Source organism: Pelmatolapia mariae, linkage group LG3_W (assembly GCF_036321145.2).
Source record: "Pelmatolapia mariae isolate MD_Pm_ZW linkage group LG3_W, Pm_UMD_F_2, whole genome shotgun sequence".
NCBI classification, from domain to species: domain Eukaryota; kingdom Metazoa; phylum Chordata; class Actinopteri; order Cichliformes; family Cichlidae; genus Pelmatolapia; species Pelmatolapia mariae.
The window spans coordinates 71,811,232-71,955,410 of NC_086229.1; the positions used below are offsets into that span (position 1 = coordinate 71,811,232).

Sequence of the window (144,179 nt, forward strand, 5' to 3'; positions counted from 1 at the left end):
TTGCTCCTCTGAGATTTTTAGGGCGGTTCCCCTCACAAACTTTATAGTGTAAGACGTCACTGTGTTCACTCTGGTTATTAACCAGTTTGTGCCCTAAAACTGAAAATAAACATCATTCAAATTTATTTTATTTAAATTGGGAAATAGGTTTGTAGATGCATGCTAATGTTCAAAATAAAAAAAATAAAAATAATGAGAAAAAACATTGATTATTATTACAGAATTACAAAGTTTTAAAAGTTTTAAAAACAAAATCAATATCATGGTCCGCACTGACATCTTTCAGTCCATTCAAATTAAATACTTGGACTTAACTGAACTCACTGCTCTCAACTCTTAATTTAAATCTGTAATCAAACGAGACACAGTCTGTGAACATGGATTCAAAAACTCATGTTAAACTACATTTTGTCAAGTTTTAGAATTTTACAGTAATTCCATACTCAAATACATCATCTCCAACAAAATGTTGACTGTGACAGACAAACAGAAATATCAGACAGCTACAGCCTCAGCATCCACACAGTCAGACCATCGTGTCATGAATCGTGTCCTTAGCTCATAAATCCACTATGTCCATGGTAAATGGACCAGTTTCATAAAGTGCTTTTCTACTCGAGCACAAAGCGCTGATATTACGTAGATATTTATTCAAGGCTGCATAGAAAGGTTTTTATTAACATCAGGTGTAGCCTATGCACTAGGTCGGAGCCTAATTACTGCCTTTAACTCTGATAAAACCAAACCTGATGTTCCAACAGTGTTCAGGCTGAGAATTATTACCTGGATTGCTCCAGTTTGACCACATGGTGGCAGTGCTGTCTCACTGTTATAATGGCTACACTCACACTACAGGAAAGAACAAGAAGGCTCTACTAAAACTAATGTTTTATCATGGCTGTATCCCAATTCAGGGGTCGTGTCCAAATTCATGGGCTGCATCCTCCTGAGGCCGCATTTGTAGACCGATTACGTCACAGCGACGCGCTGAAGGCTGTCCAAATTCGTATTCTGCTCCGAATGCAGCTGACAAATGCGTCCTCCTTTTCCCCGAATTTGAGGATGGGTCGGGTGTATCCTTCTTGGCCCACCATATCCCAGAATTCATAGCGCGGCCCAGCCAAACTCTAGTTTCCGGCAATGGCGGCCGGTACTACGTTTTAAAATTACTCTTATTAATTTTTCTGGGTCACAAAATAAACTTTTAACATATTTTCAGGCGAGAAAGTAGCTGTGTAAACATCAAATATCTGCTCGGTTTATCAAGATATCGCATATTTGCAAAAGTGCTTCGACGTTTTCGGAGACGCCTGCTACCCACCAGCTCGATAGCGAGCCGGGAGCTCGAGGGTCACTGAAGCCACTGAGAACGGCACAACTCCCAGCACATCATTTTCAGATCACCGCGGACTTTCGCTATTCGGGTTAAACGTAGTATATAAGTACCTGAGACAACCTAAAAATGTTATTGTTGGGCTTTTTCAGTGTTTTGTTTGTTCGTGAGTAAATTGGTTTGGCTGAGATTAAAGTTAGAAGATTAGATTAGATAAAATAAAACTTTATTAATCCCCCGAGTGTGTTCCTCCTTGGTTTTTATACAGCTGACTAAACGTCAAACAGAAAACTGATTAATAAGAAGTGTGAGATGGTCGAGAATTCACGCCAGTGTCCTGTTATATTTTAGATAGCAAGGAGCAGACGGCCGAGTTTATTAAACTCCACCGAGACAGCGGTGACGTTAATCAGAAGGCTAGACCGTCCAATTTCACTGCCGTTTACTTCCGGCCTACCCGACCGTCTGAGGACCCGGCCCATGTAGACCGCAAAGGCCGAGTCCTCAGGAGGATGCAGCCCATGAATTTGGACACGACCAGGATCTGCAGCCTTAAAGGCCCCATTTTAAGGCCGATTACGTCACAGCGGCGCGCCGAAGACTGTCCCAATTCAAAGGCTCCTTGAAATGCGGCCCTCAAATGCGTCCTTCATTTCCCTGAATTTTAAGTCTGTGGCGCTGTAGACTTCGTGGCCCAACATATCCCACAATTCATAGCGCCATAGTCGGTGTGGATAATTTTGCCGCAGACGGCAGAAGCGGAGCGGCCGAAGAGTAAACTGTTAAACGTAAGTACTGAATATGATGTCACTAATTTATGTGCAAATGTTTAATAATGAAGAACATTAAAACATTACTGTTGGCCACATGTCGGCAACGTTATTTGCCATTAGCGATGTTTGTACTTGGTTTTAAACCCTTTAAAATATAATAATACAATAGTCGACCTTAATCTTACAGAGAATGTGATGATTTTATGGATAATTAAAGTCAGTCATATATCCACAAACACAACAAGCTGAAAGTCAGTGATGCTGCTCGGTTTGCAGTCCTGAATATGACGGCACAAGCAGGATTCACTGCACTGTTAATGTCAGCTATGTTATATTGCTGCCTCTGTTCGGTGGTGTCGAGCCAAACGGACTTTAACGTGTGTTTGAACGAGCTGACGGTTCACTCGTTAAGCTGAAAGAAAGATGCTTTAATCACAGGAGTCACACATGTGTCCACTGTACCATCTTGGAACTCTTCTTGTTTAGCACTCATAATAACACAAACACTAAATCCTCCTTCTCTTCTGCTGTTTTGTAGCAGTGTATACACCTGAGACTGTCACCTGTCTGTCTGTCCTGCACTCTCTCTCTGTTTCTTTCTCTGTGATTGTGGAATAAAAGTATGAACATGTATTTATAAGTTACACTTGTGTTTGAATCCTGCAGCTTATCACACATTTGATTTCCATGTGTGACGACTGCAAGTGTCCAGAGTGAGGACAGACTGAGGGACCCACTGCTGCACATCATCTGTGAGGCTTTGCACCCCTGATGATCCACCAGGACAAACTCAGCAGTGTGTGAGGAAGAGGAGGAGGAAGAGCCAGCAGCAGCTGACAGATGGAGAGAATAGACAGACTGTTCCCTGTTTGTGAAGGACTGCTAGGAAAGTTTAACATAACTAATTGTCTGTCCTGAATCAGTCTTATTAGGTAATGTTCAAATAATGTTATCATCCCAGTGTTTTCAGTGTGGGAGAAAGTACTCAGGGCCTTCAAGTGACACACTATGAAAGGCAGCAACAAGTTTAATATTCAGAAACCTAAAGTATGTATCAGCAGCAGAATGGAGCTAAAAATAAATGTTTGTTTCAGTTCTATGAAGCTTTGAGTATTTTGGATTAGTAGCACTGCTGTGTTTGTTGCATCATGTTGCTGTAATTGTTTATATGCTTTATATATTCTGAGCTAAGTTGATCTATAGTGTTACATCATATTCTATTAGGATGTTATGTGTTTGTAGACTTTCTGCCCAGTTTGACCCATTTAGCAGAAGTCAGCCTGTTTAAGGCTCTGATATCTATTCTGTATGACTTAAAGCAGTTATGACATGGTCTGATTTTCTCACCCAATAAAGGAATATTTAATATATCAGTCTACTCTTCATTCTATCAGAAACAGTTTTCACAGCTCGTACATTTTCTTTTTGCACATATATGTAAGCATTGAGCCAAATTTAGTAATGCCAACAAATTAAATGAACAATATTTGTCTCTTATATATAATACATCTATATATACACTGTCAAAGATATTTGTCTTTGAGTGAAGATTTAAGGTGATAGGACATTTAAATAACTGCAATTTGAATCTTTACTGAAGCTCAGTATTAGACACAGAGTTCACTCACATGAATTTCACTCACATGTGCTGTACCAGTGTACCTGCACATGTGATGTGACAATAGAAGTGATTTGATTTGAGAGTTCAAACTCACTGCTGTAATAACTTATGATGATTAATATAATAACTATAATATTGGCCATATCATATTTACACTGACTTTAGCTAATGTTGTTCATGAGACTAATTGTTATTTACTAGCTAATCTTAAATGACTGTTCAGTACAGAAATGAAGGCCAACAGTCATGTTTTACAGTCCTGTGGTCTCAGCCTCAGATACTTATTAAATCACACAAAGCTCGTGTAGAAACAAACAAATAAACAAAATATGTTCTCCTTCATTTCTGTCAAACAAAGCTGTATGAAACGTTTCCAGCGATTGGTGTTATGGTTGCTAGGCAACCTGGGGAGTGCGAAGGAGGCTAGACGGTCCCATTTCACAAGCCTCGCACTTCCGGCCTTGGCGGTCTTTGAGTACGTGGCCCTTGAGGACCGTTGAGGCTGCGTACTTTAAGGCTGCAGACCCTGAATTGGGATACAGCCGTGGTTTCACTTTACCAAGCTTCAGGTCCTGGAAGGGTGATACATTTTAAAGATGGAGGATGGCGACAGTACTGCTTCAGTGCAGTGTGAGTCAAGGCCCTTTCACATTGGATGCACCATGATGCGCTCATTGCTAACTAGAGTGAAGGATCCAAAAGTTGTGTTGTGCTGGCTGCTGTGCTCTGCTTGTATGTCATTTTTTTGCTGCCACACTACGTGTACTAGATGTGCCTTCTGCTCCTTGTTGTTTCAAAGCATCTATCTCTCTGACTTTATGTCCTCTACGAGAGTTTGTGTTGTATTGTATTGATGTCTTTGATCATCATCATCATCATCATCATCACACAGACACAGATACCTGCTAATCAGTAAAATCCAAATACAATCACACCAAAACTGGACCTCAGACCTCCTGGCAGAAGGAGAGAGGAGGCTGCAGGAGGAGCTGGAATCATGCAAAGGTGGATCCTTTAGGAGTCCTTTGACCTTCAGGTAGAAAAGGGGCGTGGCCACAGCTGGAATATCCAGACCATGGAGGGAGGACTCTTGTGAGCTCTGATATCTCTCACACTGATTTATGCTGTGAATTGATTTAAGTGTCCGTAAATATGAAACATGTAATTATCTCTGTTACACCTGACATCATCAGATGCTGCTGTTTGTGGACTTTAACAAAACTGTTCATGATGTAGATCAGTCAACTTTAAAACAAGGTTTAAAACAAGAGGATGTTTTATCTATTTTTAATCAAAAGTTATCAGGTCAAAGACAGGAAGCTGAGGAGACAGGGGGACTGTGGCAGGGGTGCGGTCTCTGGCTCCGCTGCAGTGCCAGGGTGGCTGGCGGGGCAGAATCAAGGATGCAAGATGGGAAATGAGAAAGAGGAAAAGAAGAAACATCACTGATGATCTGCTTGTTTCCATGTTAGTGTTTAAAGTCCAACATCTCCCTCTAGTGGCCATATATAAACCATGTGTGAGGATGGTGTTAATGTAAAATGTGAGTCATAGTGTTCCAGTCAGTCATCAGTGTGTTTCTGCACAGTTTTAATTAAAATGTGTTCAGAGGGCCTCAGTGTCTGAATGGTTCCAGTTCAGCTCCATATCAGCAGCGTCCCTGGTTTGATTCCTGTGTTTCAGCTCATATCTGCCTCTCTCACTCAGGGGACGTAACTACATGTGAAGCAGCAACCTTTGGTCCTTCTTTGCTGCTTCTGCAGGACGTAAAGTTTCTGACTCGTGTCTTTCTTGGATGGCTTGTATAGTTTTATGTCTGAAAAACGAGGCAAATGTAAAGGAGAAAACATTTATTTGCTACATACAAACCAAAAGTACAAAACAAAAGCCTCCAGCACTGTGTTTATATTTCTGTTCTGTTCTAACTAAACAACAACAAATAGCAATGGTTAGAAAAACTGTTGCTCCACGTCCTGCTTACTTGCTCAACCTTTCATCACCCCTCGTGCCTCACACACTGCTTCCCGACACCTACCAACACTTTACAACAAGCCAATAGATTAACAAAGCAGGACAAATGTGTGGAGCGTATTATTTTACATTACAACATAAAACAATCAAGATTATAACTAGAGATGGACCGATCCGATATTACGTATCGGTATCGGTCCGATACTGACGTAAATTACTGGATCGGATATCGGCGAGAAATAAAAAATGTAATCCGATCCATTAAATATCAAAAAAGCACCTCACAAAACTTGCGACATGGCGTAACTCGGCTCATAACCGTAGCAGGTCGGAGCAGTGTGGTCACGTGATAGAGCGGCTGTGTGTATTTGTAGCCTTGCTAGCAAACCAGCATTTCATCTCCGAGGAAGTTATCCCAGAGAGAAGTAAAGCAAGTGTGTAAGTTCATCTCTGAATGTTTGTAAAGCGTACCTAAGTTAAGCTTAACAACCGATATATGGAGCGACTGCCTCTTCTCTCTCTCTCCCTCTCCTGCAGCTACTTCAATCGTGAAACTGTTTAATGATCAGCTGATCGGCTTTTCTGTCGCGAGTCCGTCTCTCTTCTTTGTTTTTGGCCCACTTTGCACCACAAGGAGGAAAACAGCGGCTGAACAACAGCAGCACGTTTAAGCTTGATAAGCTGTTGTTAGAATTTATTTAATATTACTTTCTACACCAGGATCCTTTTCTACGTAGCTGACGGCTGGTAACTGTGCAGGGGCGGATCTAGCAAAGTTTAGCCAGGGGGGCCGATAGGGCATTAGCAGGGAAAAGGGGGCACAAAGACTTTTCTTTCTTATTCTCATTTAAAATGTCTAGCTTTTAATAAATAAATAAATATCTGAATCTTACACCCAAAGTTTTAATCTTGTGTAAAATATATAGAAGCACATTACTGTATATAGTAACTGTTAAGTCTAATTTACCCTAGTAAGCTATACTACTTTTTCCTTTGGGAAGATACCATCTGTGCAGTCTGCAATTCTGTAGAATAAAGATGTTGAATCTATTTAATTATTCTTGAAAAATAATTTATTTATGTGCATTTTTTTCACCCTGCATCAAATTACTAAAAGTGCTAAAGTGCTAAGTACTCTTTAAAATACCAGAATAGGAAGGATGGAGTAGGTTTAAGCTTATTAGATTGATCAGTGTTGCTGAACTATGAAATATTTTGGGTGCAGTGTATTTTTTACATACAGGTATAACAGAATAGCTTTAGTGTTGTTGTTTATTTAAACTTGAGTATGAACTTATACAAAATGCAGCAAGATATTTAAAAAAAAAGTTTTATTGAGTGAAAAACACTATCGGATTCATATCGGTATCGGAAGATATGCAAATTTATGATATCGGTATCGGTATCGGACTTAAAAAAGTGGTATCGTGCCATCTCTAATTATAACTAGAAACTCAAATTAAAGATCATCACAATATACTTAAATATGGCCTAAACTGTCTAAGCTCCAACAGCATGGAGATGGATTTGTTCATCAACCAAACTACAGGTCACTGAGAACAGAGGAGACTTTCTTTTTAAAGTTTGTGAATAAACTGAGAAGTTGGATGTGATTTATTTATACTTTTTACTGGTAGCGTAGTTGTACCGACTGTCTCTGTACTAACAAAGGAAGAGGACATCTTCATAGGAAGAGGGCGGGTTTTACTTGAGTTTACACTCTTTTGGAGTGATTTTAATTGTGTGTTAAAGAAGAAAGAGATTAGAGGTAAAGTAGAGGATGCAGAGTCCATCACTGAGGCCGTCTCTCCTGCATGAAGTCCAGGTGCTGGTTTTCCAGTGTGTGCGTCTGATGGCCCAAAGCTGACTCAGAGCTGTAACACCATCAATGGCTGCAGTATGGAACAGATGTGGGTGTGTCCTCATCTCCCAGAGGAGTCCACATCGTCATCAAACAGCCCTACAGACACAAAAACGTGAAAATATAAACAACCAGATTATCAGCAGTGATTTAACTACTTTAAGACCTCTGTGAAAATCATTTACAGTATATATCACAGAATTTAAGGCCTTTATAATCACAGAGCATACAGAGAAAAGTACTAAACTGAATCAATTTCAGCTTTCGTTTCTCATGATGTATATTGTATTAATAATTAAATTTCATTATCTGTATCTTTACCACACATTTGCCACACAGGTGTAGATACTATAGGTTCAGTGAATGCTTACATTGCACTGATTAGAATATACTGGACATTCAAAGCTAAGATTCAGCGCACTGTGTTAGAGGCTGGGATTTGATGAATTCATCATATATACAACCTTTGATCATCATTTATGTCCAGTTGAGAATGAATCTGTGCACTCACATATAAATGAACTGAAATCAGTAGTGTGATCTCCAGTCTTGATATATAAGGAATGAGAGAACTGACAGCTGTTATTTTAATCAGCCTGTCTCAGTTGTTTTAACTATAAGTATCATAAAGTAATGTGGTAACATCTGGACTGACGAGTTTACTGTCAGCATTGTAATCGCTAGTTTAAAGGCTGTAGGTTGCAGCCATTGCTCTAACACCGTATAAATGTAACAGGCCTCAGTGCTGCTTCCAGCTTTATTTGTGAAGAGCACAGCAGCTTACAAAACACGTAGCGAGCTCGTACAGCTGCATTAGCTAAGATGATCTTAAAATAACGGGGCTACGTGCGGTGATGCTAGCGTTAGCCACGTTAGCACCTTACCTTCAACAGGTGGTCAGACTGAGTAAACGGGCACTCAGTCAGAGGTTGGGCTCTCCGTTTCGCTGCAGGGTCCTTTCATTCTTCACATATCCGTGTCGAGCCGAGTGTAAATCCCGAGGCTGAACGGCCTTTGTACAAGCACACACGCTTCTTAGCAGGGCAAAGATATGAGCTAGAAAAATCCAGGCAGGTAGACAGCCTGTGTCTGACCAACCATGTTGCCCTATCATATATGTATGTGCTCTTAATCTGAAAGGTATAAATACGGAAGTGTGTGTTCAATAAATGATGGCGCAAAGGAAGGCGTGTGCCTCTGATGTAAAACTCTAACAACGTGTATGTGCTTTATTCCTCCATGAGATGTGCGAGTTACCACGGTATTTCTGCCCTAAAAAATGGAACATGCAACAGGTTATGGGCCCAGAAGGGATGTGGGAAGCCGGTGGAACCGTCTGTGCTTCGACGGAGATGAGAGAAACTACGAATTGTGGGAAACAAAGTTCCTGGGATACCTGCGGCTACTTGGGCTAAAGGCTGCCATTTTGGACGAGCCCGGCGAGTCGGAGGAAGAAGACAAGGACTTGGATGAAAAGAATGAAGTAGCTTATGCAGAGCTAATCCAAGTATTGGATGATAGAAGTCTTTCACTCGTGATGAGAGATGCCAGGGATGACGGACGGAAAGCGTTGAAAATTCTGAGAGAGCACTACGCCAGTAAGGGGAAACCACGTGTGATTAGCCTGTACATGGAGCTAACGTCGCTACAGAAAACACCCAGTGAGAGCGTCACAGACTATATGATAAGGGCTGAGACTGCCATTACAGCTCTGAGGAATGCAGAAGAGACATTAAGTGATGGACTACTTATTGCAATGGTGTTAAAAGGGTTGCCTGAATCTTTCAAGCCATTTTCCATACACGTAACCCACAGTGACAAAGCAATGACATTTAGTGAATTTAAAGCTAAATTAAGAAGCTACGAGAGCACCGAAAAGGCCACATTTTCTGAAGATAATGTGATGAAGGCAAATAACTGGAAGAAAGAGAGAGACAATGCAGAAATCATATGTTACAACTGTGAAAAAAACGGTCATATAGCATGTGAGTGTTACACAAAGGCCGAAAGGAAAGAACAAAAAGAGAAGCAGTGGTGCGGTTACTGCAAAAGCTCAACGCATAAGGACAGCGATTGTCGCCGACGAAAGAAGATTACTGCTAAACACGTAACTGATGCAGAAGATCATAGTTTCGTGTTCAAAGCTAAAGACTGTGGAAATCAAGGGCTGAAACAGAGAGGCCTAATGGTTGATACAGGGGCTACTTCTCACATTATTACGGACATTCAGAGATTCAAAAGTTTTGATGAGACATTCACACCTGGAAGACACTTCATGGAGTTAGCTGACGGGACGAGGATGAGTGGGGTCGTCCAAGTAAACAAAATCAGATCAGACAATGGAACTGAATTTACATCTAAAGAGTTTCAGACATTGTTAAATAAAAACATGATAAAGTATGAGACATCAGCGCCGTATTCACCTCATCAGAATGGGACTGCCGAGAGACAATGGCGAACACTTTTTGAAATGGCACGGTGTATGTTGATTGAAAGTAACCTGTCAAAGAGATTATGGACTTATGCTGTTATGACTGCCGTAGTAATTCGTAATAGGTGTTACAACAGACGCACAAAGCAAACCCCTTATTACATGCTGACAGGAAAGAAGCCAGACATGTCAAGGATGGGGATTTTTGGATCAGTTTGCTACGGTTATGGACACAACAAAAAGAAGTTAGATGCGAGATGTGACGAAGGAGTTTTTGTGGGTTACGATAAAAACAGTCCGTCGTATCTAATCTACTACCCTAAAACAGGACGAGTTCTTAAACATAGGTTGGTCAAGTTCCTCACTAAACGTGTAGTTGAGCACCAAACCCAGACTATTCAGGATGATGACGATGGAGATAATGATTTGACTCCAGGGGACATTTTGAAGTACCCTGCTAGAATGGACAAAACAGGGAATGACCAGAGATCAAATGAAAGTATGATCCTTGAACCTGAAAGTGACATTCAGGACAATGGCATAAATGACACACAAAACTCAGACAAACAGAGTGACAGAACAGAGTCTGAACAATATCCTAAACGAAACAGGAGAAGGCCAGATTACCTGAAAGACTATGTCCAAACTGCAGAAGACGACCAAACATCGCTGACTGTAGATTACTGTTACAGCGTGATGTATAACCAAAGACATTTGAAGAAGCTATGCAGTCATCGAACTCTAAGTGTTGGTCAGATGCTATGGAAGATGAAATGAGATCCTTGAAAGACAATAATACGTTCACTCTAACCACGCTGCCAGAAGGTAAAAATGCAGTGGGAGGGAGATGGGTGTATGTGATAAAAGAAAACCCGAATCGGACTAAAACATTTAAAGCAAGATATGTTGCTAAAAGCTATAGCAAAGTTCAAGGCATTGATTACAAAGAAACCTTTTCGCCGACTGCAGATATGACATCAGTGCGTACTCTGATGCAATTAGCAGTACAGTACAACTTTAAACTCCATCAAATGGACGTGAAGACTGCTTATTTGCACGCCCCAATTGATTGTGAGGTGTATATGCAGCAACCAGAAGGTTTTGAAGTAAAATTAGACACAGGTGAAAAACTGGTCTGGAAACTAAACAAATCACTATATGGTTTGAAACAATCTGGCAGGAACTGGAATAAGATGTTACATGACCATTTATGTGAAAAAGGTTACAAACAAAATCCTGTAGACCATTGTGTATATTCCAGACAGACAGCGAGTGAGACAGAGATTCTTATCATCTGGGTTGATGATGTAATCATAGCTGCCAACAGTGAAGACGCTATCGGAAACGTGAAACAAATGTTGAATGAGAAATTTAAAATGAAGGATCTTGGTGAGCTCAAACATTTCTTGGGTATTGACTGTATACAAGAGAACCATGAGATAAGACTAAACCAGACACGGTACGTCACAAAAATCCTGGAAAAGTTCAAAATGTCTGACTGTAAGCCACGTTCTATTCCTTGTGAACTCAAAAATGACTTGGATGCACATGGTGAATCAGTTGATTCGGGAAAATATAGAGAATTAGTGGGCAGTTTGATTTACTTAATGACATGTACAAGACCAGATTTGAGTTGGATAGTGAGCAAACTGTCACAATCTCTGTCTGAGCCAAAAGAGCATCATTGGACAGCAGCAAAACATGTATTACGTTACCTTAAGGGGACACTAAACAAAGAGCTGTGCTATAAAAGGACAGAAGGAAACCTAAATCTTATAGCATACAGCGATGCAGATTGGGCCACAGATTTGAGTGACAGGAGAGGTACAACGGGTTATTGTTTTGTACTATCCAAAAATGGGCCAGTCATCGGCTGGAAAACCAGGAAGCAAGCTACAGTAGCTTTGTCAACGTGTGAGGCAGAGTACATGGCGATGGCCGCCACAGTACAAGAAAGTTTATACCTCTCACAGCTACTTAATGGCATGGACATGAAAAGGCAATATTCACCAGTTACCGTTCTTGCAGACAATCAAGGTGCAATTGCATTGTCCAAAAATCCTATAAACCGTCAAAGATGTAAACACATCGATGTCAAGTATCATTTTATTAGGTCTGCTATAACTGAGAAGGAAGTACAAGTTAAATATTGTGCAACAGAAGACATGGTAGCAGACATCATGACTAAGTCTGTAAGTAAAGTGAAAATAGATAAATTTACGCATATTTTGTTTGGAACATAAATGTTAATATGTGAATGTCATGTAAATATGTATATCATGTAAATGTGTAATGTACAGTGTTAAGAGCAAGTGGGGTGTTGCCCTATCATATATGTATGTGCTCTTAATCTGAAAGGTATAAATACGGAAGTGTGTGTTCAATAAATGATGGCGCAAAGGAAGGCGCCCACAAACCCAGAGAAACTTCGTGATGAAGCCGGAAGTCTTTCCAAATACAGGAAACAGATCAGGGAGCAGAGACCCACGTGATTCACGCTGATCTCAGCTAGGATCCAGGAGACAAGGGTGTGCAGATCGATGCAGATATCGATCCAAACGTTGGTAGTGGTTATTTCTTAAGTGCTTATTTCGAAATTAGTGCCTATCTCCTTTTCCTAAACTCTTTTCCTTGGCCTCGATGAAATCGTCATCGTGGGAAGGAGATTTGCTACGGACTCAGGGAAAGAGAGGAGCGGTGCTGAGAATTGGAACAGCCTTAGGCTGTATCCCAATTCAGGGTCTGCAGCCTTAAAGTACTCAGCCTTAACGGTCCTCAAGGGCCGCGTACTCAAAGACCGCAAAGGCCGGAAGTGCGAGGCTTCTGAAATGGGCCGGTCTGGCCACTGCTCGCGCTGCTTTTACATTATTTGAATATAATTGAGTGCTTGTGTATAAATACACAAACAATATACATATGCTTTCAATTGTGTAATTTAAGTGATCTAGGTAGCTCTGTTTTGGAAGTTCTGTTAACAGTAGAAATGTGTTTTGGAATTTGGTAAATGGCCTGTATTTATATAGCGCCTTACTAGTCCCTAAGGACCCCAAAGCGCTTTACATATCCAGTCATCCACCCATTCACACACACATTCACACACTGGTGATGGCAAGCTACGTTGTAGCCACAGCCACCCTGGGGCGCACTGATTGTACGTGGTTTGTCTCTAGGGGCCACCGCATATATTCATACTGTATATAAACATATATAAATAAAACAACCTATTTTACGTTAGTATTTTCTTTTGTGCATAATTTTATATTATTGTTAGTAATAAATTAATTAAAGCAACAAAACAACCTGAAGAGCCGGTTTGGAGCCAAAATAGCCAGAAATCCCATCACTATAAAGCTCAGAGCATGACCGCATGTCACTCTCCTCTTAGAACAACCAGGAAGAGGAAGTAAACAGGAAATGAAGCAATACAGGTAACCCACCAGGAAGTGAGGTTATATATAAAATCTTCTTATTTAACATTTTTAACTCTTTTTACTGTTCTTTTTAACTTAAATACATACAAATGAATTATTTTAAAGCAAACATTAAAGATAAATGACATGAATGCCTTTGAGGAATCACAAGTTGTATTTTATTAAATTATATAAACAAAGAGGATTTAAACGTGGGGCAAGGACAGGTGACCAGTGTTCTTTAAAAGACAAGTGCAATCGTGGCTCAAGAGTTTGGAGTCCGGCTTGTAATCGGAAGGTTGCCGGTTCGAGCCCCGGCTCGGACAGTCTCGGTCGTTGTGTCCTTGGGCAAGACACTTCACCTACTGGTGTTGGCCAGAAGGGCCGATGGCGCGATATGGCAGCCTCGCTTCTGTCAGTCTGCCCCAGGGCAGACTGACAGTTGTAGCCACAGCTACAACTGTGGCTACAACAGCAGCTACAGTTGTAGCTGCCTCCACCAGTGTGTGAATGGGTGGATGACTGGGTATGTAAAGCCAGGCCATTTACCATTTGCAAGTTCATTGACTTGTTCCATGTATGCCCTGCTTTCTAGCAGACAGGGACATCTGTGCTCAATGGGGCCAAAGAGGTTTGTGGTAAAAACCAGATTTATGAGATTTTTAGGGTTTTGTGGCCAAATAGAAAACCTGGTGAAGTAGACGAGGTCAGTTTAACTGACATCAGTCCTATCACAGCCATAAGGGGGAAAATGTCTTCTCTTCCTGGGTGGACTCTACAAACACAGTCTACTGAACACAGTGGCTAAAAATATAAAATGCAGAAGCTGTTGCAAAAGTTATCAGCAGCTTTCTTTTTTTAGGGCTCTGAATGTTGTAATTTTTTCAGTGAGAACACAACACACGTAAAACCTGCTCACAACTAAGTCTGGATTTTGGTCTTATACATAAGTCCAGGACACTCAGACGCAGGTCAGATTTCTGTGTATCTGAAATGAGGTAATCAATGTGTTTAGAGAGTCAGTCAGCTCTGATACTTCAGGGTTACTGCAGGAAGGTAGAAATCTGTGTGGAGAGACAGGGATAGGAAGTAAAGTGACGAATTAGAGAAGAGATTATATCACAATAAAACAGGAAGTGAAACAAAAAGAAAACCAAAGGATCACCACAGAGAGGAGAAAATAATAGAATCAAAGTGAAACTAGAAATGTTCAGAATAACAATGAGTTCAAAGTGTGCGGAGGTCTGATGTTCCAACAGTGTTCAGGCTGAGAATTATTACCTGCAATGCTCCAGTTTGACCTCATGGTGGCAGTGCTGTCTCACTGTTATAAATACATATAGAAACAAGACAGTATGAACAGTCTTCTCACAGGTACTGATAAAGAAACAAATATAGAGTTTCTCTTAATTCTGCTTCAGATTGTTTTCTGTAATCTTGAACTTCACATGTTAAGTTTGCAGATGGTGAGCTTAAGTTGCTAGAATGTAATTTTCCTACAAAAATACAGGCTAAGTGTGTACCTGTGTTAGTGTTTTAACTGAGGAAGCTCAACAAAGCCAGTCCTTCTTTGTATTAATTGACTTGACAAAACCAACAAACCCAGGTCAGAGATAAAGGGGATCCCAACAGTGGTTATCTGTTTTCAGTTATTTTGATCTAATACAGGAGACATTAAAGTCACTTTAGCAAAATGTATTTTAATAGTTGAAGGTTATTGGCAATAACCTACAAATATGACTGATCGGTGTTCTAGTTTGAGCCCTGCTAGCTCAATCAACAAAATGCAGTGAATGAACAAAAGAGAAGTCTAAATCAAATCACTACTTGGTGTGAACACACTTTGCCTTCAAAACAGCATCAAGTCTTCTCGGTGCACTTGCACACAGTTTTTGAAGGAACTCGGCTGGTAGGTTGTTCTAAACATTTTGGAGAACTGAGCACAGATCTTCTGTGGATGTAGGCTTCCTCACATCCTTCTCTCTCTTCATGTAATCCTGGACAAACTTGATGATGTGCTCTGTGGGGGGCTGTACAATCACTACCAATACTTCTTGTTCTTCTTTACACTGAAGATAGTTCTTAACGACTATTCTTACCTGCAGAAAAAAAATGTTGGTGCAAGAAGAACAGAGAACAAAATATGAGCTCAAGATTATAATCTATATTGACTAATCAAAGTGAGCTTCTGTATAATTAGTGGTTATTAGTGATGTCCTTTGGTGTATTGCAGCCCTTAGGATTAAATTTTACTTCACTGCAGTTCAGTGGTTGATGGGAGGGATTTTATTGTAGTCACAGAGATCCTTAACAGGAGGAGAAAAAGAGTTACACTGGATCACAACAGTAAATTCTAAGAGAACAATATGTATTTAATTTTATCCAATCCAATCCAAACCATCTTTATTCATACAGCACTTTAAAATACCCAGCACAGGACCAATAGAATAAAACAAAATGGGAAAAAAACAAACATCAAAATTAAAACAGCCCTATATTTAAAACAAGATAAAACAGCATAGAATCAAATAATAACAAACAAACAGAAGAGGCCTGTCTTATCTCAAAAGGCAGATTGTTACACAGCACAATCTCCTCTAAGTTTATGCTCAGTCCTAATTACATTAAGGGACAGTCATCAGCTGGCATCTAAATACACATTTAGGGCGACCAAAAACCATCACCTCAGTCTTTTTGTCATTGAACAGATTTATCCAGAGGAGAGATGCATCGGTACAAACGATTTCATCCTTTAAACCTGAACTCTGTGAACGGCTGACTGTTCGATGTGCTAAAGAATAGAAAACATTATTTCCCATCAGACCATGAGAAACATTCAGGCATCTAACACAGTAACACTAGTTAGCTGTGTGCACTACTAAAAAAAGGCTGTTCCAATTCTCAGCACAGATCCTCTCTTTTCCTGAGTCCTTAGCAATTCTCCTTCTCACGATGACGTTTTTCTCGAGGTCAAGGAAAAGGTTTAGGGAAAGGAGATAGGCGCTAATTTTAAAATAACAACCCACGTGGATACCTTGTGACGCTGAGTCACGTGACCGCACAGCCACAAATCACAGCAGAGCCGGGAAGGTGGGGCGGAGAAAGTGTGTGTGTAGAAGAGAGAAGTCGAGCAAAGAGAGCTGCTTTTTCACGATACGGGACTAAAGTAGTGAACTTACAGGAACATATACCACTACCAACGTTTGGATCGATATCTGCATCGATCTGCACACCCTTGTCTCCCGGATTGTAGCTGAGATCAGCGTGAACCACGTGGGTCTCTGCTCCCTGATCTGTTTCCGGTTTGGAAAGACTTCCAGCTTCATCACGGAGTTTCACTCGGCTTGTGGGCTCATCTAAAGGTAAGCACCGAGCTAACTTTAATGTGGGTTCAGTTTATGTTGAGTTTAGCTCTGTTGAGAATAATAGATTGCTTGGTATACACTGGAGTTAGTCAGACTGTAGAGTTTGTGATTGCTTGCAACATTATGAAATGGCGGTTGCTAGGGGATAAGAATACATACAGAAAAATAGTCTTTGAATATGAACAAAGGGTACAAGGCAGGAGAACAGCCAACCCCCACCCCCACGACAGGAAGCCACAGGTACAAGCCTGGGGGAGGGCAACCTCAGGGTGAATAATAGAGAGAGAGTAGTGGAAGCCTACTGAGCAGGGGTGCCAAAGGGCTACCCCCGCCGCCCGTCCCCCCTTACGCTATAAAGGTGTGTGTGAGGAATGCTCCTCAGATCAGCCTTTAGAATATGACTTCATAGGATGATCTCCAGATGCATCTGTATTTTATTTACTCCCAGCCAGGGGCGGTTCTAGGATCAGAGCTTTGGGGGTGCTGAGCACCCAGAGAACTGCCCAGCCAGGCAAGGTAAACCTGTCTCTGTCAGTCCCTTCATCCTTAAATGTTGTTGCTGCAAAAGAAGAATGGATTGGAATTAAAAAAAAATACATATCCTGACCTTAATTACTGGGGGAGAATAATGAATGATACTCATAGTGAGTAAAAAGTAAACTGAGTGCATTTTTTGGACAGAGATTAACTTTTAATGTGTATAATGTATAATACAGAAGCATTAAAAAAACACTCCCAAAACAGAATTTTACTACAGAGTAGGATGAATTGTAGAGTAGCAAACATCGTCAGAAAAGACGTTTACAACACTACAGGTTACCTGGGTGTGATGTTTTTCTGCTAAAAAGAAACATGGTCTGAGTCCTACCTAACTATATAAAGAGTAACTGAAGATTAAATGCAGCTAACATGTCCTGTTTTAAGCTAGACACTCACACCTTCAGCCACCATCGCTCTGGCTGAAGCACCCCAAAAATGGGTCAATATCGCGCCTGCTCCCAGCGCAAAGGAAGATGTCTGATTTTGGAAGTATTGCTACCATCAAAAAGAATCGTACTTCAACAGCTCCTGGATGAGGTCTTCTGCTGCTCTCCTCGGTATCTGTTCACAGTTTATTGTGAAGACGTTGAGAGAAGAATGAGGCTCCGTCCACACTAGCCCGATAGATTGGAAAACGGCGTTCTCTTCTGAAAACATTCCGTATCCACACTAGCATTTTCAGTCGTTTTCACAGTGTTGCGCGTCCACATTGAAACGGCCGAAAACGCTTACGTGCCAGTAAAACGCAAAAATATTCGACCTGCCTCATTTCTGTCTGCTGCTTATTTACTTTCTGGTGTTCTGACAAACCATCGTACTTTGGCAAAACGTCCTACCGACAGTAGTTTATGCAGATTTCTGCTGTCACAGAGTAATTCCAGCACAAATTTAAGTAGGTATGACACTTTGCCACTTAACTTTGCCCATCAGAGTATGCTTGTAGCTCATATTCGAAAAGCCAGGACAGTTTGCCACTTAATTTTACCCATTAAAGTATGCTTGTAGGTAACATTCACAAAGGTATCATGGTTTGGCACTTAATTTTCTAGTGCCAAACCAGTATGTTTCTAGCTGTTATTGACAAAGATAGGATGGTTTGCCACTGAATTTTAGCTGTTAAAGTATGCTTGTAGCTCAGATTAACAACGGGTAGGATGGTATGTCAGGTAGGATGGATTCCAGAACACCGGCTCTTTGAAACCTGGCAGCAAAATGTTGAGGAAAAGGAGTTTTTTAAATGGACCAGCAATGAGGTGGACTTGTTGCTGTGAGTAACACAAAAGTAAAAAGTTGCAAAAGTGATTAAGAGTTAAATAATTTCAAGAAATCTTTCAATTCCTTGGAATTGTTTGCCATTTTTGCAAACGATTCCCTTATCGATTCCAGTCGCCCCGAATGACGTCACCACGTTGCGGAGCGTCATTTACCTGGCAAGAAAAATGGTGGCTCAAATGCTCAAAAGTTTGGTTATACTTTACGAGAACGGATGACAACAGGGAAACTCGCAATACTTGCAAAGTAGATATTTCATTTAAAGGAGGAAACACTACGAATAAGCGAAGCATTTGCGCACAAAACACGCGATAACCTTAAATGAATGTCGTGTTTTTAATTCCGCTCCGGACTCGTGAATCTCCACCCAGCAGCAGCGGTAACGTTTGTACGTCCTCTCCTGTTAATGCGGCAGGTAAATAATCAACTAACAGTGCATATTATGTTAGCGCGATCTGCCTTATTACAAAACCTGCCATGACTGTGCATTTAGGTGACCGTGATGAGAGAGACAGACAGAGTCTGGCTGGCATTCGCTGGCAGTTGTCGCTGCAGTCTGCCAGTAGCGTCTCCTTTCAGGCCGGGATAGACGAATGTCACCGAGCAGTGACTAAGTTTGTGGTAAAAGCCTTGCACCCATTTGCCACAGCAGTTGAAAATCCTCCCGAATCAAAAAAATAAATACGTAACGGCGGTACATGTATTCCGTTACTCCCCAACACTGGTAATAGCTATGTTTCTTAAAATGTAAACCACAATTATTAACAAAATATAAAGCTGAGTTTGGCTGGACCATAAGTCTGTTGTTGCTGTGAAATGTTGTACTGCTTATATATCTGTCTCCACCCTTGCCTGACACTGCGTATATAGAGCAGGTTGTGCAACACTTGAAAAATAGTTGCAGGACGGCACTGTAGCGTTTGTCTAGGGTGTTGATCATTTTCCTAAATCCCTCGTTTTGCACAGTGTTGATGGGAGCCATATCTTTAGCCAGGTGATATGTGATAGCCTCCGTAATTTCTTTGTGCCTGGGGGAGTTTGACGGGTATGGGGAAGCGCTGTATAAGGTTCCCGTTGTTGATTTTTGGCTGGTTGACCGGGATGGATTTTCTCCTGTCACTTTCTTGGCCTTTACAGCTTCGTCATATTGCACTTTATGGTGACGTTTAAGGTGGTTATACAAATTCGTAGTATTAGCTTGCAGTGCTGCTACTATGTTTAGTCATGTTTATTTGCTCTGCTTCTTTTTGTCAGGGATAAAATACATATACATATATATACTTTTTGTGTCCCAGCTGATTAACAGGAGGAGGAGAGTCTGGTGGTGCAGCAGAGCAACAATTTCAGCCATTTGGACTCAGCTCAGCCACTACAGAGGAAACAATGACTTCAACACAAAAGGTGAGAAAAACATCACAGTTACACTGTTATTGAAACTGTGTGTACAGCTGGTTGGTTTTTAAAAACCCATTAACAGCAGCATTATCTCTATCCAATCTGGGCTCCTCCATATATACAGAATCTACATTCACAACCAAAAAACACAGACGTTACAAGACAATACAAAGATCATATTTTCTCTACACACATTGAAACAACAATATCATGAGTTGAACTCTGATTTTTTTCTGAAGTAAAAGAGTTTCTCTACTGAGATCAATATTTCTTCAATAATGTCATTTTCATTACAACTCTCATTATAGCACATCATTGTAATGTGATACTATCACCAGAAGGTGGTGGTAACACACCAACAATGTGTTTTTTGACACGTTCCACCAATGGAGGGAGTTTCAGTTTGTTCCACGACTGCATTTCACTCACTGCCTCTGTTTGTATCTCTGTCACTGCAGGACCAACATGGAGCGAGAAGTCAGCGCTCTCAGGAGGCCGACAAACCTCACAGAAGAAAGGGAGAGAAAACCTACAGCTGTGATGAGTGTGGGAAGGATTTTACCCGAGCTCAAAGCCTAAAAAAACACCAAGTCATCCACAGTGGAGTTAAACCTTACAGCTGTGACTTATGTGGAAAGTCTTTTAAAAGGGCTGGAAACTTAAAAACACACCAAGTCATCCACAGTGGAGTTAAAGCGTACAGTTGTGAGTTGTGTGGAAAGTCTTTTACCCTGGCTCAAAACCTAAAAACACACCAACGCATCCACAGTGGAGTTAAACCTTACAGCTGTGACTTGTGTGGAAAGTCTTTTAACCGGGCTGAACACTTAAAAACACACCAAGTCATCCACAGTGGAGTTAAAGCGTACAGTTGTGAGTTGTGTGGAAAGTCTTTTACCCTGGCTAAAAGCCTAAAAACACACCAAGTTATCCACAGTGGAGTTAAACCTTATAGTTGTGACTTGTGTGGAAAGTCTTTTACCCAGGCTGGAGACTTAAAAACACACCAAATCATCCACAGTGGAGTTAAAGCGTACAGTTGTGACTTGTGTGGAAAGTCTTTTGCCCAGGCTCGAAGCCTAAAAACACACCAACGCATGCACAGTGGATTTAAACCTTACAGTTGTGACTTGTGTGGAAAGTCTTTTGCCCAGGCTCAAATCCTTAAAACACACCAACTCATCCACAGTGGAGTTAAAGAGTACAGATGTAACTTGTGTGGAAAGTCTTTTACCCAGGCTCAAAGCCTAAAAACTCACCAACTCATCCACAGTGGAGTTAAAGCTTACAGCTGTGGGTTGTGTGGACAGTCTTTTACCCAGGCTGGAAACTTAAATACTCACCAACTCATCCACAGTGGAGTTAAAGCTTACAGCTGTGGGTTGTGTGGAAAGTCTTTTACCCAGGCTGGAAACTTAAATACTCACCAACTCATCCACAGTGGAGTTAAACCTTACAGCTGTGGGTTGTGTGGAAAGTCTTTTACCCAGGCTGCACACTTAAAAAAACACCAACTCATCCACAGTGGAGTTAAAGAGTACAGACGTAACTTGTGTGGAAAGTCTTTTAAAACTCCACATCAGCTGAAAAAACACCAACAGATCCACACCAGAAAGTAACTCTACAAGTGCAGTTACTGTGAGGTATGTATTTAGTTTTATCTTGTATTTTTAACCTGATTGTTTGGAACAAGTCTGATCAGTAAACTTATGGAGTTATACTGAATGAACTGTTTGGAAAAATGAAGACTCATTTTCACTCATTAAGCTAAGTGTTGTAATGTAAACAGTAAAATGTAATTGGACGTTGGCAGAGATGCTCTTTATTTCAGGCAACATTCAGGTTAAAAATGTTGAAGGAATTCCCTGACTTACACTGTCTTTTTTTAGAAGTGGAGCAAAGCACATGGATCCAGTTCTCAACCCTGTCGTCACTGTGGTGGTGGGAAAGAGTTTCTCTGTGACCTTTGTAGAAAAACTTCCAATCGTCAACAGGACCAAAAAAACACATCAACGTAGACACACTGGAGACAAAATGAACTACTGCAAAGAATGTGGGAGAGGCTTCCACACACCAAGTACATTAAAAATACATGAACTCTTCCACAGTGGGGTCAAAAAGCACATCTGTGGCCAGTGTGGGTCATCCTTCACCACTGCACATGAGCTTAAAGAACAAGAATAAGCAAATCCACACAGTAGAGACACCATACAAGTGCAGACACTGTGACAAAAGCTTCTCACAATCAGGTCATCGTAACAAACATGAACGTACACACATGGAAGTGAACTTCAGCTGTGACCAGTGTGACAAGAGCTTCAGGAATCTCAGTTCATACTCCGAACACAAACGATCCCACGCTGTAAATAATCTATTTCACTGTTACCAATGTGCAAAAACATTCACTTCATTATCTGCTCTGTGCAAACATCAGCCTGATCACGCAGGACTGAAATCACTGGATCACAATGATTCTGAAGAGAGAGAAAGATCGTCTTCTGGTTTCAGGGTCAGACTTAAAAACCTTGAGATCAGGCTCCACAGAGTTCAGATGGAATCTCCTGTAAAGAGTGTCAGCTGATGTCACACTTGGGTCTGATGAGGTAGCTCTGATTTCTGGACCTGCAGTGAATAATCATGAATGTTACATTTAGGAAGCTGCAGCAGTTGCTCTTAAAACTTCCAAAATGAACTAAATCTGTCCACCAGCTTTGAAAGAACACCTGCTGTGACTTTATGTCCAGAAAAAAGAAACTCAATCTAAACTGGTTTTGGGCTGTGCTTCCATATAATACCAGTTTGTACCAAAAGATGAAGCAGTGAGTCAGTATAACCTTTATTTAATTAGGCAAAGAACACATTCGTATTCACAGTGACAGCAAAGAAATGTTGAAAGGTAAAAACAGCAGCACACATCAGGACCATTTTACAGATCACAGGTGACTTTTACTTAATTCAAATTCCTTCAAATTTTGGCTTCTCCTTTCACTTTAGTGTATTTACTGTATCCTTGAAGTCCACGTGTTGTTTTTTTCATTGAATTCATTTTGATCCACATGTTTGCAGCTGTTGATTTAACGTTTGTATTATGAAATCCTGATAATGTTAAAGTGTTAGTTATATTTGATGAACTCTGTGTAAAGTTTGTCTTATTAAACAGTTTGGTGTGAAAAATAAAGAAATTGTCTCAGAACAAGTAGTTTGAGCCATGATTTCAGATTCAAACTAATTTAACTGTTTTCAGTGGTACATGTAGAGGTTTATCAGAGGAGGAGACGCACCAACACATATTTCCTTTCAATTTGGTTTTCTACTTGTTTTTAGTTAATTAACTCATTTTAATTCTCAAATATTGCCACCTAATTCATTATTTCCAAAGATATGCACGTGGCACAGTAACAGTATCTTTAGCAGTAGCTCAGGACCTGACGGTAAATGTTTACTTTGTTTTTCTGAGATTTACTGATAGAAACCTTTGCAGAGAGAACAAGTAATTCAATTCAATTTTATTTATATAGCGCCAAATCACAACAAAAGTCGCCTCAAGGCGCTTTATATTGTACAGTAGATTGCACAATAATAGATACAGAGAAAAACCCAACAATCATATGACCCCCTATGAGCAAGAACTTTGGCGACAGTGGGAAGGAAAAACTCCCTTTTAACAGGAAGAAACCTTCGGCAGAACCAGGCTCAGGGAGGGATTGGCCTATAATTAGCTAAGACTGCTGGGTCTAGAGATGGCTTTGTGAGTAAAGGTTTAACTACAGCCACCTTGAAGGCCTGTGGTACATAGCCGATTATTAGAGATAGGTTGATCATATTTAAGATTGAAGAATTAATTAATGGCAGGACTTCTTTGAGAAGTTTTGTAGGAATGGGGTCTAAAAGACACGTTGATGGTTTGGAGGAAGTAATAATTGAAGTTAACTCAGAAAAATCAATTGCAGAAAAAGAGTCTAACTTAACATCAATGGTACTAAAAGTAGCTGTAGATGATATTACATCTGTGGGATGATTATTAGTAATTTTTTCTCTAATGATAAAAATTTTATTTGTGAAGAAGTTCATGAAGTCATTACTAGTTAACGTTAAAGGGATTGTTGGCTCAACAGTGCTCTGACTTTTTGTCAGCCTGGCTACAGTGCTGAAGAGAAACCTGGGGTTGTTCTTATTTTCTTCCATCAGTGACGAATAGTAAGATGTTCTGGCTTTGCGGAGGGCTTTCTTATAAAGCAGCAAACTATTTCTGCAGGCTAAATGATGATCCTCTAAATTTGTGACACGCCATTTCCTCTCCAGCTTACGAGTTATATGCTTTAAGCTACGTGTTTGAGAATTATACCACGGAGTCAGGTACTTCGGATTTGAGACCTTAGTTTTCACAGGAGCTACAGTATCCAGAGTCGTACGTAGTGAGGAGGTAAAATTATTAACAAGATAATCAACCTCTGTTGGAGTAGCGTTCAGATAGGTGCTCTGCTCTATGTTGGTACAGGGCATTGAAGATGATAACAGTGGGTGGATTATATTCTTAAACTTAGTTACAGCACTTTCAGAAAGACATCTACTTTGATAAAGTCTACTCTCCACAGCTGTGTAATCAATCATTGTAAATTTAAATGTTATCAGGAAATGATCAGACAGCAGAGGGTTTTCAGGAAACACTGTTAAATGTTCAGTTTCTATGCCATATGTTAAAACAAGATCTAGAGTGTGATTAAAGTGGTGGGTGGGTTCTTTTACATTTTGAGAGAAGCCAATTGAGTCTAATAACAGATTAAATGCCATGTTGAGGCTGTCATTTTTAGCATCTACATGGATGTTAAAATCACCCACAATAATTATTTTATCTGAGCTGAGCACGAAATCAGATAAAAAGTCTGAGAAATCAGAGAGAAACTCTGTGTAAGGCCCAGGTGGACGATAGATGATAACAAGTAAGACTGGTTTCTGAGTTTTACAGCTGGGGTGGAAAAGGCTAAGCACCAGGCTTTCAAATGAATTAAAAGTGTGTCTTGGTCTTTTGTCTGGTGTGAAAAATTGCTGCCACACCGCCCCCTCGGCCTGTGCTTCGACATTTCTGGTAGTTAGAATGACTCGGGGGTGTTGATTCATTTAAACTAACATAATCATCCTGCTGCAACCAGGTTTCTGTAAGGCAGAGTAAATCGATTTGCTGATCAGTTATTAAGTCATGTACTAACAGAGACTTGGAGGAGAGAGACCTAATATTTAATAATCCACATTTCACTGTTTTACTCTTTGGTTCAGATGTGGATACTGTATTGTTCTTTCTTTTTGATTTTTTATGTTTAAATTGTTTATTGCTGGTTTTTAGTTTGTCTTTTGTCTGTTTGGGAGCTGACACAGTCTCAATGGAGATGGGTTTTTGGGGGAGTAGCAGGAGGAGAGAAGCTGCAGAGAGGCGTGTAAGACTGCAACTCTGCTTCCTGGTCCCAACTCTGGATAGTCATATTTTGGGGGGTTTAATAAATTCATCCATATTTCTAGAAATGAGAGCTGCTCCATCCAAAGTGGGATGGATGCCGTCTCTCCTAACAAGACCAGGTTTCCTGCAGAAGGTTTGCCAATTATCTATGAAGCCCACATCGTTTCTGGGACACCACTCAGACAGCCAGAAATTTAAGGAGAACATGCGGCTAAACATGTCACTCCTGGTCTGAATGGGGAGGGGACCAGAGAAAACTCCAGAGTCCGACATTGTTTTTGGCAAAGTCAGACACATGAACAGGTTGGTAGTGTACCTGGGGCTTCTGTTTAAGACTATGGTTCCTCCTCACCGTCACCCAGCCGCCCTCTTTCCCCAGTTGCTTAGGGTCTGCCGGGGAACATTTGTTACAGGTATCATTACTGCTAAAGGAGGCCGAGGAGTAGCTAAACATCTGACACAATGAGCAAGAAAGTGCAGGAGGGACAGGTGAAGTAGCCATGGTGCTAATGAGTCGGCTACGAGCTAAGCTAACGAAACAGTACAGAGACAGTGATTGAATACTTTGGCTATAAATTAGGTAGTGAATACACAGAAAGGGTGCTTTGGATGAAGCACGTGAAGATTATACTATGAAAAAGGAATGTATCTAAAAGTTTTAAATTAAATTGCTAAGCAGAAAAGCTACTCAGAAACACCACTGTGTTTGAGCAGGAACAGGAAGTGATACTCTACCACAAAGCGAGCGAACACCAAGTGACAGCCAGTATGAACAGTCTTCTCACAGGTACTGATAAAGAAACAAATATAGAGTTTCTCTTAATTCTGCTTTAGTTTGTTTTCTGTAATTTTGAACTTCACATGTTAATTTCGCAGATGGTGAGCTTAAGTTGCCAGAATGTAATTTTCCTACAAAAATACAGGCTAAGTGTGTACCTGTGTTAGTGTTTTAAGTGAGGAAGCTCAACAAAGCCAGTCCTTGTTTGTATTAATTGATGTGACAAAACCAACAAACCCAGGTGAGAGATAAAGGGTATCACAACAGTGGTTATCTGTTTTCTCTTATTTTGATCTAATACAGGAGACATTAAAGTCACTTTAGCAAAATGTATTTTAATAGTTGAAGGTTATTGGCAATAACTGTTATGGCCCTGGCCATCTAGAGTTTGTTTCTGCGCTATGTCTTTAAGTATCTTCAGGTCTTTCCTAATTGGAGAGCTGGCGGTGGTTATTGGTCCCCTCATCATGTGGCTGTTTTTAAAACATCCCTCACCAGCAGTTGTTGGCGGCAGCAACTGACAGCAGCAGCAGAGCCATCCTTGGCCTCCAAACTTTGTGGCATTCGTGTGTGTGATTCTTGAACCTACAGAGCTTTGTACATAGTGTATAGACACATTTTCACTTGTAAATAGTAAACTGTAATTAGGCACTGAAGCAGAAGGGGTGAGCTGCCTTAATATTCTCCTGTTTATTTCAGTTAGGGAGTTAGGTGTAGCATGTGTCTTTTGTTTGATTTTTGTTTCACATAGGGTTTAGATAGCACCTCCTTTCCTGATTTAGCTTGTTTTTTTTGTCTTTGTTTTTGTTTTTTGTTTTTTTGTTTGGGGGGGGGGGGACTCACTTCCTTTCTGACCCTTATGTTATGTTTCTTGGTTCTCTAATTTTAGCCCTGCTAGCTGAAAGTCACCATATTTTCATCAATCAACAAAATGCAGTGAATGGACAAAAGATAAATCAAATCAATACTCGGTGTAAACACCTTTTGCCTTCCAAACAGCATCAATTATTCTTTGTGCACTTGCACACAGTTTTTGAAGGAACTCGGCTGGTCGGTAGTTACTCACATCCTTCTCTCTCTTCATGTTATCCCAGACACACTCGATGATGTTCAGGGCTCTGTGGGGGGCTGTACCATCACTTCCAGTACTTCTTGTTCTTCTCTACACTGAAGGTAGTTCTTAATGACTTTGGCTGTATGCTTGGGGTCATTCTCCTGCTACAGAATAATTCAAATTCACTGAATCATCATTTGAATAGAGACAAATACAGTCTTACTGCTCAATTGCAGCTGCGGGTAACATGGAAAATTGTTACCTGCAAAAGAAATTGTTGCTGCAAGAAGAACAGAGTGTAATCAGAGTTTATTAGTGGTGTCCTTTGGTGTACTGCAGTCCTTAGGATGACGTTTTACTTCAGTACAGTTCAGTGATGGATGGAGGGAGTTTTATTGTAGTCACAGAGATCCATAACAGGGAGCAAGAAAAGGGTTCCACTGGATCACAACAATAAATTCTAAGAGAACAAGATGTATTTAATTTTATCCAATCCAGTCCAAACCATCTTTATTTATAAAGCACTTTAAGATACCCAGCACAGCACCAAAGTGCTGTACAGTAAATAGTTTAGGAAAAATAGAATTTAAAAAAACTGTAAAAAATAAAACACATAATACATCAAACTGAAAACTGTCACGGCCCAGCGGCACGAAGTAACTGAGATGGACACAAGTGCAGGAACCAAACCGGAAACGAGACGGCAAATGAACAAAGGATTTATTTCACTCATAAGTAAACAAAACAAAAATAAAACTACGCCACCTCACTAGTGGCGCGCAGAAAAACCCGAGGTAACTTAAAGTGGCCTAGACAACCCTAGGATGCAGCAGAGCAACAGAGGCAGTGGGGAGAAGGAGCTGAGCTAGGAAGTGGCCGGGGCACTGTAATCAGAGGAGAGCACAGTCAACGTGGTCCAGCAGATAAACAGCAATCCTCCACAGATCGAACTGAGTTGCCTTACTTGGTTTCAGGTGGAGGGGACAGAAGGGGCAGAAGGCCCGGACGTGGTCGTGACGTGGGGAGGCAGGCAGGTGTGTAGTGGACCAGTTGGCCACGTCGTGTCAACAGCAGGTGGCCCAGGTCCAGGACAGCAGGAATGAGGGAGGCGAGACCTCCACTCCAGGAACCTCCTCTGGAAACAAGAAAAGCAGGTAAAACGTCACACGTGTTTAGGACAGAGATAAACACTCTCCACTAGACTGACATGGGATTGCAGATACTGAGGCGAGGAATGGTTGAGAGCGCAGGTCTAATATGCTGCTGGAATAAATGCCCACAGGTGGTCAGCCAGGGAGGAGCAACCATTCTCCGCCCGAAGAGGAGGAGCCGCTGTGGAGGCCTGCAGGTACCCACCCAGATCATGACAAAAACAGCCCTATATTTAAAATAAGATAAAACAGCACAGAATCAAATAAAACAAAAAAACAGAAGAGGCCTGTCTTATCTCAAAAGGTATATTGTTCCACAATTTTAGAGCTGCTACAGAAAAAAACACGATCTCCTCTAAGTTTACGCTCAGTCCTGGGTACATTCAGGAACAGCTGATCAGCTGACCTGAGAGAGGTGGGTGTATACGGCTGTAGCAGCTCAGAGAGATAAGATTGGACTAGGCCATGGATGGCCTCAAAAGCAAATAAAATAATTTTAAAAGGAATCCTAAAAAGAAATGGGCAGCAGGTGAAGTGAAGCTAAAATAGGGGAAATGTGCTGCAACTTTCGAGCTGCAGCATATTGGACACTGTATGAAGTATGAGATGTATGAAGCACTGACCCCTATATAAAGTGCATTACAGTAATCCAACCGAGTGCTAACAAAGGCGTGGATAACTGTGTCAAAGTGCCTTTGTGAAAGAATTGGCTTTATTTTAGCTCGCTGCCTGAGCTGAAAGAAGCTTGATTTTACCACTGCTTTGATCTAACTGTCAAGTTTCAGATCACAGTCCACTTTGACCATCAGGTTTGTGACAGTTGGCTTAACATACTTGGCCAAGGTATCTAAATATACATTTGGTGTCTCAGTGGGGCTGCCAAAAACCATCACCTCAGTCTTTTTGTCACTGAATTTTACAAGGTTAAGAGACGTCAAAGCCTTAATGTCATCAAGACACTGAAGTAATGGCTGTATGAAATATTTGCCTTTTTTCTGTAGAGGGACATAGATCTGACAGTCATCAGCATAGAAGTGAAATGCAATGCTGTGTTTTCTCAGTATAGATCCAAGAGAGAGCAGATACGAAGAAAAGAGGAGGGGGCCTAGCACTGAGCTCTGTGAGACACCACACAAGAGAGGAGTGGAGAACGAAAACATGGTCAGAGGCTGACGCAAAAAGTTGTCCCGCCAAGTTGGACCTGAGCCACTCCAGTGCTGTCCCCACCCAGTGCTCCAAACGAGAGAGTAAAATGCATGATCCACGATACCAAACGCAGGACTAACTGGAGTGTTTTAGGACAGAGCCAAACTTTTGGAACTGAAATAACAACTTTGAGCGGATCAGAAACTTGTTTTGATAACCTTTCCCCCTAAAACAATAAACTGTCCTCACTATCACAAACACAGCAGGAAGGCGGCGTACTTCTTCTTCTTCTTTTTTAACACTGTTTAATCTTAATGTTTATTACGTATTATACACAAATGCAATAAGCAGCAGGTGCTATAGGCATCTGGAAGCAACTGTATATACAATTCTAACATGTGATTAACTATTAATAATAATAATAATAACTTTATTTATAAAGCGCTTTCAAACAAAGTGCTGTACAACTATTTAAAACTAAAAAGATAAAAAAAGTGATACATAGCAATACAGGTAAAAGACACAATACAAGTTAAAAACAGTAAAAATTTAAAAACTAAAAGCAATAGAATTAAGACATGTAGGATAGGGTGAACAAATGTGTCTTCAGCTTAGATTTAAAAACCTCCACAGAGCATGCCTGCCAAATATCTTCAGGGAGGTTGTTCCACAGAAACGGGGCACGAAAAGAAAAAGCACGCTCTCCAATTGTCCTTTTTCTGGCTCTAGGAACTTTTAGAAGGCCAGAGTCCTGAGATCGGAGAGCACGGGATGGAACATAAAGATGTAAAAGGTCAGAGAGGTATGTAGGTGCCAATCCGTTTAAAGCCTTGTAGGTGAGCAGCAGGACCTTAAAGTCTGCTCGAACCTGACAAGGTAGCCAATGCAGAGATCTCAGTACAGGGCTAATGTGCTCAAATTTCCCAGTCCTTGTTAAAATGCGAGCAGCTGCATTTTGCACCATCTGTAGACCTCTAAAACTTTTCTTTGGTAGCCCAGAAAGAAGAGCATTACAATAATCAATACGTGAAGACACAAATGCATGGACAAGATATTAGTTACTCAGTGTCACCCTTTCTATGCAAAACTAAGCAACTGAAAATAATCAATACTGCCTTAAAAGTGCACATATGTAATTTATATAATTACGTCACCACATCTGATTAGAGTAACATTAAACAGTTTTATATTACACAGAACAACCACAACAGAGCTCTACAATTAATAACATCTAATTGCAGCTACTCTGACAATGATCTGAACATCACTAATCATTACCGGTGCCTTTTTTGAGTCTCTCTGCTTTCCTCTCAATTTCTGTACATTATTTAAAACTCATATTAAAGTGACCTTTTCTCTATATTGGCAATGTGCATCTCTGTTTCTGGGCTACACATTTTTTTAATGTCTTCTCACAGTTGTTGTTTTTTTAATCAAAGTCTTTTTATTGAAAAAGGTTTTTGTACAATCACAAACAACAAATTAAACATACAAGCAGTACAGCATACTGCTAAAATAAAAACTGAAACCCCACCCACCCATCTGCCAGAATTAAAGGAAGGAGGGGGGTGTCAAGTTAGGCACTGTAACAAAAAACATTGACATTTACAGATGTATACATGCACACAATTGTAGAGAGGCAGTTATTGTCCATCTTTCCATTTGTCAATAAATGTCAGAAATGGTTGCCAGGTAGTGTAGATGCTGGATGTGGATTCTTTGAGGGAGCATCTCATCTTTTCAAGTTTAAGATACTGCATAATGTCTGTGATCCATTGTGAGATGATGAGATGAGATAGCCTTTATTTGTCAGTTGTAGGTCTTTTGCCCACAACCGAGATGACAGACCTTGCCGACCTTACATACAATACACAAACATCACATTGGGGAGACAGGTCAGGCTAGGTAGCGAGGAAAAAAAACATCGAATTTGTGTAACACAAAAGGGTAATACAGGAATGCACAGATATCAACACACCATAGCACAATAAACACAGACAAGCAACATGGGAAAGAGTTCCAGTGTGTGCATCTGATCTGGGACCGCTGCAATCTGTCAGGCGTTGCGTGTGTGGAGGCGAGGAAGAGATGACCCAAACGCTGGACTCACGGTGCAGGATAATGGGGTTTATTGAGGTAGGTTGGATGAACAGAACAGGAACTGAAATGGCTGACTGGGTGGACGACTGACTGACTGAAGAACTGAATGGCTGGCTGACTGATCTGAACATACAAGCGGAGAGACGACATTAGCATCACAATAACATCAATGACACGACAACGAACTGGTGAAACCGAGGAGCTTAAATACACAGGTTGAGTGATGACAATGATTGGAAACGGGTGAGTACAGGGCTGAACATAATCTGACTAATGACACACGCTGACATGGGAAAAAACAGGAAGTGGGAACATTAGTGTGGCAAACTAAACTGAACATGAACAGAACTGAAAACACTGGGTCACCGACCCAGGAACCCTGACAGTACCCCCCCCTTCAAGGCCGGCACCTGACGGCCGAAAGAAAGAAAAACCAAGACAGGGCGGGCGGAGGGGGCCTAGGACGGAGGGACGGAGTCCAAAACAAAGACCAGTCAGGTGGGCGGCCATGTGGCCGGTGGCCGAGACGAAACAGTTCTGGTGGGCGGCCACGTGGCCGGCTGTGACGCTGGAGGTAATCCGGTGGGCGGCCGCGAGGAAGACGGCGGCGGCCACTGAGGTGGTCCGGTGGGCGGCCGCGAGGAAGACGGCGGCGGCCACTGAGCAGGTCCGGTGGGCGGCCGCGAGGAAGACGGCGGCGGCCACTGAGCAGGTCCGGTGGGCGGCCGCTCCGGCGACGACGTCCAGAGCATGGCCTGGGTGCCGGCGTGGCAGCCGCAGGACCAGGTGAAGCAGAAGCTGGAGCCGAGACTGGACCAGGCGACGGCATGGGAGCCGGCGGTGACGAAGCAGAGGCTGGAGCCGAGACTGGGCCAGGAGGCGCGGAGGCCTCTGGCTGGAGACAGGCTGGGCCAGGAGGCGCGGAGGCCTCTGGCTGGAGACAGGCTGGGCCAGGAGGCGCGGAGGCCTCTGGCTGGAGACAGGCTGGGCCAGGAGGCGCGGAGGCCTCTGGCTGGAGACAGGCTGGGCCAGGAGGCGCGGAAACCCCTGGCTGAGGAGCGGCCGGGCCAGCGGGTGCGGAAACCCCTGGCTGAGGAGCGGCCGGGCCAGCGGGTGCGGAAACCCCTGGCTGAGGAGCGGCCGGGCCAGCGGGTGCGGAAACCCCTGGCTGAGGAGCGGCCGGGCCAGCGGGTGCGGAAACCCCTGGCTGAGGAGCGGGAAAGCTCACAGCTGGCTCTGGATGCTGTGGCTGCAGGTCTGGGAACTGAACAGGAGAGTGGACTACAGACGGTGAGAGAACGGATGACTGAACAACAGGATGCTGGACGACAGACTGAACTGACTGGACAGGCTGGAGGACGGGTGACTGGGTGACAGGAGGCAACTGAGGAGCAGGGCACTGAGCTACAGGGGGCGACTGGCCTGACTGGACTGGAGCTGACTGGACTGGAGCTGACTGGACTGGAGCAGCCTGCGCTACGGGTGACTGAGCTACAGGAGCAGCCTGAGCTACAGGAGCAGCCTGAGCTACAGGAGCAGCCTGCGCTACAGGAGCAGCCTGCGCTACGGGTGACTGAGCTACAGGAGCAGCCTGCGCTACGGGTGACTGAGCTACAGGAGCAGCCTGAACTGACTGGATTGGAGGCTGAACAGCAGGTGATTGAACTGGATTGGAGGCTGAACAGCAGGTGATTGAACTGAATGGGCTGGAGGCTGAACAGCAGGAGAGTGAACTGACTGGGCTGGAGGCTGAACAGCAGGAGAGTGAACTGACTGGGCTGGAGGCTGAACAGCAGGAGAGTGAACTGACTGGGCTGGAGGCTGAACAGCAGGAGAGTGAACTGACTGGGCTGGAGGCTGAACAGCAGGAGAGTGAACTGACTGGGCTGGAGGCTGAACAGCAGGAGAGTGAACTGACTGGGCTGGAGGCTGAACAGCAGGAGAGTGAACTGACTGGGCTGGAGGCTGAACAGCAGGAGAGTGAACTGACTGGGCTGGAGGCTGAACAGCAGGAGAGTGAACTGACTGGGCTGGAGGCTGAACAGCAGGAGAGTGAACTGACTGGGCTGGAGGCTGAACAGCAGGAGAGTGAACTGGCTGGACTGGGAGCTGAACAGCAGGAGAGTGAACTGGCTGGACTGGGAGCTGAACAGCAGGAGAGTGAACTGGCTGGACTGGGAGCTGAACAGCAGGAGAGTGAACTGGCTGGACTGGGAGCTGAGCAGCAGGAGAGTGAACTGGCTGGACTGGGAGCTGAGCAGCAGGAGAGTGAACTGGCTGGAATGGAGAGGGTAATGGATGAACAGAGGTGGGTGTAGCTAAGGGCTGAGCTGGGGTTGGTGTGGCTAATGGCTGAGCTAATGACTGAATTACTGAAGGTGATAAAGCTGCCGCCTGGGCTAGTAAAGCTGGTGCCTGAGCAGGGGACACCTCAGCTAGCCTAACCAGGGATAGTGCAAGGGCGTGAAAGGCTGGATCAGGAGGTGGCTGAAGTGGTGGACTGACAGGTGGAGAGGCCAACTCTTCTGAGCCTTTAGGGAGGTCAGGGTGAGTTCTGGCTGCCCTCAGCCTGGGTGCTGGGACAGGCACGGGAGGTGGCTGGACACCAGTCACCCCCACCCGAGAGACAGGAGCGGGTGTGGAGGTAGACTGGGTCGCAGCTGCCCTCCTCCTGGGAGCTGGCACTGGTGTGGGTGTAGGCTGGGCCCTAGTCATCTGAGGAGGTGAAACGGCTGAAGAGGTAGGCCGAATCCGGGTCACCGTGCTGGTAGGAAAGGGCTGAGTGATAGGTGTGGAAATAGTGACTGGGTGTGTGACACTGGCAGGTGTATCAGGGATTGTTCTGGTCTTTCTGCCACCACTATTTACAGTCTTTGACTGAACAGTCTCTGGGGGAGCAGAGCAGAAAAGATATTCCCAGTCTACTTCATCCTCTAGGAGGGAAACTCCCCATGAATCGGAGATGAGTCCGTTATGTGTTTTGAGTGAAGAATCAGTCAAAGAGTGCGAAAAACAGTCACTGGAACTCACCACCGGGAGTTGCTCAGAATGGTCCATATTATGGCGGCGTGAGCGCCGCTTTCTCCGGGAAGAGGAAGCGGCCGGGGTAAACAGATGAGCCTTTGGCGCGGTAGCCTCCGTTGAGCCGAGGTGGGAGGCGTAGCCTCTGTGCCGTGGCGAGGTTGGAGGTCCGACGAATGAGGCGGCGGGTGTGTGAGCGAGGAGCGGAGCAGCGAGAGGGGGAGCGGCTGAAGCGCGGCGTGAAGCGCCCACTCTCCGCGGCAAATGCTCCAGTGCAGGTGAGGCAGCAGGTGGAGGACCGTGGCGTCTCCGAGGCCCGCCCAGAGCCAGACGAGTCCCCTCAAAGACGTACTCCCTTTCTAAGAAGAGCCGCTGTTTCCTCCTGAGCTTCTCCGCCCAAATGGAGAGCGCTGCGTCCTGCCGCTCGAAAAGGTCCGAGTCCGCTGGGTCAAAAGCGTGTCTTCTTGGCACGGGTCGTGTCATTCTGTCAGGCGTTGCGTGTGTGGAGGCGAGGAAGAGATGACCCAAACGCTGGACTCACGGTGCAGGATAATGGGGTTTATTGAGGTAGGTTGGATGAACAGAACAGGAACTGAAATGGCTGACTGGGTGGACGACTGACTGACTGAAGAACTGAATGGCTGGTTGACTGATCTGAACATACAAGCGGAGAGACGACATTAGCATCACAATAACATCAATGACACGACAACGAACTGGTGAAACCGAGGAGCTTAAATACACAGGTTGAGTGATGACAATGATTGGAAACGGGTGAGTACAGGGCTGAACATAATCTGACTAATGACACACGCTGACATGGGAAAAAACAGGAAGTGGGAACATTAGTGTGGCAAACTAAACTGAACATGAACAGAACTGAAAACACTGGGTCACCAACCCAGGAACCCTGACACAATCATTCGACTGCGCCTCCAACTGACCCGATGTCCACATCAGAGGCAAGGTAAGTTTTGGAGGTGGCTTTGGATCTGGGATAGGGAGGGTGATGCGTCAGTGAGTGCTTATCAGTATCAGTATATGTATGTGTGCGCGTGTCCATAGTTCAGCTGAGACAGTGGCTGTGTCACAATTCAGGGTATGCACGCTTGAAGTACGCATTTCAAGTATGAATACGTCACCGCCACGCGACGACGGCTGTCCCAATTCAAAGTGCACTTCAAATGCATACTCCAAATGCGCCGTCGATTTCCCCAAATATCAAGCGCACGCTTCGTGGTCCCATATATCCCACAATTCATAGTGCAGGATAATGGATAATTTGGATTATTTTGCCGCAAAATACGGCAGAAGGGAGCGGCTGAAGAGTGAACTGGCAAAAGTAAGTACTGAATATTATGTCACTTATTTATGTGCGAATGTTTAAGAACAATAAAACATTACTGTTGGCCACATGTCGGCAAAGTTATGTGACATTAGTGATGTTTGTACTTTCAGCGTTAACTTGGTTTTAAAGCCTCTATTTCTATATATATATATATATATATATATATATATATATATATATATAGTCGACCTTAATCTTACAGAGAATGTGATGATTTCATGGATAATTAAAGTCAGTCATATATCCATAAACACAACAAGCTGAAAGTCAGTGATGCTGCTCGGTTTGCAGTCCTGAATATCACGGCACAAGCAGGATTCACTGCACTGTTAATGTTAGCTATGTTATATTACTGCCTCTGTTCGGTGGTGTCGAGCCAAACGGACTTTAACGTGTGTTTGAACGAGCTAATGGTTCACTAGTTAAGCTGAAAGAAAGATGCTTTAATAACAGGAGTCACACATGTGTCCACTGTACCATCTGGGAACTCTTCTTGTTTAGCACTCGTAATAACACAAACACTAAATCCTCCTGTTGTGCTGTTTTGTAGCAGTGTATACACCTGAGACTGTCACCTGTCTGTCTGTCCTGCACTCTCTCTCTGTTTCTTTCTCTCTGATTGTGGAATAAAAGTATGAACATGTATTTATAAGTTACACTTGTGTTTGAATCCTGCAGCTTATCACACATTTGATTTCCACGTGTGACAACTGCAAGTGTCCAGAGTGAGGACAGACTGAGGGACCCACTGCTGCACATCATCTGTGAGGCTTTGCACCCCTGATGATCCACCAGGACAAACTCAGCAGTGTGTGAGGTACTTATAGTACGCACCGTCCGTAGTACGCGTAGTGTGCGTACTTCAAGCGTGCATACCCTGAATTGGGACACAACCAGTGTCCTTCGCCCTGCCAGGCTAAGTAAACAGTCTAACTCCGGAACAGTAGGAGGCGGTAATGCCCCTTTACGTTGGTTGTCAACCGCCGTTAAACACAAAGAAGAAGAAGAAGAAGCGCTGCATTTTTCATGAAACGGGAGTAAAGTAGTGAACTTACAGGAACATATAACACCACCAACGTTTGGATCGATATCTGCATCGATCTGCACACCCTTCTCTCCTGGATTGTAGCTGAGATCAGCGTGAACCACGTGGGTCTCTGCTCCCTGATCTGTTTGGAAAGACTTCCAGCTTCATCGCGGAGTTTCTCTCGGTTTGTGGGCTCATCTAAAGGTAAGCACCGAGCTAACTTTAATGTGGGTTCAGTTTATGTTGAGTTTATCTCTGTTGAGAATAACAGATTGCTTGGTATACACTGGAGTTAGACAGACTGTAGAGTTTGTGATTGCTTGCAACATTATGAAATGGCGGTTGCTAGGGGATAAGAATACATACAGAAAAATAGTCTTTGAATATGAACAAAGGGTACAAGGCAGGAGAACAGCCAACCCCCACCCCCACGACAGGAAGCCACAGGTACAAGCCTGGGGGAGGGCAACCTCAGGGTGAATAATAGAGAGTGAGTAGTGGAAGCCTACTGAGCAGGGGTGCCAAAGGGCTACCCCCGCCGCCCGTCCCCCCTTACGCTATAAAGGTGTGTGTGAGGAATGCTCCTCAAACACTTCAGAATAGGACTTCATAGGATGATCTCCAGATGCATCTGTATTTTATTTACTCCCAGCCAGGGGCGATTCTAGGATCAGAGCTTTGGGGGTGCTGTCAGTCCCTGCATCCTTAAATGTTGTTGCTGCAAAAGAAGAATGGATTGGAATAAAAAAAAACATATCCTAACCTTAATTACTGGGGGAGAATAATGAATGATGCTCATAGTGAGTAAAAAGTAAACTCAGTGCATTTTCTGGACAGAGATTCACTTTTAATGCGTAAAATATATAATACAGAAACATTAAAAAACACTCCCAAAACAGAAAAGATTATTACAAAATATTAATAAAAACGATAAAAATGGAGGCAACTTTGCCTGTGGTAGAATCTATACAATGTATGAAAAAATCTTTACTGCAGATACTAATTTTACTAATTTAATAATAATAATTTTGTGTTGTAAGATTTATGAGTTTCATGCTTTCATAGTGGTACTTAGGAGAACTTGACATTTTTATCAGGTGGTACACACTGTAAAAAGTTTGAGAAACACTGATAAGTGTATGTGTGCTTTTGGAAAACATTTAAAGCTGCAGTACAGAATCTTTGAAACAAGCTTAAAACATTTTCAGAATATAAACAGAGCGCTCTGCTTCTCTTTACAGCTCCTCACTCCACCAGGGCTCCGTTCGGCACTTTCTGATAGTGTGCAAATGTGATGTATGTACTGCGGCAGTCATACAGACAACTAGATGGTCCAAAAGTTGGCCTACCTATTACTGGCTGAGGTTTTAATAGAGTTGTGGCTGAACCACATAAAATATATCATTAATTTTAAAATCCCCAATCAATGATAATGTTATGTTGGAATGTTGTTAAAGGGGGTCAAAAATGTTTCAACCCAGTTTGTTTTGCAGATTCTGTATAGCAGCTGTAATATAGGGAGAACACAACTTCCAGATTGTATGAGTAAAATCAGGTTTTGTCTCTTTGTCAGTTTAACAGTTTCTGTTTTGCCTCTCAGTTGTCTGTTTTCTTACCTGGTTCTTCCTGACCTTGTACTTTCTCCTCACGTTCCCCTCTTTCCTCTCTCCCATTTTGCACTGACAATCATACACAAATAGATTGTATTCAATTAGATGAAAATTTACATTAATATGAAAAAAATTCTATTAAGATCACTAACAAAAAGTCCTCTCTCAGTATCCGTTGCAAACAGGACAGTGGTAACAACAGTAGGCTACGGACAATCTTAATTTTTCGATTTTAAATAGGCTATATAAATTTCAATGGGAGCAACAGGACGATTAGATGTGGCTGATTTTACTACCGAGTAGGATGAATTGTAGAGTAGCAAACATCATCAGAAAAGACGTTTTCAACACTGCAGGTTACCTGGGTGTGATGTTTTTCTGCTAAAAAGAAACATGGTCTGAGTCCTACCTAACTATATAAAGAGTAACTGAAGGTTAAATGCAGCTAACATGTCCTGTTTTAAGCCAGACACTCAACCTCCGCTCCGCTGCGTCTCAGCCGCCATCACTCTGGCTGAAGCACCCCCAAAAATGGGCAAATATCGTGCCTGCTCCCAGCGCAAATGAAGACGTCCGATTTTGGAAGTAAAAGTCTCCGCCTGATTGCTACCATCAAAAAGAATCGTACTTCAACAGCTCCTGGATGAGGTCTTCTGCTGCTCTCCTCGGTATCTGTTCACAGTTTATTGTGAAGACGTTGAGAGAAGAGTGAGGCTGCGTCCACACTAGCCCGGATAGATTGGAAAACGGCGTTCTCTTCTGAAAACATTCCATGTCCACACTAGCATTTTCAGCCATTTTCACAGCGTTGCGCGTCCACATTGGAACGGCCGAAAACGCTTACGTGTCAGTACTGCGCATGCGTGAAACGCAAGAAGATTCGACCTGCCTCATTTTGGTCTGCTGCTTATTTACTTTCTGGTGTTCTGACAAACCATCGTACTTTGGCAAAACGTCCTACCGACAGTAGTTTATGCAGATTTCTGCTGTCACAGAGTAATTCCAGCACAAATTTAAGTAGGTATGACACTTTGCCACGTAACTTTGCCCATCAGAGTATGCTTGTAGCTCATATTCGAAAAGCCAGGACAGTTTGCCACTTAATTTTACCCATTAAAGTATGCTTGTAGGTAACATTCACAAAGGTATCATGGTTTGGCACTTAATTTTCTAGTGCCAAACCAGTATGTTTCTAGCTGTTATTGACAAAGGTAGGATGGTTTGCCACTGAATTTTGACTGTGAAAGTATGCTTGTAGCTCAGATTAACAACGGGTAGGATGGTATGTTAGGTAGGATGGATTCCCAGAACACCGGCTCTTTGAAACCTGGCAGCAAAATGTTGAGGAAAAGGAGTTTTTTAAATGGACCAACAATGAGGTGGACTTGTTGCTGTGAGTAACACAAAAGTAAAAAGTTGCAAAAGTGATTAAGAGTTAAATAATTTCAAGAAATCTGGAGCATATACAGACTGATATTAATCTTTAATAGGACCTGCCCTGGGGCAGACGGACAGAAGCGAGGCTGCCATATCGCGCCATCGGCCCCCTCTGCACCATTGATAGGTTTGTCTAGCACAGACCTATTGCTGGAACTACAAGACAATTCCAGTACAATGGCAAAAGCAAGACGCAAGTCACCAGAGCTCTTTGTGTAATCTCGTGCACGAGGGAGAGAACTAGATGTGACCCTGTGAAGACTCACTTAGACCTGCTGGCACCAGGAAGTCCAGCAGTTCACTTAAACAAAAGGCATTTCTACTTAAACAAATATAGGTGTGTTTGGTATACCATATATCAGAAAGAGAAGACTCAACCTCTGTCATGACCCTAGGAGGTGTGTGATTAGCGATGGGTATCGAAAACCGGTTCTTGTTAAGAACCGGTGCCCACTGTTTCAATTCCTTGGAATTGTTTGCCATTTTTGCAAACGATTCTCTTATCGATTCCAGTCGCCCCGAATGACGTCACCATGTTGCGGAGCGTCATTTGCCTGGCAAGAAAAATGGTGGCTCAAATGCTCAAAAGTTTGGTTATACTTTACGAGAACGGATGACAACAGGGAAACTTGCAATACTTGCAAAGTAGATATTTCATTTAAAGGAGGAAACACTACGAATATGCAAAGCATTAGCTCACAAAACATGCGATAACCTTAAATGAATGTCGTGTTTTTAATTCCGCTCCGGACTCGTGAATCTCCACCCAGCAGCAGCGGTAACGTTTGTACGTCCTCTCCCGTTAATGCGGCAGGTAAATAATCAACTAACAGTGCATATTATGTTAGCGCGATCTGCTTTATTACAAAACCTGCCATTACTGTGCGCTGCATTTAGGTGACCGTGATGAGAGAGACAGACAGAGTCTGGCTGGCACTCGCTGGCAGTTGTCGCTGCAGTCTGCCGTTAGCGTCTCCTTTCAGGCCGGGATAGACGAATGTCACCGAGCAGTGACTAAGTTTGTGGTAAAAGCCTTGCACCCATTTGCCACAGCAGTTGAAAATCCTCCCGCGTCAAAAACATAAATACGTAACGGCGGTACATGTATTCCGTTACTCCCCAACACTGGTAATAGCTATGTTTCTTAAAATGTAAACCACAATTATTAACAAAATATAAAGCTGAGTTTGGCTGGACCATAAGTCTGTTGTTGCTGTGAAATGTTGTACTGCTTATATATCTGTCTCCACCCTTGCCCGACAGAGCAGGTTGTGCAACATTTGAAAAATAGTTGCAGGACGGCACTGTGTAGCGTTTGTCTAGGGCAGGCATGTCCAAAGTCCGGCCCGCGGGCCAATTGCGGCCCGCGGTCCAGTTTTAATTGGCCCGCAAGTAATTTTATAAATAGAATAGAAAATGGACCGCACTTCAACTTTTGCTTAAGTTTATTGCACTTCTTAGTTTTAACACCAGGGGGAGCTGCTGTTGATCAAGGCAGTTGCTCCACCAAAAAGGACAATCACAGAAGAAATTTACCCCAAGTTACTAAATATGGCAGAACCAAAGAAGCCAAAGGTAGAAAGTGAGTGCAGAAAATTTCAGACACGGTGGGAGAGTGAATATTTCTTCAAAGAATTCAAGGGGAAGTGTGTCTGTTTGATCTGCACTGAAACTGTGGCAGTAATGAAAGAGTATAATGTACAACGTCATTATGAAACCAAACATCAGGCATATGCATTCTACACTGGTGCTGAGCGAGAGCAGAAATTAAAGCAAAGGGTAGCTCTCCTGCGGGGTCAGCAACAGTATTTTTTTCGTGCTCAAATTGTCCAAGAAAAGGCAACAATAGCAGCTATGAGGTTGCCCAACTCATCGCAGGACATGACAAGCCTTTTTCAGATGGAGACCTCATAAAACACGGCCTCGTTAAAGTCATCGAAATAATGTGCCCGAAAAAAGTGCAGGACTTCAACAACGTCAGCATGTCCAGAAATCCAGTTGTGCCACGCACTGAAGACTCGTCAGCCAACATTAAACTGCAACTGTCTGATAAAGCTGTGCTTTTGATTTTTACTCCATCGCATGCGATGAGAGCACCGTTGCCACAGACACCGCACAGCTGCTAATTTTTTGCGGGGAGTGGATGAGAGCACGAGCACTTTAGGTGAGTAAAAATATATTCCACAGTACCCGTGTGTTAATATGCAGGTGCACATGCTTCAAATATTAATAATGCGCATCAATTCTGTCACTGCCCTCCTTTTGCGCACCACTTCCTTATATGCGTTTTTCTTGTTAACACACAGAGTACACACCGCTGTGCGCAGCGCACGCACAGGCAAAGTCAGCTGATCTCATCTGATGCAGATCTGCTCCTTGATCAAGTGACATTTGTCTGGATTTTTGGCACGAGTGGCGTACGATCAGCACCGCGGCTGGATGGCCCGATTTACATACCCAGCGCAGCTGATACTCACCAGAATAATTTACTAAAATTATATGCACTCATGTTATTAAGTCCAGTTCAGTCTGTTAATGTTGATAATCGTTTCAAACGAACATTAATAGATGTTATGCTAAGCCTAATAACTTAAATAACAAGCTTTAAATGTACCCGTCCCATTTTCCCCTTTATTGTTTTTTCTCTGTGCTGTAAATCTTCTAAGAAGAAATCTGAGGCTGCTGTTCTGAGAATGAGCTACCAAAGTTTTTTCTTAATAAATCAATAAAGATCCATTTATGGAAAGCTGTTTTGTCTTTAATTATATTCAACAATATAACACATTTGACCACTTTTATGTGATTTTTAATACAGTAAAGTTAAGGTTATATACCTAATTTCTAGTAAGTGGCCCAGCCCCTCCGATATTTTTATGTATGTGGCCCTCAGCGAAAAAAGTTTGGACACCCCTGGTCTAGGGTGTTGATCATTTTCCTAAATCCCTCGTTTTGCACTGTGTTGATGGGAGCCATATCTTTAGCCAGGTGATATGTGATAGCCTCCGTAATTTCTTTGTGCCTGGGGGAGTTTGACGGGTATGGGGAAGCGCTGTATAAGGTTCCCGTTATTGATTTTTGGCTGGTTGAGCGGGACGGATTTTCTCCTGTCACTTTCTTGGCCTTTACAGCTTCGTCATATTGCACTTTATGGTGACGTTTAAGGTGGTTATACAAATTCGTAGTGTTAGCTTGCAGTGCTGCTACTATGTTTAGTCATGTTTATTTGCTCTGCTTCTTTTTGTCAGATATAAAATACATATATATACTTTTTGTGTCCCAGCTGAGTAACAGCAGGAGAAGAGTCTGGTGGTGCAGCAGAGCAACAATTTCAGCCATTTGGACTCAGCTCAGCCACTACAGAGGAAACAATGACTTCAACACAAAAGGTGAGAAAAACATCACAGTTACACTGTTATTGAAACTGTGTGTACAGCTGGTTGGTTTTTAAAAACCCATTAACAGCAGCTTTATCTCTATCCAATCTGGGCTCCTCCATATATACAGAATCTACATTCACAACCAAAAACCACAGACGTTACAAGAAAATGCAAAGATCATATTTTCTCTACACACATTGAAACAACAATATCATCAGTTGAACTCTGAATTTTTTCTGAAGTAAAAGAGTTTCTCTACTGAGATCAATATTTCTTCAATAATGTCATTTTCATTACAACTCTCATTGTAGCACATCATTGTAATGTGATACTATCATCAGAAGGTGGTGGTAACACACCTACAATGTGTTTTTGTTGACATGTTTGATTCCACCAATGGAGAGAGTTTCAGTTTGTTCCACAACTGCATTTCAATCACTTGCTCTGTTTGTATCTCTGTCACTGCAGGACCAACATGGAGCGAGAAGTCAGCGCTCTCAGGAGGCCGACAAACCTCACAGAAGAAAGGGAAAGAAAACCTTCAGCTGTGATGAGTGTGGGAAGGATTTTACCCAGGCTGGACACTTAAAAACTCACCAACTCATCCACAGTGGAGTTAAACCGTACAGCTGTGACTTGTGTGGAAAGTCTTTTACCCAGGCTGGATACTTAAAAACACACCGACTCATCCACAGTGGAGTTAAAGCTTACAGTTGTGATTTGTGTGGAAAGTATTTTACCCAGGCTGGAAACTTAAAACACACCAACTCATCCACAGTGGAGTTAAACCTTACAGTTGTGACTTGTGTGGAAAGTCTTTTACCTGGCCTAGAGACTTAAAATCACACCAACTCATCCACAGTGGAGTTAAACCTTACAGTTGTGACTTGTGTGGAAAGTCTTTTACCCGGGCTATAGACTTAAAATCACACCAACCTATCCACAGTGGATTTAAACTGTACAGCTGTGACTTGTGTGGTAAAAGTTTCAGCAACAAACACTACCGAAGTATTCACCTACGGATTCACACTGGAAATGATGTTTACTGCTGTGATCAGTGTGGGAAACTGTTTACAACAGATGCACAGTTACAACAACACATGTTTATCCACACTGAGGAGAGACCTTGTAAGTGTAACCTGTGTGAGAAGACTTTTAAAACTCCACATCAGCTGAATAAACACCAACAGATCCACACCAGAAAGTAACTCTACAAGTGCAGTTACTGTGAGGATGCATTTAATTTTATTATCTTGTAATTGTAACCTGATTGTTTGGAACAAGTCTGATCAGTAAACTTATGGAGTTATACTGAATGAACTGTTTGGAAAAATGAAGAGTCATTTTCTCTCAGTAAGTGAGTGTTGTAATGTAAACAGTAAAATGTAATTGGACGTTGGCAGAGATGCTCTTTATTTCAGGCGACGTTCAGGATAAAAACGTTGAAGGAATTCCCTGACTTACACTGTCTTTTTTTAGAAGTGGAGCAAAGCACATGGATCCAGTTCTCAACCCTGTCGTCACTGTGGTGGTGGGAAAGAGTTTCTCTGTGACCTTTGTGGAAAAACTTTCAATCATCAACGGGACCAAAAAACCACATCAACGCTGGAGACAAAATGAACTACTGCAAAGAATGTGGGAGAGGCTTCCACACACCAAGTACATTAAAAATACATGAACTCTTCCACAGTGGGGTCAAAAAGCACATCTGTGGCCAGTGTGGGTCATCCTTCACCACTGCACATGAGCTTAAAGAACAAGAATAAGCAAATCCACACAGGAGAGACACCATACAAGTGCAGACACTGTGACAAAAGCTTCTCACATTTAGGACATCATAACAAAATGAACATACACACATGGAAGTGAACTTCAGCTGTGACCAGTGTGACAAGAGCTTCAGGAATCTCAGTTCATACTCCGAACACAAACGATTCCACACTGTAAATAAACTGTTTCACTGTTACCAATGTGCAAAAACATTCACTTCATTATCTGCTCTGTGCAAACATCAGCCTGATCATGCAGGACTGAAATCACTGGATCACAATGAATCTGAAGAGAGAGAAAGATCCTCTTCTGGTTTCAGGGTCAGACCTAAAAACCTTGAGATCAGGCTCCACAGAGTTCAGATGGAATCTCCTGTAAAGAGTGTCAGCTGATGTCACACTTGGATCTGATGAGGTAGCTCTGATTTCTGGAGCTGCAGTGAATAATCCTGAATGTTACATTTAGGAAGCTGCATGTATAGATATGTATATCAAGTTTATGTTTTTTCCTTTGAGGGATTTTAATTCTCTAAAATGTTATCCCTGTTACATATTTTTATATATTACTTTGTTTCCTTAGGACACAGTAGTTGTATTCATGTTATGTGTTACCTAAGTTAAATTTCAATCCTTCATTCATATTTAATCTTTTGCTGTGGTAATCCCTTCTCTTAAATCCTTTTCTCCCAAAACTGCAAATATTTTCACAGCAAATCTGTCCACCAGCTTTGAAACAACACCTGCTGTGACTTTATGTCCAGAAAAAACAACCTCAAGCTAAACTGGTTTTGGGCTGTGCTTCCATATAATACCAGTTTGCACCAGAAGATGAAGCAGTGAGTCAGTGTAACCTTTATTTAATTGGGCAAAGACCACATTCGTATTCACAGTGGCAGCAAAGTAATGTTGAAAGGTAAAAACAGCAGCACACATCAGGACCATTTTAAAGATCACAGGTGACTTTTACTTAATTCAAATTCCTTCAAATTTTCCTCTTTTCACTTTAGTGTATTTACTGTATCCTTGAAGTCCACGTGTTGTTTATTAATGAATTCATTTTGATCCACATGTTCTGCAGCTGTTTTCCTGTTGATTTAAAGTTTGTATTATGAAATCCTGATAATGTTAAAGCGTTACTTATATTTGATGAATGTGAAGTTTGTCCTATTAAACAGTTTGGTGTGAAAAATAAATAAATGGTCTCAGAACAAGTAGTTTGAGCCATGATTTCAGATTCAAACTAATTTAACTGTTTTCAGTGGTACATGTGGAGGTTTATCAGAGGAGGAGACTTGGCTGTTCTCCACTCACACAGAACAGGGTTCCTGCAGCTCATTAAAAACTCTGAAATGATCTTCAAGGACAAAAATATTAGAATTTCCTCAAAAACGTGCTGTGGGCATGACGTTTTTAGAGAGTGTGTTTAAGTTGCATTGTTATTAACATCTCACACATTCCAATAAAGCAGATGTTCCTGCATTGCAACCGTGCTTTGCAGATGTGTTCTCCCCCCTGCCCGTGTGCACGACTCTCATGGAGCACCACTTTGAAACGCAGCTGATTGGCAGATTCCCTTGTCTGCAGAGTCCAAAGACAAAAACGTCCTTCTCCACTCTGTATGGTTCGTACTAGGGCTGCACGATTTTGCATAAAATGAGAATCGCGATTTTTTTGCTTAGAATTGAGATCACGATTCTCTAACGATTTTCTTTTCCAGTATAAATATTTATTGCACTTATTAACTGCACATCAACTTTGTAACAGTTGAAACTGAACATAAAAACAATAAATAAACATAAAAACAATAAATGCCTCACATTTTGTGGTTGCCGCAAAATGTTGTGTTGCTCGACACTGCGTGTACAGAGCAGGTAGTGAAACAATAGAAAAACAGTTGCGGGACGGCACTGTGTAGCGTTTGTCTAGGGTGTTGATCATTTTCCTAAATCCCTCGTTTTGCACAGTGTTGATATATCTTTGGTCAGGTGATAGGTAATAGCCTCCATAATTTCTTTGTGCCTGCGGGAGTTCGACGTGCATCCGGTTGTTCGGTGATGAGTGAGGAATCCTACTTCCGGGCCTAAAGTAGTCTGCGTTTAATATGGCTTTTGTGTTTTTAACATGTTTAATGTTTTGTATTTTCTTCCATTTAATCTCAAAAAGCTCCTAAAACAGTCAGTGATCACTGTTGACCTCCCTCGGCTTTTATTACCACTAATCATTTATTTAAGCTCAGTTTTTAAAACCTTATGATGTAACTACAGCACAGCCCATGCAGCAGTGTATAAATGACTAACCTCGTATTGTGGATGGATTATCTCAGTTGTTCTCCTGGCTGAAGTTTAGTCCTTTTACAGCATCCTGCCATGCGATTACATTTGTTCCTGACCACCGAGAACACTCACGTTAACTTTTATCGAGTGGAAAAAAAGTTAGCTTGTTTATATTATGCTAACATAGCTGTGTCGCTAGCGGTCACATAGCACATCATTATATACCAGCTAGCCAAACTTCAGTAATCCTACAAACGTCACTGCTGTTTAGTTTTCTGTCTTCATTTATGTTGGAAGTGATAGCAGAGCTGTACGTTTGAATTTGTTTCCAAAACAGTCAGGACATGCTATATTGTATTTAGACAGAAGCTAGCGAGCTAACTTCCTGCTAACTTCTAACGCCGTTAAATGTCATAAATTCCATTTTCATGGATGCCTGGATGTTAAACTCAATTGTTACACCTGGTAGAGCAGAACACTGATCATTTTATTAAAGATGAAAGACTTTAGACAGTTTTTCAACTCTCAGTAATGCCACAGTGATCGCTTGATATATGGACCTGCAGCAGAGTTTAGGCCCAGACACGGCCAGTGACGTCAGACTGACCAACCGAATAGGGAAGCGCTGTATAAGGTTCCTGTTATTGATGTTTGGGTGGTTGACCGGGACGGATTTTCTCCTTTCACTTTCTCGTCATCCCTGACGTGTTCTCCGTTGTTTTTTCCTGCCAATTTGAGCATCACGGCACAGCTTCTGTATCACGTGGTATAAGGCTCCGCCCTTGTCATTTGTTGAGCAGGAAGAGTGAGCGCTTGTTTTCATGCAGATTACGTCCCGGATCAAAATGCGGTACAATCATCGTTTTTTTTTTGTTTCTTTTTTTTTGTTTTTTTTAAATCGTTGTCATTTGGAAATGAGATCGCACATAAGTATGAATCGAGATCGCAATTTTCTAACGATTAATCGTGCAGCCCTAGTTCGTACCAATTCGTCACACTTCCGTTTGGCTTGTTTGAAGCCCCGGCCATTTTTCAGCACCTCCTGTAGATATAGCTGCATCCTCACACTGCATATGCTGTTTCCTACCTGGATGATGTCGTCATTCAAAGTGATACCTCGATACCTTTGACTGTGGCTAATTTGTTTTTCAAAAAAAACAAACAAAAAATGGCAGATAGCAGAAGCGTAGTGGTCGAAGAGTGAACTTTTAAATGTAAGTATTGAATTTTTCAACCTCATCAGTTAACGCTGTCCATGCAGATATTATAGATTTGTAAATGATTACCTAACAATCTTGTCAACACAAAGTTCTTTATTGACAGGCAGTGGGGAGAGGGGACACTTGGGCAGTGCATTTACTGCATATAATGTGTTATCAACCTTTTCATCTTTTCTCATTACCCACAGCTACATCCACTTCTGTTGGGATTAGGCTACTCGCTAGGGCTGGGTATCGTCACTGATTTCTATAATCGATTTTATTAAATTCAATTTTGACTCAGTAACTGTTTCAAAGTAACTGAGGATAAAACAAAAAAAACAGCAAGCTAAGCGTTTTTCAATTTAGCATAATTTAAAAAAAATGTATTAAACAGCAAATATGAAGCTTTCTTTTAGTCGGAGAGGAACAAAAGCTGCAGCTCAGAATCAGTGAGATGTTGACTTTCTGCCCCGACGGCGTGTCCGTGTTCGTGCCGTCGGGTGAGAAGAACAACATCTCACTGATGCATCGGGTCCACGCTTTGTGTTCACGTCTTTGTGTGGAATCTGTTCTCCTGCTCTCATTTATTGTTTTAGCTCTTTGGTGGTCATTGAAATAGTTTTGTGAGCTCCTTGCGTTTCTGGCAAAATACATTTATATTTAGAAATCGATTCAGGATTTAATGAATCAATATCGCATTATTCATCGCGTTATTATTTGATACACGATACAAAGTCGGCATTGGATCAATTCTAGCCTGGTGTGATCGATTCTTTACTTACTGCTCTTGTTTGCAATGCTCTGCATTCGGCAAAGATGAAACAGTCAGGTCGCCGGACTCGCTGCTCCCGTGTCAGCGAATCGCAGGCAGACTTTGCTCCTCCTCCCCCCTCTTGTGTTTAGATGTTACACTGCCATGTGACGTGACTTTGGGGGATTGTTAAGTTGTTTACATATTAGTTATATATTCACCAGTGTTTTTGTTGTTGTCAATTTTAATTGTAATTTTTGTATTATAGTTTCTCAACAGTACTTTTTTCTTTTAATTTGTTTACTGGTTTGCATGCACTTTTTATTTTTCTAGATTTTTCTAAAAAATTAATTTGAAAAGAATTCATAACTGTAAACCACCACGGCAGACCCAATGGCATTTTCATGCTTCGCAGCATCATTCATTCTTACAAGTCATCTGGCTTGTAAGGATAAAGGCTTTGCAACCCTGATGATCCACCAGGACAAACTCAGCAGTGTGTGAGGAAGAGGAGGAGGAAGAGCCAGCAGCAGCTGACAGATGGAGAGAATAGACAGACTGTTCCCTGTTTGTGAAGGACTGATAGAAATGTTTTAAATAACTAATTGTCTGTCCTGAATCAGTCTTATTGGATAATGTTAAAATAATTTTATCATTCTTGTGTTTTCATTATGGGAGAAAGTACTCAGGGCCGTCAAGTTACACACTATGAAAGGCAGCAACAAGTTTAATGTTCAGAAACCAGTATGTATCAGCAAATAAATGTTTGTTTCAGTTCTGTGAAGCTTTGAGTATTTAGCATTAGTAGTACTACTGTGTTTGTTGTATCATATGTTGTAATTGTTTATATGCTTTATATATTTTGAGGTAAGTTGATCTGTAGTTCTTGGAGTGATTTTGTCATTGCTGTACTTAAATTTGTAAACCTTGCCTTAAACTGCAGGTACATTCCATGTAAAGGTTCTGGTTTCCTTATTTAATAAGGAATGTTTACTTCCTGCCATTTATGGGCTCACCTGTGCTTGTATATGGTGGACTGTTAAGGGGGTTAGGCCAGCCTAGCTCCAGACACCAAGAACCACCAACGCACCAATGCCTGAGGGAATCAGCCACCAGCAGGGGGTGTGGTGAGAGGAGATGGGCCTCCATATCTCGGGGGGCCTGAGATGTTACTAGAGAGGTGGAGTCTAAAACCTGACCTCACATATAGGCTGTATCCCAGTTCAAGGTCTGCAGCCTTAAAGGCCCCATTTTAAGGCCGATTACGTCACAGCGACGCGACGAAGGCTGTCCTAATTCAAAGGCTGCTCGAAATGCGGCCCTCAAATGCGTCCTTCATTTCCCTGAATTTTAAGGATGCGGCGGTGTAGACTTTGTGGCCCAACATATCCCAGAATCCATAGCACGGCAGTGGGTGTGGATAATTTTGCCGAAAAAAAAACGGCAGAGGGGCGCCCGAAGCGTAAACTTTAAGTAAGTACAGATATCTATATATTATGTCACTTATTTATGTGCAAATGTTTAATAACGTAGAACATTAAAACATTACTGTTGGCCACATGTCGGCAATGTTATGTGACATTAGTGACGTTTGTACTAACTTGGTTTTAAAGCCTTTACTTTAAAATATACATTGCGTTTAATAGCTGACCTTAATCTTACAGAGAATGATCAAAGCTCATGTAGCAACAAACAAACAAATGAACAAAAGATTTTCTCCTTCATTTCTGTCAAACAAAGCTGTATGAAACGTTTCCAGCTGTTAGTATAAATCTCAGGACCTGATGGTAAATGTGTGTCTCTCTGAGATTTACTGATAGAAACCTTTGCAGAGAAAACAACACAGTATGAACAGTCTTCTCACAGGTACTGATAAAGAAACAAATAAAGAGTTTCTCTTAATTCTGCTTCAGTATGTTTTCTGTAATCTTGAACTTCAGGGTTTTAACTGAGGAAGCTCAACAAAGACAGTCCTTCTTTGTATTAATTGACGTGACAAAACCAACAAACCCAGGTGAGATATAAAGGGTATCACAACAGTGGTTATCTGTTTTCTCTTATTTTGTTCTAATACAGGAGACATTAAAGTCACTTTAGCAAAATGTATTTTAATAGTTGAAGATTATTGGCAATAACTGTTACGGCCCTGGTCATCTAGAGTTTGTTTCTGTGCTATGTCTTTAAGTATCTACAGGTCCTTCCTGAATGGAGAGCTGGCGGTGGGTTATTGGTCACATCATCATGGGGCTGTTTTTAAAACATCCCTCACCAGCAGTTGTTGGCGGAAGCAACTGACAGCAGCAGCAGAGCCATCCTTGGCCTCCAAACTTTGTGACATTCGTGTGTGTGATTCTCAGTGTTGGGACTAACGCGTTATTAAGTAATGCGTTACAGTAACTACGTTATTATTGTGGTAACAAGCACGGCAACTAGTTATTATGCCAAAATCAGGAACACGTTAGTCGTTACTGTGATTTAGATAGGCTCGTTACTCGTTACTTCGTCTGGTGGCTATCGCGGAGCTTCCACAGATTCAGTAACATTAGCAAGTGGTGGAGGCCAGCAGGTGGATGAGACAAAGGGAACGCAGAAGGAAGACAGCCCCGAGGCGGCCGCCGGTCCGAGTGTGAACTGAACTTCAGGTAAGAAGTTATGACCTGCAGTCTATCTGGGTCAGATATAAACCAAGTTTAGGTGGAGTTTATTTTCGTTATTCTGTCTTTTTCTGTACTGGTTACTAGCTAGCATGACCAAGTTTCTATACAGCTGGGTGGGTGCTATGATGTTAATGATGTTGAACTTTATTTTGTTCATAAGGTTAATTATTAGAGTTACCAACCATCCCGTAAAAAACAGAATCGTCTGGTATTCAGAGAAAATATCATGCGTTTCGTATTGAGGTTGTTGCAAAATCAGTTTTACCCCGGTTCTTTTATTCTTCGAAGCATCCAGAAACGGCACTGGATCTCAGTAGTTATTTTCACAAAACCTTTATTTATCTTTATTCATCTTCATTTAAGCATGCACTTCTAGAAGGGAAGACGAGGCCGGTGTCCCTCTGCAAAAATCTTCACCCCTTTGTTAGTTACACCCAGCTTTATAGAAGCGACCCCATCATAAATCCCCCATGGTGTGCTGCAAACTCTGTGTGTCTGTGTCTATGTGCACGAGCACGTGAGTGTCTGTGTGTGCGCGTACCTGTATGCCTATGTGAGTGCACGTGAGTAAATGTATGTGCAAACCTGTGTGCATGTGTGAGTGCACGTGAGTGAGTGTGCGTGTGGATGTGTGAGTTTAACAGTTTAAGCACTGTGTGTGTCTCTTTGTACGCGAGTTCCTAGGGGTCATAACAGTCCATCTCCCTTCCAAACCACAGTTATCCAGTTACAAATGTTGAGACCCCCACCCAGGTATGCCCTGAGGAATTTCCATTTAACATTAACTCCTTTTTGTCTTAGTTTCACAGTTCAAACTGGGGGAGGGTCTCCTAAAATCTACTCCTAAGTTCATGACACAGTCAGGCCTTTATTTATATCCAGGGCAGTGTCAGTGTCTCTACAATAATTCTACATTCTAACACATTTCTAAACTCTAAAATAGGCTACGCATATCTTCAAGGTGAAAAGGAACACAGTTTTTCCCGTAATTCAGTGTTACGTCCCCACGTGAAAGCTAGGCGATGAGGGTGGGGGGGCAGTAACAGTTGGATCCGGGTGAAATGAAAAGAACGCCAGGCAGATGGTATTTAACACAAAATAAGTCTTTATTATAATCAATTAACTCAATAATCATATAAATGGTAACAACAGAAAGAGACAGCACCACTGCTTTAATGATAACTCAAACAGATCAACACAAAGAGAATGGTGACCGCTTCAACAAGCAAAACAACTATAAGGCTTCAACAGAAAAAGACAGCAACGCTGCTATTAACGATAACCAGGCAGGTCAAGCAAAGTAATGGAGGCCACCGTCACTCAAGCAAAGACACTGCCCAGTTGAGCTATAAGTAAGCAGTACGCCACGCACGGTGGGGCTGGTCACACACACACGGCAGGCCTTTCCCACACCTAGGCTGGAAACACACACTGACCAACACAGAGGAAAATCCACCAGAAGCCTCTCCTACTGCTCCTACCACTCCACACTGTAGGCAGGACAATCACACACATAACACACACCGCAGAGGCACCAGAGAAAGCCACCCTCTCACATTCAGTCCATCCCCAGCTTATATAACCTCAGAGAGGTGATTGCTGACTGGGCCCAGGTGGTAAATGATGCCAATGAGCAGCAGCTGTGTCCTGGGGAGAGAGAAGAAGCGAGAAAGAGACAGAGGGGTGGAGCAAGAGAGGAGGAGGTGGAGAAAAACACCACGCCCACACAAGGGCAGTATCAGGAGGCCCAGCTAGGGCCGTTACATTCAGCTACAATGAAAAAGACACAAAGCTGGAGTTACTCTGTGTTTGCTGCACAGCTGCCTCTTCTTCTCTCATTCTCCCCCCTCTTTCTCCTGTTTCTACTTCAATCATGAAACTGATCAATGATCAGCTGATCAGCTCTCTTGTTGGTTTATCGCCCACTTTGCACCAGAAAGAAGAAACCAGCCGATGTCGTGTTAAACAACAGCAGCACGTTCTAAAAACTACAGATTCTTAACTCTGCAACAGTTAGACAGAGGGGGTTACAGTTAGGCCCCCAACAGTCAGCAAAAGAAGTCATAAAACAATAAAAAAAGCCGTCCTTATCAAGAGCATCCCAGCACACATCCCAACTGTAGTTCCATAGTTTTACACCTATTTCATTAGAAACAGTTCCTTTATCTTATCTTATCATGTCAGAGGCCAACTGAAACCAAGTCCACCTATACAAAAACACCCCATCAGACACAGTATTTTCCTCAGCACTTCACAACTGCTGCAAGGAACTGAGATTCTACGTTGTAAGCAGAAATCTTATGCACAGCCAGAAGCATGTTTCCCCACTTTCACAATGCTGAGGTGACAAATCCACAACCCCCAACAACATGTCTACACAATAATAAACACCGTGTGCTCTGTGACATTATAGTCTTCTACTTCTGCTTCCATTGGTTTGCATTTATTTCTCCCAACCTTTTGGTTGGGAGAAATAAATTTTTGGTTGTTATGAACGGCTTATATTTCTAACATTTTGTGACATAAAAGTGAACCATACGACTTTTTTGTTTTAAATTTTCTGTTTGATGGAGGGACTTAAGTTATAACTTATTGTTATTTAAACAATTCTAAATGACAGTGTGATGGCCATGGTGCTTTATGCGGGCCAAATGTGTTAAGGATAATGTTTATCAATGTAAAATTGCAAAGAACTTGTGGATAGAATATAACATTTTGTAAACAGTTACCTCAGAAGCTGTACAGTTAGCCCTTTGTATGTAAGGTAAAACTTTCCACAGTACTTCCACTTAATTAACTAAAAACATAAAGTCACCCAAACATTTTTAGGATATTCTTGGTGATCCCATTTTTTTCATATTTATGCTTTTGGCACTGAGGGTATCTAATACACACGTTATCACTGTGTTTTTGTTGTGAGGGCTCTGCTTTTGCTTTGAGCAGTCTGTTTTTATTTTGTCTTGTGAGTGTGTGTTTTTCAAATGAGATCCACCTCAGTTTGATTTTGTTACCACAAACTTTGTGTGAAGTTCACAACAGAGGTAAACAGATTTAAACACACCAGTTTAAGGAGGCAGCGGTTGGACCAGCTGCACAGGACATGTGAAGCAGAGAGTGTCCGGGAGATGTGTTTAATTTTATCCAATCCAAACCATCTTTATTTATAAAGCACTTTAAGATACCCAGCACAGGACCAAAGTGCTGTACAGTAAATAGGTTAAGAACAATAGAATAATAAAAAACAGTAAAAAATAAAACACATAATACATCAAAAATTAAAACAGCCCTATGTTTAAAATAAGATAAAACAGCACAGAATCAAGTAAAACAAAAAAACAGAAGAGGCCTGTCTTATGTCAAAAGGCATATTGTTCCACACTTTTGGACCTGCTACAGAAAAAGCGCGATCTCCTCCTCTTTACGCTCAGTCCTGGGTACATTCAGGAACAGCTGATCAGCTGACCTGAGAGAGGTGGGTGTATATGGCTGTAGCAGCTCAGAGAGATAAGATTGGACTAGGCCATGGAGGGCTTTAAAAGCAAATAAAATAATTTTAAAAGGAATCCTAAAAAGAAATGGGCAGCAGGTGAAGTGAAGCTAAAATTGTCACACCCGAGGAGCCTGTCCAGCCTCATGCCACGTCAGCTGGGGGTTCTAGTGAGCCCGTCCAGCCACCTTCTGCTTCACCACCTGTGGCTCCCGTGCCGCCGCCTGCAGCGCCACCACCTGCAGCGCTACCGCCTGCTGCTTCCGCGCCCGTTCCTGCCTCGCCTCAGCCTGAGGACGACACCTCGCCTGGCAATGCCACGCCTCAGCCAGAGGACGACGCCATGCCAGCTGGAGGTTCAGCCGACGTCGCCACGCCTGGTCCTGCCTCAAATGCTAGCCACGTCCACCACTCCCTAAATTCGCTGCCAAGCCACGTCCAGCATGGCTGTTTCCGGGGCCTGTCAAAACAGCCTGTCCACGGAGACCCACCAAACCACCTGAGGGGTCACGTCCACATCCACACTACCGTCAACCGCCTGCCAAGCCGCCCAAGGGTCTTCACACATGCCCACGCTGCCGCCGGCCGTCAGCCAAGCCGTCAGCCAAGCCGTCCAATGTTCTTCACACACGCCCACGCCGCCGCCGGCCGTCAGCCAAGCCGCCCGATGTTCTTCACACACGCCTACGCTGCCGCCGGCCGTCAGCCAAGCTGTCCAAGTGTGGTCAGCCATGCCTGCTTCGCCACTGCCACCTTCCACATGGTTGGCCCCCTGATCTGTTCTGTCACCACCGTTGGACTCGTGGCCGGCCCCCTGAACCTTTGAACTATGAACTGTTATGCTGTCGACCTCCAGGACGGCCCCCCGAACTAATTAACTGTGGACTTTTGTGCCGTCACCCTCCAGGTCGGCCCCCTTAAGGGCTATCTCCTGAGCTTTAGTGCCTTTCATGGGCTTTTTGCACCCTTTTTGTGGGACTTTTGCTCTGGTTTTGGTCAGTTTCCGCTCTCAGTTTGTGCTCTCCTCCTGTGGCTCATTCCCCCTCGTTATCCCTCAGTGTATTTAAGCCCCATGTTTCTCTTTGTCAGTGTTGCGTCCTCCCTCATAGCTGTGTGATTTTTCCCTGTGGCTCGTTGTGCTTTAGTTTTCCCAGTTTAGTTTAGTATTGTGTTGTTTTTTGTGTGCCACTCCACGTCAGCAATAAAGCTGTGTTTTTTTTGAGTTTACTTTTTGTCTCTGCGAGTTTGCGTTTGGGTCCTACTCTTGCCTGTACACAGCCGTATTGTGACAAAAATAGGGGAAGTGTGCTCAAACATTCGAGCTGCAGCACATTGGATGCTCTGTAGATGTATGAAGCACTGACCCCTATATAAAGTGCATTACAGTAATCCAACAGGACTCGGGTACAGATTTATCCAGAGAAGAGATGCATCAGTACAAACAGTTTCATCCTTTAAACCTGAACTCTGTGAACAGCTGACTGTTTGATGTGCTAAAGAACATAAAATATTATTTCCCATCAGACTATGAGCAACATTCAGGCATGTAACACAGTAACACTTTTATTTTTTACATATTCAGCAGAAAGAGTTAGCTGTGTGCACTACAAAAAAATAAGAAGCGTAATTCATTTCTGCTTGGTTTCACATAAACTGTATTATTAAGGAAAAATAAGTGGGGCTCACCTCAAAACAATCAGTATAAGGACTGACTGGAGAGTTTTAGGACAGAGACAAACTTTTGGAACTGAAATAACAACTTTGAGCGGATCAGAAACTTGTATTGATAACAAACTGTCCTCACTATCACAACCACAGCGGGAACAAGACAGGATTTTTTCTCTGGTAGATTTTGTGCAATTTGCAGTAAATTGTGTGACACAGACTTTGTAATTTACATTTGTGTCACTCATTTGAATCTTCATCTCCTGAAAGTGAAACTCTTACAAACACATATGTCATAACTTCACAAACTGACACTGAGTCTCTTCAGTAAATCCAGCAGCTTTTTAACATCAAAATATGTCTTTGAGCTGCTGCAGATGATAGTAAATCTGACCCTAAATGTTCCTTCTTCTTTAAAATTCGAACTTTGTAATGAAAGGATATTTTTAACAGGCTGTTCTCGTTTATACAGGGCTTTGGAGTTGATGTCACGCCGCCATTTTCACGGTCTACGAATCAAAACAAATTGTGTTTGAACGACGACGACAAGAAAGATGCTTAAAAGCAGCTCAAAAGAGAATGGACTGTATAGAGACAGATTGCATCCAGAGGCGAAGCAGTGTTACTTGCAGAAAATAGCGTGCATTGGAAATGTGGACCCGTATGAAATACGGCCGTGGAGTAGAAACCCTTAAGACCAACCGCTATTGACGTAGCCTGACATATTTTAGTACCTTGTCTGTGGAGTCAGTGCTTACAAGTTGTCAAAAGTTAAATAAAGAAACAAACTAATTTTTGCCTCTTTTTTTTTATTATTACAACCACTTTGTAGAACATCGCATCAGTTACAGTGTAGAATCCATGTCTTTATAGTTTACAAATGACAAAATGTTTACACAAAATCATGACAGTGTTTACATGATATCACCCACTATTAACATTATTTACTGTATCTTTTGAAAAAATACAGCGATTTTAACAGCACAAGACTTAAGAATATTTAACAGGAGCAAGTTTCATTTTTCCCTGGTTTTACTACCACACTGTTCAACAAATGCAGCAAACCTTCGCATCTTATCCAGAAGGGTCACCTCTTCACCCTCACATGGAAGAAGTAATCTGATTGGCATGGTGGTATGTTTGAAGCAGGTCCCTTGTGTAGCGCTGGAACCCAGTCACAATGTGTTTCATCCATTTCATAGGCTGGTTTGCTGCAATAATGCCAAATAATTAGCAGCTCTATAAAGAGAAGGTAGTTCTGCAAAATCACTCAGTAGGATGTTTGTTCTAATTTGCTATGATCTCAGAGCGCATCGAAAATAAAACTAATAGACTATAAAGAGTGATATGAATATATTTAGAACGAAATTTAGAATGAAAATGTCTGGAGCACCAACAGATATTTGGAGATGGAAGAGAACTGGATATCAGCTCGTCTCACAGCTGCTGTCCAGGCTAGACGCCTTCGTTTGGTAACATCGATGCACGAGCTGCCTCATGTTGCTTCCAGGTTGGGAAAGAGCCATTTTCAACCTTATTCTCTTGCCGGTCGTGCGATCACACATTGCAGCCAGTGGTGTGTCCTGTGTGTCGAAGCGTCGAATCGTGTGTCGGGTAATCTCGGGGGCGTTTTTGTGAAGCGCGTATCGAGGCTTGCTTTGATTACGTATGCAGTGGCGTTCGAGGCCTCACGGGCAGTCCGTAACATGTGACTGATTCAGGAACTGGTTCACCAGTTCGCGCTAGATTCGAAATAAAATGAGCAGCAAAAACACAGCTGATTTCCCCATCACCCTGTTGTGGAATTGGATTACGTACATGTTACACAGTTACTTGAGCATTTCTTCTTCGATGGAACCAGCAGGAAGAGATTGTTTTTAATTTCATCTCTCCTAATAAAGTATGCACACAGTAATAAATATTACACATGATAATCACCATAATATAAATAAACAACACTACAGATCCTATAATCTGATTTCTGTCTTTTAGTTTATTAAAATGTGAAGCAACAAACACTAGTTTGTGTCATTATCCAGATGTACATAAGCATGATTACACAGTTACTAGGAGTGGGTTTTGATTATCGATTAAAATCGATTCTAGCTTGGATAACGTGATATCGTTTCATTAAAATCCTGAATCGATTTTTAATATAAATATTACTTCATTTCAACAACCACCAAACCGCTAAAACAGTAAATGAGAGCAGGTACACCGATTCTGCACAAAGATGTAAACACAGACCCGCTGACGCATCAGATTTAGCGAAATGTGGCTTTCTCACCCGACGGCACGGACACAGTCGGGGCTGAAAGCCGACAGCTCACTGATTCTGATCCCTCGGCAGGTCCGTGCTTCGTGTTTACGCCTTTTTTGCGCTGATTCTGAAGCTGCAGGTTTTATTTCTCTCCAAACAATTTTGACCGAACCAGCAGAAAAAAGGAGATTCAAACTACGCTTCACATAAACATCATCATGAATTTCCTCTGACTTTTGCTGTTTTGCTTTCGCCAGGATAAAATCACACTTCATGCACAGCTTTCTCTCTCTCTCACACACACGCACACAGTATACTTCAAGAAGTATACTTCAAGTATACGTCATGTTTACAGCGCTGTCAGCTGCTGTTTTTTCCCTTTTAAATACTTCCGAAAAGAAATCCTAATTTCTGCCGTTCAATAGGCTACTAAACAAGGTGTGTCTCTAATAAAACCTCTGCAATTTGCTCTGCTTCAATTCAGCAGCATCAGGTAATGTTCATGTGTTGATTAATGGTTTTCTTTCGTTTTTGATCTACTGCTGAATATTTTTTATAAAATCGTTTTTCTGTTTTAGCCTCAGCTACATTGACACAAAGTCATCTGATGTGATGCTTACGCATTAGATAAAGTCTCGAAAGTGTCAGCTTTCTTTTCATAGTTATAAAAATATGCAAATGTACTGATCTATGATCTGAGTTATACTATTGACTGACTGTCTGAGGCTAACAGTTACACAATCATACCAAAACTCTGTCCTGATAGTTTCCACTTTCTCTTTTGTATCACACATACTGAGACAGTGTTCGGGATAAATAACCATGAAAAAAATTTATTTATTCAGTTTAGAGGTTTACACATCACATCATTATAATCACAGAGACTGTTTCACTTGAATTATCCACTTGATGATGCAGTAGAGCAAATGAATCATCACAATGCTTCGAACCATGAGTCGGCCTATTGGGTGTAAAGCTTCAGTTCATCACGAGGCTTCATCTCACCATCACTAATTGCACCACATAGCAAGAACAAACCATGGCTGTTGTGTGTGCCTTCGCTCCTTTTTCGCTTGCGCTTTGTTTTGACCCCCAAAATGGTGGATCAGGCCAAAATCATTTTACTCACGAACAAACAAAACACTGAAAAAGCCCAACAATATCATTTTTAGGTTGTCTCAGGTACTTATATACTACGTTTAACCCGAGTAGCGAAAGTCCGCGGTGATCTGAAAATGATGTGCTGGGAGTTGTGCCGTTCTCAGCGGTTTCAGTGACCCTTGAGCTCCCGGCTCGCTATTGAGCTGGTGGGTAGCAGGCGTCTCCGAAAACGTCAAAGCACTTTTCCAAATATGTGATATCTTGATAAACCGAGCAGGTATTTGATGTTTACACAGCTACTTTCTCGCCTGAAAATATGTTAAAAGTTTATTTTGTGACCCAGAAAAATTAATAAGAGTAACTTTAAAACGTAGTACCGGCCGCCATTGTTGGAAACTGGAGTTTTGCTGGGCCGCGCTATGAATTCTGGGATATGGTGGGCCAAGAAGGATACACCCGACCCATCCTCACATTCGGGGAAAATGAGGAAGCATTTGTCGGCTGCATTCGGAGCAGCCTACAAATTTGGACAGCCTTCGGCGCGTCGCTGTGACGTAATCGGTCTACAAATGCGGCCTCAGGAGGAGGCAGCTCATGAATTTGGACACGACAATTGGCTGACCTGACATATAGGCTGTATCCCAATTCAGGGTCTGCAGCCCTAAAGGCTGCATTTTAAGTCTGATTACGTCACAGCGGCGCGCCGAAGGCTGTCCCAATTTGAAGGCTGCTTGAAATGCGGCCCTCAAATGCGTCCTTCTTTTCCCTGAATTTTAAGTCTGTGGCAGTGTAGACTTCGTGGCCCAACATATCCCACAATTCATAGCGCGGCAGCCACTGTGGATAATTTTGCCGCAGACGGCAGAAACTGAGCGGCCTAAGAGTAAACTGTCAAACGTAAGTACTGAATAATATGTCACTAATTTATGTGCAAATGTTTAATAATGAGTAACATTAAAACATTACTGTTGGCCACATGTCGGCAACGTTATTTACCATTAGTGATGTTTGTACTTGGTTTTAAAGCCTTTAAAATATAAAAATACAATAGTCAACCTTAGTCTTACATTGAATGTGATGATTTTATGGATAATTAAAGTCAGTCATATATCCACAAACACAACAATTTGTGTTGTCCTGAATATGACGGCACAAGCAGGATTCACTGCACTGTTAATGTTAGCTATGTTATATTGCTGCCTCTGTTCGGTGGTGTCGAGCCAAACGGACTTTAACGTGTGTTTGAACGAGCTGACTGTTCACTCGTTAAGCTGAAAGAAAGATGCTTTAATCACAGGAGTCACACATGTGTCCACTGTACCATCTGGGAACTCTTCTTGTTTAGCACTCGTAATAACACAAACACTAAATCCTCCTCTTGTGCTGTTTTGTAGCAGTGTTTACACCTGAGACTGTCACCTGTCTGTCTGTCCTGCACTCTCTCTCTGTTTCTTTCTCTGTGATTGTGGAATAAAAGTATGAACATGTATTTATAAGTTAGACTTGTGTTTGAATCCTGCAGCTTATCACACATTTGATTTCCATGTGTGACGACTGCAAGTGTCCAGAGTGAGGACAGACTGAGGGACCCACTGCTGCACATCATCTGTGAGGCTTTGCACCCCTGATGATCCACCAGGACAAACTCAGCAGTGTGTGAGGAAGAGGAGGAGGAAGAGCCAGCAGCAGCTGACAGATGGAGAGAATAGACAGACTGTTCCCTGTTTGTGAAGGACTGCTAGGAAAGTTTAACATAACTAATTATCTGTCCTGAATCAGTCTTATTAGGTGATGTTCAAATAATGTTATCATTCCAGTGTTTTCAGTGTGGGAGAAAGTACTCAGGGCCTTCAAGTTACACACTATGAAAGGCAGCAACAAGTTTAATATTCAGAAACCTAAAGTATGTATCAGCAGCAGAATGGAGCTAAAAATAAATGTTTGTTTCAGTTCTATGAAGCTTTGAGTATTTTGGATTAGTAGTACTGCTGTGTTTGTTGCATCGCATTGCTGTAATTGTTTATATGCTTCATATATTCTGAGGTAAGTTGATCTATAGTGTTACATCATATTCTATAAGGATGTTATGTGTTTGTTTACTTTTAGCCCAGTTTGACCCATTTAGCAGAAGTCAGCCTGTTTAAGGCTCTGATATCTATTCTGTATGACTTAAAGCAGTTATGACATGGCTTGATTTTCTCATCCAATAAAGGAATATTTCATATATCAGTCTACTCTTCATTCTATCAGAAACAGTTATCACAGTTATACATATATGTAAGCATTGAGCCAAATTTAGTAATGCCAACATACTGAAGGAACAACATTTGTCTCTTATATATGATACATCTATATATGCACTGTCAAAGATACTTGTCTTTGAGTGAAGATTTAAGGTGATAGGACTTATAAATAACTGGAACTTGAATCTTTACTGAAGCTCAGTATTTGACACAGAGTTCACTCACATGTGCTGTACCAGTGTACCTGCACATGTGATGTGACAATAGAAGTGATTTGATTTGAGAGTTCAAATTCACTGCTTTAATAACTTATAATGATTAATATAATAACTATAATATTGGCCATATCATATTTACACTGACTTTAGTCTCATGAACAACATTAACTAATTGTTATTTACTAGCTAATCTTAAATGACTGTTCAGTACAGAAATGAAGCCCAACAATCATGTTTTACAGTCCTGTGGTCTCAGCCTCAGATACTTATTAAATCACACAAAGCTCGTGTAGAAACAAACTAATGAACAAAATATGTTCTCCTTCATTTCTGTCGACCACACGTTTCCAGCTATCATGGTTGCTTAGCAACCTGGGCAGCGCGACAGAGGCTAGACCGTCCCATTTCACAAGCCTCGCACTTCCGGCCTTGGCGGTCTTTGAGTACGCGGCCCTTGAGGACCGTTGAGGCTGCGTACTTTAAGGCTGCAGACCCTGAATTGGGATACAGCCACAGTGAGATGTTTGTAGTCCATCTTCTGCACAATGTAGTTTCAACAGGCGGACATCCGGTGTCACATTGTTACAGAGAGACCAGTGTAAGGCTGTTCCAATTCTCAGCACCGCTCCTCTCTTTCCCTGAGTCGTTAGCAAATCTCCTTTCCAAGATGACATTTTCATCGAGGCCAAGGAAAAGAGTTTAGGAAATTTTGAAATAACACCCCGGTGGTTACCTTATTGTGACGCTGAGTCACGTAACCGCGCAGCAACAAATCACAGCAGAGCCGGAAAAAGAGGCGGAGCAAAGTGTGTGTGCAGGAGAGGAGGCGAGCTGAGAGAGCTGCTTTTTCATGAAACGGGAGTAAAGTAGTGAATTTACAGGAACATATACCACTACCAACGTTTGGATCGATATCTGCATCGATCTGCACACCCTTGTTTCCTGGATCGTAGCCGAGATCAGCGTGAACCACGTGGGTCTCTGCTCCCTGATCTGTTTCCTGTTTGGAAAGACTTCCGGCTTTATCGCGGAGTTTCTCTCGGTTTGTGGGCTCATCTAAAGGTAAACATCGAGCTAACTTTAATGTGGGTTCAGTTTATGTCGAGTTTATCTCTGTTGAGAATAATAGATTGCTTGGTATACACTGGAGTTAGACAGACTGTAGAGTTTGTGATTGCTTGCAACATTATGAAATGGCGGTTGCTAGGGGTTAAGAATACATACAGAAAAATAGTCTTTGGATATGAACAAAGGGTGCAGGGCAGGAGAAGAGCCAACCCCCACCCCCACGACAGGAAGCCACAGGTACAAGCGTGGGGGAGGGCAATCAGCCTTTAGAATAGGACTTCATAAGATGATCTCCAGATGCATCTGAATTTTATTTACTTCCAGCGCAAATAAAAACGGCTGATTCTTCACCTGGAAGTAAAAGTCTCCAAAGGTCGCTCCCATCAAAAATCCGTGAAATCGGCGAAGTGTGTTCACAGTTTATTGTGAACACGTTGACAGAGTGAGAGACTGTTTGCATAAAAACACCAACTAATCATAAGCTCAGCATGCTGGGAGAAGCTGAGCGCTCGCTTGCTTGTTTAGTAATTTCCATCTTGCTTTGACTGCAGCTGTAACCTGACGTATTCCAGCAGGATTTGTAAAAAGAGTTTTGATAAACACAAAGCTGTATATGTATATATGTGTGTGTGTGTGTGTGTTTAGTAATGCCAACAAATTAAATGAACAATATTTGTCTCTTACATATGATACATCTATACGTGTGTGTCCCAGCTGAATAACAGGAGGAGAAGAGTCTGGTGGTGCAACAGAGGAACAATTTCATCCATTTGGACTCAGCTCAGCCACTACAGAGGAAACAATCAATGTCTTCAACACACAAGGTGAGAAAAATATCACAGTTATAATATTACTGAAACTGTGGGCACAGCTGTGTGTTTTTAAAAACCTGTTAACAGCAGCTTTATCTTTTGCATCCTGGGTTCATCCATATATACAGAATCTACATTCAAATCAGAAACCACAGAAGTTACAAGAAAATACAAAGATCATATTTTATAAGCACACATTGAAAGAACAATATCACAGTTGAACTTGCAATTTCGTAAAAGATTTTCTTCATTGATCAATATTTCTTCAATAATGTCATTTTAACTATACCTCTCATTGTGTCACATCATTGTAATGTGATACTGCCACCAGAAGGTGGTGGTAACACACCTACAATGTGTTTGTTGACATGTTTTATTCCACTGATGGAGGGAGTTTCAGTTTGTTCCACGACTGCATTTCACTCACTGCCTCTGTTTGTATCTCTGTCACTGCAGGACCAACATGGAGCGAGAAGTCAGCGCTCTCAGGAGGCCGACAAACGTCACAGAAGAAAGGGAGAGAAAACCTACAGCTGTGATGAGTGTGGGAAGGATTTTACCCAGAGTGGACATTTAAAAACACACCAACTCGTCCACAGTGGAGTTAAACCGTACAGCTGTGATGAGTGTGGGAAGGATTTTACCCGGACTGGAAGTTTAAAAAAACACCAACTCATCCACAGTGGAGTTAAACCTTACAGCTGTGAGTTGTGTGGAAAGTCTTTTGCCCAGGCTGGAAGCTTAAAAACACACCAACTCATCCACAGTGGAGTTAAACCTTACAGCTGTGACTTGTGTGGAAAGTCTTTTGCCCGGGCTGGAAACTTAAAAACGCACCAACTCATCCACAGTGGAGTTAAACCTTACAGCTGTGAATTGTGTGGTAAGGCTTTTGCTCTAAATGGCGACTTACAGAGGCATCTAGTTACCCACTCTGGAATTAAGGCGTACAGCTGTGACTTTTGTGGAAAAAGTTTCAGCGACAAACACTACCGAAATATTCACCTACGGATTCACACTGGAAATGAAGTTTCCTGCTGTGATCAGTGTGGGAAACCATTTACAACAGATGCACAGTTACAACAACACATGTTTAGCCACACTGAGGAGAGACCTTATAAATGTGACCTGTGTGAGAAGACTTTTAAAGCTCCAAATCAGCTGAAAAAACACCAACAGATCCACACCAGAAAGTAACTCTAAAAGTGCAGTTACTGTGAGGATGTATTGATCTTTTTATCTTGTAATTTTAACCTGATTGTTTGGAAAAAGTCTGATCAGTAAACTTATGGAGTTTTACTGAATGAACTGTTTGGAAAAATGAAGACTCATTTTCACCCAGTAAGCTGAGTGTTATAATGTAAACAGTAAAATTTAATTGGACGTTGGCAGAGATGCTCTTTATTTCAGGTGACGTTCAGGATAAAAACGTTGAAGGAATTCCCTGACTCAGCTGCCGGAATATTACTGTTTTTTTGAGATGGTTTTTTTTTCCCATTTATAGATGAATTCACTGTTTAATGACATTAACATGTTCCTAATTTAATGTTTAAAATCACTTAAAAAAGGAAAGATCCCATGTCAAATTAGCGCAACTAATTGTATTTTCATTACTGGAAATAACCGTATTTTTATGCAGGAGTTATTTTCTGTAATTATACGGTCGTATTTTGGCGCCCCAGCTGCCGGAATATCACCGTTTTTTCAAGACGCTTTTTCTAACAGTGTTATTGATTCCCTATAATTCACAGTATTTGCTTTGTTGTTCAGACTATTTTATACAGTGTTTGTCATGTCATTTGATTTAGTCAGTGACTCTAATTATTCTGTAACAGCTGATCTCTACCCGAGCAACAGTTTGTGCAGCTCAATCTTCGCAGAACAAGTTTGATCTTATAAACAGCTGCTGAACAGAAAGATGAAACGAATATATATATATTATATATATATATATATATATATATATAATCTTGTACGTTGAATTCTTTCACAGTGTAAAGAAGCTGTACTGTAACACTAATTTAAGTTGATGTTAAGTTTGGTATACTGTTTTAAATGATGTTAATCAATCCTGTGAAAAATGAATGAAGATGAACAAACACTGTAGATCACAGAGCCACTGACAGAGAGCTCAGAGACACTAACACGGTCTGAACAGGTTTGATGAAATGAAAAATTAAGTCATGTAAAACTTTCTAATAACCATCTCTAATGGTAAACAACAAATGTAAACAGACAATGTAACGAGTTATCAATCTGCCTACGTATACAGTACATGCTTTCATAAACAACATCTGTGAGGATTATCAAAATGTTTTTGTAAAATATCTTGTTTCTAAATCAACTATTTGTGAAGAAGTAAATTTCCTTCTAGTTTCTCATTCGCTGGCAAAATTCAGTTCGACAGGGCTGGAGCTGATCCCAGCTGTTACTGAGTGTGAGGTTTAGTCCACCAGGACAGGACCAACAGCAAACATTAATACATAGAGTTAATGTTTGTTGTCTATGAATTCTGATTTTATTGTTTAATAATAACTTTGATGAACTTAAGGTAAATAGCAATTCATCATTTATTAATAATGGTTATTACAAAGTGTTACCTGAAACTAAAGTTGGGACATATTTGAACGCTAAAGCTGAATCTCGCTTTTTTTCCACATTCTGAAAGTCAACACTAACGGTTTGTAATAGCAGCAGGAGTCTCACAGTTATCTTTATGAAGCCCTGAGATGCCTGAAACAGGCTGATGTCCAACAGAATACTGAGCCTTTTCTATATTTTCTGTAGATCAAGAAAGCAACAGCAGCAACAAGAAGCACAGCAGTACAACAGATCCATCCTCCTTCTTCCCCCAATTCTTCTCTTGTCCTCCTGTCTGACCTGCAGGTGAGAAACAGGTGTGAGGTGTCAGCTGTCAGGTAGGTGATGAGTGAAGAACAGAACAAAATCCATTTCCTCTTCAAACTGCTGTCAGACATTATCTACTGCACTCTGATCACATCACTCAGATCAGCTGCTTTCTACAAAGTCTCATCAACAACATCTTTAGAAGCAAACATCAACAACCAGGAAGCAGCTTCACCTCTGATCACACACACACTCAACTCTACTCACTCACCTGAAGGATCAACAACAGTCAGGTAGATGATGCTGAGCTGCCATAAGCGTGTTTCTCTCATGAAGACACGGCATTTGTATGTTCCAGTATCAGCAGTGTTCACATTGTTTAAAATCAAAGACACGTCTCCATCCTTCATCTGTCTGTCCTGCAGATCCACCCGGTCCTTAAAAGATGGATGCTGGTTGGCTGGATCAAAATGCCCATCCCGGTACAAAAAGACATAATTAGCTCCGTATTCAGCTCTCCTCCACTCTAACACTATGATGTTGTTGTTTGGAGCTCGACATGTCAGAGTGACGTCCTGTCCAGACTCAGCTGTAATGTTTTTCTGGTCTGAAAGAGGAAACAACACAGAGCAGAGAAGTTAAAGGTAAAAGTGCACTTATGATCAGAATGTTTTACTAAGTGAAAGAGCCTCACATACTGAATCACATTGCTCTGTACAGTCACGGCTTGCCATTTTTTACAGTATTGTAAAAATATAAAACAACACCAAGTTAAACATTTTTTTCTCAACTGGTACCAGCATAAATATTTCTGCAGTCAGCGAGAAGCAGAAACATAAACACAGGCAACTTCAGTCTGTTTGTTTGCATTTCCTTTGGAGAATCTCAGTCAAAAAGAAGAAAAACAAACAAAAACACACTTTCAGTAATGCAGATTGAGTTGACAAAATGAACTGCATTTATCTGTTCCTCTAACTTGACATTTTCTTACTCTTACACACCAAGCCACGTATCTCTCTTCTGTTTTCATTACAAACAGAGTTCATCAATATAATACACTGTAACTCTGAGGTATAGACATTGAAAATGTGATGTCATTCAAGGGTAAAACCGCAAAGGATTCTGGGAACGAGCGGCAAGCGGTACTAGCGCACGCAGGCTTTCAATAGAGATTGAAAATGTCACGTCATTCAGGGTTAAAACCGCAAAGGATTCTGGGAACGCGTGGCAAGCGGTACCAGCGCACGCAGGCTTTCAATTGAAATCAGTTACACAGCAATAAAAAGAAACAAAAAATGGCAAGGAAGCTGTTGTATGATTAACTGCAATAGCGGTCGCATGACAGCCACGGGAAGCCAACGGGTAAAGAGATCGGTTGTTATCGGATTATGTCGTTGAATGAAATTGTTCAAGCCATTTTTCCGAAGTAACAAAGAGTGAAGAACAAAGATGGCCTGGATTGCAGCCATTCAAAGACCAAATATAACGTTGTCTCCTCCAAGCATTTCCACAAAGTAGTAGTAGTAGTTAATACGTCATTTTTCTTAACATAATTGGTGATATAGGTTACATGCAAGTCTGGCGCTGAACAGAAATTGTCGCACTATGCTCCTTTGTTTATTGTGCATAAATAGTGAATTGTCCTGACAGAATATTGCGTTTCGCTTCTGTTATTGCCATGGTACATTGACAAAAACATATACTCTATTCACAGGATAAAACAGTTTTTTTGTATCACTAATTGCCCAGTACGATTACAGCATACATTATTATTGTCACTGCTACATTTCTGTAATGCATACCAGAAATTATTTCCACTACTAATTAATTACTGTTGAGCTCAAAGGTTATATTAATAAACAGTTAACGAATGTGTATTTATGACGACGATTTGTGAGACTGGTAAACTCACCTTTGTTTGTACGATGGTCTTTCGTTCTACACTGTGCATTTCAAGGTCCTGTACCCATCCGTCGGTAAACTGTACCTGGGCTTGTTGCAGAGACCTGAAGTTACTAAAAACTTCATGAGTGTATGAACTCACTCCAAGAACCGTATAATTATAAATATGAGCGTGGTGAAAGTTGGGCAGCTCGCTAACGTCTTTTGTCCACTCTGTGTGCTCGTAAGGGTCTGACCCTCTCACTCCTTTGATTTTTTCCTCATATCTTCTCTTTGACTTTTCATCAAGTCTGTCTTTGTACGGACCGGCATTGTTCTCCTTCGTTTTGTACATTCCTTTTTTGGGGGGCAAAGAAAAAGCAAGAAGGTATTGGAACCGGAGAATGAACGTTTTGCAGTGCTGCAAATGCTTGCGTTTGATGCATTGCTTTGATTGTTTCGCCACTAGTACCCGGCATACAATGCGCGTAAGTCACATGGTCTGTCAATCTCTATATATGGTTAAAGAGCGATTTCCACTAGTCTCCAGAGAGAGCTACAGCTTATCTATACTTCAGCCCACAAGCTGCAACGTACAGAGTCTGCCAAAGCCTTCCATAGTTTGCTCCATAAACAGCGATGGTCTCAAATTGTGACTGTAGCCATGCTGGTTGTTGTCAGCCTGGCTACAGTGCTGAAGAGAAACCTGGGGTTGTTCTTATTTTCTTCAATCAGTGACGAATAGTAAGATGTTCTGGCTTTGCGGAGGGCTTTCTTATAAAGCAACAAACTATTTCTCCAGGCTAAATGATGATCCTCTAAATTGGTGACACGCCATTTCCTCTCCAGCTTACGAGTTATCTGCTTTAGGCTACATGTTTGAGAATTATACCACGGAGTCAGGTACTTCGGATTTGAGGCCTTAGTTTTCACAGGAGCAGAGTCGTACGTAGTGAGGAGGTAAAATTATTAACAAGATAATCGACCTCTGTTGGAGTAGCGTTCAGATAGCTGCTCTGCTCTATGTTGGTACAGGGCATTGAAGATGATAACAGTGGGTGGATTACATTCTTAAACTTAGCTACAGCGCTTTCTGATAGACATCTACTGTGATAAAGTCGACTCCACTGCTCTGCAATCGATTATTGTAAGTGTGAATGTTATCAGGAAATGATCAGACAGCAGAGGGTTTTCAGGAAACACTGTTAAATGTTCAGTTTCTATGCCATATGTTAAAACAAGATCGTGAGTGTGATTAAAGTGGTGGGTGGGTTCTTTTACATTTTGAGAGAAGCCAATTGAGTCTAATAACAGATTAAATGCCATGTTGAGGCTGTCATTTTTTAGCATCTACATGGATGTTAAAATCACCCAAAATAATTATTTTAACTGAGCTGAGCACTAAATCAGATAAGAAGTCTGAGAAATCAGAGAGAAACTCTGTGTAAGGCCCAGGTGGACGATAGATGATAACAAGTAAGACTGGTTTCTGAGTTTTACAGCTGGGGTGGACAAGGCTAAGTGTTTAGAAGGGTTAAAGAAATCTGAGCTGGCAGCAATCACTTCGGAGTGTCGTGTCAGAACACTTGCAAATGTTCAGATGTGAGAAGAACAAACAGGCAGAGTCCAGGAATAAAGTTCTCATTCTTTGTATTGTGTGTGTGCGTGTGTGTGTGTGGTTTCTGGAAACAAAGCATAATGATACAAATCAATTAGAAATCAAATTACATAATAAACATAAACATACAACTGAGGTGTACTCAGGTACAGTATATAACTAAATAAGCTGACATTGTACTTCAGACTGGTTACATAAACTAAAAGTCAGACATTATGCATTAACACACCGCGTACAACTATGCACTGAAGGCAACTTTACATTGGTTTATCATCTGTTACACAGAGCACAGAATCAACAACATGATAACAACGAATCTCTCTGCTAGAAGCTAATTAGCGAACAAATCTGTTATGCTAGCGAACTGCTACTTATACATAACATCACTTAGACAGAAGCAGAAACTGCTGGTAAGTCATCAAATACACTCATGGCTGAACACCAACATAACTGAGTAAAGTAAAACATTAACTCACGGTCGTATGAACGCACACACTGTCCGTTGTTCGGCTGCCGTTTGTCTCTGAACTAAACCTAACCTAACCCTTTTGTACACTAAGCATCAGGCTTTCAAATGAATTGAAAGTCTGTCTTGGTCTTTCGTTGAGTAATAGCCTGGTGTGAAAATTGCTGCCACACCGCCCCCTCGGCCTGCGCTTTGAGATTTCTGGTAGTTAGAATGACTCGGGGGTGTTGATTCATTTAAACTAACATAATCATCCGGCTGCAACCAGGTTTCTGTAAGGCAGAGTAAATCGTTTTGTTGATCAATTATTAAGTAATTTACTAACAGAGACTTGGAGGAGAGAGACCTAATATTTAATAATCCACATTTCTATCGATACTGACGTAAATTCCTGTACTGAGGAATTCGAGCTCTCTGACCCAATTACGTTTGAAACATTGCCTGTCAGTAGAAAGTTATTTCCCCTTTAATTCTGAGGCTCTATTCTTAGATACTTATTTTAGCCAGTCTTAATGGTGGGAGCTAATTAGATATTTTTTCATAGTCTTTGTAAAAAATATTGAATGATTGTGTGGGGAGTATGGAGTCCAGATTTGCTGGTGTTTGCATTAGAGATGTGATATTCTGTGCTGCAACTTTTTTAAAATTCAATTTTATTTTTTGTTATTTTCTCCCGCTTTTATGTTGGGGAAACAAAGAAACTTTCATTATGAATAAACATCTTTTAAAGTCTTCCAGCCCTTCATTACAGTATATGTACGCACACTCGATTCCAAATATAGGAACCACAAAATTTATGATACCCTACAGATAAAGATAATGTAACGTGCATATTTTCTGATACAGATTTTGTCTGATAAACCGGTGCGTCCACAGTTTGCATTAGTCAGCTGTCCCTAAATAAGAGCTACAGTGTTTGTAGAGCCATTACATCACCGGACCTTTCACTTTGGATTGGACAATCAAAAGCTGAATAAACAGTAACAGCTAGTCAGTCAGTTCTGTAAAATTATATAATGACAGTAGGAAAGGGTTGTGCAACTGAGTCACGTGACTGCACAACCACAAATCACAGCAGAGCCGGGGAGAGGGGGCGGGGCGAAGTGTGTGCACAGGAGAGGAGTCGCGCAGAGAGAGCTGCTTTTTCATGAAACGGGAGTAAAGTAGTGGACTTACAGGAACATATACCACTACCAACGTTTGGATCGATATCTGCATCGATCTGCACACCCGTGTCTCCTGGATTGTAGTTGAGATCAGCGTGAACCACGTGGGTCTCTGCTCCCTGATCTGTTTCCTGTGTTTGGAAAGACTTTCAGCTTCATCACGGAGTTTCTCTCGGCTTGTGGGCTCATCTAAAGGTAAGCACCGAGCTAACTTTAATGTGGGTTCAGTTTATGTTGAGTTTAGCTCTGTTGAGAATAATAGATTGCTTGGTATGCACTGGAGTTAGACAGACTGTAGAGTTCGTGATTGCTTGCAACAGTATATTATGGCGGTTGCTAGGGGGTAAAAATACATACAGAAAAATAGTCTTGGAATATGAACAAAAGGGTGCAGGGCAGGAGAACAGCCAATGCCCAGGACAGGACAGGAAGCCACAGGTACAAGCCTGGGGGAGGGAACTCATGCTTTAGAATTGGACTCCAGATGTATCTATTTATTTTCTTCCAGCGCAAATAAAGACAGATTTTGGAAGTAAAAGTCTGCGCCTAATCACTATCATCAAAAAGAATCCGTGTAGGCAGCGTACTTCTTCTTATGGTGAGAGTAAAGTCATCTCACTTTGGTCATGTAAATATAATATGGAAAATATTAAAGTTATTTTTATATTAATCATTATTAGCTTCTTTGGCTTCTTCTTGTTTCAAATGAATGATGATATTAAGTTGTCTAGAGAGCTGAAAAAATGTTTGGTTATATATATATATATATATATATATATATATATATATATATAGGGAGGTTTTTGAATAGATAAAGGTGCCTTGGCAACAGGGTCTTTTAAATATATATAATCCTCCCACAGACGGAAAGGGATAATAAGTTCCAGCAGTGGTCCTTTTTCAGACTCTTAAACATTGGCAGGCAGTTTATTTTATAAAGATCTGTGTAACAGCTGGAGATCCAGATTTAAGGTATTTAAACCTTTTTATTATTTATTTTGAATGGTATTAGATTAAATGGGATATTTTTTGCAGCTGCATTGATTGGGAGGAATTCACTTTTCTGAGGATTTATTTTGTAGGCAGACATTGAACAGAATCTTTGCGGCGTGCTTAGTAGTTTTGAGGCATTTAGGGTGGGGTCAGTTATAAAAGGCAATAGATCGTTTGCGTAAAGTGAAACTTTGTATTCTTGGCCTCCTCTGACGACTCCTGTGATACTGGTATCTTGCAGTATGGCTGATGCTAATGGCTCTATAGCAATGACAAACAAAAGTGGAGAAAAAGGGCAGCCCTGCCTAGTGCCTCTATGGAGTTTAAAATGAGAAGAGATCGTATTATTAGTATGCACAGCTGCCATTGTGAATTGTAGAGAGTTTTAACTAGGGCTGCACGATTTTGCATAAAATGAGAATCACGATTTTTTTTGGTTAGAATTGAGATCACGATTCTCTCACGATTTTCTTTTCCAATATAAATATTTATTGCACTTATTAACTGCACATCAACTTCGTAACAGTTGAAACTGAACATAAAAACAATAAATGCCTCACATTTTGTGGTTGCCGCAAAATGTTGTACTGCTTGAAATTGCGTGTATAGAGCAGGTAGTGCAACAATAGAAAAATAGTTGCGGGACGGCACTGTGTAGTGTTTGTCTAGGGTGTTGATCATTTTCCTAAATCCCTCGTTTTGCACAGTGTTGATGGGAGCCATATCTTTGGTCAGGTGATAAGTAATAGCCTCCGTAATTTCTTTGTGCCTGTGGGAGTTCGACATGTATAGGGAAGCGCTGTATAAGGTTCCCGTTATTGATGTTTGGGTGGTTGACCGGGACGGATTTTCTCCTGTCACTTTCTCATCATCCCTGACGTGTTCTCCGTTGTTCTTCCCTGCCAATTTGAGCATCACGGCACAGCTTCTGTATCACGTGGTATAAGGCTCCGCCCTTGTCATTTGTTGAGCAGGAAGAGTGAGCGCTTGTTTTCATGCAGATTACGTCCCGGATCAAAATGCGGTACAATCGTCGTCGTCTTTTTTTTTCTTCTTTTTTTTTTAAATCGTTGTCATTTGGAAATGAGATCGCACATAAGTATGAATCGAGATCGCGATTTTCTAACGATTAATCGTGCAGCCCTAGTTTTAACCCACGATATGAATCTGGGGCCAAAAGCAAATTTGCTCTAAGTATAGAAAAGGTAGTCTCACTCCACCCGGTCGAAGGCCTTTTCAGCATATATCTGCCTCGGGCCGTTATACTTATCATTTCCAGAGTTTAGATGCCATTCCGGTTGTTACCACTGGTCCGTTTTTCCCCGTCGGTCACAGGTGTTACGGGGAGTGATAGTTCGTTTAAATTAGCCTTTAAAAGGGGCTTGGAATTGTTAAAATATAAGCTAGACAGGCGTGAGCCCAGTCCAACATGCCTTACTCCATTGTCGGCTCACTAGCGCCCCCGAAGTCAGTGTACTTCAACAGCTCCTGAATGAAGTCTTCTGCTGCTCTCCTTGGTGTCTGTTCACAGTTTATTGTGATCCCGTTGACAGAAGAGTGAGCGAGTGTTTGGAGAAAAACACCAACTAATCATCAGCTCAGCATGCTGAAAGAAGTTGAGGGTTTGCTCACTTGTTCAATTATTTCCATCTTGCTTTGACTGCAGATGTAACCAGACATATTACGGCAGGATTTGTAAAAAGCGTTTTGACAGACACACCAAGCTGGAAAAGTCGTAAGAAGCTTAGAAAGAAAGTGATCAGACTTCTCCTGTGGCTAGGTGCTGTTGAGGTTCACTTCTTTTTGAGCTCACCCATTCTTTTGATATCCCAGCTGGAGAAAAAGGGTCAGATGAGGCCGAAGTATTTTTCATCAAATCTTTATTACCAATGCGCATTGATCCCACTACATGCAGTCACAGCAAACACCAAGTGGATCTGAGGAGCACTCCTCATACGCACACCTTTATGGGCTGTATCCCAATTTAGGGTCTGCAGCCACAGAGAACGCGGTTTGCATCGGCCTCGTCCTCAAAACCGGAAGTACGAGGCTTGTGAAATTGGATGGTCTGGCCTCCATCGCGCTGCTCAGCTACTAACCGCTGGAAACGTTTCATACAACATTGTTAAACAGAAATGAAAGAGAAAATGTTTTTGTTCATCTGTTTTTATATGAGCTTTGTTTGGTTTGTTGAGTATCTGAGGCTGAGACCACGGGACTGCAAAAACATGATTGCCGGGCTTCATTTCTGTACTGAACAGTAGGGCTGCACGATTTTGCATAAAATGAGAATCACAATTTTTTTTGCTTAGAATTGAGATCCCGATTCTCTCACGATTTTCTTTTCCAATATAAATATTTATTGCACTTATTAACTGCCCATCAACTTCGTAACAGTTGAAACTGAACATAAAAACAATAAATAAACATAAAAACAATAAATGCCTCACATTTTGTGGTTGCCGCAAAATGTTGTACTGCTTGAAATTCCCTCTCCACCGTTGCTCGACACTGCGTGTATAGAGCAGGTAGTGCAACAATAGAAAAATAGTTGGGGGACGGCACTGTGTAGCGTTTGTCTGGGGTGTTGATCATTTTCCTAAATTCCTCGTTTTGCACAGTGTTGATATATCTTTGGTCAGGTGATAAGTAATAGCCTCCGTAATTTCTTTCTGCCTGCAGGAGTTCGACGTGTATAAGGAAGCGCTGTATAAGGTTCCTGTTATTGATGTTTGGGTGGTTGACCGGGACGGATTTTCTCCTGTCACTTTCTCGTCATCCCTGACGTGTTCTCCGTTGTTTTTTCCCTGCCAATTTGAGCATCACGGCACAGCTTCTGTATCACGTGGTATAAGGCTCCGCCCTTGTCATTTGTTGAGCAGGAAGCGTGAGCGCTTGTTTTCATGCAGATTACGTCCCGGATCAAAATGCGGTACAATCGTCGTCGTCTTTTTTTTTTTCTTTTTCTTTTTTTTTTAAATCGTTGTCATTTGGAAATGAGATTGCACATAAGTATGAATCGAGATCGCGATTTTCTAACGATTAATCGTGCAGCCCTACTGAACAGTCATTTTAAGATTAGCTAGTAAATAACCATTAGTTAATGTTTTTCATGAGAGTAATGTCATCTCATTTTGGTAATGTAAATATAATATGGCAAATATTAAAGTTCTTTTTATATTAATCATTATTAGTTATTACAGCAGTGAACTTGAACTTTGTCAAATACTGAGCTTCAGTAAAGATTCAAGTATTCATATATTAAATATTAGCTTACTGAGTGATAAAATCAGACCATGTCATAACTGCTTTAAGTCATACAAAATAGATATCAGAGCCTTAAACAGGCTGACTTCTGCTAAATGGGTCAAACTGGGCAGAAAGTATACAAACACATAAGATCCTTACAGAATATGATGTAACACTATAAATAAACTTACCTCAGAATATAGAAAGCATATAAACAATTACAGCAATGCGATGCAACAAACACAGCAGTACTACTAATCCGCAATATTCAAAGCTTCATAGAACTGAAACCAACATGGGCACTTATTTTCAGGTCCATTCTGCTACTAATACATACTTTAGGTTTCTGAATGTTCTAAACATCACACACACTCCTTTGTGCCTTCTGCTTTGCCCTGTCCAGATGTTTACCATAAAGGACAGTGACTATATTAGAACCTATAGGTAAATGAATACCACAAACATAAACTGACTTCAATATTAGTGCTTTCAAAGTCTGGGGTAAAACTCAGACGTGGCCATGTACAGCCAACATATATCAAACACTTCTGAGCTAAATTTTACAACAGACTGATAGATCTTTCCTCTCTATCTATGTAGTGTACTGTACTCTTTACTATTGTAGGGCAATAGACCCATTTAAACAGTGTAAACCCTCTCAAAGGCATTTACATTTATCTTTACTGTGCCCACATCAGTGATTGGGAAACCAAAACAAATACATTAAAAACTGGAAGAACTACCTCATTCTTTAGGTGCTTCAGGCATGTTTGAGGCCTATCAAAAATCCCTCAATGAAATGTGACGAACCCAAAATCTTACCTTTAGGGTGTCAAACAATGTGTCAGAATTCAGTACACATGTCAAAAGAACTCACAACAAGTAATTATTGGTAAATTAACTGTGAAATGCACATGCTATAATTACTCCAGTCACGTTTACTCAGGCTCAGGACTCTAAAAGAGTTTGATGTTCGGAGAGTTATGTAAATGCATATCATTTATAAAATGATTAGAAAGGTCACACCAACGACCTTATCTGAACATTGATTTACCCCTTTGTAGAGGTTTAATACCTGTACATGAACGGTTAATCCCACAAATCATACTAAAAAAAACCATTGAAAAAATCATCATGAAAAAACTCATGGAAAACATAGAAAGCATTGTTTCATTTTAAACCTGGAATCCCTCCTTTTGACACATGGTCTCTCCCATGAGTCAACTCATCAGAACTAGGAGAATAACAAAAGAAAAGGGTTAGTTAGATCATTCCTCAGGCAATATCAGGGCCAGAGTAATCTCGCTCCAGCCCTGTAAACCCTGTGTTAGAGAATAAAATCAGTATTAATGTCTTGTTAAGTGAGTCTAACTCTTGGCTCCGCCTGGAGCCTGCATCCACAGCACAATTACCTAGAAACCAGAATCGGTGAGTAAATACAAACTTCAAACTTGCAAACAACTGTAGGGTCATAGGAGTAATAAGGCATCCAACCCCACAGACACAAGTGTGCCATGTGCAGTTATTTCCCAAAATCATTAAGAACACTACTGTTGCCATAATCTTCCCAAATTATGGATCATTCCATCTGTTCAATCAAAACTACTGTAAGCAGTGACTTTTCTTAAGTAATGTCACTCACTTGTTTTCACACTATGAGCTCAACAGTGATATGATAATGAGCCCAACACTAAGATGTTCTTTGTTCACTGCACATCCTGCTTCATCTTCACTCATGTCTGATCTGTGTCTGTGCCGAATCCTCTAGAAAGACCCTCAGAGAGAAAAAAAAAATAACAATAGCAGTGGAGTGTCCTGAAGGTCAGGTCTCGATCATCAGACTCCAGAGGTGCTGCTGTAAATCATGTGTTCAACCCTCCTTTTCTGTGAAGGAAGTGCACTGTTACAAAAAAACAAAACAAAAACATATTAGGCCTTGTTCACCACATGTCTAAATATATATTTTAAAAAAACCTGTCTTTCTCTTACAAAAAGAAAACAACCCAAGCCTAACTGGCAGAATCAGTCTGGTACTAAGACAAAAAACCCAAATCTGCCAGAAATCACAGGAAAAGTTTTGCTTCCTGGTGAAACAACATGCTGTATGGATTAGAATTAGAATCTGCCATGCAGTGTTGCAGCCACTGCTTCTGGCTTTAGTTGATGACTGGTGCTTACATGGTCTGAAATCAGACTTAAGAGTCACTACCTTTGTTCATGTTCCCCACATCATATTTACTGGTTGCCCACAAGTGCTCAAGAATATCACATGATTCTGGAAAGTCTGGGGCCAACTGACCTAGTTCCACCTGCAAGATACACAGAGAAATTTCTCCCCCTTTTTATTAGCAGCTGCACAGTTCACACAACACTAATGTTCACCATTAAACGCTTCCTAAACACTTCATGGCAGTGTTTCATCACTAGAATGTGAATTCCTTCCCCAAGTCTGTGCTTTTTCACTCCTTTTTCATTTTCACAGACCCAATCATTTTATTTAACTTTTCTTCTCTTTTTTCCCCAACACAAAACATGTGACATGTTGTCATGTATTTCACAAAACAAGTTTGTTCTTGTGTATTCAGATGTGTGTATCTGGGTGCAAGCTTCACCCATACATCAGAAACAGGAAACTCAACCCTCTGTTACATCTTATTCACTTGTTTTATAATCCAGTCATCTTTCCCATATCTAGTAACAATCAACTAATTTGCATATCAGCTCATAACCCACTAAGTTGACAGGACCACAGAAATGCATGTTCAATATATTATCACAAAAGATAATTAGGTCCATACAGTAAATTACTTGTCCTGCACCAATCAAGCAGAAAGCATCTGAAACTATATTAACAACTAAATTTATTGTCTGATCACTGGTTGGTCAAACCAGAATCTCTTCTCTTTTTTTTTTTCCGCTTTCACCAAAAGTTTCACCCATTGTCCTGAAACCTGGAGACTTAATTGTCAGCAGTGGATACACTCAGCACTTGATAACAAGTCTCTGTTAAATTTACACTATTTTAACACTGATGGGAGATAACAAGCTGATTTTCATTGCGTGTGTGTGTGTATGTTAGTAGAATCAGAAAGGGTTTTATTGCCAAATGTTGAGCAGGTTTACAACATTAGGAAATTGCTGCAGTACTTAGTGCAAACATACTGTCATATAACGCTTAAAAAAACATAAAAATTAAAATTAAAAGTGCTAAGTAGATAGATATATACATTTTTTTTTTCTGTCCCGTTTGGTTCTTTAGCCGTCAGAATTGTTGTCTGAAGACCAACAAGGATACCAAATGGATTTATTTTGCCAAATGGATCATCATGGCATTGCCGCATTGGTCCATTTGATCAACTTTTGTTGTTATTATTTATTTTATTTTCAGTTGTTACAGATGAGACAGACATGATTGGGGGATAGGAAAGGGAGAAAGAAGGAGAGGAAGGAAAAGAAAAACAGAAGGGAAAAGGGACAGTGAGAAAGGGCACTTACAAAGACAAAAAATAATAATAATAATAATCTCCTGGATCACCTGTTGAGAGAAAAAGAATAGAAAACAAGCAAAAAAAACAAAGCAACATACTAAACACAACACCATCACATTAATCTAGCTAAGTGTAAACAGCAATAAATACTGAAAATTGAATGTTGTTGTGCAGCACAGACAGCGCACAATGTGCTTTGACGTAGCAGCTAAGAAAGGTGTAGTTTATGTCTACGAGCAGTGAACACCCGTGTGCACACCTGTGTGGATCAGCGCGCTTGTATACAGAAGGTTTCCCCATGTAACGGTGTGCTAGAGGGTGTGGAGGGCCATAGCCCCGTCCCCCAGGGCATGAAGCAGACATGGAGGAGATCCAGGCTCCAGACATCCAGGGACCCCAGAGTGTGAGAGCCCAAGGAGTACCAGCGGAGGGGCATCCGTGCCACCCTCCTGGGAAGGGCTGAGGAGATCCTCAGACGAGGGGTCACCCAGTAGCCACAGAGCAGAAGCCAGAGGGGGCTGCACTGGCGCGCCCGGCAGCCAGCTGTGCCAGAGTGAACAGAGCTGCAAAAAAAACAAAAACAAAACATAGATATATACATGAGTGCAGGTGGTGATCAGTAGTGATAGTGAGATGAAGCCTCGTGATGAACTGAAGCTTTCCATCCAATAGGTCGACTCATGGTTCGAAGCATTGTGATGATTAATTTGCTCTACTGCGCCATCAAGTGGACAATTCAAGTGAAGCGGGCTCTGTGATTATAATGATGTGTAAATCTCTAAACTGAATGAATAAATAGTTTTCATGGTTATTTATCCCAAATATTGTCTCAGTTAGGGCTGTGCGATATGACCAAAATCTCATATCCCGATATTAAGACATCTATCGTCCGATAACGATATAAATTACAAAAATGTAACATTTTCTGTAAATTCTGTGAATCTCGGGCGCTCGACTTGTGTGAAGTGTTTCCAGCTGGGTGTTGCGTACCTGGAGTCGAGTGTTTTAGCTGATGCATGAAACTATACATTTTTAGACATAGGTTGTAATGGCCGCCGTTTTCTTTGTGAGTATTTATTACACAACGTGCTGCGGGTGAAAGCCTGTTCTAACGTTTGAGTCTAAGGCTTATTTTTTAGCACCTGACGGCTCATTTTTGCTTCTCATCCGTAAATACTCTGCATCTTTCATGTGATTCAGTTTATTTTGAAAAGTCTCAACAGGATCTTGACCTTTATTATGAAAGGTTTATGTGGAAAATAAACAAGCCACACTCCGTGGTTTTACCCTCGTTGTTGCTAACGAACACGCATAAAAACAAGCAAAATGATGAAAAAAATATTGCCGTAAACAGTTTTTGCAACACCACGAAACAAACGATAGCGTAAAATGAAACGATAGACGTTTTTATATCGTCATCCGATATATATCGTTATATCAAACAGCCCTAGTCTCAGTACTATGTGTGAGAAAGTGGAAGAGAAAGTGGATCAGGACAGAGTTTTGGTATGATTGTGTAACTGTTAGCCTCATACAGTCAGTCAATAGTATAATTCAGATCATAGATCAGTACATTTGCATATTTTTTTATAACTATAACTTGTTGTTTGAAGAAAAATAAAACCTGCAGCTTCAGAATCAGCACAAAAAAGGTGTAAACACCAAGCACGGACCCGCCGACGGTTCAAAATCAGTGAGCTGTTGGCTTTCAGCCCCGACCGTGTCCGTGCCGTCGGGTGAGAAAGCCACATTTCGCTAAATCTGATGCGTCAGCGAGTTCGCGCTTTGTGTTTACATCTTTGTGCAGAATCGGTGTACCTGCTCTCATTTACTGTTTTAGCGGTTTGGTGGTTGTTGAAATGTAGTAATATTTATATTAGAAATCGATTCAGGATTTTAATGAATCGATATCACGTTATCCAAGCTAGAATCAATTTTAATCGATAATCAAAACCCTCTCCTAGTAACTGTGTAATCATGCTTATGTACATCTGGATAATGACACAAACTAGTGTTTGGTGCTTCACTTTTTAATAAACTAAAAGACAGAAATCAGATTATAGGATCTGTAGTGTTGTTTATTTATATTATGGTGCTTATCATTTGTGATATTTATTACTGTGTGCATACTTTATTAGGAGAGATGGAATTATAAAAAAAAAAAAATCTCTTCCTTGCTGGTTCCATCGAAGAAGAAATGCTCAAGTAACACGTATGTAATCCAGTTCCACAACAGGGTGATGGGGAAATCAGCTGTGTTTGCTGCCCATTTTATTTCGAATCTGGCGCGAACCGGTGAACCAGTCCCTGAATCAGTCACGTGGTATGGACTGCCCGTGAGGCCTCGAACGTCACTACATTCGTAATCAAAGCAAGCCTCGATACGCGCTTCACAAGAACACCCCCGAGATTACCCAACACACAATTCGACGCTTCGACACACAGGACACATCACTAGTGATCAGTGCCAAACATGGAATGATGCATTGAACACAGTGTAGGGTCACGTGTTAGTGGTGGGATGTCATGTGGTTATTGTTCATGAGTCCAACAGCAGAGGGAAAGAAACTGTTCTTATGGCAAGAGGTTCTGTTGCGAATGGACTGGAGTCTTCTGCCTGAGGGGAGCAGGTGGTTGACAGGGACGGATTTTCTCCTGTCGCTTTCTTGGCCTTTACAGCTTCGTCATATTGCACTTTATGGTGACGTTTAAGGTGGTTATACAAATTCGTAGTGTTGCTTGCGGTTCTGCTACTATGGCAAAACACAGCTTGCAAATGATATCTTTTTGGCTCTCATAGTCTTCTTTGAAACCAAAAAACTTCCACACAGAGGAACGAGAACCTTTTCTTGGAATTAATGTTGCAGTGGGGTTGTCATTCTCACCACCATCAGCGAGCTTTTCCTCTGCACTCATTGTGTTTTCTCCCCTCAGTCAGTTTCTCTCACGTGCTCTCTGTTGTTTTTTCCCTGCCAGCTGGCTTCTGTATCACGTGGTATGAGGCTCCGCCCTTGTCATTTGTTGAGCAAGAAGTTTTTTTTGAAAGCAGGTTCCCCCCCCCTCGTTGTCATTTGGAAATGAGATCACACATAAGTATGAATTGAGATCACGATTTTCTAGCATTTAATTGTGCAGCCCTAAATGATGCCAATAAAACAGATTTATCCATTATTTTTAAAGATTTGTTATATAAGGATACCACAGGCTGAATTGTAGGTGGTGCTGCTCGGGTCCAAACTGTCATAAAATATGAAAAATGAGAATATCATGGAATGCTGTCACTGTCTGGCAGACACAGACTCTATGGAGTGACGTAGAGGACCCAAAATGCAGACAAAATGGAACGTGGAACAACACTTGAATTAACAAAAAGCGAGCCATTTAATGAGGCTGGTTTAAAAAAAAAAAAAAAAAAAAAAAGCTACAAAGGGTAAGGTAAACTAGTGATGGGCAGAAGAAGCACTGAAGCTTTTCATCCAATTGGTTCACGCCAGCGCAAAGCTTCGTGAAGCTTCATTTGCTCTAGTAGGACATCTAGTGGACGTGAAAATATTAGTTGCCATGAATTTGAAGAGTGTGCCATTTTGCACACAGCCTGTAAATGTCAACAACAAAAGGAGTGTGTAAAACATGTATATTGTAGTAATGGCAGTATGCTGTGTGTATTTATACTGGCAGTATGGAAAATGATTATTTGGAAATGCTTAAAATGGAAATGATCATTTACTGTGAGGTGAGGTGTGGTTGGGGTGTGGAAAGTGGTTGTGCTTTTGTAACGTTGAGGTATGGACAGCTACACAGTCCTGCCTCTTCACATTTTATTCTGTAAAAACTACATTGTCACTGCTTTTATGACCTTTTTAGTGGGGAGAACATAGCTAGGATTTAATGATTTAACATATCTTTTAATTCTTTTGTCCTCCACAATGCTAAATGGCTGGGAGTCCTCAATCACCATGCTAACCAGGTCTCCATCTATTTGAGTTCTCCTGAGGAAAGACAATAAAAACAAAGCACAAATATAAATATCACACACGTAACTTATTACAGTTGTATAATATTGTTCTATCATTTGGTAACATGACTGCATGCTATATTATCATGGCATTTGATGGCTCACCTGGTCTTGCTCCACAATCGGTGTCCCCTTATTCTCATGCAAAGCTCTGTTGTGCCTGAGCATGGATGAGGTGTTGTTATTATATCCCAGCTCCCTGGCACATAGCAAACACTTCACCTTGTACAAAAGTAAAGACAGCTTAACATAAATTGTATTGCACCATCAGTATTATGAAAATACATCATCTGTAGAAATGTACATACCTTGTTGGGAGGAATAAAATCAAAATGTTCCCACACAGGGGAGGACATCCTCCTCTTCTTAGCTGGCGCCATTCTCTCCTCACTCTCATAAACCTCCAAACTGTCTCCAAACTCTCACTAACCGTAACTCTCCATCAAACACCCACATTTTGAATGAAGTCTGAGGGGTTTATATTGCTGTCATAGCTCGCGGCAAAGATCGAACCGCTTCATGAACCAGTCACGTGGTTTAGCCGGGCAGCGAGGCTTCGGACGTCATCATTTTCAACTCCTCCCATAAATGAAGCAAGCCTCGATACGCGCTTCGCGGAAACGCCCCCTCCATTACTCGACACACGCTTCGAAGCCTCGATACAGAACGTCCCATCACTAAGGTAAACTGAAGTAAAACTAGCATTAACGTAAACTGGAAGAACTAAACAAACAACATGAAAAACTTGGACATGACATCTAGAAACATGGCATGGAAAACATGACGTGAACAACAGACAAAGACCTGACACAGAATGACCAGAAACACAGACTAAATACACACAAGGGTGATTAGGGGAAGTGGAAACACATGGGGAAACAGCTGACACTAGTCTGACATAACGAGACAAAGGAAGCAAAGCTGACTACTCTGACATAGGACACAGACCTTCAAAATAAAACAGGAAACATGAGAAGCAGACATGACAATACAAACTTGATAACATAAGACACGCAGCATGAAACACAAAGGGTGAGGGAAACTTAAATACAGGGGAAGAAAATACAAAAGGAATCTAATAACCAAATGAACTTCGCTGACCTAAAGAACTTAAACATAAACCATAAAAATCAAAAGTGAACTAGAACTCAAAACACTGGGTCAAAAGACCCAGGAACGTGACAAATACATAAATAACTGAGCTGCTGAAGCAGGTATATAGTGCTGAATTAACTTAAAACAATTCACATTAGCCTTGACCGTTTTAGCAATCTCCCTTACATGCTTGTCAAATTTAAGACATAAATCAAAAATTATTCCTAAAAACTTAAAATCTTTGACCTCTTTTATTTCTTCGTTTCTTAACTGAATTTTAAACTCATCGTTTTTTTGATCATCAGGAACAAGAAACTAAGAATCTCTTAGTCTCACTCATTTAAACCCTCTGCTGCATTCTGTTCACCCCTGCTATCATTCAATCATCTTTCCTAATATAATATTATTAGTCCACTAGTTCATATATCGCTTCTCATCTCACTAAGTGAACCGAACAAGATGATAAAATCAGAAACACAGGCTTAAAATACCATTTGAGCTTCATTGCATGTGTGTGTATGTGTTAGTAGGATTTAAACATTCTGTGCTTATGTATGTCGTTTTAATTACTTTCCCCTTTTTCTGAAACAAATCTGTTTACTACACCTTCTTGTTTCAGAAACATCTAAAGAAGAAAATCTATATTATAGTCAGGCACAGCTAAATTCTGCTTGTGAGTTAACCTAGCCAACCACACTGTGTGTTGTTAACACCTTCAACATGGACCCCCTCGTGATGTGTGCCACTTCCTCTATGTCCTCTATTTGTACCACCATATGGAGAACCACAATAGCCACACACATCGAAATACACAATTCTTAGATGCTTAGACGATGAATTGTAGAATAAATTCTCCATTTGTAAAATGATTTTAGAATTTCACATTAACAAAGTTTCAAAATGTTTTTTAAAAACCTCACTGCCATCCTAGCTCCCCTAGGATGGCAGTGAGGTGCTTGAAATGTTGTAGGTGGCTGAGTTTATACTGCTACCATTGAGACTGATCGGGACTCCATCTTTGTGGATCTATGGAAGTCCATATATACAGGGTGTAGCATCCCCTGGGTAAAGGCGGTGATATGCAGGGGGGTCAGTGGTTTTTCCCTTTCTAGTTGTTGTAGGCAACTGATGGCTTTCTTTTTGTAGTTGCTTCTGGGGTTTCACCTTGAAGCTTCATAGGTATTGTTGTCACTGAGGAGTTAAGTCATGTTTATTTGCTCTGCTTCTTTTTGTGAGGAATAAAATGCATATATATACTTTTTGTGTCCCAGCTGAGTAACAGGAGGAGAAGAGTCTGGTGGTGCAGCAGAGGAACAATTTCAGCCATTTGGACTCAGCTCAGCCACTACAGAGGAAACAATGTCTTCAACACAAAAGGTGAGAAAAACATCACAGTTACACTGTTATTCAAACTGTGTGTTCAGCTGGTTGGTTTTTAAAAATCCATCAACAGCAGCTTTATCTTTTCCATCCTGGGCTCCTCCATATATACAGAATATCTAAAAAATCTACGCTAGATTCGACACAGTGAACACCATGAGACCGGACAGTGCGCGCACCGCGGATGACGTCAGTGCGCACACTGTGTCTGAGGAGGATGTGCGGAAGTGCTTCAGGAGGGTGAACGCGCGCAAAGCTACTGGTCCGGACGGGATTCCCGGCCGCGTCCTCAAGTCATGCGCGGCTCAGCTGGCTGGAGTGTTTACACACATCTTCAACCTTTCCCTCTCTCTGTCTGTAGTCCCAGCCTGCTTCAAAATGGCCACCATCGTCCCTGTACCCAAATCCTCCACCATCTCCTCATTGAACGACTGGCGACCCGTAGCCCTGACCCCCATCGTGAGCAAATGCTTCGAGAAGCTGGTCAGGGACTTCATCTGCTCTGCACTACCCGACTCACTGGACCCTCTACAGTTCGCATACCGCCACAACAGGTCCACTGATGATGCCATAGCCCTGACACTCCATGCTGCCCTGTCACACCTGGAGAAGAGAGACACGTATGTGAGAATGCTGTTTGTAGATTACAGCTCAGCATTCAACACCATCGTTCCCTCGAAGCTGGACAGGAAACTGCAGGATCTAGGACTGAGCAGCTCCCTCGGCAGCTGGATCCTTTACTTCCTGTCTGACAGACGCCAAGTGGTCAGACTGGGCAGCACCACCTCATCCCCCATCACACTGAACACTGGTGCTCCACAGGGGTGTGTACTGAGCCCTCTCCTGTACTCACTCTACACCTACGACTGCACGGCCACTAGAAACTCCAACATCATTGTGAAGTTTGCGGACGACACTACAGTGGTGGGTCTTATTACCAACGGTGATGAGACGGCCTACAGGGAGGAGGTCAGCGCCCTGACCCACTGGTGTCAAGACAACCATCTCACCCTCAACGTCGCAAAGACAAAGGAGTTGATAGTGGACTTCCGGAGGTGCAGAGGAGTACACACCCCCATCACCATCAACGGCGCCGCTGTGGAGAGAGTGAGCAGCTTCCGCTTCCTTGGTGTACATCTGGCTGAGGATCTTACGTGGTCAGTACACATAAACAAAACAGTGAAGAAGGCGCAGCAGCGCCTCTTCTTTCTCAGGAGACTGAAAAGATTCGGCATGAGCCCCCGCATCCTCAGGACCTTCTATCGCTGTGCCATTGAGAGCATCCTCACTGGATGCATCACCACCTGGTACGGCAACAGCACCGCTCACAACCGCAAAGCTCTCCAGAGAGTAGTGCGGTGCTCTGAACGGATAATTGGAGGTGAGCTTCCCTCCCTCCAAGACATCTACAGGAAGCGGTGCCTGAGGAAAGCGGGGAGGATCATCAAGGACTCCAGTCACAACAGCCATAAACTGTTCAGACTACTACCATCAGGAAGGAGGTTCTGCAGCATCCGGTCCCGTACCAGCAGACTGAGAGACAGCTTTTTCCATCAGGCCATCAGACTGCTGAACACGTCATAGACACCTCACCCTCACTACTGGAACTTCAACATTATGCACTCCACACTGTATATAAATACCACTGTTTTGCACATACCAACCTCTGTATATTTTATATATCTTATTTTATTGTTTACTTTATTTCATTTGTAAAACATGTATATACATACTATATACACACTCAAACACACACACGTAGAAAAACATATTTAGTATACACATTCAGTAATGTATATACCTTTACATATTGTACATATATTTATTACTTTTTAGATAAGCCATTTTTATATTTTGCTTGTTTTACATTATTGTATTTTGCACAACTCTGTTGCTTGTGAAGCTCGCACACAAGAATTTCACTCACATGTACTGTACCAGTGTACCTGCACATGTGATGTGACAATAAAAGTGATTTGATTTGATTTGATTTGAATCTGCATTCACAACCAAAAACCACAGACGTTACAAGAAAATACAAAGATCATATTTTCTCTACACACATTGAAACAACAATATCATCAGTTGAATTTTTTCTGAAGTAAAAGAGTTTCTCTACTGAGATCAATATTTCTTCAATAATGTCATTTTCATTACAACTCTCATTGTAGCACATCATTGTAATGTGATACTATCACCAGAAGGTGGTGGTAACACACCTACAATGTGTTTTTTTTTTGACATGTTTGATTCCACCAATGGAGGGAGTTACAGTTTGTTCCATGACTGCATTTCACTCACTGCCTCTGTTTGTATCTCTGTCACTACAGGACAAACATGGAGCAAGAAGTCAACGCTCTCAGGAGGCCGACAAACCTCACAGAAGAAAGGAAGAGAAAACCTACAGCTGTGATGAGTGTGGGAAGGATTTTACCCGGGCTGGAGACTTAAAAAGACACCAACTCATCCGCAGTGGAGTTAAACCTTACAGCTGTGACTGGTGTGGAGAGTCTTTTACCCTGGGTCAAAGCCTAAAAAAACACAAACTCATCCACAGTGGAGTTAAAGCGTACAGCTGTGATTTGTGTGGAAAGTCTTTTACCCAGGCTGGACACTTAAAAACTCACCAATTCATCCATAGTGGAGTTAAACCTTACAGCTGTGACTTGTGTGGAAAGTCTTTTACCCGGGCTGGAGACTTAAAAAAACACCAACTAATCCACAGTGGAGTTAAACCGTACAGCTGTGACTTGTGTGGAAAGTCTTTTACCCAGGCTGGAGACTTAAAAAGACACCAAATCATCCACAGTGGAGTTAAACCTTACAGCTGTGACTTGTGTGGAAAGTCTTTTACCCAGGCTGGCGACTTCAAAAGACACCAACTCATCCACAGTGGAGTTAAACCTTACAGCTGTGACTTGTGTAGAAAGTCTTTTACCCGGGCTGGACACTTAAAAGGACACCAAATCACCCACAGTGGATTTAAAGCACACAGCTGTGAGTTGTGTGGTAAGGCTTTTGCTCAAAATGCCGGTTTACAGAGGCATCTAATTACCCACTCTGGAATTAAAGCGTACAGCTGTGACTTTTGTGGAAAAAGGTTCAGTGACAAACAGTACCGAAATATTCACCTACGGATTCACACTGGAAATGATGTTTCCTGCTGTGATCAGTGTGGGAAACTGTTTACAACAGATGCACAGTTACAACGACACGTTTAGCCACACTGAGGAGAGACCTTATAAATGTGACCTGTGTGAGAAGACTTTTAAAACTCCACATCAGCTGAATAAACACCAACAGATCCACATCAGAAAGTAACTCTACAAGTGCAGTTACTGTGAGGATGTATTTATTTTTTTATCTTGTAATTGTAACCTGATTGTTTGGAACATGTCTGATCGGTAAACTTATGGAGTTATACTGAATGAACTGTTTGGAAAAATGAAGACTCATTTTCACTCAGTAAGCTGAGTGTTGTAATGTAAACAGTAAAATGTAATTGGACATTGGCAGAGATGCTTTTTATTTCAGGCGACATTGAGGATAAAAATGTTGAAGGAATTCCCTGACTTACACTGTCTTTGTTTAGAAGTGGAGAAAAGCACATGGATCCAGTTCTCAACCCTGTCATCACTGTGGTGGTGGGAAAGAGTTTCTCTGTGACCTTTGTAGAAAAACTTCAATCATCAACGGGACCTAAAACCACATCAACGCAGACACACTGGAGACAAAATGAACTACTGCAAAGAATGTGGGAGAGGCTTCCACACACCAAGTACATTAAAAATAAATGAACTCTTCCACAGTGGGCTCAAAAAGCACATCTGTGACCAGTGTGGGTCATCCTTCACCACTGGACATGATCTCAATGAAAAAGCATAAGCGAATTCACACAGGAGAGACACCATACAAGTGCAGACACTGTGACAAAAGCTTCTCACAATCAGGTCATCATAACAAACATGAACGTACACACATGGAAGTGAACTTCAGCTGTGACCAGTGTGACAAGAGCTTCAGGAATCTCAGTTCATACTCCAAACACAAACGATCCCACACTGTAAATAAACTGTTTCACTGTTGCCAATGTGCAAAAACATTCACTTCATTATCTGCTCTGTGCAAACATCAGCCTGATCATGCAGGACTGAAATCACTGGATCACAATGAATCTGAAGAGAGAGAAAGATCGTCTTCTGGTTTCAGGGTCAGACTTAAAAACCTTGAGATCAGGCTCCACAGAGTTCAGATGGAATCTCCTGTAAAGAGTGTCAGCTGATGTCACACTTGGATCTGATGAGGTAGCTCTGATTTCTGGACCTGCAGTGAATAATCCTGAATGTTACATTTAGGAAGTTGCATGTATAGATATGCAAATGAAGTTTATGTTTTTTCCCTTGAGGGATTTTAATTCTCTAAAATGTTATCCCTGTTACATTTTAATCTTTGTTCCCTTAGGACACAGTAGTGTTTAGTAGTTGTATTAATTTTATGTGTTACCTCAGTTAAATTTCAATCCTTCATTCATATTTAATCTTTTGCTGTGGTAATCCCTTCTCTTAAATCATTTTCTCCCAAAACTGCAAATATTTTCACAGCAGTTGCTCTTAAAACTTCCCAAATGAACTAAATCTGTCCACCAGCTTTGAAACAACACCTGCTGTGACTTTATGTCCAGAAAAAAGAAACTCAAGCTAAACTGGTTTTGGGCTGTACTTCCATATAATACCAGTTTGTACCAGAAGATGAAGCAGTGAGTCAGTGTAACCTTTATTTAATTGGGCAAAGAACACATTCGTATTCACAGTGGCAGCAAAGAAATGTTGAAAGGTAAAAACAGCAGCACACATCAGGACCATTTTAAAGATCACTGGTGACTACTTTTACTTAATTCAAATTCCTTCAAATTATTGGCTCCTCCTTTCACTTTAGTGTATTTACTGTATCCTTGAAGTCCACGTGTTGTTTTTTTAATGAATTCATTTTGATCCACATGTTCTGCAGCTGTTTTCCTGTTGATTTGAAGTTTGTATTATGAAATCCTGATAATGTTAAAGTGTTAGTTATATTTGATGAACTCTGTGTAACGTTTGTCTTATTATACAGTTTGGTGTGAAAAATGAAGAATTGGTCTCAGAACAAGTAGTTTGAGCCATGATTTCAGATTCAAACTAATTTAACTGTTTTCAGTGGTACATGTGGAGGTTTATCAGAGGAGGCGACTTGGCTGTTCTCCACTCACACAGAACAGGGTTCCTGCAGCTCATTAAAAACTGAAACGATCTTCAAGGACAAAAATATTAGATTTTTCTCAAAATTGTGCTGTGGGCATGACGTTTTTAGAGAGTGTGTTTAAGATGCATTGTGATTAACATCTCACACATTCCAATAAAGCAGATGTTCCTCCATTGCAACCGCGCTTTGCAGATGTATTCTCCCCCCTGCCCGTGTGCACGACTCTCATGGAGCACCACTTTGAAACGCAGCTGATTGGCAGATTCCCTGGTCTGCAGAGTCCAAAGACAAAAACGGCCTTCTCCACTCTGTATGGTTCGTACCAATTCGTCACACTTCCGTTTGGCTTGTTTGAAGCCCCGGCCATTTTTCAGCACCTCCTGTAGTGATAGCTGCGTCCTCACACTGCATATGCTGTTTCCTACCTGGATGATGTCGTCATTCATAGTGATACCTCGGTGCAGCATGTGTAGTGGTTGGTCACGGTTCTGGATTCCCTGAGGTAGGCAGGGCTGATGGCAAACGCGAAGAAGTGTGTGGTTGGATGGAGGGAGGTACAGAGTTTTTTGGTACAATTTTGAGACCCCATTTGAAGGCTGATTACACCACAGCGACGTGATGAAGGCTGTCCCAATTCCAAATGCGCCCTTCATTTCCCCAGACTTGAAGGATAAGATAAGATAAGAACAACTTTATTTATCCCGAGGGAAATTCTTTTGTCATGTACATGCTCAGAGCAGCAGGAGAGACAGAGGAACAGATGAAATAGATATAAGATATACAATATATACAATAAGAATAGTGTACAGTAATATACAATAGGAAGAATAGTGTACAGTAATATACAGTAGGATGAGTCAGGTGTAACATTCGCAGCCCAACGTATCCCAGAATTCATAGCGCAGTTTTGACTGTGGCTAATCTTTTTTGAAAAGGAACAAAAAAAAAACAAAAAAAAAAAAAACAGCAGATGGCAGAAGCATGGTGGCCAAAGAGTAAACTTTTAAGTATTGTATTTTTTAACCTCATCAGTTAACGCTGCCCATGCAGATATTATAGATTTGTAAATGATTACCTAACAATCTTGTCAACACAAAGTTCTTTATTGACAGGCAGTGGGGGGAGGTGACACTTGGGCAGTGCATTTACTGCATATGTGTTATCAACCTTTTCTCTTTACCCACAGCTACATCCACTTCTGTTGGGTTTAGGCTGCTCACTGATTTCTATAATCTATTTGATTAAATTCAATTTTGACTCAGTAACTGTGTCAAAGTAACTGAGGATAAAACAAAAACAGCAAGCTAAGCGTTTTTCAATTCAGCATAATTTTAAATAAAATGTATTAAACAGCAAAAATGAAGCTCTCTTTTGGTCGGAGAGGAACAAAAGCTGCAGCTCAGAATCAGTGAGATGTTGACTTTCTGCCCCGACGGCGTGTCCGTGCCGTCAGGTGAGAAAGATGACATCTCACTGATGCATCGTGTCCGCGCTTTGTGTTCACGTCTTTGTGGGGAATCTGTTCACCTGCTCTCATTTAATTTTTTTAGCTGTTTGGTGGTGTCACGGTCTGCGGAGACAGGCTGTGTGGTGGTGTGTGAGATGGACCCAGGTGCGTACACAAGTGAGTAGACGTGAGTGAACTTAACAGAAAGCGTGCCTTTATTATGGCTGAAGACAAAATGTACAAACAAAGCAGGGATAGCGTGGCTAAACTAGACTATAACTAAACTGGGAAAACTAGTACTGTGACAAACTAAGAAGTCTCGGAGACAGAACAGGAAACAAAAAACCCAACAGGAAACACTGGGGCTCATAACCATAGTTCAAACATAGCTCAGGCGGCCGACCCGGAGGTTGGTAACAATGGCCCACAGTTCAGGAGGCCGACCCGGAGGTCGAGGGCACAACGACCATAGGTCAATAGAGGCCGGCCGTGCAATTCATTAGGCCGCCCATGACGGCAATGATGTCCAGCTGACGGCCTGGAAAGTGGCTGGTGACGGGCCCTCCAGCTGACGTGGCGCGAGGCTGGACGGGCTCCTCGGGCCCTCCAGCTGACGTGGCGCGAGGCTGGACGGGCTCCTCGGGCCCTCCAGCTGACGTGGCGTGAAGTGGTGTGGATGCTGCAGGGTGCCGGGTAGGTACACCCGGGTATCCCGCAGCAGACGCAGGATAAACAGTTATGGAGGCCCCTTGTTGGACTGGGAGCAGAGCTGCTAACTGCGGTAAAGGCTGAGGAAAAAAAACAGGCTGTTGAGGCATAATCTCACAGAGAGAGAGAGAGCAGGTGAAAAACAGTCCATAGTGCTTACCATCTTAGCACAGGAGTCCATGAAGTGAGCAGTGTTAATGACCACCAGTTCTGAGCCAGCATTCTTTTGGTTCTCAGGGACTGCATCAGTTTTAATTGGCTTAAAGGCAAATGGCACAGTCTCTGTAGCCACAGGAGTCGACGACAAACTTTTTGGACCTAATCAATGGCAGCGTAAGGCTCAGAAGGGCTGGTTTAGCCACATGAAAAACAATTGCCACCTGACCCACAAAAACAAGGCTTAGACCATTAGGGTGAGGCTTTAACAAACGTTAAATGCTCAGGTATGGAACCTAACTAATGGCATGTTAGTAGCATTACTGATATGTTGGAAAGACGCATTTGCTGGAACCCGCACCCGTAGTGATCTGTGGCTTCAGAGTGATAGCTATATTGAGTCGAGGGGCAGACACAGGTAAAACAGCACTTGAACCATTAACTGCAGCAGGTGACACTTGAGGCTGTGAGTGAGTGGTAATACCACTGTTCGAGAGCAAAATCTTATCTTGTGATGTGTTCACAGAGACAGGAGAAAAGGGTGTCACATTATCCCTGATCCCAGCCTCCCCCTGCCGATTGGAGGTAATACTGCTGGAGCAGAACAGTTCAAAATCGCCCTGTTTGTTACCTTCAGGAAGACAGAATTCATGTTGTGGCATTACACAGTCCTGGTCACCATGATCTGCAGTTATGTTTGCATCTTGACGACTTAACATGAGTTCATGATCAGCGTTCACAAAGTGTGGCTGGGAAAACAGGATCACTAGTCATGTCACCCTTTAATTCATGGTTCGCCACCTCTGCATTATCCTTGCTTACTGTGGCTGCAGAGGGCCCCAGAGGTAGGAAAACATTTCTTGAGGTCCGGCTCCGACACAGCCACACCTATTGGCCCATTGAAGAAGGGTGTTGCTTGGGAGCCGGTCAGCTCTGGTACAGCTGAACCTTTATTTAAAACATGGTTTCCAGACATGACCTTCACCAGTGACTGAGTTCTGCTTTCATTACCTTCATTAAGTGACCGGTGGAGGAGCAGAGCCGACTCAGGAAGGAAGACACTCGCCATAGGCAACTCAGACTTGGTCGGAACTGCAGACATGGTAAGAGACAAAAGGAAACACCTCCCTCCCACTATTAACATGAGAAGCAGTGGAAGTCTTTTCAGTCTATGTGTAGATTCTGAGGTCCCTGCAGGATTGAGTGAATTATTCGTGATTGACTGAGAAGAACTGTCTCTAGACTGTGGCTTGGTTCATTACTAGCCATATCTCTGGCTAAGTCTGTATTTACTTCACACGCCTTCCACTTAGAGGTAACTTGGGGTGACAGAACAGTTTCACTCACCTCAGAGTGTTGGGCGGTGTGACGGCGACGCGAACGCCGATTTTTCTTGGCTGTGGACCCGTTGAAGTAGACGGTGGGGCCTCCTGCAGCATCACAGAGGCTGGGGAGGCGAGTGTTGGCGGAGGGTAGGCGGGAGCTCCTGGCAACTCCGGGGGCCCCCCCAAGGGCCAGGCATGTACCGTGGAAATTCTCGTCATAGTCAGGAGCGAGCCACGGCTCCCACCGGAGCTCTTCCTCTAGTTGCGCGCATGCGACGCGCTGCCGCTCCTCGAGGTCTAAATCCATGGCCCCCACAGCATCCTCATGTTGCTCAGTGGAGGGCAAGACAGGCCGTAGCAATGCATGACGGCGGCGTGAACATGGCGACAGGCCGTGTGGTGTTGTGTGAGATGGACCCAGGTGCGTACACAAGTGAGTAGACAGGAGTGAACTTAACAGAAAGCGTGCCTTTATTATGGCTGAAGACAAAGTGTACAAACAAAGCAGAGATAGCGTGACTAAACTAGACTATAACTAAACTGGGAAAACTAGTACTGTGACAAACTAAGAACACTCAGAGACTATGGTGATAACTGCAAAGACTGACCGTGAAAACATGGAGGTGGGAACACAGACGACGCGACCCAGACTGCAGGAAACACAGAGACTAAATACACATGAGGGATGATCAGGTGAAGTGGCCACACATGGGAGCACAGCTGACACACATGAACCTAAAGACAGGACAGGAGAAGTGAAACTAAATACACTGACATTGAATACAGACTTTCAAAGTAAAACAGGAAACATGGAGATTAGACATGACATGAACTAAACATAACCACGCAGACATGACTCATGACAGGTAGACGCACGAACCAGGGAGACTGAGTATAGGGGAAGATGGCAGAAACGACAACGTGAACTTGGGAACATAAGACACACAGACATAAACACATGAAGGGCAAGGGAGACTTAATACAAGTGTAATATAATTACAAATGAGCTAGAATAACTTAATGAACCCAAGCAAACAATAAAAATCAAAATAGACTAAAACTCAAAACACTGGGTCGCACAACCCAGGACCATGACAGGTGGTCATTGAAATTGTTTTGTGAGCTCCCTGCGTTTCTGGCAAAATACATTTATATTTAGAAATCGATTCAGGATTTAATGGATCAATATCGCATCATTCATCGCGTTATTAATCGATACCGACTTGGTATCGATTCGATACCAAGTCGGTATCGGATCGATTCTAGTCTGGCGAGATCGATTCTTTACTTTAATTTCTGCTCTTGTTTGCAATGCTGTGCATTCGGCAAAGATGAAACAGCCAGGTCACCAGACTCGCTGCTCCCGTGTCAGCGAATCGCAGGAAGACTTTGCTCCTCCTCCCCCCTCTTGTGTTTAGATGTTACGCTGTCATGTGACGTGACTTTGGGGGATTGTTAAGTTGTTTACATATTAGTTATATATTCACCAGTTTTTGTTGTTGAGAATTTTAATTTTAACTTTTGTTTTATAGTTTCTCAACAGTACTTGTTTCTTTTCATTTGTTTACTGGTTTGCATGCACTTTTTATTTTTCTAGATTTTTCTAAAAAATAAATTTGAAAAGAATTCATAACTGTAAACCACCACGGCAGACCCAATGGCATTTTCATGCTTCGCAGCATCATTCATTCTTACAAGTCATCTGGCTTGTAAGAATAAAGGCTTTGCACCCCTGATGATCCACCAGGACAAACTCAGCAGTGTGTGAGGAAGAGGAGGAGGAAGAGCCAGCAGCAGCTGACAGATGGAGAGAATAGACAGACTGTTCCCTGTTTGTGAAGGACTGCTAGAAAAGTTTAAAATAACTAATTATCTATCTTGAATCAGTCTTATTAGGTAATGTTAAAATAATGTTATCATTCTCGTGTTTTCAGTGTGGGAGAAAGTACTCAGGGCCTTCAAGTTACACATTATGAAAGGCAGAAACAAGTTTAATATTCAGAAACCTAAAGTATGTATCAGCAGCAGAATTTAACCAAAAATAAATGTCCATGTTTGTTTGAGTTCTATGAAGTTTTGAATATTTAGCATTTGTAGTACTGCTGTGTTTGTTGTATCATATTGCTGTCATTGTTTATATGCTTTATGTATTTTGAGGTAAGTTGATCTGTAGTCCTTGGAGTGATTTCGATAAAAGCATGCTTATCCACACAGGTGTACACACGAGTGTTCACAGACACAAACTACACCTTTCTTGGCTGCTACCTCAAAGCACATTGTGCACTATCTATCTTGCGTGCTGCACAATAACATTTAATATTTAGTATCTACTGTTATCTACTGCTAGTTAGTTTATTGTGATGGTGCTGTGTTTATTATGTTGCTGTTTTTTGTTTGTTTGTTTTCTCTTCTGTTTTTTTTCTCCATACAGGTGATCCAGGTGTTTTGTTTGTTTTCTTTCTTTCTTCTCCCCTTTCTCACCATCTCTTCTCCCCTCTATTTTTCTTGTTGTCATTTTTGTCTTTAAATTTGTAAACCTTGCCTTAAACTGCAGGTACATTCCATGTAAAGACTCTGGTTTCCTTATTTAGTAAGGAATGTTCACTTCCTGCCATTTATGGGCTCACCTGTGCTTGTATATGGTGGACCGCTAAGGGGGTTAGGTTAGGCCAGCCTAGCTCCAGACACCAAGAACCACCAACGCACCGATGCCTGAGGGAATCAGCCACCGGCAGGGAGTGTGGTGAGAGGAGATAGGCCTCCATATCTCGGGGGGCCTGAGATGTTCCCAGAGAGGTGGAGTCTAAGACCTGACCTGACATATAAACACAGACGTACAGACACAAATGTGTATTCCCACCCTCATGCACACATAAACAAATACTGGGCACTCACCCAATGTGGAGACAGACACAAATGGACACTCTACACACAGTGTCACACTCCCCAAACATACTCTATACCCCAGGTCCAGGTACCCTCGCCCCCAGAGGGGGAAACAGCACCTAGACCCAGGAGATGTTACCCTTTTCCCTGGGGTGGAGACAAGCAGACCACCCTCGGCTTCGCAGCAACAGGGAGGAGCCCAACTACTCTGCTACAACACACGTAGTCTGACTGTTGTCTCATAATTTCATGCTTTGTGACTATTTAGTGAATTACTGACCTTGCTCTAATATAGTTTAGTACTATGGTATAGTTTCAGTTCAGTTCATTTTTATTTTAAACATATACATTCACCAACATTTGATAAAATCATTCCATGCAGTTGTTTGAAAAGGAGTAGGCAGAAGTATATACTTATTTAGCCCTACCCCCTCAGGTTTACATCCTCATCATCTAAATTTGAACAATGGTGGTTAGCACTGTTGGCGAACAGCAAGAAGGTCCTGAGTTCAATTCCACCATCAGGTCTTTCTGTTTGGAGTTTGCATGTTCTACCCGTGTTTGCGTGAGTTCTCTCCGGGTACTCCGGCTTCCTCCCACAGTCCAAAGGTTGATTGATTAATCTAAACTGCCCATAGGTGTGAATGTGAGCTCGAATGGTTGTCTGTCTCTGTGTGTTAGCCCTGCGACAAACTGGTGACCTGTCCAGGCTGAACCCCCCTGTCGCCCTATGACAGCTGGGATAGGCTCCAGTACCCTCCGCGACCCTGAAAAGGATAAGGGAAGCGAATAGATGTGTAGGGTAATTTCCAATAAACCAAGTTCAAAAAGGGAGTCTATGGCTGATGCGTGTTCCTGGTTTCCAAAGGAAATGCTTCCAGTTGCATTATGATTTGAAGACTGTTTATTTATTACAAACTGAAGATGTAACAATTAACTCCTTCCTAAATAAGCATGAATGTTTTTTACTGTTTCTCCAAGCCTCTGTTTGGTGTCTAGATCTGAGTCCTCTTCCTTGTGATGGCTACCCGGTCGTGACAGAACCTGAAGTTGTCTGATATTCATGCTGATGAATATGGCCACACCGACACATATTTCCTTTCAATTTGGTTTTCTACTTGTTTTCTATCTTTTTAGTTAATTAACTGAATTTAATACTCAAATTTTGCCACCTAATTCATTATTTCAGAAGATATGCAGGTGGCACAGTAACAGTATCTTTAGTAGTAGCTCAGTAGAAGATCTGATGGAAAATGTGTGTCTCTCTGAGATTTACTGATAGAAACCTTTGCAGAGAGAACAACACAGTATGAACAGTCTTCTCACAGGTAATGATAAAGAAACAAATATAGAGTTTCTCTTAATTCTGCTTCAGTTTGTTTTCTGTAATCTTGAACTTCAGGGTTTTAACTGAGGAAGCTCAACAAAGCCAGTCCTTCTTTGTATTAATTGACTTGACAAAACCAACAAACCCCAGGTGAGAGATAAAGGGTATCACAATAGTGGTTATCTTTTTTCTCTTATTTTGTTCTAATACAGGAGACATTAAAGTCACTTTAGCAAAATGTATTTTAATAGTTGAAGGTTATTGGCAATAACCTACAAATATGACTGATCAGTGTTCTAGTTTGAGCCGTGCCAGCTCAATCAACAAAATGCAGTGAATGAACAAAAGAGAACTCTAAATCAAATCAATACTTGGTGTGAACACACTTTGCCTTCAAAACAGCATCAAGTCTTCTAGGTGCAATGCGCACAGTTTTTGAAGGAAGTCGGCTTGTAGGTTGTTCTAAACATTTTGGAGAACTAAGCACAGATCTTCTGTGGCTGTAGTCTTCCTCACATCCTTCTCTCTCTTCATGTAATCCTGGACAAACTTGATGATGTGCTCTGTGGGGGCTGTACAATCACTTCCAATACTTCTTGTTCTTCAGCCCTTACGATTAAGTTTTACTTCAGTGCAGTTCAGTGATGGATGGAGGGAATTTTATTGTAGTCACAGAGATCCTTAACAAGTAGGAGAAAAAGAGTTACACTGGATCACAACAATAAATTTTAAGAAAACAATATGTATTTAATTTTATCCAATCTGATCCAAACCATCTTTATTCATAAAGCACTTTAAAATACCCAACACAGGACCAATAGAATAAAACAAAATGGTAAAAAAAACAAACATCAAAATTAAAACAGCCCTATATTTAAAACAAGATAAAACAGCATAGAATCAAATAATAATAAACAAAGAAACAAACAAACAGAAGAGGCCTGTCTTATCTCTAAAGGCAGATTGTTCCACAGCACAATCTCCTCTAAGTTTATGCTCAGTCCTGATTACATTAAGGGACAGTCATCAGCTGGCATCTAAATACACATTTAGGGCGACCAAAAACCATCACCTCAGTCTTTTTGTCATTGAGCAGATTTATCCAGAGGAGAGGTGCATCGGTACAAACGATTTCATCCTTTAAACCTGAACTCTGTGAACGGCTGACTGTTCGATGTGCTAAAGAATAGAAAACATTATTTCCCATCAGACCATGAGCAACATTCAGGCATCTAACACAGTAACACTTATTCTTTACATTCAGCAGAGGGAGTTAGCTGTGTGCACTACTAAAAAAAGGCTGTTCCAATTCTCAGCATCGCTCCTCTCTTTTCCTGAGTCCTTAGCAATTCTCCTTCTCACAATGACGTTTTCCTCGAGGCCAAGGAAAAGGTTTAGGGAAAGGACATAGGCGCTAATTTTGAAAGAACAACCCACGTGGATACCTTGTGACGCTGAGTCACGTGACCGCACAGCCACAAATCACAGCAGAGCCGGGAAAAGGGGTGGAGAAAGTGTGTGTGCAGGAGAGGAGTCGAGCAGAGAGAGCTGCTTTTTCACGATACGGGAGTAAAGTAGTGAACTTACAGGAACATATACCACTACGATCGACCTGCACACCCTTGTCTCCTGGATTGTAGTTGAGATCAGCGTGAACCACGTGGGTCTCTGCTCCCTGATCTGTTTCCTGTTTGGAAAGACTTCCAGCTTCATCACGGAGTTTCTCTCGGTTTGTGGGCTCATCTAAAGGTAAGAACCGAGCTAACTTTAATGTGGGTTCAGTTTATGTTGAGTTTATCTCTGTTGAGAATAACAGATTGCTTGGTATACACTGGAGTTAGACAGACTGTAGAGTTCGTGATTGCTTGCAACATAATGAAATGGCGGTTGCTAGGGGGTAAGAATACATACAGAAAAATAGTCTTTAAATATGAACAAAAGGGTGCAGGGCAGGAGAACAGCCAACGCCCAGGACAGGACTGGAAGCCACAGGTACAAACCTGGGGGAGGGCAACCCCAGGGTGAATAATAGAGAGAGAGTAGTGGAAGCCTACTGAGCAGGGGTGCAAAGGGCTACCCGCGCCGCCCGTCCCCCCTTAGGCTATAAAGGTGTGTGTGAGGAATGCTCCTCAGATCAGCTTAAAAGTTGGCCTACCTATTACTGGCTGAGGTTTTAATAGAGTTGTGGCTGAACCACTTAAAATATATCATTAATTTTAATCTCCCCAATCAATGATAATGTTACACAAATAAATTGTATTCAATTAGATGAAAAATTACATTAATATGAAAAAATACTATTAAGATCACTAACAAAAAGTCCTCTCTCAGTATCCATTGCAAACAGGACAGTGGTAACAACAGTAGGCTATGGACAATCTTAATTTTTAGATTTTAAATAGGCTATATAAATTTCAATGGGAGCAACAGGACGGTCAGATGTGGCTAATTTTACTACAGAGTAGGACGGATTGTAGAGTAGCAAACATCATCAGAAAAGACGTTTTCAACACTGCAGGTTACCTGGGTGTGATGTTTTTCTGCTAAAAAGAAACATGGTCTGAGTCTTACCTAACTATATAAAGAGTAACTGAAGGTTAAATGCAGCTAACATGTCCTGTTTTAAGCCAGACACTCACACCTCCGCTCCGCTGCGTCTCAGCCACCATCGCTCTGGCTGAAGCACCCCCAAAAATGGGCCAATATCGCACCTGCTCCCAGAACAAATGAAGACGTCTGATTTTGGAAGTTAAAGTCTCCACCTGATTGCTACCATCAAAAAGAATCATACTTCAACAGCTCCTGGATGAGGTCTTCTGCTGCTCTCCTCGGTATCTGTTCACAGTTTATTGTGAAGACGTTGAGAGAAGAATGAGGCTCCGTCCACATTGGCCCGGATAGATTGGAAAACGGCGTTCTCTTCTGAAAACATTCCATGTCCACACTAGCATTTTCAGTTGTTTTCACAGCGTTGCGCGTCCACATTGAAACGGCCGAAAACGCTTACGTGCCAGTACTGCGCATGCATGAAGCGGAAAAATATTCGACCTGCCTCATTTCTGTCTGCTCCTTCCCCCCGATTGGTCTGGGGAGAGCTGAAAAATGAACAATGTTAGAGGTGGAGGGCTAGCTTCAGTATTTAAAAACAATTTTTGCTGTCGGCAACTGCCACCTGTTTCATATGCCAGCTTTGAGGGGCAGCTTTTGGAAATGAACTGCGCTCCATCAGCTGTCTGCGCGGTTGTTTATCGTCCACCGAAATGCGTTAAGGATTTTAATCTCAATTTTGCTGACTTACTGGGGAATCTTATGTTAGGATATGGCCGTGTTTTAATTGCTGGTAATTTTAACATCCATATATGCTGTGAGACTGGACCACTAGTAAAAGATTTCCTTGCCCTTATTGACACTTTTAATCTCACTCAGTGGGTGAGTGATCCAACTCACGAGAAAGGTCATACACTTGATCTGGTGCTGGCATATGGTCTTGATGTCTGTATTACAGAAATCAAGGACTGCTCGCTTTTCCTCCGCTTTTACTAACTCGGTCCTCTGTGATACCAACCCCTGTGTGAAACTATCAGCTGATGACCTAGCTAACCTTTTTAACTCAATATGCTCCACTATCCTTGACTCTGTTATTCCACTAAGGACTAAACGCACCAAATCTTTACATCAACCTTGGCTGAATGAAACAACCCGCGCTCTCAGACGTGAATGTCGACGTGCAGAGAGAAAATGGAAAGAAAACAAGCTCCAGGTGTCTTTGGGCATCCTGCGTGACTGCTTAATAAAATATCAGAAAACTGTTAAAGCTGCAAAATCTGCTTTCCTATCCGGTGTAATTTCTACCAACTTTCATAAGCCCTGAGTTCTTTTTAATATTTTTAATTCTGTGATTAATCTCTGTGCCACTGTTCCTATGGAGGCTGCCTTTGCACTTCATGAAAACTTTTTGAATCACTTCATTAAAAAAAGCTCAACCTTACGAACACTGTATTCCCAGGCAGTGTTAGACCTAGATCCACCTTGTAAATGCTCGGCTGTTTTTCAGCAGTTTGAGCCTTTGACCTTTTCTGCAATGAAGGAAGTAATTGATCACTTAAGACTGTCTAATTCCCCACAAGATATTCTTCCTTCTTGCCTCCTTAAAGAAACTCTTCATGCCATTGGGCCTAGTATTTTATTTTTATTAAATACTTCATTGTCAACAGGTTGTGTACCAGCTGTTTTCAAACATGCTGTTGTGCAACCCATTACTAAGAAGAAAATTCTTGATCCAAATGTACTTTCTAACTTCGGGCCAATTTCTAAACTCTCTTGAGTCCCAAACGTTGGAAAAGGTTCTTTTCAATCAACTTCAGACCTTTTTAGACACTCATGGCATTTGTGAAGTGTTCCTGTCTGGTTTTAAATCTCTTCACAGTACTGAGACTGCGCATTTACAAGTTTTTAATGATCTTCTTTTAACTGTCGACTCTAGGGATGGGTATCATTTAGGTTTTATCCGATACCGGTGCCAAACCGGTACTTTTGAAACGGTGCCGGTGCTTAAACGGTGCTCAAACCGGTGCTTAAAGAATGGAGAACACAAAATTGGTCCAAAAACCTTTCATGTTCAGCTGTTATCTTTGTAAAAAGATAACAAGGTAAGCCTTTTCTGCAGCTATAGGGCATACATGGTATCACTCTTGGCTGGAAGCAGTGCTTAAACAATGGAAAAAACATAAACTTTGTCCAAAAACCTCTCATGTTTAACTGTTTTCCACTTTTTCTTTGGTCATTGTAGCCTTTTTGACCAGGGTGAAGGGAGCATCTGCCATCAAACAAGAAGACAGCCGCATGTAGCTATGATGATGTTTGCTAGTTCACCTTACATGCATTAATTTAATAAAGTGGTTAGCCTACTCAACGTAAATTACACACAAACAACATTAAGCTACTCACGCAGAGAAGAACGGCTGCTGCTGCCATCATCATGCGTCATCATTTCTGCTACACTGGCAGGGCTAGGGGCCAGGACTCTACTCTTCGAGTTTTTGGGGGGTGTTGCTAACTCCGGTCCGATAACAGGCACCACACCCCCAGTAGATGTGCACGGTGTGAGGTCTCGCAGCAAGCTATCAAATACGGCGCATTTCTCGGCTTTTAAAAAAAACGCTATGCGTCGCCAGGTGTTTCATCAGATTCGAGGTGTTACCTCCTTTGACAGTATCACAGTATCAGCTTAAAGCACCTGTTGCAGGCTGCTGAGTTTGCATCTTTTGCTGTGAAGTACAGCCAGACTTTTGACTGCTTCGCCATGGGCATTTTTCTTTCTTTCTTTCTTTCTTACATTTGTATTGGCGGTTGGCAAACAACTGAAAGGTGCATTACCGCCACCAACTGGTATGGAGTATGGTCTGGAACGACGCTCAAAAAACCCCCCAAAAAAACAAAAAACCCTCAAACCCTTTCAAACAGTTTCCCTTCTTTTCAAAACTGAAATAAGGCCTGATAACTCTTACTTCCCGATTCCTGTCGCAACAAATCAACAAGATCCAGTTTGATTTTTAGGTTACTAAGATTTTGAATCAATTGTCCCCTCTTAACCTGATACCTCTGACACTGCAATATGACATGTTCTATAGTTTCCTCCACCCCACAGTAATCACATTTCCCGGTACTATGTTTCCCTATCATGAATAATGTATTATTCAAGCCAGTATGTCCAAATCTCAGTCTGGATATGATCACCTCCTCGGTCCTAGTCCGTCCTGCATTTCTCATTCCTCCCACCCTCCTTTGAATTTTATACAACCAGCGTCCCTTCCTTTCCTCCTCCCACTGCTTTTGCCATCTTGCTCTCATATCTTGCCTGACCATACTCCTTATCTCTGCTTGGCCAACACTAACAGCCATGTCAACCACCCCATGTTTTACGGCCTCCTTTGCAACTCTATCTGCCTTTTCATTCGCCCATACTCCATTGTGCGCCGGAACCCATAAAAACACAACTGCAAGTCCCCGGGCATTTTTAATCTGTAGCTCTGCTCTAAAAGAACGTACGTACCTGGCCCCGCCTACTATCATCGGAAACGTAAAATGATTGGCTAGAAGTCATCACAGCTCAGGAAAAAAAAAGCACCGAAATAAAGCACCGAAATGTGCGCTGCTTTTCGGTCTGGTTACTACCGTTTATGTGAGAACCGGTGCCATCATGGACACCCATCCCTAGTCGACTCAAGTTGCTCTGTTGTTTTAGTCCTTTAAGATTTGACTGCTGCCTTTGACACAGTTGATCACAGCATTCTTTTATCGAGACTTGAACACGTTGTTGGTCTAAAAGGCACGGTTTTACCACGGTTTTACCACGGTTTAAAACCGTGCCGTGTCAGAGAGGTCTTTTTCTCTTCCTCCACCCCTGTGTCTTGTGGTGTGCCACAGGGGTCTGTTTTGGGTCCAACTCTGTTTTCCTTGTACATGCTGCCTTTGGGATCTATTTTTAGGAAATACAACATTCCCTTTCATTGTTATGCTAACTTTGCACTGTCCACATTCTGCTGTAACAAAACAAATTTCCCATGTGTGGGACTAATAAAGGTTATCTTATCTTACATTAGTGACTAACCTCGTATTGTGAATGGATTATCTCAGTTGTTCTCCCCTACTGAAATTTGGTCCATTTACAACGTATTTCCATGCGATTGCATTTGTCAAAAAAAACATCGGGAACTTTTATCGAGTAGAAAAAAGTTGGTGTTCATCCTCCAGCCTCAATGTGATATGCTTTGTTATGCTAACATAGCTGTATGGCTAGCGATCACTAGCACAGCATTATATACCAGCTAGCCCAACTTCAGTAACCCTACAATGTTCACTGTTGTGTATTTTTTAGTCTTCATTTATGTTGGAAGTGATAGCAGAGCTGTACGTTTTAATTTTTTTTCCAGAAATCTCTCAGTCCAAACATGATACATCATGTTTAGGTAACTAGCGAAACCAGCAAGCTAACTTCCTGCTCATTTCCTGCTAACTTTTAACTCCGTTAAATTTAATAAATTCTTTTTTCATGGATGCCTGGATGTTGAACTTAATTGTTACCCCCCCCCCCCCGACCATACATACACAACACAGACATCACATGGGGTTACAGGTCGGAGATCGGTAGCGTTCCAAAAAAGCACTGAGATATACACTACAATGGGAAAGTACAAGGAGAAAAAAGAGACCTCTACTCATGCTGGGCTCCTGGGAGGACAGCATGAGAACAGGAAACAAAAAAAAACTCCTCTGCACAAAAAAGAAACACATGGGCCGTTTATCAATATGCGTACTTGTGCGTACTTGCGTTCTCGTGTACTCGTGATACGTCATCAGTCGAAGACCAAGTACTGTTCCAATTCGAAGTACGCATCAAGCCGAGAACGCGAAAAAGTCCCGGATGTGTTCTCGCGCCGCCCGTTTTATCGAGCATGCATCGGTGTGGACTTGGTACAGCTAAATATCCCAGAATGAATTTCGTCCAGAACTCAACAGCGGACTCCCGGCACACCTTGTACCTTCATAACATGTTACTCACAGTTAAATTAAGAGGGGACGGCAGTAAAAACTCCGGACCTGTGACATCATCACGTACGCTGGTGTTCCAGTTGTACAAATCGCGAGTCCGTGCTCGCGTTCTCGGCGAGTCCGTACTCCTGTGCGTTCTCGGCCAGTACGTACTCGCCGAGAACGCGAGTACGTACTCGCGTACTTGAGAATTGATAAACGGCCATGAATGTCCACAGCACAACATTATGGAACATGTGACAAGCCACAGGGTTGGGTAGGGGGTGAGGAATAGTCCGCAGCAACACAGCAGCCATCCTGCCCAGGAGTGCTGGGCGATATGGAAAAAATATTTATCACAATATGAATTATTTTATATCATGATAACGATATATATCACGATATATCACCTGACCTGTGGTCATCTGGAAAGTATGCAGTCTTTAAACAGCGAGTGGAGAGGGTGCAGTCTTTGTTTTGAGTTACCATAAAGCATGTCGCAAATCCGGGTGCACGTAAAGCAGCACCATGTTGCAAAACCACAAGACTGAGTTTCTTTGCGAAAAATATCATTTTTTTTATACTTTATTTTCTCTTGCATAAAGTTAAGAGTATGTATAGTGAGAAGACAACACTAATATGTTTGCACAGGCTATTTAACCCTTTAAGACCTACCATAGAACCAAGTCCGCCAGAGCTTATCTTTACATTTATTTATTTTGAGTGTCTTCATAGTTTTATTTTTGAGATACACAAATTTTTATATACTACAGGAAAAATGAAAATAAATAAATGCAAATTTGCAAAAACACAGCAGGTGCATCAAAATAAAGTATTTCCAACAGTGTAATTTGACTTCTAAGCATCCCAGAAATGATACAGAAGAGCATAAAGTCAAACATGAGTTTTAAAAACACCAACACCATAGACTTTGAAGCTTAAAAAACTACATTTTCCGCGAAAATGACGTCACTTCTGGTTTCGGATAGGTAATGGCTGACATGCGATAGTTCGCGCTGACTTATATTGCAACGTAGGAAGTGTTATGAACAGCTGATCGGATCGGCAAAGCCTGTTTCTGGAATATTGTTTTTGTTGCTGCAAGTCTGGGATATTATGTTTTTGTTGCTGGAAGTGCTTTTTATGCAATTTTTGCAAAGCTATATGTGGAAGGAAACCGTGACCTAGGACAAGCTAATGGAATAAGATGTAAGTACAACTCCTACGGTTTCATATGCATTAACATTATTGCGCTACCTTACGTGGTTATAGTTCTACAGGGATTTAAAAATAGTTAGGGAAAACGGAGTGTGCCTGCTCCGAAAAGGGTTAATGATATATTTTATGTAATAATTTGTAAAATTCGGGTTAGAAACAATAGAAACAATAGAAGACAAATGACACGATAGACACTTTTCTATCGTCCACACGATATATATCATCATATCGCCCAGCACTACTGCCCAGTGCTACCATTCCAGCGCGGGCTCAGACCCGCCGTATTCCCCAGGAGGGAAGAAGCATCGAAGGCGTTTGGTGATGGTGATTTTTCTTTTACAAACAACTCATGAAGCTTTTTTTCAACACTCCGACACTGGTCTCTCAATCTCCCGTTGGATAGCTGCGAGTTTCTCCATGATGTTATTAGCCGTCAATTCCGTGGTCTTGTCACTCTTTTGCTCACAGAGCAGATTCTGAGACCTCACGACCGCAGCCAACTGATCCATGATGTAATCCAACTTCCGCCCAGAGTTGTTGTTTTGGGTGGATTTTTCCCCGATGTACCCCAATATACGCTCAGAATTGTTATTCTGAGTATTTACTGCAGCCGTAAGCGCCTCCAAGCTCTTAACCATGTTGCACTCAGTGAGCCCTTTCTGGGAAGCCGCACCTCGTCCCATCGTTTCAATCCCAGCGGGCAGCCTTGTGGAGGTTTGAACAGCCGGTTCCGCTTTCTTAATTCTCCGATAAGCCAGGGCCAAGCCAGCTCTGATCAGCAAGAACCCTGTTATCATGGTTCCGAATAGGTAGATATCTTCAGCCTCCTCGATCGACAGTCCCGCCAGGCACACGATCCTCCATTTCTGCCACCTCTCCATCGAGTAGCCGACAGGGAAAGTCCCTCCACGGCACTCGGGCTCTCCCGACCCAGACTTCTCGTTGAGAAAAGGGTGTCAATAGCATTCAGAGACCAGTTGATCAAATCCATAATTCTCTTTTAGGTTTTTTAGACACAGACTGTGAGAGAGTGTTCTAGGGAAGTGAAGGAAAAAAAAAGCACGAGACAAGACAAGGACATGAGATGCTAAGCAGGGAAGATAAGGGAGAGGAGAGGAGAAGTTGCAACCGCTTTCGCTGGGAGCCAAACGAGAAAAGCAGCAATGCTGATCATCTTATTAAAGATGAAATAACTTATTTTTTAACTCTGTGTTCGTTTGACTTTGGGACATTAAGGGGACGTAGTTTTGGACCCAGATTACTATGAGTCGTGAGGCTCCTGACTACGGTAGCTGTAATGCTCTGACAATCCATCAAGCGTTGCGTCTTTGTAGCTTAGCAAAGTCTACTAAAACAGTTTTTGACAGATTTTTGAGCGCCATTGATAGGTTTGTCTAGCACAGACCTATTGCTGGAACGACAAGACAATTCCACTGCAATGGCAAAAGCAAGACTCAAATCACCAGAGCTCTTTGTGTAATCTCGTGCACGAGGGAGAGAACTGTGAAGAGCGCCGTTCCTTCCACTCGGACCCCAGTCCCTCTCAGTTAGCTCCCCTGTACCACTGCTGTTTATTGAGGTTACATGAATATGCATAGTTTCATTAACATATGACGTCTTACATAGGCATACATATGAACAAAGAGTACAGACTGTGTGTGTGTGTGTGTGGGGGGGGGGGGGGGGGGGGGGGTCAAGATTTGACCCCGTGAAGACTCACTTAGACCTGCTGGCACCAGGAAGTCCAGCAGTTCACTTAAACAAAAGGCATTTCTACTTAAACAAATATAGGTGTGTTTGGTATACCATATATCAGAAAGAGAAGACTCAACCTCTCTCATGACCCTAGGAGGTGTGTGATTAGCGATGGGTATCGAAAACCGGTTCTTGTTAAGAACCAGTGCCCACTGTTTCAATTCCAATTTCATTTAAAGGAGGAAACATTACGAATAAGCAAAGCATTTGCTCACAAAACATGCGATAACCTCAAATGAATGTCGTGTTTTTAATTCCGCTCCGGACTTGTGAATCTCCAACCAGCAGCAGCGGTAACGTTTGTATGTCCTCTCCCGTTAATGCGGCAGGTAAATAATCAACTAACAGTGCATATTATGTTAGAGCGATCTGCCTTATTACAAAACCTGCCATTACTGTGCGCTGCATTTAGGTGACCATGATGAGAGAGACATACAGAGTCTGGCTGGTGCTCGCTGGCAGTTGTCACTGCAGTCTGCCGGTAGCGTCTCCTTTCAGGCCGGGATAGACGAATGTCACCGAGCAGTGACTAAGTTTGTGGTAAAAGCCTTGCACCCATTTGCCACAGCAGATGCCCTCGATTTTCAGTAAGTGAATGTGTTTATTTGTAGGCAGGGGCATTGCTGGATATTCTTGTATAATTGCTACAGAATAATTTATGTTATACTTTGTTATTGCTACAGAAGAATATTTATTTTGTTATTTTACATTTACAATTTTTTCCCCGGGGACACTGTGACACCCCATTGAAGAGCCGTAGGCTGTGGATCTCTTAAGATCTCACTGTTGGGTTTGTAAGGCCATGTTACTCCTAAATTTCTTGTTCAAAGAGAAGATCTAAAACAAAGTTGTAAGCTAATCAACTTTAGTGTTCTCCTTTTTTTTTCCTAAAAAAGAATCAATAAGAGAACCGATAAAGAATTGAATCGTTAAACCGAATCGAAAATGGAATTGGAATAGTGAAAATCTTATCAATACCCATCCCTATGTGTGATTAATGCCAGAACATTCAGATAGAGGAGTAAACATACTCCTCTTTTCACGGTGCACAGAGTTACTGCAGACCTCCTAGGATGAGACATTCTTCCAATCTACAAACGATTGTATACTTCCAAGCATATATGAGTATATGTTTCTAAGCATAAATGGCAATATAAACCTAATAACCGTGTACCACATAAAATCTGTTCGAGGTCAGTAAACACAGCCAGAAATCATACATAAGGTGCACCAGATTATAAGGCGCACTGATGATTTTTGAGAAAATTAAAAGGCACACTTAAAATCTTTCAGTGCAAAAAATACGGTAGATTACGTCAATTAAGCATTATAAGCCGGAGGGTGGGGGTGGTTTCTTATTATTTTTGCTAGGAGTTTTCAACCATATTAGTTAGGTTGTTTAATATTTCTGCTAAGTACTGTTTAGAATACCAGAATAGGGAGGATGGTGCAGGTTTAAGTAAATTAGATTGATCAGTATTGCTGAACTCTGAAATATTTTGGGTGTAGTGCATACAGGTATAACAGAATAGCTTTAGTGTTTTATTTTGTTTTTAAACTTGAGTATGAACTTATACAAAATGCAGCAAGATATTTAATAAACAGTTTTGTTGATTATTAAAGGAACTATATCGGATTCATATCATTATCGGCAGATATCCAAATTTATGAGATCGGAATTGGACATCTCTAGTTGAGATCTGGGATTTTCCTGTCTCAGTCGAGTCAGGACTTTGGACTCTGCTAGGTCAGATCCTTGTAGATCTCCGCAATGCTTCTTCCAGGCTCCTCAACTGCTGCGTACTGGCTCCAGTGAGGTGAGACATCCTCTCTACCACCTCAAACCAGTCCAACAAACCAAACACTAGAACACCCAACTTGTTGAGCTTCTAAGATCCTCCACTTACCACTGCAACAAGAGTACCCACTAGAATACCCAAACTCATTGAGTTTCCAAATCAAAAACAGCTCACCATTGCAAATTCTTTGCAGTCTCTCTCTCTTGGTTTGTTAAAACGTCCTGCATGTGCGAGTTGCTGAAGCATATGTCGCGGTTCCCCCCTTTAGAAAACAAAAGAATGATGGGACTGAGGCAATTTTCTTTCAGGATGGCCAGGCATCGCGTGCCGGTGATTTAGCAAAACTCACTGCTTGAAAACGCCCTGTGAGCTGGATTTGAAGTGGCTTTAATAAACACATTACAATTTGAATGGAAACATGCCAGCCAACACAAGGATCATCTCGGAAATTTGGCCGCCACCCTTACATCTTGTATACACCATCACAGCCAATCTCAAGCAAAGAACATTACACAGCACATCATGCATACCTAAAGCTTCAGTCCAGCTCATCCTTGACCTTCTCCCACGCTAAGAAACGTTGACCACCTGTCACCTCCCTTAAAGCAGGATGTCTGGAGATCTTCCAGTCTACGATGGGTCGACTGTGAAGGTGCAATAACATGGGGCCCACTTGTGATAACATTCTACATGCATGCATACAACTGGTGAACACTAAAGTGAGGAAATAATATTACTATTATTAATGTGATATGATTTAGGTGGCAGAGCAGGTCAGCCACTAACCAGAAGGTCGGTGGTTCGATCCCAGGCTGCTCCAGTCTGCATGCCAAATATTCTTGGGCAAGATACTAACCCCACATTGCTCTCCGATGCATCCATCGGAGTATGAATGTTAGATGGTTACTTAGCACTTAACCTTAGAAGTGCTTGTGTGAATGGGTGTGATTGGGTGAATGAATTAGTTGTGTAAAGCGCTTTGTGTGCTCGGACAGAGTAGAAAAGCGCTATATAAGAACCAGTCCATTTACCATTTATAAGAAGAGAAATGTGCCTCTACAACATGAATAACTCAGTGATGAAGAAGCTCACTTTACGATCATTTTCCAGCAACACTGTTGTATAGCACTTTTAGTTCTGATGTCTGTAATCAATTTGATTTTGGTTGGATGTGTGTTCCACAGATTGCAAGCCTTTATGGAAAATGCCGACTGACCAAATTTAGATCTGCGATATGATATCTTGCAGTTTCCGTTCACAATGCTTCTAGTAATACTATCTTGTCTCTGAATGTATCTATTAAGACACTCTGGGGCCATCCTATTTATACATTTAAAGACTAATTTAAGAAAACACAAATGATTAAAACTCTTAAAACTAAGTAGATTATATTTCTCTAAAATGTGACATTGATGACAGGGCTGCACGATATTGCATAAAATGAGAATCACGATTTTTTTTTGCTTAGAATTGAGATCACAATTCTCTCACGATTTTCTTTTCCAATATAAATATTTATTGCACTTATTAACTGCACATCAACTTCGTAACAGTTGAGACTGAACATAAAAACAATAAATGTCTCACTTGTCTACTCTTACGTACAAAACCTTAAAATACTTCTAACAATAACATTTTGAACAGTAGTCTAAGGAGCTTGGAAAGAAAAGCGTCTGGACTTCTTTAAGTTGCTTGAAGACGTTTCACCTCTCATCCGAGAAGCTTCTTCAGTTCTAAGGGTCAATGGTGTAGAGTCCCAGATTTAAACCCAGTGGGAGTTTCCCCCCAAAGAGGGACAAAGGACCCCCTTATGATCCTCTACCTAATCACATGAGCCAAGGTGTGAAAGTGGGCGTGGGTCCCAATCAGCCAGTGTTTCGGGTGAGCTTATTGTGAAACCTGGCCCCACCCTATCATGTGATTTCCTGAGGTCAGATGGCCCAGAATGTGAGTGGGCGTTTAGGCGTCTGGGAAGGGATCTCAAAACTGTATTATAGATGGCAGACAATTGGTGTCGTAAACCACCGCCTCTGTTCAAAGATGGTCGCTCACAGTGGACGTAAATAGCTTCTTTCACTCCTCTTTCAAACCATCTGTTCTCTCTGTCCAAAATGTGAACGTTGGCATCCTCGAAAGAGTGACCTTTGACCTTTAGATACAGATGAACTGCTGAGTCTTGTCCCGTGGAGGTGGCTCTTCTATGTTGTGCCATGCACTTGTGAAGTGGCTGTTTGGTCTCTCCAATGTAGAGGTCTGGGCATTCCTCAGTACACTGTACGGCACACACCATATTGTTCAGTTTGTGTTTAGGAGTTTTGTCTTTCTGGTGAACCAGTTTCTGTCTGAGTGTGTTGCTGGGTCTGAAGTACACTGGGATGTCGTGCTTGGAGAAAACTCTCCTGAGTTTCTCTGATACACCGGCTACATAGGGGATGACAATGTTGTTGCGTCTGTCTTTCTTATCCTCCCTCGCTGGTGTCTGATCTTCTTTTATGTGCATTTTTGCTGACTTCATAAATGCCCAATTAGGATAGCCACATGTTTTAAGTGCTTCCTTTACATGTGTGTGTTCCTTCTTTTTCCCTTCAGGCTTAGAGGGAACATGTTCTGCCCAGTGGTGTAGGGTCCTGATTACTCCAAGTTTGTGTTCCAGAGGGTGATGGGAGTCAAAGAGGAGGTACTGGTCCGTGTGTGTGGGCTTCCGGTAAACTTCAATGTTGAGGTTGCCGTTTTCTTCAATGTGCACAGCGCAGTCCAGGAAAGGCAAACAGTCGTCCTTTGTGTCTTCCCTGGTGAACTTGATGATTTTTGTCCACGGCATTAATGTGCGCAGTAAAGGATTCCACTTCTTGTGTTTTGATTTTGACCCAGGTGTCGTCTACATATCTGAACCAGTGGCTGGGTGTTCTCCCTTTAAAAGAGCCAAGAGCCTTTCTTTCTACTTCCTCCATGTAATGGATGCCTACAATAGGTGTTGGGTCTGTCTAGCACAGGCCCATCGCTGGAACGAGACAATTTAATTACACCACAAAAGCATTGAACACCAAGTAGGCAAAGTTCGGTGGGCTACTCATGCATGAGGGAAGCCTGCCCAGAGCCAAGTGTCGTTCCACCCACTTGACCTCCATCAGACTCTCAGCCAGACACGTTTATCCTACCATAAAACAATAAGACAAGCCACGGCCTGTCCCATGCTCCCGGAATGTGGGGGGTGAATACCAGAATGCTCTGGAATGCACACAAAGCCTTTTACAGCCTACTGAAGATCACACATCCTATCACTACACAATCGATTATACACCTCTATCAATCTACAACTGATTATAAAACTCATATATGGGTAGCATATATGGGTAGATATTTCTAAGCATAAATGACAATAACAAATCTAACATTTCCCCCCTTTTTGGCAGTTATGCTAGAAAAGTCCCCAGCTATGAATGCCTCACGTCTGACAGTGTCAATGCAAACATTTTTATAGTCAGCATATGTCAACGTTAGGGTTGCAAAGGGGCGGAAAATTTCCGGTAAATTTCCAAAAAGTTTCCGGTAAATTTCCATGGTAAGTTAAGCTTGGGAATTTTGGAAATATTCCATATTGGAAACTTTCCATGGAAATAATGGGAATTATGGAAATTAATGGGAATTTAGGAGAACTAACTGGGAATATATTATTTCCAAGCATAAATATTAACAGAAATCATAAGAAAACCTCCATGCAAAATGTTTTCAACAGATATTTCAACAGATTTATTTGTAAGTACAGTAGAATAGAACACGTTTCAATAACTTGTTTCATGGATGAATAAAAACAGAAATGTTGAGTTCAATATTACCATCCCCTAACCCCGCTCATTCGAAAATGCCCCCTGTCCAAAAATCTCCACAAAGTCCCATTCAAAAGGTTAAATGAAAAATCCCACTTATCCTCCAAAACGTCCCATTAAACATGCAAATCTTCCTTCAAGCAATCCTCTTTTCTCATTTTTGCTCAGTCAATGGACTCTTCCTGGACCTCATCATCATCCAACAACATGTCCACTTCCTCAGCATCCAACTCTGAGTCTTCCTCTTCAGTGTCACTTTCCAGCCTTGTTGAGGATGGTCTGTGTCAGGCTCAAAGAGCCGTAGGTTTGCCCAAATGCTGACCAGCTTTTCCACTCTCACATTTGTGAGCCTGTTGCGAACCTTTGTGTGGGTATTCCCAAACAGTGACCAGTTGCACTCGGAGGCGGCTGATGATGGTGGGATTTGGAGGAGGATGGAGGCTACAGGTGCAAGGGCCTCAGATTCACATAGTCCCTTCCACCAGGTGGCTGCAGATATGTGCTGGCACGACTGCCATATTCCATCCCCTTTTCAAAGGCCTTGCTTTGTTCGATACTTTGCCAAACTGCCTAGAACTTTGCCTTTATCGAGACCCAGGTGGTCAGACATGGCTGTAATGACTGCATAGGCACCGTTGATCTCTTCCCCAGAAAGTATGCCCTTGTCATATTTGGGGTCCAGCATGTATGCTGCTGCATGCACTGGCTTCATGCAGAACTCCCTCCGCTGTTCCAATGACTTGACCACAGCCGTTTCCTCTGCTTTCAGTAGTAGGGAAGTGGGCAGAATTGTCTGGATTTCTTCTTTGAGTTCTGCAAAAAGGCACTGGACATCTGACAAGATGGCACCATCCCCCTCTATCTTCGCTATTGCTGCTGCAATAGGTTTGAGGATTTTCTGACTGCTAGATACTCTTTCCCAGAACACATCATCCAAGATGACCTTCTTGATGTCACTGTCGATGCCTACAGACTGGGATATGGCCATCTCTTGCAGAGACTCCTTTCCCTCCAGAAGGCTGTCAAACATGATAACAACACCACCCCATCGCGTTATGCTGGGAAGCTTCAGTGTAGTACTCTTGTTCTTTTCCGTTTGCTTTGACAGAAATGTAGCAGAAGTTACTTGTTTGCCTTTAACATATTTCAGAACTTGCTTCGCTCTCTTATTCAGAGTGTCCATTGTTTTTAGTGCCATTATGTCTTTTAGGAGAAGATTTAGTGTATGGGCAGCCAATAGTAGTTATATGAGGGTAGGTCTCCTCCACATGTGCCCAGGCAACCTTCATGTTGGCTGCGTTGTCAGTGACCAGTGCAAAAACCTTATCTGGTCCAAGGTCATTGATGATCACTTTTAGCTCATCTGCAATGTATTGGCCTGTGTGTCTGTTTTCCTTTGTGTCTACACTCTTGTAGAACACAGGCTGAGGAGTGGTGATTATGTAGTTAATAATTCCTTGTCCCCTGATATTGGACCATCCATCAGAGATGACTGAAATACAGTCAGCTTGGTCAATGGTCTGTTTCACCTTTGCTTGAACTCGACTGAACTCTTCATCCAGTAGATGAGTAGACAATGCATGTCTGGTTGGGGGAATGTATGCTGGTCGGAGAACATTCAAAAATCTCTTCCAGTACACATTGGATGTCAGCATCAGGGGTGAGCCAGTTGCATAGATTGCACGAGCGAAACACTCATCTGCGTTTTTCTGGCTAGTGTCATACATAAAATCAAAGAATCATCTGATGCCAGAGGGACCAGGAGCTGATGAGTGGGTATCTGACTCTGATACAGCTGAAACAGATTCATTTTCCCCTTGAGTGGAACTCCTGGCTGCTGCATGTGTTGGGCCTTGAGGAATTTTTTTGCACTTTGCAATGTGCTGCTGCATTTTTGTGGCATTCTTCACGTACGTCTTATCACAATACTTACACATATATACAGATTTCCCTTGTACATTAGCTGGTGTAAAATGTCTCCACACATCAGATAGTGCACGTGGCATTTTTCTGTAAAATAAAACAAGAGCTTGTAAAAATGCTAATGCAATGCAAGAGATCATAATAATACAATTGCAATATGATAATAAACAGATATAAATAGTAAGGCTAGCTAAACAACTGGAATGATCTTCAAAACAAAACAGCCAAATGAGGAAGCTAGCATCTTCTTTATGTTATACTAGCTATGGCTTATTTAGCATCTAACAGATGCTAGCATTTTATTTAGCATCTTATCAGATTGCTATCTACCAGATTAATACATTTTATGTGATATTCACAATTTAAACATTTAATGAATATATTTTCCCATAATATCATCAAAACTTACCTCACTTGTTAAGTCCACAGGCTCAAATGTGTGCCTTCAATACTCTTTGTCCTTCAGGCTCAAAAGTGTGGTCCATGTGTACATGTGATGGAGGCATGCACAGTGCCAGTAGGTGGTCTCAATAGCCATGCAGCAAGCATGTGCTCTGTACATGTGATTAAGGAATGGCATGGATATTCAAGTGTATTTGAATTGCATTTGTTTGTTTTTGTCAATATTATGCTAAAATATACTTTGCTCAACTATATTTAAGTTCCCTAAGAAGAGCCAACCTTCAATTTTGAAAATTCCCAGTTTATTCCCATAAATTCCCATAAATTCCCGTTAATTCCCGTTTAATCCCGTTTATTCCCATGGAAAGTTTCCATCTTTGAAAATTCCGGGAATTTTGCAACTCTAGTCAACGTACATAGTCTGACAATTATATTAGCAGTTATCCAAGTGTTTATTGATCTCATTCAATGGTAAACTGCATCCTACAAGTGAACAAATGAATTGTTAATGGTCAAAATAAGAAATTAACATTTTCAAAAACATCCCAGCTTGGTGGTGCTCCCCTGCAAGACATGTAAATCACACGTCTCTCTGCAGAGTGGTTTCAGTTCTGCAAGGCATCATAAATGTCTCTTCCAGTTGTTTCCATCACCGTCCATAGGACCAGAGTCCAAATGTATGTAGAATAGACATTCAAACATACCAGTTGAGTTTGTTGTTTATCAACATGGGTCTCAGCTATCGTGAAAGCTGCAGACCTCTTCAGCACTCTAGTTTTATGGCCTCTACCAACCCCCATCAGTTCACTTCAGGCCTCCTTGTCCTGTGGGGACATTCATCTCTGCAGGAAAACCCCTCTGTGGAAAGGGTGCTGGATCCAGTTATCTTACTGCTGTTATGATCCCCGCAGTCTTTAGTGTGTCATCGTATGCACAGTACAGTGACACAGCATTAGGTGATGTTCATAGGAAACTGCTGTCCTCACCACCATCGCTTCTGGTTCCTGTGCTTCTCACAGAATCATGATGCCATCTTTGAACTCCCCCTGCGCTGTCGATGAGCTTGGCACGCTCCCCTCATCCTTCAGATGCCCATCTGTCGTCTCATTCCAACGCAGCTTCATGGTCCTTGCTGTGGCTGTGGAATCTGATCTCATGATAGGCCCCAAACAGCTCAACCTTTGACCTCAACCACTGCCTGGACTGTCAGCTATGCCTGGAATGGGTTCGCTTCTCACTGGGCCTCTGAAGATTTCTCAGGAGATTCCTTTCAGCAATACTCTGACTGTTGCACCTGTATTTCCTAGCTAGGAAAAGCAGCTCTGGAAAGCATGTAAACCATCATCAAACTACACTCCTTAGTTCAGTGAACTTCACTTATAGGCCATCAAAGCCTCATCTGAACATGGATGCACCACTTTGCCTAGGTTTAATACCCGTAAATGAACTGTTAATCACACAAATCACTGAAAAAATCATAGAAAACATAGTTTAGAAAACATAGTTTCATGTAATTCTGGACCTCTCCTCTTGACACATGGACACTCCCATGAGTCAACTCATCAAACCTACATTCCTGTCTGAAAGAAAAAGGTTAGCTAGACCATGTCCCAGGCAACAATGGAGCAGCTCCATAACCCTGCAATATAAGATGTCAGTGTGTTTTGCATATTAAGTTTGCTTCAAACGTGGCTCTGTCTGGAGCCTGCAAACACACCATCATGGCCTGGAAAACAAGTTCTGGAAGTGAAATCAAACTTCACACTTATAAACAATTGTATTATAAGAGGAATAAAGCATTCAGGGTCAGCAGGATTTTCTCAAGTCAGTAAACTACAATTATTGCTATAATTTGCCTCACACATGGACAGTGTTGGGAAGGTTACTTTTAAAATGTATTCCATTACAGAATACCGAATACATGCCCCAAAATGTATTCTGTAACGTATTCCGTTACGTTACTCAATGAGAGTAACATATTCTGAATACTTTGGATTACTTAATATATTATCATGCTGTTTACAACTATGTGAATGTACTATTGCTGTGATTTATTACTGTTACTGAAGGTTCGCGGCTCCGAACCGTAGTAAAGCGACCTCTGGCTAATACGGTGGGTTCCGTGTCGGGCTGGTAGCTGAAAATAGCGTTACTTTGTTGTCTGGGTCAACTTTGCTTGCCAGAGGCAGAGAGAGGCGTTGAAAGGCTGCTCCAACGGAACTTATTTTTTCCGGAGGAAAACACGAACACAGCGTACAGTCGAGTCTTAGTAGCTTACTTAAAACTGGGCTCGTCAGGCACTCTTCTTGGCTGCAGTGGTTATTATTATATTTACATGCTTCCAGCTCCCGTTTTCTCTCCGTGACAGCTCGTATTTTTCCTTTCTCTCCCTCCCTCACTCACAGACACATAACGTGTATTGGCAGTCCATTCTCCCTGCAGCACGGACTACACTGGCCATAGGCTACATTCTTTAGGGCCATGCCTGTAGCATTCTGCCTTTTAGCTTAGCACAACAACAACAACAAAAAAGCGCTCTCTCACCCAGGAAACACACACAGAGAGAGAGAGAGAGAGTGTCACCCTGTAACCATGGCAACCGTAACGCTGCCGCCTGGAACAACAGAACGTAGCTGTCAAACAAACCGGACCCGCGACAATATGAAACAGGGAAGTACCGCCGTGTAATCCATTTATTTCAACAAAGTAACTGTTTTCTGAATACCACCTTTTTAAACGGTAACTGTAACGGAATACAGTTACTCATATTTTGTATTCTAAATGCGTAACGGCGGTACATGTATTCCGTTACTCCCCAACACTGGACATGGATCATCCCATGTACTCACTTAACATTAATGTAATCGGTGACTTCCCTTAAGCAAAGTCACTCCATGTATTTAACACTAGGAGCTGAGTAGTGGCCAGCTAATGAGCCCCATATTAAACTATTACATAAACACTGCATCTCTTATTTGTTTTCTCATGTCACTTGTCCGTTTCTGCTGAATCCTCTACATGCACTCTTAGAAAACCAACATTAGCAACACACATGGACAATCCTGGTGTTCAGGCACAAGTTGACAGGTTCCAGAGGTGCTATAAAAGACCATAAAGTTAACCATCCATAGCTGTGGAAAGAAGTGGCACTAGTTTCAACACAGGAAATTTCTCACATGTTATTCACATTGTCAAAGTAACCTTCGCATTTCCCCCAACAACACAGTGTAACAGCATCATCACTCATAACCTGTAAACACAGTTTTCTTCATGCATAAACCCAGAAATCCTGTAGTAGAAAACATCAACCAGCTGTCCTGGTATAAATCCCATGATCAGACTACATGAAGAACTGTAATGCTGTAGAAAAGAAAAAGCAAATATTAGCGCTGCACAGGTGTATACACACTTTCTCACAGTTATCTCAATGAGCACCACAAGGTAGTGAATAACACCCCTGATAGATGCAGACACAGAAAGTGGCATTTAAAAGGTTAAATCATCACGCAACCTCGAATGTTGCTGTCATCTTTCCGCTCCTGTAAAAAGAAACACACATAGATTCATCTGCACCTTTGTCAGGTGGGGTTAACTTTGCACAGTGATATCAGTCAGTCTGTCAGCTTCTGTCAGCTTTTACCAGTCAGTCAGTTTTTTTTTCTTTTCTCTCTTCCACTCATTCATTCATTCTTTCTTTGTGATAGTGGAACCTATCGTCGCACTTAGTTTCCACTCTCAGCAAAATGACATCATTTCAAAAAGAAAAAGAAGAACTTTATATCGGATTACCTCGCTGAATCCCTTTTGGGCAGGGACCTATTTTCTAATTGTTCCAAAAAGTGACTTCCTCATTGTAATTGTGGAGAAACTCACTTGCAACGGTTTTCTCGACATGTCATATAACGCTTCTGTTGTAATCGTGCAGATCTGCTCCAAACGAGATGATCAAACAAAACTTTCAGTGCACTGTGAAAGTATCAAAATAAAAAGGCCTGGTTAAGTCATAACACAAGCTCCTCATCTCAGGAGGGTAAATCATACCATTAGCATGATAGGGTGGGTTTCACAATAGGGCTTTGCAGCGTGATGCCACGCCCCCTCCCGCCGTGACAGTAGGCCAAAAAAAGCACACGGAAGTGTCAGCTATGGTTCGTACATCCTGTGTTGCAATGACAGATCACACGATAAGGAAGGCAAGAAGCTGGAAAATGGGCTCTCTTTTCATTGTTTCCCCTCCTGGAAGCAACGGGAGGGATCTCATGTATCCGATATTACTAAACGAAGACGTCAGGCTTGGATTGCAGCGGTCAGATGAGCGGATATCGAGTTCTCGGCCATCCCCAATTTTTTGTTGGTTTGCTCGCGGCATTTTCTTTCCGGTGAGTTCTAAATAAATTCATATCTCTCTTAATAGGCTTTTAGTGTTATTTTGAATGCGCTGAGGTCAGAGATAATTAGATAAAACATCCTAATGTGTGATGCTGCAGAACCAGGTCATGTTGATGGAGTAGCGTATTATTTGGCATTATTGCAGGCAAACCAGCATATGAAATATGAAACAGAAAAGTATGTTTATTTTTTTTATTCAAGATCTGTTCACATGTACTTTGCATTTCATGTGTATGTACTTGCTAACTATTTACATGGCAACACACAGCTGGCAACCTCTGGCTGTATCTTGGTCATATGGTCAACGTACTCACAAATTGGAGGCTTAAAAATCTTGTACCCAACCGTTTGTGAATTAGATGTGCGCCTCCGGGAATTTATAATTCCGAAAATGATTCGCCGTGTATGCGCTGACTCCACAGACAAGGTACGCGAAGATCTCGGGATAGGACAACGACGGTAGGCTGTCTGGGTATCCACTCCACTGCCTTTTTTCATACGGGTCCACATTACCGCTGCATGCTATTTTTTCCATGTACCGTCTCTTGGCGTCTGGGCGCAATCGTTCGCGATACAGCCCTTTGTCTTTTGCGCTGATTTTAAGCATGGTTCTGGCAGTCCTGCTATCAACGCAGTGTGTTTGTTTTGATTTGTGGCCTTCTGACATGGCGCTGCGATCCCACAATGCACTGCGGCGTGACGTCAACTCCAAAGCCCTATAAGCTCACCCGAAACCCTGATTGGGACCCATGCCCACTTTCACACCTTGGCTCATGTGATTAGGTAGAGGATCATCAGGGGGTCCTTTGTCCCTCAGGGGGGAAACTCCCACTGGGTTTAAATCTGGGACTCTCCACCATTGACCCTTACGGTGCGTTCACACCGAACGCGATGGGCGCGGGCGAAAACGCCCCAAACGCCCCTAATTTGACGCGTGCACATTCGCACCTCAACGCGTGTCCAACAGAAATCCATCGCGCCTCAAAATTGCATCGTCTCACGCGCGTGAACCGGAAATGTGGGAGGAATGTGGGAGGAAGTTGTGCCAGACGTATCTTTGCTAGATGGCAGCTGCCGAGCTAGCGCTTGAAGAGAGAGTCTCCCTTCTCTATTTACTGTGGAGAGCAGAGCAGCGGCGTTAAGGACGTCCTTGCCGTACCTGGGTCCGGTCCTCCAGAGGCATGAGCAGTTTGATGAGTTTCACCACTTGCCCCAAGAGCTGCGCCTGGATGACGGCGATGACAGCGATATCACGGTCTTTCCCTCGCCCAGTGTGAGGAGCTGCTGTCCCGCGTCGGTCCCAGGATCGCCCGCCTAGACACCAACTACAGGCGCTCAATCCCACCTGCAGCGCACCTGTCCATCTGCCTGAGGTTAGTAAAAGTGTTTAATACGGTAGTCCTTTATTGATACCTGTGCTAATATATGCTAAACCATCCGTTTATACATTGCTAACATGGATGTGCTATGCTAACAGTGAATGCCGTCGGTGTTTACTGAAAGCAAACTGTGGTACGGAGACGACTGTTTATAATATTTCTAGTGATACTTGAAAGGTCTCATCAAGTCCCAATTTAATTCGATTTATGCTGTTATCAGTGTTAGCAATGATAGCATGGCTGTGGTGTCTAACAGTGTATTCTCTCGGTGTTTGCTGATATCAAACTGTGGTATGAGGACCACTGTTGGTAACCTTTGTAGTGATACTCTCCTTTTTTTATTTAGACCTGGTTTAATTCTGGTATAGTTGAATATTTGTATATAATCCCTGCAGCTGTCAGACTCTATAACAGGGGTCACCAGCCTTTCTTAAAACTGAGAGCTAGATAAAATTGTGAACAGTTTGGTTCATCTTTAGTTAGAATATGCTAGATAGAATCATATATCTTGATAAGCTGTCTTATCACAGGTTAATTTTTCAAAAATATTAACAATGATTTAAGCAAGGAAAGGGCCACATGTCAACATACAACTCTTTATTTCTGTTAATGTCTTACTTCATTCCTACCTGATTCACATGTTGAGGAATTATGAGTGATTGGCTCACTGTAGTGGTAAAAGTTGCTACCAATCAAATTATAATATGTTAAAGTTAAAACAAAACACAACTGTTTTATATTATATCTAATATATATTATGTAATTATCCTTGTAATTACTGTAATATTTAAAGAAATTAGGTCACTGCTGAACTGTATATAACCATCATCCTTAACACTACATTAATTATCATTTCATCAAAGTGTTTATTGAAGCTGCTGGCATTATGTTATAAGTTATATTATAGGGGTTATCATAATCAAATATTAACATGTTTATTACAGGTGCAGTTATAACTACTTTAAAATGATTGAGTTAATATATATATATCATAACTCAGAGCCTGAGTATATGGTTACAGTAAAATAGTAGCTGAGCAAAGGCCTGAATGTATTCAGCTTCTTGGGGTATTTGAGTTTGCTTAGTTACAGGTGACGAAAGGATGTCCAGTCCATGGGGACCTCAAAGGCCTGAGATCTTCACCATATTTGGATGGATGGGGAACTTCTGTGTCTGCAGTTATCTCTTAAAATACATGGATGTTTTGTACATGCAAATTATGTGCTTGTAAACGCAAGAAGGGGAGTTACAATACCCTGATGTTATAAAAGCAATCTAGAGTGTATTTTGGGTAGAGATGTACAACTGATGTTTTGCAGTTTGCACCTCTCCACGCTGCGTGCATTCATTAAAATCAATTGTTTGACCGACCTCTTCTGGACCATCATTGTTTTACTCTCGTCCTCAATTTCGAACCCGTAACATTTGGTGCATTGGCCGAGGGTTGAGAGAGGGAGAAAGTTGGAGATTGAGACCGAGAGGGTCCGAGGTGCTCAAACGGGCAGACACGAGTCAGTGGTCGAAGTGAGTGGACATAAGCCGGCTTATCTAAAGGTAAGGCACTACCTGTTGAATTATTTCCAAACTGTGCCAGATTGACGATTACAAAATTAAAAGTCTACTCACTGACATTACTGGTAAAGGTCTGTTTTGATTTTGGTGAAAATCTCATGAGAATTGAAGTTGAACTAATGATAATGTAAGGTTAAGTGACAGTACTGATTAAAGGAAAAGCAGTTGGACTGCTACGAGGATTTAAATGCAGTTGGACTGCTAAGGAAAGAGAATTTAAAGTAGTTGGACTACTGAATTTAGGATTATAGGTAATTTGGAAACTGTGTATGGTAATACAGTCATAATTGAATATAAAGCTGGGCTTGGACATCAATAAAGTCGGTTTGGTGGTTTCATAGGATGTCTTTAAAAACATAATTAAATTTATGTAGAACGGAACTGTGGGAAGTTCTAGGAAGTGCATTGCTCAGAGGTAACGCTTGCCAAGGTCAAGGACGCTTAGACCTTGTCCTCAGTTGAGGGATAGTCAGTTGGTCACTGTGGAGCTTGGGGCACTCCAGAATAACTAGTGGTTGGACCACTTTACCGTTTGGAACGGTTTGTGCACTTTTTTGGGTAGCAAAGGTTGGACCTTGGGCGTTGGACGCTTTTAAATTGACTTAGGAACTTTAGCAATTAGACCAGACACAGGTTGGACCTGATACTGGGTTATTGACAATAAAAAACTTGGAGTTTATCCCTTGGAGGGTTAATCTAAATTTTGTCTAAATTCTGTAGGTTGTGCAATCTAAGGCCTTGTAAATATTTGATGTATGAGACGTCTCTGTATTATAATTTGACTGTTTGTATATAGATTGTGTCTGCCACGGTTGCCACGGGCACTGCAGCAGGCTGGTTATTTTGAGAGTGTGTCTGTGTCTATGTAAATGAGATGCCTGTGACTTATTTAGAGTGACATTTCCTGTTTACTAATGAGTGGCTAATGACTGACTGCAGAGCCTGGGTTAAGGACGACTTATTGGTGTTTTAAGGGAAGAATTGCTTTTATTTCTACTTTGTTGGCATTACGGTTGTTAAATACGAGGACTACTTTACGATACATGTAGAATTGGAGTATGGGTTTTGCTTTACACGTGCTTGAACGATGTAATGCTTGTTGAAAGTATTAGGACTTGTGTTTTATTGACTCTTTGTACTGACACCGTGTTTTTTGACTAACATTTTATAACAGTTTGTGTAAATACACATGTTGGATTCAGGGTATTGCGTAGTTGAATATACATGGACAGGGGATGTTTACGATGTAACCTGTCGATGTCACGTTGTGGTTTCAGATATTCATTACGGCTTTTTAGTAACTTCAGTAATAAGGCGATCAGAAGAAGCATTATTAGATTTTGCATGTAGTAGTATTGTTATATTTCGGGCCCTGGAATTATACTGTAGGCAGGATAGAAATCTAAATCCCACTGACGCTGATTGAAAACACATAAGTATATGCACTTAGTACACCCACTCAAGAAATGATTGTGTGACTGATGCTACAAAACTGACCTAAAGAATGGTGATGTGTGTGGAGAAGTGTTAGTTGTCCTGATGTGTGAAAGAGCGCTATTAAAATGTGTGTGAGTGAAATGAAGGCATATTGCTTTTAAATAAAGATTTAGTAGAATTACTGATTATTTGTAGACTGTGAAATTAAAAAGAAGTCTCTGCAGAAGCTGTAGAAACAGGAAACCGTGTGTGTGTCTGGGACAGGAAATGCATGCCCATAAAAGGGAAGCTCACGGTGACAAGTGTGCACCCAGAGTCGAGAGAGAGAGTTAACTGTGGGCAGATGAAGCAAAAGGGAGGTTTTAAGATAAACAATGAATATGATACTAATTAGATGCTTTAGTGTGTTAATACAGGTGAACGTCTCTAAACCTGGAACCCTTGAGCACAGCAGCAAAAGCATAGATTAACACAATTGGGAAAAACAGGCCACCCTTTGGCTTAAAATTATAGCTTCACCTGGCACTTTGTCCTTGACTCTGAGAAGAAGCTCAAAGGCCAGCTAATCTCCTGATGAAGACCGACAGAACATCGTGGATCAACAGCAGACAAAAGGAACCGAACTATTAACACTGACGACGCCAGCAGCAGCATGTATGCAACATGTACTGTGAATTACAGGCTGGGCAGTTGAACAGTGGGATAAAGAACTGTGGAAAAGCATTGGGCACTGAGTTTGATGTTTGCCATGCTTGAAAGAGAAGACTGAAAGATGGCTGGAGAAGAACAAGAGAGTAAATGAAAATAAGATTGACTGACGACTCCAGAAGCAGAATGGAGGAAACCCCATGATAAAATATGCAGGGGGAACTGGAGGCTGGTCAAGAACAGTGTCAAATGACTGGGGGGCACTGAGGCGAAGGAACTGAATGTGGTATTTTGCCAGACTGGAACTTAACGTAAAAGAAGACGACGGAAAGATCAAGACAGAGAAGAAACAGACTGTGTTTGCTTTGAAGGCCGAACAGGACAGTGGGAAGAGAGGGACCAAGGTCAGGTGAACCAGGACAAGTTTGACTGCGAGCATATAGGATATGATTGGGTTGAAGTTGAACGCTGGACTCTTGAGGTTTTAGGGATGTCCACCACATCACAACAAAAGAGGTAAACAATACAAAAGGTAAAGATAATCAAAATAACTGACAATTATATTAATGAATAGAAAACACACATATACAAACTGTTACATGTGAGATTATTTTCGAAACGAATCAGAAGTGAGATAGCTTGAATGTAGAGCTCAGTGAAAAGATGCATAAATTAAATATGGATACATGAAAATGCAATGAATACATAAGGATGCAATGAAGAAGCAGCTTACATTCATGCAATGAAGAAACTGCTTACACTTAGTTAAGATGATCACCTGGCATGCAATGAAGAAAACAGCTTACACTGCATTTACATGACAACATAACGCAAGGAAGAACACGCTTACATACATGACATAATTGGTATTTTTGACTAGAAAAAGAGAAATGGGTGGTTTAGTGGGTCGTTTAGGCACCCGTGATAATAATGCAAATGTCTTAGTTTGTTATTTTTAGGAGCAAAGCAGACCCGGACCAACTCTCCAGATCCAGCAGTTGGAAGAAAATTGTAGGTTAACGCCAATGGATATGTTAAGGCAAGTTTCTGGTTGAATTGTTGAGAGAATAATGTGTGCATGAACCTGGAAAACAGGCCCTAGCTCCTGGCTGAAGATTAGGAGTGCTTATTTAAGGTGGGAAATTAAAATAGAGGGTTAGTAATTCGGGGAAAGAAAAAACTGACTGCTTAACTGGAGAATTGGGAAGGAGTTTGAAAGACTGCGAAGCCATAGATGCATAAATAACACACACAAACAGAAAATGCATTAACTCTAAAAAGACAAGCTCATGAAGTTTAATGCATAGAGACATTGAATAAACCTGGCTAAGAACATAAGCATATGCAATGAAGATCTGCTTGCTGCTTGTATGAGTGAGAGAATGGTGTGAATGGTTAATAAAATTCATGGAAAGATTTAAAAAGATGGAAAAAACACAAGAAAAGTATTAAAGCAGTTTTAAAAGGGTGACTTAGGAGCGCTGTTGCACTGATTGATAAAAACAAGTGATTAGTATAGAAAGAAAATGAAAATAATTGAATAATGTGATAAGGTTTAAACATGTATTTATCTTGTGACTGAGTATGAAAATTAGTTGGAGAGCTAATGTGAGTGATGACAGAGGAGCTTGCTGTGTGTGTGTGATTGAGGCCTTGAGGAAAGGAAGCAAAGTAGACAGTTGAGAGGTGTAAATCTGATTAAGAGGTTTATAAATTAGTGTTGACACATTGTTATGATGTGTTTATATCTTAGGCTGAATGTGAGTTTGGTAAAGTGCTTAAAGGGGGATATTGTGTACGAAACGGTGTAGCTTTTTACGTTTTGGGTGTGTTCTATGGCTGAAATTTAAGATTGTTGAAGATTTTTGAGGTTGTTGTTTTATTTTTAAAGAGGGAGTTTTAATAAACATGGACATGTTTAAGGGGTTTTGTAACAGTGCACTTATAAAGAAAAAACCTGTCAGGTGATTTTGTTTTGTACTTTGATGAGCTAATACTCAGCTCTCTTTTTTTCTCATTTTTGTTCTAAGCAGGCCTGCAAAAGACAACAATGAATAACGGCGCCGACAAGAGTCTCAGGAAAATAAAAAGTAAGGTGACCTTTTCCGAATTACAATGGGTCAGATTGTGGGTCCCTGTCTAAGAGGATTGCAGCGAGCCAATCCAGTCCAAAAGTATAAAGAACTATTTTCCTAGAAACGAGTAAAGAGAAAATAAAGGATTATATAAATAAACTGAGTTTGCTGAAGGTGGTAAATCTGATTATTTGTGGGGAAGTCTACCAATACCTGATGTTAATGCGTGTGAGTGAATGTGTGGGTGAATGGATGACCAGGCAGATCATAGGTTGGACCGACTGGACACTGACAAAAGACTGGACTAAGGTTGGACACATGACTGATAACTGTTCTGTTTTAAGTTTTCTTTTATAACACAGGTTGGATCATAAGTGGGAGAAACTGAGTATGAAGTGTGAAGTTCTGGTTAACACACAGGTTTTTGTTTCTAGGACGTTTCAAGGATGCAGGCTGTGGATGGAGCCAAGAAAAGATTTGACATGGTGATTAATTTGATTTCATTCCTTAAACACAGGTTTGAAGGCTCGGAGCATCTATACCTAATATGATATGATTAACCTTTTCTTTTAATTCCCTAACCTGAGTGAAGGATTTTGAGTTTGTAACACATGAGATGTGTCACGAAAAGGGGGGGAGTTACAGGATTTAATGTTTAAGTTGAAATGGGTTTTAGGATTACTTGATGACGTTCGGGGTTTTTGATAATTTAGGTATGGTAAAACTGAGGCAGAAAGTGTTATTTTCAGGTTATTTTTGATTTCTAGAATAAGAGGTTATAATTTAGGCGTGCACATACAGATATGTTAAAGGAAAATTGTATATATGTGATTAGCTACATGAAATGTGCTCTTTTAGGGTTACTAAGCAAATGTCTACGTGACCTTTACCTAACAACCTTTGTGATGATAAACTTGTTTACCGACTTGCTCTCTTGTAGAACATACAGACTTAGGAAAGGGGAACCTCAGCTCTGAGTTTTGAGAATAACTCTGTTAAGTTGACAGGAAACACGTCGGAATAGCCATATAGGGCAAATGTATTAGAGCTTGTAATTAAATGTGGGACTTGAAAAGAGGAAGCAAATTTGGTACAGGACGTACTTGAGAAGATCAGATGAGAAAAGGAGAAGGTCAGGAATAGTTTAAAGTAAGATTGAGAAATTAAATGGGGTAAAAGGGGGTGTAGCTTCAGGGCAGTTCACAGCCCGGCGTAAACGCAAGGTGCTGTCACACAGCTTAAGTTATTTGTTTGATTTATTTTATGACAAAATAATAAGGAAATATTAAAAATATACAACACGTTGAGGAGATCTCTTATGTTATATTTTAGTGTTTAACATGAAAGATGCCTCTCTGGAGCTTCTCTCCTGATGCTACCCCACCAAAAGACGCTTATCCATAGAGACTATGTCAGCTCCCAAACAGACAACAACAAACCAAGACTAGCAATAAACAATCTAAATATAAATAATAATAAATAAAGAACAATACAGAATCCAGATCTGAACCGAAGAATAAAATAGTGAAATGTGGATTATTAAATATTAAGTATTTCTCTTCAAAAGTCTCTGTTAGCTGACGCCAACCGGTCGCAGCAGATGGCTGCCCGTACCTGAGCATGGTTCTGCTGGAGGTTTCTTCCTGTTAAAAGGGAGTTTTTTCCTTCACACTGTTGCCAAAGTGCTGGCTCAATAGGGGGTCACAAGATTGGTGGGTTTTTCTCTGTATATATGAAGCACCTTGAGGCAATTTTTGTTGTGATTTGGCGCTATATAAATAAAATTAAATGGGAATGTATTGAAGTAAACTTAAATGTCATAAACTAGGAATTAGTTCATTTCTCAGGGGAGAAATGAAAAAACGGGGACTGGTGTTAGGAATAAAAGCTATATTTTTAATATGAACCTGCCCATTATCTTGTTTTATGTACTTTAATAATGAAGGCTGGCTTGTAGAGCAAGGCCACCTTTTACTCACAAACAAGTGCTCAGCCAGGCTGAAAAACAGGAAGCTTTAGTGCACAAGGCATATTAATAGATATAGACACAAAAAGAGGAACTCCCCATATAAACAACGTTCAAAACTGTGTGAAGTATAAAGTACCGAAATAACACTATATAAGTCACAGCTGATGATTGTAATGTTAGAGAGCTCTTGCAACTGGCGTCTGAGCTGTGCAGAGGTCGCTCTTAAGACAGGTACTTATGTAGGTTAACATAAGGTTGAGCCCAATAGAAGCAAGGCACCCCAAATGTGCACAGCATGCAGCAAGGGTGGCCAAAATAATATAGGAAACAGCACATGTAGGGAGAGAACACTCACTAAAAGTTCTGACTACACATAGTGTGGTGGCTTATGTGAATTTGCAGGTTTTAATTATGACATCATTAGCACAACAGAGACTGAGTAAAGTTTTAGATGCTCGAAATCTGACACTTACACATGAAGGAATCAATATGGCAGATGTAATGGGATTAGGAGGACCTAATTATTGTACTAAGAAAGCAGAACTTGAAGGGAAAGTCAGGGAAGATTTAAAAACAGGACCTGTTGGGATTGGGGATTTAGAGATTTTTATTGCTATCATATAATCTGCCTTATGATGACTGCATTAATAATATGTTGTACAGTATTATTTTAATAGTATTGAATATGTTGGTCATAACAGTGATGTCTCTATTTACAGGTTGAGCTCATTTCAGACACAATGCATAACTGTGCTTGTTTAGAGTTGATGTTCCGTCCAAAAGGGTTTTAAGCTTCACTGGTGAGAGTGTCCAGGTGATACATGTTGAGGGAAGATGAGAACATAGCAGGTTAATTGCATGCACGCTTACAAACACACATGATTTAAATATAGGCCAGGCCGAAGGCCTGGACTTTATGTAGCTTTTAAATTTACAGCTCCTAACTTGCAGGAATGGCGTGGAGTGTAATGAATGAATGCAAAACATGCTTACAGACACAAACATGACATAGATTTATTTTGTAGGGTAAAGGTGGAATACATGGTGCTTTGTTTCTGCTTAGCCACTACTGAGGTAAAAGGTGTTAAAGATAAATATGCAATAAGTGAACAGGAAATGTGTGAGGGTGAGCCGGGTGAAACAAAATGTTGTAGAAACTTGTCTAACTGGTATTAACAGTAACTTTTGCATGTTATGTATATGCATGAAGCAAAAAGAGGCGTAAGTGATGATAGAAAATTTTGAAGTGTGTTTTCTAGCGGAGATTTAGGCTGACATAGGGATGGTGTATATTTTACCCGGGGTGTTTTTAATAGAACTAAAAGCATTGCTCACACACATAAAGAGTATTGAGATTAAGTAAAGTTAATATAATGGATAGAGCCCAGAACATGATATTGTGAACAGACTTTGAATAATGAAAGGAACATTAGATGAACAAAGTAGGTTAGTGAGGTGTAGCAGAGAAAGGCTGTTTGTTTTTTATCCCTTACAGGAGAAGATTTCCACTAGAGAGGAGAGCAGAGAGAGGAGCAGAGACCACTTAAGCATCAAGTGTTTTTAAGTGGGAGCTGGTGTTTTATTACTGGACCACCTAGAGGACATGAGGTGGTTTTCTGATTTGCTGAGTCAGAGGACGGCCAGAGTGGGTCGAGGAGTGACCCAAGGAAATGGTGTGGTGATGTCTCTGGAGAGACATCAAGAGAGGGAATTGTAATATTTAAAGAAATTAGGTCACTGCTGAACTGTATATAACCATCATCCTTAACACTACATTAATTATCATTTCATCAAAGTGTTTATTGAAGCTGCTGGCATTATGTTATAAGTTATATTATAGGGGTTATCATAATCAAATATTAACATGTTTATTACAGGTGCAGTTATAACTACTTTAAAATGATTGAGTTAATATATATATATCATAACTCAGAGCCTGAGTATATGGTTACAGTAAAATAGTAGCTGAGCAAAGGCCTGAAATGTATTCAGCTTCTTGGGGTATTTGAGTTTGCTTAGTTACAGGTGACGAAAGGATGTCCAGTCCATGGGGACCTCAAAGGCCTGAGATCTTCACCATATTTGGATGGATGGGGAACTTCTGTGTCTGCAGTTATCTCTTAAAATACATGGATGTTTTGTACATGCAAATTATGTGCTTGTAAACGCAAGAAGGGGAGTTACAATACCCTGATGTTATAAAAGCAATCTAGAGTGTATTTTGGGTAGAGATGTACAACTGATGTTTTGCAGTTTGCACCTCTCCACGCTGCGTGCATTCATTAAAATCAATTGTTTGACCGACCTCTTCTGGACCATCATTGTTTTACTCTCGTCCTCAATTTCGAACCCGTAACATTACAAAATGTATGTAAGATTTATGTTTTGTAATTTAAATCTGACATCACAAAAGTATTTTGGAATTTGAATAATGTATTTTGTAACTGCAGTACACATAATACTAATTTTGAACAACTTTGTCCAGCTTCCTTGCCACCGGGGACTCCTTCAGGACCATCGCGTTCAGTTTCAGAGTCGGTGTGTCCACGGTGTGCCAGATCACCCTCCAGGTAGCGACGGCCATCTGGGACTGTCTAGTGGACGACTTCATGGCTGTGCCTTCACCTGGAGACTGGCGGTCCATCACAGAGGGATTCCAGGAGCGCTGGAACTTCCCTCTCTGCTGTGGAGCTCTGGATGGGGAGCACGTCCATACAAAGGCCCCCCATATATCATATAGGAGACCCACACATTGATATACACTAAATATTTATTTCATTTCTTTTCTTGTGGTGCCCAAATTTATGCACCTGCTTGATTTTGTTTAAACAATTATTGCACACTTTTTGTAATTCCAATAAACTTCTTTTCACTTCTCAAATATCACTGTGTGTGTCTCCTGTATGATATATTTAACTGACATTTGTTATTGTAACAACCAACGATTTATACAGGAAAGTACTGGCTATTAACAAGGTTGCCCAAACTTTTGCGTCCCACTGTATTAGTATATTCTGTCATTAGTATAATATGAAATAAATTCTACATTCGACATTGGCAGAGATGCTCTTTATTTCAGGCGACGTTCAGGATAAAATTGTTGAAGGAATTCCCTGATTTACAGTCTTTGTTTTGAAGTGGAGCAACTCCGGACACAAACGATCCCACACTGTAAATAAACTGTTTCACTGTTACCAATGTGCAAATACATTCACCTCATTATCTGCTCTGTGCAAACATCAGCCTGATCATGCCAGGACTGAAATCACTGGATCACAATGAATCTGAAGAGAGAGAAAGATCCTCTTCTGGTTTCAGGGTCAGACTTAAAAACCTTGAGATCAGGCTCTACAGAGTTCAGATGGAATCTCCTGTAAAGAGTGTCAGCTGATGTCACACTTGGATCTGATGAGGTAGCTCTGATTTCTGGAGCTGCAGTGAATAATCCTGAATGTTACATTCAGGAAGTTGCATGTATAGATATGCATATCAAGTTTATTTTTTTTCCTTTGAGGGATTTTAATTCTCTAAAATGTTATCCCTGTTACATTTTATTCTTTGTTCCCTTAGGACACAGTAGTGTTTAGTAGTTGTATTCATTTTATGTGTTACCTGAGTTAAATTTCAATCCTTCATTCATATGTTTTCTCCCAAAACTGCAAATGTTTTCACAGCAGTTGCTCTTAAAACTTCCCAAATGAACTAAATCTGTCCACCAGCTTTGAAACAACACCTGCTTTGACTTTATGTCCAGAAAAAAGAAACTCAAGCTAAACTGGTTTTGGGCTGTACTTCCATATAATGCCAGTTTGTACCAGCAGATGAAGCAGTGAGTCAGTGTAACCTTTATTTAATTAGGCAAAGAACACATTCGTATTCACAGTGGCAGCAAAGAAATGTTAAAAGGTAAAAACAGCAGCACACATCAGGACCATTTTAAAGATCACAGGTGACTTTTACTTAATTCAAATTCCTTCAAACTTTGGCTCCTCCTTTGACTTTAGTGTATTTACTGTATCCTTGAAGTCCACGTGTTGTTTTTTAGAATCGGAATCAGAATCGTGTTTATTGGCCAAGTATATGTGCAGACAAATACAAGGAATTTGGTTCCGGTAGATGGTGGCTCTCAAGCACAGCAATGTAAAAACACACACACACACACACACACACACACACACACACACACACCTATATGTACATTACGCATGCATACACATACATACACAAAGCTGTGTAAACCAACTATAAATAACTAAACTTATGTACATAAAATACAGAAATGAAATGAGGTGGAATGAATACTACAGAATGTACATAAGGTGCAGTTGCAGTCTGGCAGTGGGAAGCAGTGTGACAGGTCAACTGTTTAGGAGGGAGATGGCGAGGGGAAAGAAAGTGTTCCTGTGTCGGGTGGTCTTGGTTTGCAGGCTTCTGTACCGTCTGCCAGAGGGCAGCAGGTCAAAAAGTCTGTGTCCAGGGTGTGAGGGGTCTGTGACGATTTTCCCTGCCCGTTTCCTGGTTCTTGAGAGGTACAGATCCTGGATGGAGGGCAGGGGGGCACCGATGATCCTTTCTGCTGCCCGTACAGTCCGCTGCAGTCTGCTCCTGTCCTGTTTAGTGGCTGCACCATACCAGACTGTGATGGAGGAGCACAGGACAGACTCAATGACTGCAGTGTAGAACTGGATCAGCAGCTCCTGTGGAAGACTGTACTTCCCCAGTTGTCTCAGGAAGTACATCCTCTGCTGGGTCTTTTTGAGGATGGAGTTGATGTTGGTCTCCCACTTCAGGTCCTGGGAGATGGTGGTACCCAGGAACTTGAAGATCTCCACAGTCGACACAGGGCTGTCTGATATGATGAGGGGGGGCAGAGTTGGGGGGTGTCTCCTGAAGTCCACTGTCATCTCTACAGTTTTAAGAGTGTTCAGCTCCAGATTGTGCTGACTGCACCAGAGTACCAGCCGCTCAACTTCCTGCCGGTATGCAGACTCATCACCATCCTGAATGAGGCCAATGACGGTGGTGTCATCTGCAAACTTTAGGAGTTTAACAGCCGAGTTCTTGGAGGTGCAGTCATTAGTGTAGAGGGAGAACAGTAGTGGTGAGAGGACACATCCTTGAGGGGCACCAGTACTGAGGGACCGAGTTTCAGAGGTGATCTCCCCCAGCCTCACTTGTTGCTTTCTGTCTGTCAGGAAGCTGGTGATCCACTGACAGGTAGCTGGAGACACGCTGAGCTGGGAGAGTTTGGAAGAGAGAAGTTCAGGCACGATGGTGTTAAAAGCCGAACTAAAGTCCACAAACAGGATCCTGGCATAAGTTCCCGGGCGGTCGAGGTGTTGCAGGATGTAATGCAGCCCCATATTCACTGCATCATCCACCGACCTGTTTGCCCGGTAGGCAAACTGCAGAGGGTCCAGCTGGTGGCCTGTAATGTCCTTCAGATGGGCTAACACCAGTCGTTCGAAGGATTTCATGACCACAGACGTCAAGGCGATAGGTCTGTAGTTGTTCAGTCCTGTGATGGTAGGTTTCTTGGGAACAGGGATGATGGTGGAGCGTTTGAAGCAGGATGGAACTTCACACAGCTCCAGGGATCTGTTGAAGATGTGAGTGAAGATGGGAGCCAGCTGTTCAGCACAGGTCTTGAGGCAGGAGGGTGAAACACCGTCTGGTCCGGGGGCTTTCCTGGGCTTCTGTTTCTGAAATAGTCGGCTCACATCCTCAGTGTGTATTCTGAGTTCCAGGGAGGAGGAAAGGGGGGTGGGAGGTGTGATGGAGGTCGTTGAGTCTGGATTGGAGAGGGTGGTGGCGGTCGTTGAGTCTGAAATGGGAAGGGTGGTGGTGGTCGTTGGGTCTGGATTGGGGAGGGTGGGGGTTGTCGTTGAGACTGGATTGGGGAGGGGGAGGGTGAAGGGGGGAGAAGTGGAAGGTGTGTTGGGGGTCATTGTCTGAAGCAGTGTCTCTGGGGAGGGGAGGATGAGGCGTGGGAGTCTGTCCGTCTCAAACCTGCAGTAGAATGTATTTAGCTCGTTGGCCAGGTCTTTGTTTGCTTCAACAGTGGGTGGGGGGCGTCTGTAGCTGGTGATTTCCTGCAGGCCCCTCCACACTGACGCAGGGTCGTTGGCTGAGAGCCGTTCTTCCAGCTTCTGGGAGTAGATCCTTTTAGCTGCTTTGATCTCCTTGGTCAGTGTGTTCCTGGCTTGCTTGTACAGGGCCCTGTCACCACTTCTGTAGGCGTCCTCCTTAGCTTTACGAAGATGTTGGAGTTTAGGAGTGAACCATGGTTTATTGTTGTTGTATGTGCAAAAGGTCTTTGTTGGCACACACACGTCTTCACAAAAACTGATGTATGATGTCACAGTGTCCGTGAGCTCATCCAGGTTATCAGATGCAGCTTCAAAAACAGTCCAATCAGTGCAGTCAAAACAGTCCTGTAGTTCCTGCTTTGCTGCGTTAGTCCACTTCTTCACAGTTTTGACTACAGGTTTGGCACGTTTGAGTTTTTGCCTATAAACTGGAATAAGATGGACCATGCAGTGGTCAGAATGTCCCAAAGCTGCCCGGGGCACAGAGCGATAGGCATCTTTTAGAGTGGTGTAGCAGTGATCCAGTATGATGTTGTCCCTGGTGGGGCAGTCTATATGCTGTCTGTATTTAGGGAGTTCGTGGTTGAGGTTTGCTCTGTTAAAATCCCCAAGGATAATTGTAAAGGAGTCCGGGAATTTCCTCTCCAGGGTGGTGATCTGGTCAGCCAGCTCGCACAGTGCGTTGTTCGCGTTGGCCTGAGGAGGGATGTAAACTCCGACCAGCATGAAGGAAGAAAACTCCCGCGGTGAATAAAATGGTTTACAATTGATGAAAAGACTTTCCAAGTGTGGGCTGCAGTGTTTCTGTAACACTGTGACATCAGTACACCAACCTTCATTAATGTAGAAGCAGACTCCACCACCCTTTGTTTTCCCTGAGAGCTCCGTTTCGCGGTCCGCCCGGTGAAGTTGGAAGCCCGGCAGATTTAAGACAGCGTCTGGGACACGCTCACTGAGCCAGGTTTCAGTGAAGCAGAGGGCAGCAGAGCGTGCAAAGTCCTTGTTAGTCCGGTTTAAGAGCAGTAATTCGTCGACTTTGTTTGGAAGAGAGCGGAGATTCGCGAGGTGAATGGAGGGGAGTGCCGTGCGGAATCCTCGCCGACGTAGTTTCACCAGTGCACCAGCGCGGGTCCCCCGTCTGCGTCTCCTCCAGGAGCCACAGAGAGCTGCTGCGCCTCCAACTAAAATCTCCAAAAAACTTTCCGGGTTTGTGAAAAATGGATAAGAACTATAGTGAGACGACTGCCTGATGTTTAGCAGTTCATCTCTGGAGAAAGTGATGTGGTCTGAGTGACCAAAAGCGCAGAAAATAAACAAAAACAAGAAAAGTGCGAGAGAGCGCAGTACCGAGGCTGCCATCCGCGGCGCCATCTTGAAATGTAAATGAATTAATTTTGATCCACATGTTCTGCAGCTGTTTTCCTGTTGATTTGAAGTTTGTATTATGAAATCCTGATAATGTTAAAGTGTTAGTTATATTTGATGAACTCTGTGTAAAGTTTTTCCTATTAAACAGTTTGGTGTGGTGGTGGTGTCCCTGCTGCCGCGGAGCCTGGGGCGGTCTGCTTGCCTCCATCCCGGGGGAAAGGGTCACATCTCTTGGGTCTGGGTGCCGTTTCCCCCTCTGGGGGTGAGGGTACCTGGACCCGGGGTATAGAGTATGTTTGGGGAGTGTGATTGTGTGTACATGTCCATGTATGTCTATTACTAAGTTGGGTGAGTGCTGAGTGTTTGTATATGTGTGCATGAGGGTGGGAATGCATGTTTGTGTCTGTGTGTGCCTGTTTGTCTGTGTCTATATGTCAGGTCGGGTCTTAGACTCCACCTCTCTGGGAACACCCAGGCCCTCCAAAGTGTGGAGGCCTATCTCCCCTCACCACACTCCCTGCCAGTGACTGATGCCCTCAGGGGTTGGTGCATTGGTGGTTCTTGGTGTCCGGGGCTGGGCGCTCAGGTATGCACCAGCTCACTCCCGGTGGCTACTTGGCGGGGCCTGGTGCCTGTCGCTCGGTCAGGCCTCTTCCGGGGCAAAGGGGACCCCCCGGGCCTCCGGCCTCGGGGTCTGCGGCTCGGTTCACTCTGGCACAGCTGGCTGCCGGCAGAGCCGGCGGGCACGCCAGTGCAGCCCCCTCTGGCTTCTGCTCCGTGGCTACTGGGTGACCCCTCGTCTGGGGATCTCCTCAGCCCTTCCCAGGAGGGTGGCACGGATGCCCCTCCGGTGGTCCACCTTGGGCTCTCGCACTCTGGGGCCTCTGGATGTCTGAAACCTGGATCTTCTCCATGCCTGCTTCATGCCCTGGGGGACGGGGCTATGGCCCCCCACACCCTCTAGCAGACCGTTACATGGAGAAACCTTTTGTATACAAGCGCGCTGATCCACACAGGTGTGCACACGGATGTTCACTGTTCGTAGACATAAACTACACCTTTCTTAGCTGCTACTTCAAAGCACATTGTGCGCTGTCTGTCCTGTGTGCTGCACAACAACATTCAATATTTAGTATTTACTGCTGTTCACACTTAGCTAGATTAACGGGATGGTGTTGTGTTTAGTATGTTGCTTTGGTTTTTTTTTGCTTGTTTTCTCTTCTTTTTCTCTCAACAGGTGATCCAGGAGATTTTTTTTCTTTTTCTCCTTGTCTTTGTAAGTGCCCTTTCTCACTGTCCCTCTTCCCTTCTGTTTTTCTTTTCCTTCCTCTCTTTCCTATCCCCCAGTCATGTCTGTCCCATCTGTAACAACTGAAAATAAAATAAATAATAACAACAAAGGTTGATCAAATGGACCAATACGGCAATGCCATGATGATCCATTTGGCAAAATAAATCCATTTGGTATCCTTGTTGGTCTTCAGACAACAATTCTGACGGCTAAAGAACCAAATGGGACAGACAAAAAAACAAAAAAAAACAGTTTGGTGTGAAAAATGAAGAATTGGTCTCAGAACAAGTAGTTTGAGCCATGATTTCAGATTCAAACTAATTTAACTGTTTTCAGTGGTACATGTGGAGGTTTATCAGAGGAGGCGACTTTGCTGTTCTCCACTCACACAGAACAGGGTTCCTGCAGCTCATTAAAAACTGAAATGATCTTCAAGGACAAAAATATTTGATTTTTCTCAAAAACGTGCTGTGGGCATGACGTTTTTAGAGAGTGTGTTTAAGATGCATTGTGATTAACATCTCACACATTCCAATAAAGCAGATGTTCCTGCATTGCAACAGTGCTTTGCAGATGTGTTCTCCCCCCTGCCCGTGTGCACGACTCTCATGGAGCACCACTTTGAAACGCAGCTGATTGGCAGATTCCCTTGTCTGGAGTCCAAAGACAAAAACGGCCTTCTCCACTCTGTATGGTTCGTATCAATTCGTCACACTTCCGTTTGGCTTGTTTGAAGCCCTGGCCATTTTTCAGCACCTCCTGTAGCGATAGCTGCGTCCTCACACTGCATGTGCTGTTTCCTACCTGGATGATGTCGTCATTCATAGTGATACCTCGGTGCAGCATGTGCAGTGGTTGGTCACGGTTCTGGATTCCCTGAGGCAGGCAGGGCTGATGGCAAACCCAAAGAAGTGTGTGGTTGGATGGAGGGAGGTACAGAGTTTTTTGGTAAAACTTTGAGACCCCATTTGAAGGCTGATTACACCACAGCGACGTGATGAAGGCTGTCCCAATTCCAAATGCGGCCGGAAATGCGCCCTTCATTTCCCCGGACTTGAAGGATGAGTCAGGTGTATCATTCGTGGCCCAACATATCCCAGAATGCATAGCGCAGCTTTGACGGTGGCTAATTAAAAAAAAATAAAAATTGGCAGATGACAGAAGCATGGTGGCCGAAGAGTAAACTTTTAAATGTAAGTATTGAAATTTTCAACCTCATCAGTTAACTCTGTCCATGCAGATATTATAGATTTGTAAATGATTACCTAACAATCTTGTCAACACAAAGTTCTTTATTGACAGGCAGTGGGGAGAGGGGACACTTGGGCAGTGCATTTACTGCATATAAAGTGTTATCAACCTTTTCATCTTTTCTCATTACCCACAGCTACATCCACTTCTGTTGGGCTTAGGCTACTCACTAGAGCTGGGTATCGTCACTGATTTCTATAATCGATTTGATTAAATTCAATTTTGACTCCATAACTGTGTCAAAGTAACTGAGGATAAAACACAGAAAGACAACAAGCTAAGCGTTTTTCAATTTAGCATAATTAAAAAAAATGTATTAAACAGCAAAAATGAAGCTTTCTTTTGGTCGGAGAGGAACAAAAGCTGCAGCTCAGAATCAGTGAGATGTTGACTTTGTTGACTCTGTTCACCTGCTCTCATTTATTGTTTTAGCTGTTTGGTGGTCATTAAAATAGTTTTGTGAGCTCCCTGCGTTTCTGGCAAAATACATTTATATTTAGAAATTGATTCAGGATTTAATGAATCAATATCACATTAATTATCGCGTTTTTAATCGATACCAACTTGGTATCAAATCGATACCAAGTCGGTATCGGTATGGGATCGATTCTAGCCTGGTGAGATCGATTCTTTACTTTAATTTCTGCTCTTGTTTGCAATGCTGTGCATTCGGCAAAGACGAAATAGCCAGGTCCCCGGACTCGCTGCTCCCGTGTCAGCGAAGAGCAGGCAGACTTTGCTCCTCCTCCCCCCTCTTGTGTTCAGATGTTACGCTGTCATGTGACGTGACTTTGGGGGATTGTTAAGTTGTTTACATATTAGTTATATATTGTTGGGATTCAAAAATTGGAGAAAAGGAGTACGGAGGGCTCTCAAGCAAAAACAACTCTGGTCCACGAGGTATGATCAAAGCGAAGATTTATTGATTACATGCACGGAGTTCAACACTGACCAAATTTCAGCATTGAACTGTCAGACAAAGAAAAAGACAAAGGCTTTATAGGAATGAAACCGTACATCTCCTCCCCTGTTGTTAGGCAGATCCTACAGAATCATACGTCACCCCAAAACCACAAACATTCAGTTAACTTTGACACAATTTAGAAAAAACAGTATGTCTCGTTTCCATCCAGGTGTTGTCCCCACAAGCTCGCTTCTTATCTCTAAGACATCTGATGTCTTCCTGGAACAAACTGACATTCTCAGCACAATTTTGCAAATACAGCAACAACTCATCTCAACCTCTTACTTACAAAACTAAGTCTACTCATGTGTGTGTGTGTGAGGGTGTGTGTGTGTGTGTGTGTGTGCAAGTGCGGTATGCGTGTCATTGACCTCTTCTGCACCTCGGTTCACCTCGCACCTGCAGTCATCCCGAGACAGGAGGCCCTCGCCTACGCGGCTGAACTGTATGTGTAAGTTCTAGGCTAAATGTCACACTTGAAAGAAGCTACGGAGGGTATAAATGAGACTGCTTAACTCTTAGAACTTTAAAACTTCACTCCAAAAGAATATAAGTAATAAAAAATGATAAAACATAAACCTTAACCTTAACTCTAAGAGAATATAAGTAATAAAGAATAATAAAACTTAAAACTTAAAACTATGACATGTAAGCAGGTGTATTGCAATTTCCTTTCACAGGCTCCGTCATCCTCACCATGTATTGGCCGATCATAACGCCGGCCAAGCGTTTCTGACCTTCACTTGACCCAGAGCCACAGCTCTTTTAATAAGCCCAAACGCAATCATGTATAAAAGATTAAAATCATTTTCCTTAAGGAGGGGTACTCCCCAAGCTGCCAATATGTTTGCTCATATCACTTACAGGCCTACCGCTGCGAATTACAATGATCAACCTGCTCTTCTGAAAATTACCAATTACCTCACGCAGGGGCAGTTTACCTAATCCGACACACCCCCTTTTGAACTCTGGCCTACCAGAGTTCACCAAAACTCTATTCTGTGTCACTCTCCGTCCCCCACAATCACC

The 144,179-nt window shown here is 42.0% G+C and overlaps 2 protein-coding genes across 10 annotated transcripts; both read left to right on the forward strand.

Moving 5' to 3' along the window:
• The first annotated feature begins 16,526 nt into the window (after positions 1–16,526).
• LOC134624776 (zinc finger protein 98-like) lies at positions 16,527–23,145 on the forward strand. Its single transcript, XM_063469824.1, has 4 exons — positions 16,527–16,762; positions 19,873–19,978; positions 20,431–21,615; positions 21,862–23,145. The coding sequence occupies exons 2-3, from the start codon at positions 19,961–19,963 to the stop codon at positions 21,589–21,591; spliced, it is 1,179 nt and encodes a 392-aa protein (XP_063325894.1). The 5' UTR covers positions 16,527–16,762; positions 19,873–19,960; the 3' UTR covers positions 21,592–21,615; positions 21,862–23,145.
• Positions 23,146–37,012: 13,867 nt separating this feature from the next.
• LOC134624787 (zinc finger protein 239-like) lies at positions 37,013–92,502 on the forward strand. 9 transcript variants are annotated; one of them, XR_010573625.1, is made up of 8 exons: positions 63,918–64,161; positions 64,882–64,991; positions 65,436–66,172; positions 67,767–67,865; positions 67,988–68,119; positions 68,252–68,470; positions 87,069–87,174; positions 89,508–92,502. XR_010573625.1 is itself a non-coding variant. In XM_065470343.1 (8 exons), the coding sequence occupies exons 7-8, from the start codon at positions 87,157–87,159 to the stop codon at positions 90,396–90,398; spliced, it is 909 nt and encodes a 302-aa protein (XP_065326415.1). In that variant the 5' UTR covers positions 63,918–64,161; positions 64,882–64,991; positions 65,436–66,320; positions 67,767–67,897; positions 67,988–68,119; positions 68,252–68,470; positions 87,069–87,156; the 3' UTR covers positions 90,399–92,502. The 9 variants fall into 9 exon arrangements, 7 of the variants coding, with proteins under 7 accessions (XP_063325911.1, XP_065326415.1, XP_065326417.1 ...); XM_065470343.1 differs by having other exon boundaries at positions 65,436–66,320; positions 67,767–67,897; XM_065470345.1 differs by having other exon boundaries at positions 65,436–65,862; positions 67,767–67,897.
• Positions 92,503–144,179: the final 51,677 nt, after the last annotated feature.